The sequence below is a fragment of the Photinus pyralis genome, unplaced genomic scaffold (assembly GCF_008802855.1).
Source record: "Photinus pyralis isolate 1611_PpyrPB1 unplaced genomic scaffold, Ppyr1.3 Ppyr1.4_LG3b, whole genome shotgun sequence".
In the NCBI taxonomy this organism is placed as follows: Eukaryota; Metazoa; Arthropoda; class Insecta; order Coleoptera; family Lampyridae; genus Photinus; species Photinus pyralis.
In genome coordinates, this window is record NW_022170510.1 from 24,690,573 (window position 1) to 24,834,751 (window position 144,179).

General features: G+C 35.9%; 2 protein-coding genes and 1 long non-coding RNA gene across 5 annotated transcripts in view; 1 reads left to right on the top strand and 2 right to left on the bottom strand.

Annotated features, from left to right (window-relative positions):
- The window catches only part of LOC116166645 (protein SMG5), an 18,313-nt gene extending 4,948 nt beyond the window's left edge, over positions 1 to 13,365 (bottom strand). Inside the window, exons 1-2 of the mRNA XM_031481672.1 lie at positions 13,117 to 13,365; positions 2,836 to 4,807 (exon numbers count right to left, since the gene is read on the bottom strand). Of these exons, the coding sequence (XP_031337532.1) occupies positions 2,836 to 4,807; positions 13,117 to 13,181 (2,037 nt within the window). The 5' untranslated portion in view covers positions 13,182 to 13,365. The remainder of the gene's footprint in view (positions 1 to 2,835; positions 4,808 to 13,116) is intronic.
- Positions 13,366 to 20,646: 7,281 nt separating this feature from the next.
- On the bottom strand, positions 20,647 to 87,817 carry LOC116166506 (syntaxin-binding protein 5). 3 transcript variants are annotated; one of them, XM_031481477.1, is made up of 20 exons: positions 87,725 to 87,817; positions 57,049 to 57,246; positions 56,863 to 56,997; positions 56,749 to 56,812; positions 56,493 to 56,700; positions 56,370 to 56,445; positions 53,022 to 53,176; positions 52,679 to 52,973; positions 52,385 to 52,628; positions 52,195 to 52,323; positions 51,982 to 52,121; positions 43,867 to 44,080; positions 41,997 to 42,087; positions 36,225 to 36,341; positions 30,825 to 31,319; positions 30,666 to 30,774; positions 27,419 to 27,505; positions 24,829 to 24,924; positions 21,970 to 22,094; positions 20,647 to 21,757 (listed from the first exon to the last, which is right to left on the bottom strand). In XM_031481477.1, exons 1-20 carry the CDS (start codon positions 87,784 to 87,786, stop codon positions 21,504 to 21,506), a joined length of 3,294 nt encoding a protein of 1,097 aa, XP_031337337.1. In that variant the 5' UTR covers positions 87,787 to 87,817; the 3' UTR covers positions 20,647 to 21,503. The 3 variants fall into 3 exon arrangements, 2 of the variants coding, with proteins under 2 accessions (XP_031337337.1, XP_031337336.1); XM_031481476.1 differs by lacking the exon at positions 41,997 to 42,087 and adding an exon at positions 42,788 to 43,520; XR_004144328.1 differs by lacking the exons at positions 20,647 to 21,757; positions 41,997 to 42,087 and adding an exon at positions 42,788 to 43,520 and having other exon boundaries at positions 22,050 to 22,094; positions 27,419 to 27,473; positions 30,825 to 31,028; positions 31,077 to 31,319; positions 36,225 to 36,350.
- Positions 79,218 to 80,320, top strand: LOC116166507. Its single transcript, XR_004144329.1, has 2 exons — positions 79,218 to 79,552; positions 79,609 to 80,320. It is a non-coding gene; the product is annotated as an uncharacterized LOC116166507 (long non-coding RNA).
- Positions 87,818 to 144,179: the final 56,362 nt, after the last annotated feature.

The following is a 144,179-nucleotide window of genomic DNA, read 5'->3' on the forward strand; positions in this document are numbered from 1 at the left end:
TGTTGCAAATCCAACTGCATCGCTTAATGATATCCAAAGAGAAATTGACATATCTTCATTAGTGTAACCCAAACGAGCCATTATTGACGAGAAGTATAAGTACAAGCAGCGAAAATTTGACGTTTAAACATTAACATAATAAAAACAAAAGAATAACATCAAGTGACTTAATTTCTGATCAATTTGCCACATGAAGTAACTAAAACATGGAATATCTGGGAAACCATTTGAAGCAGCTTTTGACATTTTGCATCAAATTAAATGTCTGGCAAAAAGGAAAACAAAGGTGAAGAACAAAATGGGGAGTGCCATTTAAAAAAATGGGGTTATGGATATTTAAAAATTTAAAAGTTGAGAGCTTTGAAAAAGTGACGTAGTCTCACTTTTTTAGCGGTTACGCACACCATAAGAAAATTCGATCTTTCCTTAATAAAGCATTTAAAACTGTTTTGCAATATCTCTCACCGTTCAACTATGGGGTATCGTTGTACTCCAAATTCGACGTAGAATCCGAAAATGTAGAAAAAATAGGGGGTCCCTATTTAAAATAACAAAGTTGATTACTACTTCCGGTATTTCCGGAAGTGGCGCCATCTTGAAAATGTTTTAGTTCAATTCATCATGTGCCAAGACCCTTGGTCTTATCAGTTTATTTTCATTTTCAAAGGTTTTCCATATCTTTCTAACTGACGCTCGTCAAGAATGACCCTGTATATTTAAAGAAAAGTATGTGTCCCAAGTTGTACCCAAAGTTGACATCAGGTATGTTGGTATAGAAAACTTCAATTTGTAAAATGTATATTCCACTTGGGACACGCTTATTGTTTTTAAAAATGAAAAGATTTATTTTAATAAAAGGGCAATATAGGTATTGTAAAATATGTAAAATAAAGTTGCGATTCGTCCTTTCCTCTTAATATGGGAAAGAGGCGCATATACAGTACCTAGTTAGTTTTAATGAATGTAATTATTAATATATTAATTGGTATATCATCAAAAACATGACCAGAAGGGGCAAGCAAAAATGATTACACGCAAACGGTACGAGTTACAACTTGGGGCGGTGCACGGTGTCCCAAGTTGTAACTTACTGATCACAATTAATTAAGAATAAAAATTAACAAAGTGCCAAAAAGCTTTTTTTTTAACGTCTGCGCTTTATTTTCTTTAGTTTGTCCGGCAACAAACAAACTGGGAGTCCTATTAAAGATCATTTTCAGAGATTCACACTATACTAAAAACAGAGCTAAAAACTGACAAAAACCACGGGAATAAAACGTAGAATGTATGGCTAAACCGAGAGGTACAGGTTTAGCCTTTGAGTTTCCAAATCAAAAGGCCTGCCTTCCGGTAAACAGCATCGTGTATGGCGACCTAGATTGTAGAAACCATTTCGCGACGCATATGATGCTGAACCAATACTAAACATAACCTCTAAATCTAATCCTGCTGTCACCCCCATGTCTGTCGACTTCTTTCCACAATCATTTGTCTACATTATCCTTTCATTTTACAAAACATTTTTTCAAGGCTACCAATTTGCAACAAATAATTACAAGGTGGGTAAATTATTTTAAATCAGGAAATTCATGTTTTATCGTTTTAGGTTGCTTTTGCAGTAGGTACTATTTCTGTAATGGAAGTAAAGACGGAAACGGAGTCTGGACGTATACGACTTGCTTGTGCATGGAGGATTTTCAAGAGCCATATCCTGAACATATCATTGATTACGAGAAGTTATGCTGCCACATTATTTGTGTAGTTAAGCGATTTGACGATACAGGAAATGCTGCTTGTGGAAAATTCCCTGGTCACATAACAGTTGCTAATGAGGTGGTAGTAGAACATGTGCGTGTTTGTCTTGAACAAAACCCGCAAAACCCACTGCGGCAGCTCTCCCAACAAACTGGTTTGTCATACGGAACTTGTCATCGTCCCGACTTTGAAAAACGTGTAAATGATTGTAATTGGTTTAATGAAACTGTACGAGACGACAACTTATTAGACACATTATTTATCGTACAAGGCTTTGTTTCACCTTAGTGGATAGGTACGTTAATACCAAAAACTACTGAACTTGAAGGGTTGAAAACTCGCATTTATCAGGAAGCTCAGCCTCATCCTCTGAAGGTGGGCGTGTGGGTTAGCGATGTTGAAAAGGCGAATTGTGGAGCAATACTGACACTGCCGAACGTTACTGAGCAAGTGTTTATTGATAAACTTCACGACAACAAATTGGAAGAAGGTTTCTTTCAACATGATAGTGCAAGGTAGCATATCGGTAACAGTTGTGGTCTTATGTCACAATCTCTACTTTGACATGTGTAGCGCTACTAAAAATGGCTGACTGCTCCGTAAAGAGCGTAAAAGTAGCGACGTATCAGTAACTGTTCCACAACAGTGCCCATTGTTATGTTTCAGTAACAAGAGTAGTATTACTGCACAAGTAAGTAGATCTAATACCTACCTACTGAAAATTAATATTGGACCTAAAATTTCCTTCTCTGAATCAAAATTTTATTGCTCACGCCTTATGAGTGGCTATCCAGTACTTATAATAACGAGTGAAATTGCGCAGCACTAGTGGATACTAGCGAACAACTAATGACACATATCTGTCCCAACATTAATACTTTAAGAAAAGGTAGGAAGCCAGACACTAACAATATTTGTTGTATTTGATCCTTACAGGAATGCATTCAGATTCATTTCTTGAGTAAATCATTATTTTCAACAAATAATTTAAAAAGTTGCAGGAAATAAGAACTACTCACATAACTTTTGTACTATTAAAAGAACCCACATGCTAAGCAATATAAACAAGGTAACACTTACCGTTCCTCCATTTAAAATGTCGACGCCATTAGTCTCCTCTATTTCAACTTCTTGCAATGTAAATTGTTGTAAGCCATCATTAAAATGAATACAGGTCTCGGGTATTTTAGCCAGTGAATGGCCAAATGACACAAGCCTCGACATTCTAATAAAAGTTTCTTCTTTAATAGATAGGTGTTTGTTATGGTGAAGTGAATCAACAAACTGATTATTTTGGATATTAACGCCTTTGAGTGCTAATTCTTCAGATAAACATTTTTGTTGGCCTTTATCTTGCTCAGTTAAATATTTCATATCTGATAATCTCTCATGTTGGAAATCAATGTTCAAAAAGTTTAATAATTGAACGATTTGTTTTAACAAAGATCGTGTACTTTTCGCGCAAGATTTTACAATTTCCACATCACCAATGAACCATTCGCTCAAAATTTTAACAGTTGATAATAATTTTTCTTCAGAGACCACATCTAGTACAACATTTGGATCAATCTGTCTAACTTTTCTTGCCAATTCAGTTACCGATTTATTAAAATCCAACTGCTGTGTTATATTCGCGGCATTTTTCTCTTCCACTCTGCCAGATAATTTGTTTGTTAAAATGTCATCTTCGTCTGAATCTGAAGAGCTCATAAGTTCTTTGTCAGAGCCATAGGTAGACGCATCCGAATTTGAATGAATTTCTTCGTCCAAATCGGAAACATCAGATTCGTCACTTGATAATTTCTTTTTTCGTCTTCTACGAATTTTACCTTTTGTCTTGCTTTCTTGAACCTTCGGATACTTAACCCCATTGATTATCTTAGGGTCAGGTTCTTCGGGTATAAAAGGTAATAAGTTTTCACTTAGGTGATCGGTAATTATTTGTAACAGCTGAGAATAAACTGCCAAGGTGAATGCGACAACTGTCGAGATTTGATTGTTGTGCAATTTTTGCACTTTTGATACGCAAAGTAAGCATATTACAACAATTTTAAAAACGGTGTCATCGCTTAAATGTGCTGGGGAAGAAACTGAATCTGCAGTATGTATCGAGTCTGCATCGGTCGGACTTTCCTCACTATCATTTGAAACAGATTTCAAGTATGAAAGGCACTCCTGTAAGTCTACATTGGTTTGATGGCATAGAGTATACACATCTGCAAAATTTTTATTAAAATACCACATCTCTACCAAAAATAGAAATCGTGCAACCAATCGCTTAATGTGGTCGGCCGGTTCTAGTTGTACTATGCAGTCGGCATTTTTGTTTTCAGAAGGAAACTCTTCTAAAGTATGGGAGTTTTTTTCAAATAATCTCAACAAATTGTTTTCCGTTCCGTCAAATATAACTTTACAAGATAAACAACATATATAATGGTAAACCGCATCCAAAACACGATTTTGATTTGATGCTAAAGTACCCATTTGATTATGCGGTATGCCATATTCCGGCTTAAACTCAATGGCTCTCAAATAGCAACGAATGGATAATCCTGGATCCCAAGTTGGATAAATCTCTAATTTATATCTGTTTAAATCTCCTAAATATATCAAGCAACGATGAACAGATTGCTGCGCCCATTCTAATTCGGGCTTGCTCGTGCACGTATTTGACTTCTTCAGAATGTTTTGAAACATCGCAAAATCAACAACATCTTTGACATCCAGTTGAAATTGATATTGTAGGCGTAAAATGAAATGGTGATAATGTCCTACTCCCGCATTAATATGCGTTTCTATGTTCGATATATCTTTCGGAGTGAATTCTTTTTTCTTCAATCTCTTTGCGGCCGATATAACATCGTAATAACACTTCCGCCATAACAACTCTTCCGCTTTTCTTCCAAATAAAGTTGGATCAGAAAATATTAATCGTTCACAATATTCTTGGAATCTGCTGCGTTGGATTTGCAAGGTTGGGGTGAACAGATCTCCCACGTAATGCGCGCAACTGTGAGCATCATCTAAGCGCCTGGCACTTTCGCTGATTGATCTGCACAATAAAGAAAAATTAGTGAGACTCTGATACTTAACATTAGAAGTAAATAGGTGCGTGAAGTTGGAGGTATCACAGGAAGATGTTCAAGGTTGAAGCCATCAACACGCTATAATTTTGTGATCATTTTGTGCCAATTTTTGCCATATTATACATATTTTGTGCTCAAATCGTAACGGATTTTATTTTATAGCATATGTTAAAATGATATTTTAATAGGCTTGAATGAGCCGTTCTTTAACCGTGAGGGTAGATAAAATGAAACAGATGATGGTGCATTCTAATGGCATCTATCATTCTTATTTTTATTTATTTTGACGTTTATTGCCGCCATGGAGATATTCGGGATTATCACGTATATATAAATTCGCGTGGGTCATCCTTAGACCATATAGTGCATGGACTGCTATGCCTATGTTTTCAATACAAAATGTATGATCACAGATAGGGGGCACTGTAGTCGTGGGTATGTGAATCTAAGGATAAACTAAAGTCGTCTAAACAGCACTCGGATCGCGTACAGAGTAGCTTTTATAGTAACCACGTAGTACAGGAAGCTTTTAATACTCTTCATTATCTTCTATACATCCACAAATAAAATGGGTTTGCTTTTTTTGGCATATCTAGGCGATTAATTAATTGACGTTGGTTAATTTATAAGTTGACAGTCTCAAATCGTGTCTCATCGGACAACTTCGGACACACTCGTTTACCCTGAAACTCACATACCCAGGCGATGTCTTTGACCATATTTTAATTACAATTAGCAGTCCATGTACTGTATGGTCTAAGGTAATTACGCTTAAAGTTTCTTTTTATTCATTGAATAGTCCTTCGAATACATTCGTAGTCGAAATATTTCTCGATTATTTTTGAGGTGCTATTCCCTCATGCTAACTAGCATTCGTGACAACACCTCAAAAATTATCGATAATACTTCAGAGTGTTAACCCTATACCATTTTGAAGCACCTCGTCTAGAGGATCATAAAAAACTAAAAAAATACAAGGTGTTCAATTTAAAAAATATGCTCAACATGCCATAACTTGAAATGACGTCCTTCCAAAAAATATCCGTGTACGTCAAAACATGCATAATATAATATCAAACATGATTAATGCTGTAGCTCGCTGATTCCATACTTTTCCGCCACTCTGTATATGATTAGTACCTGTGAACTTGCTAATCATGAACCAAAATTTAAATGCATGTATTGTATGACCAAAAGATGACGATGAATTGCAAATGTATCTTTTAATGTGTTTTTTAAATGTGTCGGTTTGTTTTAATATGTTATACATTTTATAATTTTAGTATTTGTGCTAAGTTTATTGTTTGTATGTATTAGGGAGATGGTGTTGCCACCTACTATAAGGTAAAGCAACAACGAATAAATATATGATATGATATGAAAAGGAACACCAATTATAGAAGATATGTAACAGTAGAAGAAAGATTACTTATAACACTAAGGTTCGAATTATCACTGCAGACATCGATATTTTTCCACTAAACGACGAATCAATATTTAATTTGCATTCATTATAGTCGGTTGCAATTTCGATCGGTCCCGACAAAAATCGGGCCTGTGGACAAACTTCAGTAGAAATGCAGGTGCGCGATCTTTATCAGACGATTCAAATCGCACTGATCTTCGTCGCCCTGATGCGGTGGACATCCAGCCTTAGTGTACAAACAGAGTGGAAGCAGGTTTCTCGCTGTCCGGTATCTCGCGCCGATAGGAGTAGGTTTCTCGCGCTGTGACTGCACACAATAAAAGCGAAGCCGGTGGCGCAGTGGTTGCGTTCCCGACTGCTATTTGGGAGGTTGTGGGTTCGATTATCCCTTATAGAGGTTGTCTCAAACACTGTCCTTATAAGAGCTTCTTTATCCGAAACTCGCGGGAGAAACGGCAGAAAAAACTAAATTTTTATTCCGACAAAAGCGTGGACGCAGGCGTTCACGCTAATTTGAAAACATTACATGATTTCCAAATCGAGAAGCGTGAGTCGCCGCTGGTAACCGGTAAGCGAGAAACCTGCCTCCACTCTGTTCGTACCCTAAGGATGTCAATTCAGATACGGCAATTATAATTGGAAGCAAATAGTTGCGTGTTACAGGTTTTGAAAATTCGGCCAATTAAAAATGTTCATTTAAATTTGCCGGGAATTTTTTGGGAGGAGCTTAACTGCATCTGTTGGGTGAACAGATAATAGTATTCATGGTACAATAAGACAAAGCATGCCTATGCGTGACGTCATTGGGATAACTAGGCTCTACCACTCAATAAAGGAATGGGGTTTGTGTAGCCCTACCAGTTAATCAAAGTGTATCCTCTGTACAGATGTGATAAGATTTGTTCAATCTATGTCAACTGCGTCAATTTAATAATAATAATAATAATCATCTTTATTTTGCTATACCTCATAACAACTAAAACAAAACATTGTTTGGCAACAGACCCATTCTCATGGTTCATAGACCGTCTGAGGAGTTGGTTCTTAAATAAACATAGGTATCCAAAAAAAAAAAAAAAAAAAAAAAAAAAAATGGAAACTGCTACATCACTGTTTTTGCCATATTTAGCAGGTAGCCACTGTTACAATTTAATTGATTTTGTAGAGGATCCGGAATTGGTACGCGGGCGAAAAAAATCAGTTATGTTGCTCGTAGATGAACCAGATTTCTTCGCTTCCTCGCCCGTTATTCTTTTTCTTTTTTTAACCTTCTCTAATTCACCTGCAAAATTTTCAGCATCTTCCGCAGTTTCCCCCTCTCTATATTTTTCACTTGCGACTATTTCTGATACGTGCCTAAATTTTCCATTTATTAAAAGTCCATTTCTTCTTATCTTACACTCCTGTCCACCTCTTTTCAACTTCGCTTGCATCGCTAGGAGTTCTTTTCTCTGTTCTTGAGCTTCCTTGTCATAATCTTCAGAGATATACACTTTCGAACCCTTTAATTTAAAAGCATTGCGCAACACCATTGTTTTACATATATTTGATGTGAAGGAGACAATGGTTGGTCGTATTTTTGTACTTTTTTGCCCTACTCGTCTAATATAGTTTAAATTATCTCGCGTGATCTTTGTTTGTAACACATTATTGAACAGATCTATAACTCCAGTTTCCAACGTGTCATAGTTTTCATCGCTCTCTCTCATTCCGAAGATTACCACATTATTCTGCCTACGTATTTGTTCTATTAATTTTTGTTGTTGGTTAACTGTTTGTTTCAATGCACGATTTTCGCTTTCCAGAAGCTTAAACCGATTATTAGAATCTTCAATATAGGCCGGTATATTGAGAGTATGTATTTCTTTCCTAATAATGTGTTCCATTTCTTCTTTTAGCTCCCGTTTAAAATTATCAAATATTTTACAAAGTTCGGAGGTATCGATTGTCATGTTTGTTTATATGTAATTGATAATGCAAAATATTATATTAGGCGAGTGTAAACAGAATTATCTCAAGAGTGTCCTTGTATGTGTACGTGTCTACGATTCTGGTTTAGCAACAATATTTAGGTAATTTATGGACTATAGTATAAATATTTCCACGTTTTAATATCGAAAAACGTATGCTTTTTACAAATTTCACAATGAATTTAGGTGCTTTATTTGATTTGAAATATGAGTTAGTCGGTTGAAAATAATCAGTAACACAAAAGTTTTAATTGCACAGGTAACCTTTAACAATCTTACGATGTTTACTACACGAGTGTCGCGCCGCAACTCCTATGTCAACTGCGTCAAGTTTCTTACATTAAACTTACAAAGTATCAATTATTGCATGTTATCAATACAAATATTTAAATGTACAATAAAATATGTAAGTAAAAAAAGTAAAAATTATATTTGCGTTTTCAAATAAAGACGAGACCTCTAGCGGCAATAAAAAAAAACTTAAAAGGCTGATTAAATTTGTGAAATAAGTATATTAAGTAGTACGTTTAGCTTCTCTGTTTCCTGACATTTATTTCTAAATGCATTCCGAGATGCATTCAGTATGATTACTCAACCAACAATAAAGAGGTCATCATGATCTGTTGTCACACAAGATTTCCAAGGATTTAAAATGTGTCCAGTGCAATATGTTGCAAACATGGGAAGTCCTCGGGAAGTCATTTCATTGGACCGGTATTCTTCGGTGGAACTTTAACTGCTCACCATTGTTTACAAATTCTCCACACTTCCTTAGAGAATTTTCTAGACAACGTATGTTTCGCAGAAACAGTTGGTTTATGGTACCTATGAACAAGATAGCTGCCCAGGTCACAGTTCACTAATTGTATACATTGTACATTGAAGAATTGTAGCTACTCCTAATAATAATAATAACGTACAAAAGCACGGCATGTTCTAAAGGCATGTCATAGCATCAATGGTAATAGATACGTTGCGTAAAGTAAACTGTCTTGAAATGTTTCACTAATAATGGCCGGTATTATTGTGTCCGTCCGTTGACACGATATCCCGATAACGAATGGACCGATTACGAAGAAATTTTGTAGGTGGATTCTTTATCAATTTGTAGACCGTAGTTCGTGAATTGGCAATGTAGTCCACAAAATAAGGAAGGCCCTTTTGACATCTCTGTGAGTTATGAACCGAATTGCATCAAATTCAATATGCGTATAGCTTTAGCCATATGAAACGCAATTCCAAAAGTTGAGCCTAATCAATTTTTGTTTTTATATTTGTTTACACGTTTATTATATATCCTATTATTTCATATTTTACAAAATTTTGAAGAAATGATTTTTCTACCGCTAGTCTTTTTTTTATTGGTTGATAGCGGTTGCCATGAATACAATAAAAAGAACAAAATCTCCACGAATCCATGGCCTACTATTTAAGAACAGTAAAAAATGTTTAAAATTTTTGGTTCATGATTAAAATTTAAAAAATATAGGTTGTGATACATCCAATGTAATCAGGAATACAAAAAAAAATTCACGTTAAGATGGTGTTGCATTTAGAAATACCAACTTTGGGCCAAATCCCAGAAACGGTGGTCCAAAAATTTATTTCTACTAATGCCATTGGATTCTACGTAAAAATCTCTAAAATGGAAAGTTTTTACCTTTTTTCTTACATGGGTAGTAAGATATGATAATATCCCAAAAGTTTGTTTTCACCCTGTATCTCAGAAATAAACGAAGCTAGATTGATTCTGTTTGTGGTATTCAAAGTTTCACAAAAATGGCACACGGTCGCGAAAACCGCAATACTTTAATTTGAAAAACAGCTGAGATACACCGCAGTCTAAAAAAAATAGGATGCACAGTTACTTTTTATATTGCCTATGACCCGATGCCCTCGATATTATCTTAAGGTTCATCTTTCGACACCCAAACCAAGTCGATTAGGCCCATCAGTCTAACGTTGTTTCTCCTAAAACTAATGAGGAACCTTATTGAAGAGCTGGAGTTAGAAATTCGGCACAGAACCATTCCACGAGCTAGGTTTTAAAAGTTGCGAACTTTATCCTCAAAAATTACTATTATTATTAAAATTAATTTAATTAAATTATTAAAAATAAGCCAAAATCGAGGCCAAAAGTTATATTTTGAAATTTTAATTTTCAATTGATTGTTGATTAATTGTTCTAGAGTTCTAAACCACAGGTTCAAAAATGAATTTGGAGAATCTCGGTTTTTATCAATAGAAGTGGTTTTGAAGACGATAAATTGTTTTTTTTCCTGTTGTCTGTTTCATTTGAACCGTAGAATCGTAAATTTCCAAAATATTAATGTGGGCGTCACCTAATCTTCTTAACGACACCTTGTATATACAGTTGTTAATGCAATGCAACTAATATTGCATAATATTGTGTAATATCCTGGTATTAGTCTATGGTATTACTCCACTGGTAATAGTGAGAAATGGTGTGTGTTATATAAGCAATAATGAGAAATATTGTGTATTCCTCGAGTAATACTAATGTTGGTGTTACATGAGTAAGATGGAATAATGTGCGTTTTTTCCCTAAATTTGATTCGAAATATTTTTTTAAGGTCTTCAGTAATTTTGATTTATAGCAACATCTTGTTTTGTTATTGCATTTTGCGTAGCGTGTAGGTAACTATGTTTCATATCATTACACAAATGGTATTTCTGTTAAATAAATAAATAAATACATAGTAGTAATATAGGGTTATGACTTATGAGTGATGGTGTACATGTTTGAACCAAGCAACCCTTATTCCCCTTTATCCCTGGAATTGAATGTAAGAAATTATTAAATTATTCTAAAAATTATGTGTAGGGACAATCTCCGGGCTATATGAATATCATTATGTGTGCAATTCTAGAGAACTTGATTATAAAATGAAATCTTCTGATTGAAATAGATTAAATAGGTGCAATTATCAGTATGCAATGAAATATTAAACTTAAAAATACGTGAAAAAGAAAACTCTACCCGTGACTACTCTTCCTATGATGCAGGTGAAATGCTTCTTTGCACTGCCGATTCTAAATTAAAAATGATCTTTCGTTTTCATTTTTATGATCTGATTTTATTTCAAAAATTCAAAACATACTATTACTTGTTATTGCATTGATGTATAGCTTTATTTATACATACAAGGAATTTTTCTTAAAAGTATACATATGAGCTATGATATTATTATATTATTATTTGAACTACAAGTTTAATGGCTCCGAACAATAAAGTGGCAATTGTACTTCCTTACTGTGACGTGTGGAAATATTTACTTTATAAACACCGCCAATAAATATTATTATTATTATTAAATATCCCAATTTGATGCTAATAATAAAAATAAAGACTATGAGCTAACAGTAATTTGACCTCGAATTTGACAAGGTACTGTTTCCATAGCAGATGCAGATTATCGTTTAAAATAAATTCGTGTAGAGTTGGTTGCCTATTATAGCCACCTATTCCATGCATTTGATCCGATTTTTACATTCCGACTACATACAAAGTGTGTATAAAGGAAAGTATTGTAATAGTGATCAATTTTCAACTCGATTTTCAATAAGCCAATAATGCGTTTTCTGGACGTTTTGAAGCACATAGACCATTATACCATGCATAGACCCCAAAAAGGGTCTTTAGCTTGACGTCTGTATGTGGGTCGGTGAGTGTCTCGGTGTGTGTATGTGGTTCGTTTTTTGGGATGCATATAGGGTGGTATGGGGAATCGAAAACGTCCTATTTTGGTTTTGATCCGTAACGATCTACATGGTTGGTGAGGGTGTGAAAAGTTTAAAAGAGCCATAACGGCTTGAAAAATTCTTTTTTGCATACACTGACAAAAATGACTTAAAAAACTCCAAAGTTCAATTTTTTTCTGAGTTCCTTTGTTTTTAAGAAGTTTTGAATTGAAAAGTTACTTAAACTATATATTTTATTTTTCCGAATTTGCATTTTTCTCTAAAAGTAAGCCTCAGAGGGAAAAATTTTAATTACAGAAAAGATGGGTCTTGACGAGATCTACAAAAAAGGCTTGTACACTTTTTGCGTCGGGTTCAAAATAAAGGCGCGAGAGGGCATTTTCTTAATGTTATACTATGACCAAAGATAATTGCAATGACTCTATTAAAAGTAGTCGGAAAGTCGGAGTTTATCAGACAACTAGTTTAAAGTATAGCCCATATGTAGGTATACATTTAAGATAAAATTTCCTGTAAAATTTCTTGAGCAATCTGATGATCAACAGGATTAAAAACACAACAGAAATCAGAATATGTAACGACATGGCACAAAACAAAACGAGATTTCCCAAAGGTGGTACTTCGCTGGGTCAGCTAGTAATCTAGTATAATTTCTGGAGAAAGAGGAAAGGGATTTAAATCTGCTTCACCCACCAATACAGCCACGAGCCACCACTGCCAGCTACAAGATTATAATCACACTAAAACTTTCCAACCAAACCAATCATCAACCTAATGCTTAATAGATTAATATTCGGATTAATAACAATAAAAGATACAGTTCAATAAACACCCTGCAACAGTGGACTTAGGGGAAAGGCCAAAAATTTCCCAGGCACAGCAATGATTCTTTGTTGGACATACTTAATCGCATTCTTTTAGAGTAGACCTTATCTCGTTTTAAAAAACGGGTAGTTCTATATGTTTGATTATTGCGTAACGTGACAAGCAAACATAACAAAGCCCAACACAGCCCAAAAACTTAAACCTCAAAAGCGAAAAGTGTGTTTACGATGTGATTGTTTTAGGTTATGAATAGCATGATTTTTAAAGGACGGAACAAAAAAACGGTTTCCCTTACTCCTACTTGCATTGGATAACAATTAATGAAACTTACCGATAAAGTTTTTTAGACTGCTCCTGTCCATCCTGATGGTTATCATTAGAATTACTTTTCTTCATTTCATCTTATTTTGCATTCATCCCGGTCAAGAATTAAACAAATCCTCATTTGAATATACAAATTTCAAACACCATTTGGTTTTATACGTCATTTTCACACCATTATCAATTTCAATGTCGTATTTGGAAACCATTACAAAAATCTTATCACAACGTCATTTATTTTTCACTCAAAGTACTGCGCATGACGGAAGTAATGATAGATCACGTGCTACCCATGCAAATGATTAGACGCATTCAACCAGTCGAAGACTCGGTAGAAGCGTGTTGCTGTTGAGTGAACGGTAGAAGCATAGACGTAATACTCATATGTCTATGGGTAAAAGCATTGTACAAATACATATACAATGGTAGAAGGTAGATAGGCTAACGACCCAATACTTTCACCCCACAAATTAAACTGCGATTAACCAATCATTACTTTTTAATTAAGATAATTAATAATGGTCATTAGCAAACTTTCCAAGCTTTCTGCATTTATTAAGGCTAAAAAAATTGGAATTAGGTGGGCGTAGGTAGGTACTAGAAAAAGTAATAATTTTATGGATGTTTATAATTTCCAAAAAATTAAGGTCTAATATCGAGCGTTCACAATTGTTCTGGTCAGATCGCCTCCTCGCCTGTGTGTTTGGCGCTTTCTAACTTGCACATACTTTTGGAATTTACTGTGCGTTTTTGTTAACTAAAATTGTTTTTTTTTCAAAATTGTAGTAACTGTTTTCGTTGTGTCTTTGTTCACAGGCAGAGCCGTAGCGAAAGCATCAATTTCAATTTAATTCTTTCCCTTTGGCATACGGTACACATTGAACTATATACTCTGTAACATATAGTTCAATGACGGTACATAAGACTTATTAGGACGCGTCATACATAAAAATCATTAAACTCACGTGACACAACATATGATACCTAAGTTAAAATTATTTAAATGGGTATCACAGGTTCTTACATTAAACATTCACGTAATAATATAAAAGAGTTAAAATATCACAGGTTTTTACAATCATCAACGTATATTCGTTGATGGTGTACATAGTAACATTTTGTTTGTTTTCCTGCTGAACTGTTGGGCCGTTGAAGGTTTGTCTATTTACATAAATGTAGTTATATACAGCAGTGAATGCACAGGGTGAGTCAATGATTGCGCGGAGTATATTCCAACTATTTTTAAAATGTGGAGAATATTCAACTATATCATAATACAAAAGCACTCTATCGACAAATACCTTCAAGGCATTAAGTTACTCCGTGCAATCGTTGACTCACCCTGTACAGTAGCGTGATAAACACTCAACCATTGAATTACTCAACACTGATTTTTGGGTTAAGTTCTTTAACGTCATAATAGGCAATGAAGGGTCAAGGGGGGGATGTCAAAGATGCATACTTGCACCATATATATAAGAGAAGTATATGGATAAACGAGTGGACACGCCTATCGCCAACGTTAGTGGATGGAAATATACTTCTGTCATTAGTTGGGAACTAGGCGCTAATGCGCTTGCCTGTTATTATCACAGCCGTCTATAATTACAAGCCGTGCTGAGAATTATGGCAACACTGCATGGTAGGCCGATTTCCTAATTCAACTTGACAGATTTTGAGTGTATTTTATATGTGTTTTGGGTGTAATATTCCAATTTACCTGTTTTAACAGAGCGAAATTGCGACAATTTGTGTTACTCCCTACGGAATGAACAGAAATTATTATTCAGGTAAGTTGCTAAACGAAATATATCGATTTGTTGTCATAACCTCTATAGCAGGCTACTCCTTACTGGACCCTTTAGAAGCACTTTTATTTGTTCAAAATACCTGTAAGAAGCTCAAATATGACCTACACACTACCTGGTACGTAAGTACGGTAAGTGTTTATCGTGAGAAAATACAATTAGTTTGTATTTCAGGTATTCTAGCACGGACATTTCAAATCGATTTTCTGAAGGAACCTTTCAACTTATTCCCAAGAGTTCATGGTACGAGAATTTGAAGTCTACGGGGCACCCCTCTTTAAAAGCTTCGTACCTAGACCCACTGGGGTAGCGACTGGCTTAAAGTCTGCCATTCCGAATCACATCCTGGTCGTTGATATAACCTCGCCGAGGCACAGCGATTTACTGTCCTTTTACCGAAATTATAAGTGCTCAAGCAAGTGATTCAACTCGACCTCTTTCGACAGAAGTTCACCAATTTCGGAGATCTCGATGGAAAACGCATTATGATGCAGTTACCATTTTACCAATTAATAGCGTTCCGAATTTTAACGTCAAATAAAAATGTTATTATCTATTTTTGTAAATAAAAAAAATATATGTACAATTGTAAGCTGCCTAAGTATCTTTCTTCTGTATTAAAACCACCAAGGCGAAATACAGGAGAGAGGAAAATGCAATTTTACAAGAGCAACAAGACGCCATTAAAACTTATATCGGCCCACCGATTGACTATCGGACAACGTTGCCAAACTTCTCAGCATGGCTTGTAATTATAGCCGGCTGTGTTGTTGTTTTTTTAATCTTTGGCGGTAGATAGCGCCTTACCGAAGCACTTTTGGATAGAGGTAAGTTGGGTTAAATCGTCCTATTTTGATACCAAGAACCCATGGTAGCGCGTTGTACAGACCTTTTAGGGACACCCTGTATATGACTTGCACCATTGAACTAGGTATAATACTAATAGGTACTATTTTTGACTCAACGACTTGAATAAACAACGAGTATATTGTATCACTTGCCTTCGTAAATGTCTTTAGAAATGCACGGTACTGACTAATTGTGATTGATTTGGCTCTTGTTATAGGCGCCCCACATTTTCGCCAAGCGAAAAAGTATAGACCCTTGTTTATTTGAGTACATACATACAGAAACCCAAATGTGTGATTGTACTATATAAATTAGTCCTCCGCTACACAAAGCTCTCCGTCCTCGCTCAAATTATACAAAACACCACCCACGCGCACCACTTCAAAACAACACGGCCGCCGTAGCCTTCACGGGCCCCGGGAATATTTTTTACCGAGGCCCGTATAATTGAAAGTTTTTTGTCCATCACTCTTATCTTAAACTATTTATAGACATTTTCATTCTTCACTTCTTAGATTTGAAAGAAGAACATTTGAATAATTTTGATACAGACACAGCCATTTTTATAATTTATTAGGAATTCTTAAGGCGGGACTCCACCAAACTGCGCTGGTCTAGGTTTTTGCCGAATGCCGAAGAAAAATTAGAAATAAACATTCGTTTGAGGCCGCTCGCTATCATCGGCCGCCGCCGCCATAATGTTGCTTATTGCTAGCAGCAAATGTCGGTAAATATCAAAGGGATTTCAGGTTTCAGTCTGCGACGCGGGCAGGCTCTGTCTGAACCAGTTCAAACGTGTGTCAGTTATAAATAAATCACCGTATTTATGTTTTCAGTTTTGCGCATTTGTGTCGACCGGTACTAAGGTTTACGTGGTATATTTGTATTTTGTTTGCTTTTTTCCGAAATTTGAGTTTGTATTTTGTTTTTCACAACGAAGATTTTATATAAACTAGGCCGTACCTAAAACGTAAAAAAAAAGTCCGTGGCAAAGCCGCAGCAAGCCTTGGCATGTTGTGTCGGCGGCAAAACCGGAGATGCCACCGGACTAGGCCAGTTTTAAATTTTGTGCAAATAGTTAGCCCTCGTGGGGATCTAGAACCCTATTGTTTTTGGTAAAAATCGAAACACACGTTTCCGCGATTTTTCCGAGTACCATATTTATTAAAGGACACAATTTGGAAGTTATCGAGTTGCAAAATTTCAGGGTGGTTAGGTATTGCTGATTTCTGGAACTCTATTATTGGTCAGTGTGAGCGAACATTAAATTCAGCATGTACAGGGTGTTTCCTAAAAATGTAAGTTTTATTGATTACATAATAAAAAGTGCTGCCATAACGGGGTAATAAATATTAACCCTGGCAGGCGCTTGTCGTTTTTTTACAGTTTTAGCTTTGGTACAAGCGCTCACATTTTAAAAAGTACTATACGATCCAAAAATGAGTTGCTGTCGAGCCACCTTTGGAATTTTTGTTTACATGAAAAATGATACTTAACTTGAACTTCCAGAGGTAACTCGACAGCAACTCATTTTTGATCTTCCGTTATAAGCGCTTGTTTAAGCTCCCTTTATTGGGCAAAAAAATAAAAGCCTTTTATTCACCGTTGGATTTTCGGATGAGGTCCCTGGACCGCGAAAATGAGATTTTTAAATATATCTGTATGTATGTGAGTGCGTGATATTTGTTACGGGGTTTTTTGGGCAGTCGGTCCTATTTCGATCGTTATTTTATAATGCAGCACGATTGTTTTGATTTTTTTTTATGTTTTGATTACCTACTTAACTTATTCCAAAGTGCGACCCAGATAGAGTTTTCATGTTAGTTTTTTTAATTTGCACCTACCCAAGAATTGTCAGGTAGGTATGTGTTAATTAAAATTCTTTGGAATTATCTGGGTTGATTCGTTTAGAGCTAGGTCAACAGGTTTTTTGTGGGTGGCTTAGTGAGCGTTTGTCATTGCACACAGCAACAATATAAGAATTTCTGAATTTGAAATGTTACAGGCTTTCACTTAAGAGATTTTGACTAAACTTTCGCCTTCAAAATCTAAACACCACTTCCTCTGGTAACAGAGTATCTTGATTTTAGCCATATTTGGTTTGAAGCTGCGAGACAGCTTGAGTTTATGGCATACACTGGGCATACACAAGTAGGCGAAATTTAATTCCTGAGGGAGTTTCCTTCTAAAGACTAAAAAAACAAATTATTCTTTATTGTATTGAACAACCTAGTTAACATATTTTTTGCGCTATCAACTATTTGGCTTAACAGGATTAAAAAATATATGTAAATGGGAACAAAAGTTAATAAGGGTTACAATTTATTTTGAAATTGTAAATTCCCTTTTAATACTTAAAAGAATGACTAGTTTAAATAACCCTTAGTTTTATGCATCGACCTCTTAAGAGAGAAAGTTTAATTTTAAAATGAAAATTACATATTTTTAATGCACAACTGGGTGGTACAGCATTATTTCAAAAGTACCCATAATTTTGATAGGTACCTATATAAATATTTTAATATGTTGTTCCCATTTCTTAAAATTTACTTAACATACAACATGTAAATAAAATATATAGAAAACTACAAACAAAAATATAAACACTCAAGAACTGTTAGTATTTGCAGAAAGAAATTTGCTCGCAAGTGTTCCCTCAACTTAATATCCAATTAGACGAAAAACTTGCACTTTGCTGCTAATACTATCTACAATGATTTCTCATGCGTCTCATTGCTACAAGTTTTAGTAAATTACAGATTCAACCAACTGCTTTCATGTGCAATTGATGCAAATATTTGTGTTCTATATATTATGTACAATTAATTATATGAATTTTAGTATATGTATATAAGAATTTCGATAACTTAGAATGCAGGTATGAATATTTAGCATGACAGAATTCGATCACTAACCATTTGACTATATTAACATTCACACTACTGACTACATATATGTACGTCACATCTTATGTAGAGTAATTAAGTAGGTACATTTGGCATGTATTATGTTAAGTTTGAAGGAAGACAAAATAATTTTAATCATAAAAGCAGTGCTACGTCTAAATGGCAATTATAATACGTGAAATTAGTCTAATCGCAGTAACCGTAGAGAGCACAATGAAACATTCAGTGTTTAGCTTATTGTCTTCCAATACTTGCAAAGGGATCAAATTTTAGAATGTATATACAAATAATGTTTTATAATGTTGAATCTATTATGAATTCTATTTTAAGGATCTCATTGGTTAAGCGTATTTTCAAGAAAATTCAATGAAATATTCAAAATTAGTACTCAGTATTTTCAAACACTACATATACACTAATGGATGGTGTTAAGAAACCCTATATTGTTTCACCTGCAAAAAAGATAACTACCATGCATTTGGGCATAAACCTCTTTAAATAATTTATTCTTGGAAAAAAACATTTTTGCAACATGCCAGAGCAACAAATTCATCTTTTTGCTATACTGAAATAAATAATGTGCATACAAAGGAGTAATGAGTAGACAAATTGAAACTTATTTTAGAATTACTATCACAATAAATAATTATGTGCGTTTAGTTAAAATATTTAGTTCTCCATAAACTCAGTTCAAAGCCTGAAGCTGAAAAACAATTACAAATTTTAATTTTGTTTATAATTCTGAGAAAAATTAGAAGTGACAATACAGAAAGTGTACTGTTACCCCAAAAGAATAGATCACCAACTTTTGTATGATGCATATATGAACTGAACATGTTGCTTGCATGATTACTTTTTTCTTAAAGAATGATATCGGAAATTGTGGCTTGTCAAATATAACTTTTGAATGCAAATATTTAAACCTGGATTTGTGATTCCAGATATTATGTACGCGATTTTACACTGAAACCGAATTGATTTTGAGGGTACTGTTTCCCTATAAGTAATTAAGCTTTGCACACAATAACAAATATTAAATAGTTATGGCACAATTTGAAATAAGTCATAAATGACCACATGTTACATCAGATGAAGGACATTATTCTTGTGCATATTTCTCAAGTGCAGCTATAGTCCGTTTGTACAGCTTTCCCTCATATGGGATTAACAGACCCAATTTTCATTTAATTTGGCGTTTATTTCACGTCGACAACTTTGGATAATTCCTCTTTTAAGTAAAGCGAAATACCACACTGACAACGTAAGTGAAAAATTAGAAATTCCAAGACAAAATCATTGTAAACATTCTGGTTTGTGTTTACACTTAAAACGTGTTTAGAGCATACACCGCCTTGCCAATGTAGTGGATCAACAGTTCTCACACATTTCTTTCCTTTACATACCTATGTCTAATGAACAAAAATTTAATATGTAATTGCTCAGCAAAACATACGGTATAAAGTGAAATCATAGTGTAAAATATAATTATTTCAATCTTCAACAGATGTTGTTCATTACAGATAGGTACGTAAATGGAAGGAAGGATTCAGAATCTCCGACGCACTAAATTAGCAAGGCTGATGTAATGATAAAACGTGTTTTAAGTTAAATTGAAACTGAAAGAAAGTTAAGGTGGTTTAATACCTTATGGGACTAGCTAAGCAAATGGACTATATAAAATGAAATTCGACATTCATCTGAATACCAATTTTTTTTAATGTAGAAAACTATTGCATTAATAGTACTAATCAAATATTAGGTGTGCTCACTTAAGACTTCTTTTTTATACTTATGTGTTACAGTTATGGCACACAGTGATGCTGAGCATTATAACTTGATATGAAGCTAACTATAGCAAATTATGCTACAAAAGTACTAAAAACCATGTATGATGCGGCGTATTATTTAAAAAATACTAAATCCTGACAAATTATTTTAAGTAGATAATGTATAGTCAACTGATTCAACACATAAAGAATGTCTTAAATGGCCACAGTGTACAATCTACTGATTTAATGATTATTAATATTTATTATTCAATGGTATAGCAGCATGGAATATAAGGTGATTTCATATTACTTCAATAGCACGCACTAAAATAATATTTTTTACACTATGTATGAAGATGGCCTATAAATATAAAAGCGAATTAAAGAAACTGTCCAAATAACGTTAACAAATGTACAATGTTTCATCACAAATACGTAAGGTACAGGGAAATGTATTAAAGCAACAGCATTACACACTTTTTTCTTTTGTTACAAACTTATTCTAGGAGCTATAATTTAAGTTTTAAATTTACTATGTTTATGGGTATTCTATGTTATACAAAGAATATGTGCCTTATATAAATAACAGTATTAAATTAAATATAAGTTAAAACTATCCCCAGGCAGAATAGAATATCACAATTTGCAATAAGTACAAGAACCTACAGCATAGATAGAAAAATGTACTATGTTACAAACAAGTAGCCATACCTGCAATTCATTATTATATATTATATTCATCAGAATGTTAACAATGCCTTGCATAAGTTATATTACCTTGCATAATAAAGAAATCAATACTGCACCCTGTACTTCATATGTAAGAAAAAGAAACGAACGTGCCACAGTTTCACTATTACTATAGCAAAGTTCTTGAGGAATTTTACAACATGATATGTGCTATTTAGGTGTAAGTATAAACGTATAAATCTGTTGTAAACAAGACAAGTATGGCTTTGTAACACAGTACTATATATATACAGCACTTAAGATGCTATTTATTGACTACATTCCTATTATACGTCGGTATGAAATCTGTACAATAATAGGTAACAAATAAACAGTTCACAGCTGATACCACTTTTTATCTCTATATTTAAACATTAACTCGTGGGCAGACTGCGAAAAGTTCTCCGCTTCGTTCTTCATACGCTCAGCACGTTCTTCTAATTGATTAAGCTTTTCGCCTCTTTCTAAAGCTAGTTTATGAGCTCTACTTATTTCACCAGCTGCGGTTCCGGCACGTCCACCAAGTTCTTGCAAACTTCCAGGTATGTGCTTTGCTACTGATTTGTTCGCTTTCCCACTGGATTCTCCAACTAGAAAATGTTTGCGTATTTCAATTACTTAGCTCCATATATAGTTTTCACAAGGTGTATGGTCAGAATAGACATCTTATGTCATATGATGATGATTATTGGTACCTATTTTACATACTATGTTTCCTATGGTTACTGTCAAAACAAATTTCTTACACTTATACCTTATACCTATACCTACTGCATATAAAAGAGTTAAGAGTTACACTTACATAATTCTTCTCTATCCAATGATCTTAGGCCACCTCCAAATAACCCCTTAAAGAAGCTTTCCTTGGGTGGTTCTGGCATATCCAATGGAAGAAACAGTTCTCCCATCATTTCCGGAATGTTGGAGCTACAAAACCATAGTGTTAATATATAAGATATATTCTAGTTTGCCTAATGATTTTATAGAACTACTAGTCAGCGGTGGTACACTGTGATAATGGAACTTTACTACATCTACAAACATATAAGTGTAGAGTGGTAAATATTATAATAAAAAAATTATTACTATCATTGTAGTTGGTTAGGTTTAGTAGTTTGGTTTTTTTTAGAACGGGAAGAATTGAAGTAGACAACATAAGCCTTGAAAAAATGTAAAGGAAAAGTAGCTACTTACACAGGTATAAAACAAGACACCTATTTGAAGAAGCACAGAATGATTCCAGAAACATACAAAAAGTGCTTCGATTGGTAGCTACCGAAAGTCACAAAATTTGTGTCTCAGCAGGATAGCGTATAAGTGGACCAAAATAATGGCAGTATATATACTCTTTGACTATCAATATATCAATCAAATCACACAGATTAAATTGACTTCTTTCAAGATATTGAATTATTAGTTACCTATAAAGGCTACCCACTACATATGATTCAAATTCGAGGGTCACCATATGGGGATTTCAGGAACTGTAAGAGATAGGTACGTAGTTTAAATTTGGCAAAGTTGCGTATTTTGATGGTTAACAAAATGCCGTTTTGAAACAGAATAAATTCCAACTACTTTCGGAGATATCCGGAAAAACAGAAATTTAGCAAAATCGTTTTTATTTTTTACTGCAGTTATTTAAAAAGATATTTCTAAATAAATGATACATTATTTTGGCTACTTTTGTCCCTCTACAAGATGCTACTTTTAAATTTTAAGTTTGACGTTTAGTCTCCAGTAAACCATCTTAACTTTATTTTTTCTTGTGGAAGTAATTTTTACTTTTTGTGTCATTTGATAGAGAATTTCAAAAATGTAAACATCACTATCTTTTAATATGAAATAGCGCTATTAATTCGTACAAACGCAAGAAACTACGTATCTACACTACCCAAGACAAAGTTTTCTAGGCAAAAAACAAGATAAACAATATTAAAAAATTATGCTGTTTACATTTTTGAATTCAGAAAAAATTCTCTATCAAATGACTCAAAAAATAAAAATTACTTCCATAAGAAAAAACAAAGTTGATGATGGTCAACCGGAGACGAAACGTCAGATTTAAAATTTAAAACTAGTATCTTGTAGGGGGAAAGAGTGGCCATAATAATGCGTTATTTATTTCCAAATACCTTTTAAAATAACTTCAGTAAAGAATAAAAGCGATTTTGCAAAATTTCAGTTTTTTTCCGGATATCTCCAAAAGTAGTCGGAATTGTTTCAGTTTCAAAACTGCATTTTGTTGAGCATCAAAATACGGAACTTTGCCAAATTTAAACTATCTACCTATCTCTTACAGTTCCCGAGATCCCCATGGTGGCCCTCTAATTTGAATCAGCCTGTATAACTTATCATACTATAACCGTAATAGGAACGTGCCAGGTAGTTCTGTCATTTTATAAGTTTTAAACCCCAATCTGCGGAAAAATTAATTTTTGTATACACCTTTATTCCGGCATTTTTCTACAAAAAATGACTCCTGCATTTTCTGTAAGATCAACCGTTCTTTAAAGTAGAGGGCTGAGAAAGCTACTAGAATACATTCATTACGGTATCGTGTACCGTACACCAAGGCGTAAACTCTATTGCTTTTTATTCATGTTTTTAAGTAGGTATATTAAAATTAAACACCAGATTTAAACATTTCTGCAGAAAAATTTCAACAACTTCATTACCTAAACATCCAAATTTTATATCACTTACTGATGCAACTAAAATTGCTCGACTAAATAGATGTAGATCGTTAGGTGTTAGAGCTAGAGAGGTATTAAACTATCTCCAACTGGATAACGTTGACTTTACGAATATGTCATCTATTGCACGACGTGAACTTGTGAAGACGAAAATTTATGAGCGGTGGAGTGAACAGTGGTCGGAGACTGATACGGCTTTGAAGAAGATCAAACAGAGTCTGGATCCGCTATTTTATATCGACGTTGGGCGTTTGAACTTGATCAGGCTGTACAGACTCCGGCTGGGGCATACTGCCCTCACTCATGGATATTTGTTGGCGGGCGAAGAACGGCCACTATGCGAACAATGTGGTGTTATTCTAACACCACATCATATTATTTCTGTCTGTCCGCAGTACACAGATGTACGTGTGCTCTTTAATATCGACCCTGCATGGGAAAATAACTTTAAAAACAAAGAGCAATGTAAAAATACTCTTGCCTTCACCCAAAGAATTGGTATAGCAAATGATCTGTGATATTTTTAAATTGTTGGTTTTGTATGTTAATAAATGTAACTAGATCCGTTTCTGTCCCATTGTACTTATATAGTCATCTTTTTCTGTGTAAAAGTATGTATAAAGGCGAATGGCCCTAGAAGCCGAAGCCTCAGGTGGGGTTTTAGTGGGTGAGAGTCCCACACTACTCCGGACTTTTCCATCCGGAGTGTGCATAATGCATTTCCCCACCTGACAAAAAAAAAAAAAAAAAAAAAAAAAAAAAAAACTTCATTACCACCAGCACCCGATGATCTACTAAAAGACTCGACTAAAGACAATCATTTGTAATTGAGCAAAAGGTTATGGCGGCAAATGTGGATGCAATAAAATTAGTTAGAAATGCTCTAAAGTTTGTGGACAAAAATAATACAAATACTTTGTAAAGTGATAATTAATAATGCTGACAATCTTACAAACTGTACATACCAAAAATCACTGCACAACGTAAACTTCTGCAATTCCGATGGTGAACAGAGGTAGAGGCCATGACCCTTGTTGCTGAAGCAGAATGTCCGGCTGATCCTTTAATAATTACATAATCATTATTAAAAAGAGTGTATCACTATTAAACAATCAAATATTGATCAATTAAATGGAAAACATTTCGTAAAATAATACTCGACTTGCGAATTTTATTGCTTTTAGTAAATACCATGTAAATACTTATTTTCTAATGTAGCCATGTTGTCTTGTCACATGGTTGTTAAGTAGGTAGAGTAGAACTATAATATGTGCTAGTAAATACAATAGGTACGTAAGAGAAACACATAAATGCAAAAAGTGAAAGAATATTCTAATATTGCAATTTACCACAAATGCTACTAATTAAGTATTTCTTTAAATAAAGCAGGCTTTCCACGTGCATTCATTTCATCAAACTTGAAGTGTACACTCCTGCAAACAGACCAGGTTTGAACGTGGAAGGGGTCATCGCGCAAAGTTTGCATCGTTCTTGGTGCGGAGCGAAGAGTTTTGCCAATCTTGAATTCTTGGCGCGGAGCGATGTTGGGCGCGCGCGTGGATGTAGTTGTCGCTCCTGGAGATAAGACATAAGTGAGATAGTTTTACGCATTGTAGTATGTGAGGAACCGAAAACGCATATCGTTGTTTTCGCGTGCACAATCGTACCGACCGCTACAATTTTGCAGAGTTGAACTCAGACCCAACATGTCGCAAGAGTTTGTGAGCGAATCTTTTTTAATCGACTTTTTTTATCAAACTTAGTCAGTATTTGAAGACATTCAATAATAATTGACATAATCCGAAGAACCGTTGTTTATTTCCATTAATAGTCACAAATGAGGGAATTCGTACCTTTTCAAGTACCACGTTTCTTTTTTCTCATTTTCAGGTTTCTTTCTTCTGTTCGACATCCTTTGGCTTCGAAAAGTAAATCAAAACTAATCATTCTGCGCCTGTATTTGCTCACCAAGTTTGTACGAACCATGTGCAAACATAGAAGTGGTGTTTCAACATTTTGTTCCAAGTTCAAAGACATGGCGTTAATTCATAGTTCGATGAAATGAATGTGAAAGGCCTGCTTAATATATATGGCGTTTGTATGTACACTTGGAAATTTTCATGCAAGTATTGTATTATAATGTAAAGAAGTTTGGGTATGTTTTAAGTTATTTTGAATCACATAAATGTTAAGAAAATGCGAGGCGATACTAAATGTATCTATGGAAATATTGGCACAGCAACCAAAATACTTTGCATGGTTAAGTTAAATTCATTTGTTGTTTAACTCCAAAATAATAAATATGCTTAAAACAATTAATTATGATCATTATTAGGATAATAAAGCTATATAGGTATGTAAAGATATGCTCAGTACAATTATCATAAAAAAAGATTTCTTTTCTAATGTACGTGTTAAATTTAGTAAATGTTATGTACATGTGATGCACTTGATGGGTTGAAAGCTATGTTGTATATACAATGTCATATGTATGACATGTCCAATACCTACCTATAAAAGTTCAACTAAGACTGATATAGGTACTAATTAATTTAAGAAACAAATTTCAATTCAACGCATAATCTGAAACTTTTCTGTCTGCAGGGACGAAATTCATACCTTGATATTTCTGCTCATTAATGTTTGAGGGAATACCAAAACTCGTCTTAATTTTGAATACTATTGTTCCACTGTCACTCCTAATTAGATCAATTTTACCAAAATTTCACAATAAATATTTCTGTATGGTTAAGTTTTGGGTAACTGAAATGATTTTAGGCAATAATTTTTCTTGCTGTCTAACAGTCTCTAACAAGTGGTTTGGATTTATTCTTACTGAGCGGTTGCTACCATGAGCGCCTAAATATTTCTCCTTTTTTAATTTTCATGTTAGGTTTTCTTTTATAGTGTCAAAATTCTTCTGTAATAAACATTTTTCGAACCTACTCAAAGGTAATGATCTGTACTGCTAATTAGTACAGTCATTGCAGTTTCAACTTAGAAAAATGGGTATAATTACACAAGAAAATCATTTAACATGTAGTTTTATAGAGAATATGAAGGAAATCCATGCAAGGTTGATTTACTATTTATTTGAAACCATGCACAATGCTGTGAAGGAGGTATATATGCTATTAAGCCAGTTATAGGTGTGACGGGGTGCTATGTTACACTAAATACCTGGTTAGTATGATTTTAGATGTCAGTCATTTAAGCTACGATCATGAAAAGTTGTTAAAAACTCTGCTAATTATGATGGTACCGTCTACCACAAGAATACAAACGCATTACTAATATTTAAAAAGTAACTGTAAATCTTAAAACATATTTAGAAAAATCTGGTACAAGAGTATGCACATAATTACATTTACAAATTTATAATACGTTGATAGAGCAAAATTACTGATAGCATGGATATATTACATGCACATTCTTTTGGAACAGGTTCGAAAATAAAAACAATTTAAAAAATCGGTTCTACACAGAGAAACTTTTAAAAATTCAAATAATGACTTGCTATTAAAAATGTATTTTCCCAATTGGTAGATGACTTACTGGTCTGTATCCTCGTTAACAATCAGTTGTTGTCCCCAAATGGATAACATTGGGTCTACAATGCCTTTGTTAGATTGTGTCTGGAAACTAGTATAGCAAGGTACATTAGAAGCAAACTAGGGCGCAGAATACAGATCGAAGTACGATTTGTCTAGAACAATAATTGTGAGGCTACAAGATATTAGAAAAAGGTTGTGCTCCACAATAGGATGTCTAAACAGTAATTGTGTTGGCGTGAACATTATGTGTTAAATTAATTTAGTTTTTTTGTGATTACTTAATAATTGTTGTGTATGTATCTATTAACATGCACATCAGTACTATATAATAGACTTTTCAAAATTTAAATATGTTACATAATTATTAACAAACTTATGGAACAGAAAATTGTTAACACGTCACACAAATGCAATTAAATTACAACAGAGCTGTTAACAAGTTTTATTAGAGATACAAGTTTTCCTTTCTTTCTGGAAGTCTCTGATAATTGATATAAGTAAAAAGAAGTCGAGTCTTCAGATGCACAGTCCATTTTTTCTGTACGTTTAGTTTATTTTTTTAGGAATCGCACCTCTTAAAATTTCAGAAAAATCCTTTATAAATAAGAACGTTGGGTCAGTGGATATACAATCCATTTATTTTAAACATGTGTGCATAACCAATAATGGCCTAAAGTAATATCACTATGGCTTCCAACATAACCAATTTTCTTTTTGTCTATCAATGTATTTAACTGTTTCCTCAATCAAATTGGGAACAAGATTTTGGGTTTTTGAACGGCAAAAGTTTTAAAATTCTGAGAAGTAACAAAAAAATCGATTTTTACCATCACTTTTTTGTAAGTAGCCCAGAAAAAATCTTTTCTTGGTGCAAGTCTCAACACCATAACCAACCAAATAGCAAAAAGTATGGCAATAGCTCTTAAGATAAGGATCTGACAGATACAGTCGTAGGCATGGACGAACGGAAAAAGTGGCCACACATCATCGAGATGATATTAACTAGATAATTTATTTATTTATTTATTTATTATCCCTCTCTTGTTCTAGGCCCTCAACAGGCTTGCGCCCAATTACAGAGTGACCCGAATAATGCTTTTTAGAGGTGCCTCTGCAGAAGGTCTTAAGTTGTTCTATACTACTCCGGTATTTACCTTACGAATTAGGAAAACTGCAGGAAAACCTAATTCAGAGTAGCCGGCAGAATGCTCGAAACTGGTCTAAGGTAATTTCCATCTCTGCCACAGATGAAAAATTCACCTCAACCCAGGTTCGAACACCCGACCTCCGGACGCTCTACCATTGGGCCATAATGCCAAAATGCACAATATTGCGTGTGAAGCAGATAATGCGTACTTGGAGTCAACAAATTTTCGTAATGAAAAATCCCATAAGGCAAGTATAGGTACAAAGTGAAATGTGTATCAACTTCCCCGACCTTCATGGAGCTTCCACGCGTCCGTCACTCATCTCATGACAGTATTAACAATCTTATATTTATAAAGAATCTGGGATACGTACTCTAAACAGACACTTTATTTTTAGGGAAGCATTTGATTTTATTTTAAAGGGGGGGGGGAGAACTCGTATGTTTATTAGTAGGTATATTATGCAATGAGCATTTAATGTCGGCTATTAAGACACGAGTATGAGAATTGCGAAACGAGCGTTCACGAGTTTCGTAATGAATACGAGTGTCTTAATAGCCATTAAATGCGAGTTTCATACACTATTTTTTCTACGAGCTACGACTATGATGAGCTATAAAGAGGTGATGCTATGATGACTTCAAAAGCGGTCCAAAATTTGAGATTTTTATTGTGTGCAGGTAGCGAAGTTCATGGTAACGGGTTCTAGCAGTGTGTCACTGTCAAATTTATTCAAGATGACCGCCGATTGGAATTTTATGATTAAATTCATAAGAAAATGAACCACCAATTCGCTATGCCCAGCTCAGTTGTCAAAACTAATAAATATTTTAGATCTATCATTGGTATGGCAACTATGATTTTCATAAACTACGAGTCGTTATCCCGTGATGCTGCCATTCTATTGGTAGTAAACTTGTATCATAATGATAATCTGTATTGAAATGACTTATCATTTAAGTACAGGTGGCAAATCTATCAATTAAAGTAGGTATAGGAGTAGAAAATAGTATATTACGTCATAAGGTTGTAATAGTGCGTATTACAGCTAGGTGAGTGGAAAAATTGCAATTATATGAACCTGTAATATGCAAATTACAACCGAATTACGTACCATACTTTTTCTACGACGGAAAACGACGTCTGTTGACAGTTTTGACTTTTATAGATATCACTTCCAAACATACATCATCTATTCTTACTTTTTTCATTACGCACGGGTGTAAGGGGATAAATATCGTGTCTCTAAATTATACATTATGACCTGATTTTCAGGAAGGTCTTAGAAAAAATGTCAATTCTAACATGTGTTTTGCTATTAATAGTCTCGAAATCATAATGGTGCCCTTTCAGCTCACTAGTGACTACGGTGCAAATGGTAATTATTGTAATAGGCTTTACTAAATCAGGTGCTCTTTTGTTTATGTTACATATATAAAACTATGAAGCAAATATGTACTAGTCGTACATTAAAGGCTATAGCTTGAACTCTCGCTCGATGCATAAAGCGTTTTACGTGAAAAAGCATTCAGAGAGAAAAGACAACCTCTACTCTAAAGTGGGTAAATACAATTACCTACAACATTTAAAATCTAATGGAATTATAATACATTTACATACAAATTTTAATTTAGTAGGTACGGTTGCTTTTGCCGTATAAAGTTAAATAAAGAATACGCTCCTAATCCTGTGATTATGAATGGTTAACAAAGTATGTTATGTAACAAATAAACCACATGAGAAAGCATTGATTTGGATTATTTTCATAAGTAGGAAGTAATTATTTGATTTTAAATTCAATTGCATTGATAGGTACATGGTGTTAACAAGTTTCATATATAAATGTGCATCATTATTAGAAACTGTGCAATCTAAACAGATCACTTTCAATTGAAACAAACATCACAAATTAGGTATATTGAACAAACTCCATTTTAATAATTAAAACTGATCTGTTTAACATATAAAAATGTTGAGCAAATTTTTACTTGACATTCATGCAGTAAATCTTAGCACATAATAAAAATCCAAAGCCATATATGTAAGTGCAGCGCTGCCATCGCTTTGATTCAAAATAAACAGACATAAAAACTTACTCACCTAAGTTCACTTAAAGGTAGAAAATCTATATCTATTAGTGGCCTTAAGCTGGGTAATGTATATGCAACGAGGTGACCATTCGATATGTAACATACTAAACAAACACTGTCTGAAATAATGTATAAAAGTTATTAAAAATGAAACTTCACATTTACATACCTTTTATAGAAATAGTTTCAGCCTTTACCACGAAATCTGTATCAGCGACTTGTTGACGGTACACACAAGTTTGAGAAGGTAGAGCTACAACACGCGCTTGTTTTTCACTTGCGATAACAACAAATTGCCGATCGCTATACGAATCGCGATTTTGGTTTTCGCTTAACGTAGGACTCATCCTGTTTTGAGATCTTGTAGGCGTTCCTGCGAGACCATAGTTTGCTACATATAAAACAAAGAGTTTCAACTTACTGTCTCTCCTTTCTTTGTTATCGTCCTTCCAAGACTCAAAAGAGTATGGTATAAGGGCTCCATTACAATCCAAAAAAGACATTGTTAGAATTGTGCCCTTCAATCTAAATATTGTCACTCCAACAAGTGAAACGACAACCGGTTGTGAAGAACGACTGTCTGGGTCTGGAGGAGTTACTAGAATTGTTAACACTGATCCTAAACTTGTTCCCACCCACAAAGTTGGTGTTAGAGTGGCAGGTTCTGCAAAGAATCACATCGTTAACAACAATTTCAGAAATTGTAGCATAAAAGTATGAGCCATATCATATTGCCATAGCATCAATTTTCCAATTACTTCGGTTTTCAATTTTTATTTATATCCTTTTTTATTATATCCTATTATATAGGTACAACTCGGTTACATTATGCTAAGCAATTTTTTTCAGGATTGCAATGGTCGAATCAGAAAAACAATAAGCATAGGTAGTGTTATAGAGATATTCCACATAATAACATGTTTTTAAATATAACATCTTTTCCCGAGGGTGGTGGATAGGGGAACAACCTGGCAAAAGATCATATGAGTTGCCAGGCTGATGCTCTCGACTTATAAAACATTCACTTCATAAATTAGGTGCCGTGAAACAGAACAGTGAATCAGGAGTGGTACTCTATCGGGTACGGCGTACGCCCCCACCTAGCGAATGAGGGGCGCCCTATACAGATGATCGCAAGTGCTATCTAAGCTCATCATCAGAATGAAGGTAGTACTGAAATATTAAAAGTAATGAGCCTCATTTTTCGCGACTGTACAGCGAGGATTAGAAGTGGGGGAAGATGGGGGGCAGGGGGCTGTAGTGTAAGCTTTTGAGCAACACCTGGTTTGTTAGGGAGTGGCATGCGGCCGCGTCAGAAGAAAGCAAGAATGAGCACGTTCATGGTGATGGTATTCTTTGACGTTAAGGGAATCGTACACCACAAGTTTGTACCGTACCCGGGCAGACCGTCAACAAGGATTTCTACAAAGAAGTTCTCAAAAGACTCAATCACAGAGTTACCTGCGTTTTGCGACAAACACGAAATCAAACCAACCTAGGGCGTATGCTATGTTATATAGCGGGACTGTGTCATGGTCCAGGATTGACAGAACTAGAGGCCAATTATCAACTGCTACAAGCTTCCGAATGATACAAAGTGTGAGGGTTTTAAGAAATTAACAACAATGAGCACATGAATCATCTTTTCACTAAGTTAATTTTACAAAATTCTTGCACGATACACTAACTGTCTAACCCATTGCCATATCGACAGCATTGATTGTTATTCAACATGGAGGAAGAAAGTAATCCAAAAAGGAATCCCTAATCTGGAATCACATATGTGATATTGACTTTACACACTATACAAATATATGAAAAATATATAAAGTCAATGGTGATACACATTCTGAATGTAGATGACTAAAGTACTTCAAATTACTCTCTCAAAAGGTGTCACAGCGCATACGTGAATAAAAAATGTATACAGTAATATTCGCATGTAGAAGTAGACATAGGGATTTCCTACACGAACTTCCTATGTCTACTTTTAAATAATAAAAAGTCTTCTGAAAGACGCCTAACTTTATGCAACCAAAATTACCTACAACAAATGAAGCTGTCATTAATTAATTTAAATATTATTGCTTTGACTTCCGTATTCTAATTTTCTTTCGTGTGCGATGTATTCAACTAATGAAAAAGTTGATATTTCCAATTGGTATAGTGCCAGTAGTAGCATTGACCTTTACACACTATAGACAAACGGTGTAGGCTTAAAAAATGGCAACACAAATGGAGCTGGAAATGTTAGTATGGAGGTGGGCCACCAAATCGTCGCAGCGCCACTCTCGTTGTTATTACGTCATTAATAATTATTGTACCTACAAGTGCATGCACAGTGACAGGTATCGACACTGACATGCGCGGATTAGTAAGAACGCAAATTTTTCATAAAGCTAAACCTCCATGGCATCAAGACGAAAAGGAGTTTGTCATAAAGTTATACTACAAGTCTCCGGCAACTCACAAATTTCTGGAGGCAAAATATCGTGTTGCCTGCAATATCTACCTTAAAAGAATGGATTTCGGCATCTAAATCCACTACAGGATATAATTCAGCATAGTTCGAACAAATTAAACTAAAAAGTTAGTATGTATACTTTATCGTCAAGAAAGAGTGGGTGTTATTTGCTTCGACGAAATGTTCAGAATCGCCATCATGTTCATCTTCTGCATTTTTTCAGTCGTCATTAGAAAACTCCATCTTAGACATTGAAGTTGATAACACTAGGTACATTACTGGAAGAGTGAGTTGATCTACTTTGCGATCGAAAAGTTTAATTGCACACGATGTGAACAGCTTCTCAGAAAACCACATCAAACCATAATGACGCCAAGGAACTATTAATTTTACACAAATCCTTTGAAAATAGGAAAAAACGCTGTGGCATCGGCCATATCTGTTAAATTGTTGCTAAGAACTTTAAATTTTGTAAATGGTCTTTGTAATACTATTAAGAGTAGTTCAAACAAAAATGTACAGAATCAAAAATTAAACGAATGAAACGTCATAAATTTGCTTGCGTTCATATGTCGTCCCATTCAACGTCATCATTAGTACGTGCATTGCAGTGTGTTTAATAAGTTGCCTATTTAACGCAAATATTCGCTACAGTAAGCGGCTGCCATTTTTCCCTATTTCTCCGTTTGTCTATAGTGTATAAAGTCAATGGTAATAGTTAAAGGAGCTTAAGAGATTTATTTTCTGTGAAGCCAAAGCAACAATATTAATAATTAATACAGCCATATCTTTATTTATTTCAAGAAGTTATTTTGGTTGCATAAAATTAGGCGTCCTTCACAAGACCTTATCATTTGAAAGTAGACATAGGAAATCCCTATGTATACTTCTACATGAATATCTCACTGTATATTGGATTCATTATATTATAAGAAGGTAATAGATGGCGCTGTGTTTGAAGATAAACACACACAGGAAAAATATAAAGTGGCACCAAATTATTGTACAGTAGAAATATCCAGCACTGCGAACAGAAATGAAGCAAACGATTTCACCCTTGGATCTTTAACAGCTAATAACAGTTCGGCAGCTTAGTTAGTAACAGAAACTACCAGCTCACAAAATTCATGTTCAGTGTAATACTGACTCATGTTTAAACCAATCATAGTGAAGGTCAAAGCTTCCGTACATTTTCTACTGTTACCTTAGATCTTGCTTTAATCGAAGGCTTAAGTGAACCTGGTGTATAGCTACAGGGGCACTAAAAACAGGAGGGAGTTTGTGCTCGGATCCGCACCCACCAAAAGAGGTCTAAACAATTAGTGGACCATATTATGGTCAAAAATTGATGTGTCATCATCAGATGCGACATGGTTGTGAATTGGCATGTGTCTGAATAGATGCCTCTCTCTCTCTCTGGTCAAAGATACAGATATAAAATTTAAAAAAAGCTGGCCTAAAAGGGTACAGAAACCTGAAGAAAACCGATTGGGCCCTATATAAAACAAGTTTTTTTAAAGGAAAAAACTGGGGCCCTTCAAAGGCAAGAAGTTCCGTAGAGATTGAAAGTTTGGAAATAATCTCCGAATGGCTATAATAGATGCGTTCAAAGCCAGTTGTCTGCGGAAACCCCAGAGATTCTCCTGGTGGCACGAGGGACTTACTTGGATGTAAATAAGTTTTGTGTCAAAAGAACAGGTGAGTGGGGTGGTGCAAACAAATCTTACCTTTGTCACAGACCATAATACATACCTACAAACAATGAATGATGGAATTATTGTGAGGGGGTCGGAAAGATGATACCGAGATTGCGAGTCTCACGAAACACAAAGAGAAAATAGGAAATTTTCCAAAAAGTTATACAAGCTACACGAAAAACGAAAAGGGTACCCAATGAATCTTTGCTTCATACTTTCTGAGGGCTCTATTACCCTCAAACCTATAAAGAATGGCGGGAAAATCTGCCTATTCTAAATTGTAAACCAAGCCAGGAGAATTGGAAATTAGAAAGTGAGATCATAGATCACACAAAAGTTAAATGGGCGATTATAAAATTCCAACCATTTACATCGGTAAGATGAGATGGAATTTTCCTAGCTCTGTTGCAGGAAGAAGTCGATCTATTTTCCTCCATATTCCCTGACTCTTTTAGTGGCAGTGTTGATCTGCAGTATGTAATACCTCCAGCAAAGAGTGAAGTAAGAACAGTATTTAGCAGACTGACTCTTCACAGAATCCTGAGCATAGTGGAGCAATCGCTCAATCGAAGCAAATTCTATTAGGTGCATTATTAGATATTGAAGGGGCGATCGATCTCTAAAATCATAAGAATCATAAGAAAATCATCATATGAAGCTTACATCATGGGTGTCCATCTGGCAAGCTCCAGGTTGATAACCTGTATGTTCGAAAACAGGAACATTAATCCTGCTGCCACTGTCCAATCAGTGGATGTAACAGCGCCTAATTAAGGAACTTTTGACTGTTGAATTTTCGGGGCCTTCTTGACAAAAATAAAAATTATGTCCCCAAAAATAAACATTTATCAATTTATTTGTTAGGTTTCTATTAATCCAACAAAGATCTCTCTTATAGTGATTATAAGACAAGGAATCGTATGGGAACAGAAGCGACTTTTCCTCAATGGAACGCCCAATGGATAATGAAGACGAATACCTGGGAGTAACCTTAGACAAGATGTTGACATTTCAACCATATTTGAATAAAATAACAAGCAAGTCTTATGGACTATGCACGAATGTTTGGAAAGAAGTCTAACGCGAAATATGGTGCACGGGATATACATGTGATGTGTGTTAAATTTATCATAACGTATGCAGCCTTATAGTGCAGTACAGACCCAATGAGACACAAGAAAGTGAAACAAAACTAATATATATTTTTTGGAAATTTTAAACAAATGAAAATCTGATCACCCACTCGGGATTAAAAAAATAAACCCAGATTATTTTTTGGCTTAACTGGACCTTACTGTGTTCATAAAGTGGTAAGTAGACAGCAATCTATATAATCTTCCCCACATATTGTTAAAATTGGAACAAACATTCAGTTTTGATATCGTAAAACCTATATAATGCAACTAACCTGATTTCCGTGTGTACGAATCTGCAAACGCTAAACATTGGATTGCTTCTGATGTGATGTTTTCTAGCGAACTCATCGAACTTGAGCGTGATCTTGAAAATGAGCTGTCCAGCTTGTCTACTCGACCCATAAAGGTAAAAAATCATTAATACAATGCATAAGAAATAGGTTCAGCTCTACAGAAAGCACTACTCATGCGCACATAAGCCAAACATTCACATTCGCTTATTTATTGTGTACAAGTATACGGCTTCAATTAAATTAATTTTATTGCCGTAAAATTTGTACAAAACAAATAAGACTGTGTTTAAATTAATTAAATTTAAAAATTAAGTTTTATAAATATTTAACCAAGACTGGCAGAAAGAAAAATTTTGTAAGTAAATTCCCCAGAAACTGTCTTCGTTACATTTCTTGATCAAAGAAATGTGGAATGATTTAACAGAAAATAAATTTACAAAAAATGCAGGTATTGTCTTGTTACAGTCATACAAGGGATTATTAATTATTTAAATTTCAACAATTTCGTTTTAGGTAAGAATTATTTAAAAGCGCATACCAAATGCAATGCATTCCGATAAGACATTCTTCAAATTTACTTATAAATGAAACAATTTACAGTTATATACACACTACACAACCTAACAGGTTAGGAGTAAAATGCGTTTCAGTACATCATCGTTCTAATAGTTACCAGATAATCCCGAATGAAACCAGAGATGCAAATTCTAATTAATATCACAGTGCAACTGCTCGATGTTTTACGTCATTGGTATGCACTACATTCACACCAACCATGCCAAAGCAAACAGCAATAGCAGTAATGTATCAAATTTTTAAAAATATCGTGGTGGCTACCACGTTGAATCCTTAAGGAATTGTTCATTTTTGCATGCACCAAAGAATTAATTCCAAACATTCCATAAATATTGACCTCAACACTCAATAAATGTAATACACAACATATATATAGTTGAAAAGTAGTGCTCAGAGTAAAGCAATTAGAAGATGACAGTCTATAGAAATAATAGTCTTGACTTACTAACATTTTGTTATACCAATTGTAATAATATATACTTACACTTTATTAAACGTTTATTTATTTAATTAATTAATAAATCAATTAATAAAACGTCAACGTTTTCAAATACTTATACCAGGAAATAGAAGTTTTCATAGGTAACCCAAATTAAGTGAGTAAATATTGTATAATCGTTTATTGTCACAACCTGAAGTTAGAATGAAAGTTATTTTGCATCCTTCGAAGTAATTTGGTACAAAAATGTTCGTTTGCAAGCGCAAAATCTACAAAAAAAAAATTGATTAATAGACTGACTGACGATGTCTATCATAGGGATCTCGGAAAGGAAACCATAGAAGATGGTCATTTGAGAGAAAAGTAGCGCACTAAGTTATTGTCATGCAAACCCGAAATTTGATTTGGTTTTTTATTTTTTCTGATGATATTTGCACAGATACAAAAAAACCACTTTCTATACAATATAATGTTTCATTAAAAAAATTAAAATTGATTAAAAACTGTTAGTAAATTGTTTGTATTTTTTGAATTTGAGCCTTTTTTTAAATTTTTTTAAATCTTTTTGAATTTTTTGGTACGCTTGAATATCAAGGTTCGATAACTTTTTTACCTGACCCCGCGCGTGTACCTGCTTATTCAAGTTATACAACAATCATTACAACGAAACTTTGGTAATAAACATATTTTTCGAAGAATGGGCGTCCAGCTTGCGAACAATTAGGTACGTGAAGATACTATTTCTGAAGCTGTAGTTGGAATTTGTAGTGTTACCAGTCATGAATTAATTTACGAACGTAAATCTCGGCAACAGCTAACGTAGCCGGTATCTGCTTCGATCAGTCGCAAACAAATGCTGTAATGCTGCCAAAAAAGCTTCCCAGCTTGCTGTCATGGGACTAAGCCCCAGTTGCACCAACAAAATTAAGCCTTGCTTAAAGTTAAGTCGAACTTAAAATCTATGGCAACAATCGTTGCTATGGTATTTAAGTTATGCTTAACTTTAAGGGATATACTTAATTTTGACGGTGCAATAGGGGTTTACAGTATAGTTGAATTCCGTAGTTCTAATGTAATAAGCGTAGGTATACCTGAAACCATAAAACAATTTTTTGGACAGTAAAAGTTTATTTAAAAATAGTGGCGGAAGAGAAAAAAATGAACATGTGCAGTATTTGGGGTTTATTCAAAACGAGATGATTGTGGCGGGCCGCAAGGTCTGTGACTAATAAGCCCGACCAGACAGCTGCTAGAACCGTTTAGATGACATACGACTTGACAATATTGCAGGAGAATGTCGTTTGTAACTTGCGACTTGCATCATCTGTCACAGGCACTTGTCCTTCACTTTAGTTAAACATGCCTCTTTTAACCGTCAAATCCGACAAACGTCAGACCCTCGCACAAGGTTGTCAGCTCACTTCTACGTGATTGGTTGTAGGTTTGTGACGTATTTAGACGGAAGCGTTTCAAATTCGGACTAAAAACACAGCTTTTCAATCATTTATTTTGGGTTTATTTTACTCGCAAATAAAAATTGAGGACACACAGGTCCTTTTATTTTTATTGTAGGTACAGGGTGAGTCAACGATTGCGCGGAGTAACTTAATGCCTTGAAGATAAGATTTGTCGATAGAGTGCTTTTGTATTATGATATGGCTGAATATTCCCCACATTTTAAAAATATTTGGAATTATACAGGGTGCTTCCACAAAGCAGGGCGCCCAAATGGTACATTCTTTTAAATAGAACCCCCTGTATTTGAATGCATTTTTGAATTCTACCTGTAATTGTACGTCTTTTTTTATTATATGATTAATATCCGAAAAGCTAGTAGTTTCATAGATAATTCTATTTTTAAGAAAAATTGGGCATTTGCAAGCGTCAGTATATTGTCAAAATTATTGCTTAAATTTTGATTCCAGGTTTTATACCTTTTATCCTGGGTTAAGTAAAAGTCAAATAAAGACATCTACTATGAAACATTAAAAATATAGCTTACAGGGTGTTTTTTTGGTAGGTCCAAAGTTGCAAAACTTCATAGTAAAAACGAGAGTAAAAATCTCACTTTTTTAATTGGAGCACCCTGTATATTTTTTTGTCATCATTTAGCTCCTCCAAAAACCTTCAACTTTTGATAATAATGTCCTATACCTATCTCTGATAGTTTTCGAAATATCTTGGTTTTCCTGGGTTTTATATTTTAATCTTAAATAAGTTATACTATGTAATTTACATAATAGTGAGGTGCACATGCAAAAAAAGGCAATTTTGATCTAGTCTAGTTCTAACAATGACTGACAGAGGGCGTAACTGCAATCTTCAATTTTAAAATTGCATTTTCTTTAAATTTCGCATAATAAACTAAAAAAATTGATTTCCCATTTTTAAAAAGAATATCTATGATTATAGTAAAAACAAAAACTCGGTTATTTCAAAAACAAAGATGGTGTGGGACGTTCAATTGTTTTTGCAATAACCTGCTTTAACTTCTTAACCGTTTGACCGATTTTAACAAATTTGGCTACTTTTTCATAAAAAAAACTTCATATCATTCCATTTGATTTTTTTTAGGATTTTAGATCATAATGTCAAAACCAGCCCCCTAGCGGAGAAGGATTCAACTAAATTAACTATATTTTTGATGGTTGATTCTTATTGCCCAAGGAATGCTCTTTTCAACGATATCAAATTTGTTACAATCGATCAAACGGTTAAGAAGTTAAAGCAGGTTATTGCAAAAACAATTGAACGCCCCACACCATCTTTGTATTTGAAATAACTGAGTTTTTGTTTCTACGAAAATGATAGATAAAAAGGTTCTCTTTTAAAAATGTGAAAAAGGAATGTTTAGTTTAATATGAGAAATTTAAAGAAAATGCAATTTTAAAATTTAAGATGGCAGTTACGCCCTCTGGTGGTCATTTTTAGAACTTGAAAATATTTTCCAGGGGTTCTTCATAACCGATTTACCCAATAATTTGTTTACCCCTAAGTCATACGACGAACGGTTCCTGAGATATGGCCGAGGAACAGTCTTATTGGGTCACCCGGTACATATGGATTAAGTATGCGAGTTCAATGAATTTGATAATGGATTTTGAAGCTGCTGCAATTACGACTGAGTAGCGAAATAAACGATTCTGTTAGAATTCAAGTTCAGACAATATTTAATATTGGCATTCTAAATTTCAGTAGGTACCTACCAATTACTACAAATTGTGTAGAGTTAGAAGCAACATTTCACAAACTTTCTATTTCCTGTCAAATAATTAAAAAAATTAGGTAGGTATACATGAAGTATTAATGACATTTGAAGAAAGTCAATAGATATCCACAGTTAAAGCAAGACATTTGAATTGCATATTACATTTAACACACTGCATGCCACACCACATTCAAGTGCATTATTTGGTAGAACTTATGATAACAAAATAAATGAAAAACTTATAGAAAATGAAAATAACTAAGTGTTCTGTGTGTAACATATCGTGCAAATTAGCGCAAAAATACATTAACTTAAAAGTAGCAAGAAAATTTAGTTCATTTCAAATAATTGCTATCTGTGATCAAATCTGTTAATTATTTTTCGTGTTACTGCATTCTCAAAACGTGAACTGAAACAAACAAAATCTATTTTTGAAAGTGACCGATGTTAAGTGCAATTTCAGAAATAATCCACAAAGAAAATGCGTTTACGACGTGCCAGTTTTAAGGAAATCGAGAGCACATGTAGGTGCAAACATACACAGAAAAGATTGAAATACTAGAATCAAACGTTAACAGTTAAGAACACAGATTTTTGTTAGATTTTGAAGTATACAAGGATAAGAGTAAATAGAAAGGCTGTTTTGGATAGTACATGTCACCTTATATATAAGACCATGCGTAGTTCTAGAGCTAGTTTCTTGATTGCAAATTTCTTGATTGTATAAATGATGATACTGACGAGTCACGACTTACCCCAAATTCTGTTACACACTTAAGTATGTCGTAACTGGTTACTTGTAACAGGTGTAATTTGCTATCAAGAACTTTGCTTTTGTAGATCAGAGAAGGGCAATGACCAACTCTACAGTGAAGTGAGACGAACAAAACTACGGTGAAATCAATATCTACAACAAACTTTGCAAGTACAAAAATTTAATTTTGAATCTCTACTGCTATTGCTCAACAGTTCCATATTAATTGAATAACACAAAACTAAGTAGGTGTTGAAAGATTTTATTAGTTCTCTACTAATAGCTCACTGATGAATGAAAATGAATTCAGAAAGCTCAATTAGCCAGTTTCTTTTTAAAAAGTAGGTTTTCTGAATTACAAAGTTAAAAGAAAAGAGCTAATCGATTTATGTGCTAAAATACGATCCCTACCACATGATCATGATCATTAACAGAAGATTGCTTTTTTTATGAAATGGACTAAACTACCTACTCGAGATTGGATTCATGCAATTTTTCTAAGAGCAACTATTTTTGGTCATGTGGTAGATGGTATGAAATTTATTAGGGCAACTAATGATGTGAATAAATGAATAGTAAGTGATAAAGAGGTGAGCAGCAGAGAGCACGAGTGATTTATCAAAAGCTTGGTGACTGTACTACCAAAACTACAATATTGGCGAGCGACCAGCAGCTGTTGGCGCTGCGCAGTGGGTGCCATACTAGAAGGGGAGTGGCTGCCACAGTCTTCTGAGTAGCTAGCCGTGGACAGGCACTTGTGTAGTTTGCGAGTACCTTGAGATCGAGACCGACGTGGTGGATCGGGGCGCACTCTGCCAGCAGTGGGAACGGGACACACCGTTGCCGGACTGCACACTCCGTTAATCTACCCAAACCCATTACTTATACTTCGGCTAATGATATACACGAAGCGGTAATTATTATCATTGAGAATTTGATACAATACTCGATGATGATTTCCCGCTTATAAGTAAGACAATATAGTTAATTTTATGAACTATCTATAGACGAACAATAAGCATCATTTCCGCTATACAGGTTGGTGTGAGCTAAGCACTATAGGGCAGGGTCTACGTTAGGCTACGTATCCTACCCAATAGTTCCCTCAGGAAGTCACTGAGGCAACTGCCATCCTTGTCCTTCAATACACCCAAAAGCCACTGTGAACAAAGTCACAAACCCACCAATGCCCACTGAAATAAAGCGTTAGTTATCAAATGGATTTAAGACGTTTGTCTGCACGCGTAATCAACAAAACAATTAAAGCAACTTAGCAAATAAGCGAGTATGAGAACCAAATAACAACTGGTTTAATGATGTATGGGGGTTTACTTTACCATTCATTCGCTACATACTACTACTAACACTAAAATACTTAAAAATTATCACACCATTTACCTACTATTCATATGTAGGATTTTTTCAATATCATTCATATTGTTCCCAAACTAATTACACAAGCATAAAACAATAAAATAAGAAATGTGGGGTATCATAAGGAATTGGGGGTTATAAGAAATAGTAGTTAGATAGAAAGATTAAGAGACAGAGAGAATAAGACTTACTGAAACGTCGGATCAAACTGCCTGCAAACGAGGGTTGATTAGTCGACTGCGTTTCCTGTTTGTTTCGCAAGTCCTTCAAGTGTTGCAAGTCTGGCTTTTGCAGTTTCACGTTTGGCACTGATAACAGTCTTTGATCTCTTTTATCCGAAATCTTTTTTTTAATACGTCGTGGCGGACGAATAGGACAACCACTCTCGTCCGTCAAATCTAAGTTATCAGGTCTGCTAACGCTACTTGTTTTCGCATCTAGTGTAAGTTCGTTTTCGGAACCAAGTGAACCCACAACGGTAGGAGATTCATTTGTTTGTTCGTTGCATACAAATTCAATATCGGCGGGGAACTCTTCAACGCTATCGTAACTATTACTACCTTCACAAGGTTTTTCTGGACTAGAAAGTTCCGTAACCGTATTTTCGATTATAGTATTTTCTGCTGTATCAGGTGATGATTGCTCTTCTATGTCGTCGACGTCAGGGCTTGGAGAAATATCAGAATAAAATATTGAGTTTCTTTTATCTTTAACACTTTCATTTCCAGAAAACGTGCTTTTTAGTTTTAAATCTACCTTAGACAATTGCTTTTTAATATTAAATGTTTTCCAACTGGACGATCGGCGGCGATTATTGGCTTGAGGAATAGAAACTGCTTGATCCTCTTCTAGTGCCTCATATGCAGGTTCGACAGGAGTGGGGCAGGGGCACGGGAAATAAGGAGACTCCGGAGAGAGTCCCATCTACAGACATGCATATATCCAGGTAACAGAAAGCAGAGGAGTTTTATTAGCAACTTATCGTAATCAGCAAAATAGAATAATTGTTGGGTGCCTTCAACTGCGTTGTGCAATTACTTTTAGCTTAGGAGTACTAGCATTCCTACTTGGGATGTGTATAACTGCACACTTCTAGTTGAATTGGTTTGCTTGATTTAAGTAACCTACTTTGTGAACGTAATACACCTATAGGAATTTCATATTTTATGAAAAAAGTCCCGACATTAATGGAAAAAATTTACCACGAAGTTCATGCCATTAAGTTACTTTTGTGTTTAACTATTATTGCTTCCTTAATAAAGCAACTGACCTGATCCACGCTAGGACTCCTTGGCTGACGTTCTTCCTTTTCAGGGTATATACCAAGGACATCTGTGTTTGCTAATTGACCTTTTTTCGGACTCCGAGGTGCACGGGAGTATGGATCCTGAGCTCCATACAAATCGGGACTCCCAATGTTTAAAAGACACACTTTCTGTTCTATATCCACCACTGCTAGTCCAGCTTCATTACCATATGCCATTCTGAAATTTACGATTTTTAGTGTTATATTAAGCTGAATAAAAGAAAACCTGATCATAACCTCCATCTATTTAATTAACATTAAAATCAGTACCTAATAATAAGAAAACAATTCTTTTACGGAAATATTATTTATTTCGTACTATCTACTTATCTAGTAATCGCCGCTTTCCCAGACCCATTTGAGTCTGGTAAATCCTAGGAGTATTAGTTTTTACTCGTAGGATAATATAAATCGCGATATTTATTCACAATCATATACAGTGAGTTTTTTTAAAAAGCGAACATACGCTTTTGTATGCAATGCAATTTCTCTACGTTCGATTTAAAAAAACCTCATCAATCTATGAGGTGTGCGTGGTTCAAATTTCCACCAGCAAAACGCGCAACTTGCGTGACTATGAACAGCAACGGTTTCTATAGTCTTCATGATGAAGAGCACTCAGTAAGATTTTTTTTAAAGAAGCCATATGAGGCCATAGCATCTTGAGGAAACATTTTTCTTACACTCTCGACTCGATAACTTGACTCAATGAATAAAGAATACCAGGAAGGAGAACATCAACAATTTACGCGAGACCGCGATGGCTTTTGCAAATAGCGGGCAGTAGTTTCCTGTTCCAGTGGCGTACCTACCTTATAGTTGTAGGATACAATTATAAAGAATTTTACACGAAAACAATCTAAACCCCCATGTGTCTACTCCGCCTATGTTTTTGTTTAACTAACCTCAAACTACATTCCGATAAAAATTTGTAAATTTACATGTACTATATAAAAATAATATTGGTATCAATACTTACACATGAAATGTAATTCCCAAACTTTTATTTTTTTCCGTTTTGGAACAACCACAAGCACAACAACTAACCATTATTTTATGTCACTGCAAAAACCACAACAAAAATGAGTCATAAGTGGCTTTTGCAAATGGCCGACTTCCGTCCCACTCTGTCTTGTATACACCCTGAGTAATGCTCCTTTCGATATTCTTTATTCATTGACTTGACCTCACAGGGCACGCGCTGTCACCACAATTCATTGTGAACCAACCTTCAATTATTTGTAGGTCATGTGCACCAGGTATTCTACTAATTTGATGTACCTATTCAATACATAAATGAAGAAAATAAATAACGAAAACAACTACAATAAATGTTCAAAGTGTCCTCCTTGACATTCTAAGCAATTACCTAACCGATTTCGAAATCAAATTGGACGGCGGCATTTTTAAAAATGTGTCAGCTGTCAATTTTATCTACTATACGCATTTGAACTATTCAATAATTCAATGGTTTTTTTAAAAATCGAACATAGGGAAATTACATTGCATACAAACTCCTATGTTCGCATTTAAAAAAATTCACTGTATGTAATATGTCAATTAGCCAACTGTTTGAAGTTTGGAAGTGAGCAATTGTTTGATATATTTTGCGAACCTCGTCGAGGTCAGCAAAGTACTTCCCGACTTGCACGCCAATGCCGACTAGATTTAAATGCTACACTGACATTGTTGGAATTTGTTATACCTACACTTATTTTTATATCACAGGAGACCTACGAGTAAAAAATAAAAGGAGAGAACCTTGCATTAAAAGGGGACTTGACGGAAATGAACAAAAAGGAAGTTATAAAATTGCTAGAAGAGTGGGGAGAAACGCGTCATTATTGGCAGTGGTGTAATAAAACAAAACTGACATCGTCTCTTCTGTTTTATGATAAGTCAAGTCGTTATAACTGACCAGCGCAAAGGAAGTGATATTTTGACGACTTCCGTCGCGTGTTATGCTATTTCCCATCACCGTTATATTCTCTCCTCTTATTTTTTACTCGTAGCAGGAGACCAACTTAAAAATTAATTTGATTCTCATCTGATCAGCAATATGATCAACGATTGTCGTTGCAGAGTATCTTGAATGGAGAATAGAACCCATTTGTACACTATTCAGTTTTTGCAATTCGATTACATGTTCATGATCTGCAAATGGTCTATTCGACTTGGAATGTAATATGCTGTCCGAAAAATAAAAAATCAAATGGTGGCCTCGGGTTTTCCTCAAGGTCTTGACCTTGGACTTTGGTTTCGGGGGTCGTTGGCCTCGGAGTTCTAAAATATAACTGAAATATCTTCTTAATACCCGAGGTTAAACTCCAAGGCGACGACCTCGGGCATTCAAGGTCAAACTCCCACCCCATGACCTTGGGAAAACCCGTTTTGTAAATTTTAAGAAGATATTTGAGATTGTTTTAAAACTATAATTATAATAAGTATAATTTTGATGTTGATAAAAAAGTTTCTAAGTTTTCTGAAGATATTTATAATTATTTTTTTGATCTGGCAAACATTTTCGAGTTTCACTTTATATGTTGACGAGGATATATTGACAAAAATGTTGTCTGCTAAAACAAATTTTTTAGTTTGATCAAAAAGTTTCTATATGCCTCGAGCATCGCTCGGAGAAAAATACTAACACGGCAAAACGTATTTCAGATATCTTCATAAAACTAAGAAATCTTTTTTTATCAATATACAAAGTTACATTATCAGTTTTATTGATATTCCAGTTTACGTTTTACTAACTGTAGGTACATCTCTTTCGCGTGTGAATAATGCGTGTAAACTTGGAAAAGATAGGGATTTCCAAATAAGAACTAGCAAAATGTTATATACATGTAACTACAAAACCCTTATTTTATTTACCGTTTTGCTTGACGCTTTGCTTTTTGGCATAATAACCCGTCAAAGTCCAAGGCCACGATCTTGGGAAAGCATAAGGTCAACCCTAGGTCAAAGTCAAAAACCACGACCTTGGAGAAATCCCGAGGGCAAAATCTAAAGCCACGGCCTTGGGAAAACCCAAGATCAAAGTCCAAGGTCATAACCTATTTTTAGAAGACAGATATATGTGAACACGTAGTTAAAACAAGATTATAATTATTTGTCATAAAAATACACTGACAAATTTATTTAGAACAATTACTCAATCTCTCAGTGCTAACTGATCTATTTAAAAATATTTAGTGTTGCTATTTTTCTCAACACTCCTCCTCAACACTGGCTTTTTAGTCATCCAATCCATTCAATCGTCTAAGCTGTTGAACTCGAACGCGTGCCACAGGCTTGGTGAGTAAATCTGCCGCCATGATTTCCGATGGACAGTACATGAACTGGATTACTCCGCTTTGATACAAATCCTTGACAAAATTGTACTTTGTATCAATATGTTTTGTCCTGTTACTAAATTTTTCAGTATGCAGCATTTTCAGACAAGACTGATTATCCTCGTTAAGCTGTATATTTTGAACGTCCTCGTCGAGATCATGTAGAAGTCGTTGAATCCATATTGCCTCTTGTGATGCCTCCGACAAGGCCACAAATTCAGCCTCCGCAGTTGACAATGAAACACAGGTCTGCTTGCGGCATGCCCATGATATAGTACCGCCACAGAATTTGAATAAAAATCCACTGTTCGACTTTCTATCATTGCGGCATTCCGCCCAATCCGCATCAGCATATCCAACCAAACCAGAATCATCGCCACGATTGCTTAGACGAAGCTGCAAGTTGATCGACCCCTTCAGATATCGTACAATTCGTCGCAGTTCATTCCAATCACGTTGCGTAGGATTCGACAGTTTACGACTGAGAATGGATACAGGAGCAGCTATATCTGGCCTGCTATTAACAGCCACGAAAAGCAATTTTCCCACCAGCTTTTGGTACTCCGTATTATCAGGAAGTGGCTTGTCTTCAGTATTTGGCTTGAAATATCCCACGTCAATGGGAATCGGAGATGACTTAGCATCCTCCAAACCAGCTGACTTCACGATATCCGTTATATATTTTCGTTGCGAAATGTGAAAATCCCCATCATTATCACGTTCCACTTCGATACCGACGTAATTCCGAACCTCTCCCAAGCTCACAATCTCGAAGTTTCTCTCTAATATCCTTCCAGCCAACGTGATGAGTTTTTCTTCCGCACTAGCAATGATTAAATCATCTACGTAAACTAGGATGTAGCATCGTTTTCCATTAACCTGCTTGCTATATAAACATGGATCAGCTTCACTTCGCTTGAAGCCATCACCTACCAGTACTTGATGAAGCTTATTGTTCCACGAACGAGCGCTTTGCTTTAATCCATACAGGCTCCGTTTCAAACGACAGACCTTGTCTTCAGATCCTTTAACGACGAACCCCGGCGGCTGTCGCATGAATATTTCCTCCTCAAGGTCGCCGTTTTTATATCATACTGCCTTACGACCATTCTTCGCTTTGCCGCGACTGACATCAGCGCCCGAAATGTTGTTTGACGAACAACTGGTGCGAACACTTCGTCGTACTCCTTTCCATATTGTTGATTATAGCCTAGAGCTACTAGTCGTGCCTTGAACCTTATTACCTCGTTATTCGTATTTCGCTTGAGTTTGAAAATCCACTTACACCCCAAAATACGTTTTCCACATGGGGCATCGACCAACTCCCAAGCGTCACAATCACGGATTGATTCAAGTTCCTCTATCATGGCCTTCCTCCACTTGTCGCAATCTGGTCCAGACAGCGCCTCTTTCACCGTTCTCGGCTCCTCCTGAACTCTAGTTTCTGCCGTATCTATCAGGTAGTTGTCCTTTCGTTGTCCTGGCAGACCTTCTACAGGTATTTTCTTCAACAATAGGTATTGCATCTTGGCAGACGTCTTCTTCATCCTCATCCGCTATGGGAACTTCATGTTGCTCACATTCAGATGGAGTCGTTGTCAAAAATGGAACAATTATTTCGCTTGATGAAGTGACACTTTCTGAAGATTGCACAGAGCCGAAGCTGTTCAAAAATTTTACGTCACGGCTTATTGTAATTCTTCCTGTCGACACATCCATCAAACGAAATGCCTTTGACACCTCGCTATATCCCATAAATTTCAACTTTTTCGCTTTTTCGTTTAGCTTACTACGCTTTTCTTCCGGTATGTAGCAGTAAATATCAACGCCGAAGGGATGCACGTGGCTTAGATTTGGTTTTACTCCATGCCAGCGTTCATATGGCGTAACAGGAATTGTACGAGAAGGGAGACGATTTTGAAGATAGTTTGCAGTTGTTATGGCTTCACCCCAGAACCGGTGATCAAGTCCGGCCTCGATTAACATACACCGAGCCATCTCTACTAGATACCTGTTTTTACGTTCCGCAATGCCATTTTGTTGTGGCGAATACGGCGCGGTGAATTGACCGACAATGCCATTTTCTTTCAAAAATCGTTTAAAATTTTTCCCAGTGTACTCACCTCCATTATCTGAGCGAAGTATCTTCGGCTTCTTACCGAATTTGGTGTTGACCATCTCGACGTACTCTTGTAGCTTTTCCAACGTTTCCGACTTTCGTTTCAAGATGTAAACGACTGTATACTTGCTGAAGTCATCTATAAATGTTAGAAAGTAGCGCCTTCCGCCAAGCGTTGCAGTTCGCATCGGACCACATACGTCCGTATGAACAAGCTCCATCACACCTGTCGACTTGCTCCCAGAAATCTTTGGGAACGGAACTCGATGCATCTTCCCACGAATACACACCTCACAATCCTCTGGACAGTTACACTCGCATAATTTTATTCCGTTCGCCAATCTCGGAAGCATTTTTACAGCGTCACGGTCTCTATGTCCAAGCTTACGATGCCAGATATGAACGCACTCGGTGGGCTGAGTCACCAACGACACATTTTCATTATAGAGTTTTAACACAAACAAATTGTTCATCAATTCAGCCACTGCACCTACAGTCCCATTTCTACTAATGGTAGCACCTTTCGCGTCAAAGTTTACAATGAATCCCGTGCTTACTAGTCTCTTCACTGACAATAAGTTCACCTTCATTTCTGTTACCAGCAGCACATCATCAACCATAATAACGCGACGTCTATCCGAGCTATCAACTGCGATTAACTTTCCGGATCCTTTTCCAGTAGATCTTACTTTCATTCCGTTAGCAACACTAACATCTTCTTTGACACTGCTGTCAAAGGACTCGAAAAAATCACGATTGTTTGAAATATGGCACGTCGCACCGGAATCAAGAATCCAAACACCCGGAAATGCCAGATTGCCTGCTGTGAATGCCCAATTGGATGATTCATTATCAGTTTTTACCACACAGTGCGCCTTCTTAACGAATTTTTCATCTTGCTTTCCGTTTTTCTGCCTATTTTCCTTCCATTTCTTCCATTTTTCGCAGCTTGTTTTCTTGTGACCCACCTTTTTACAAAAATAGCACTTATCATTTTCTTTTCTGGTTGTAGTATGCAAAGCTGTCTCGTTGCTGTTTTCGCCACTCGCACGATTCACTCTTTTCTGCCACTCGTCAATCAATTTTCCTTTTACGAGATCCAGGGTCAAATCTTCATCCGGCCTCGCCTCCAGAGCAGTGACTAGAGTTTCATATTCCTCAGGGAGACTGCTAAATAAAATTGCCACTAACCACTGGTCATCCAGAACTGCATTTTCCTGCATTGCATTCAACCTTTCTACTAGGTCCGTTAGCGTAGCGATGTGTGTCTCCATATCACCCTTCTGTTCAAGACGAAGACGGCAAATTTTTCGCATCAGACACACTTTTGTACTTAGAGTGTTTTTGACGTGAACCCTTTTTAGATTTTGCCAAGCCTCCATTGCCGTTTCAGCTTTCTTAATATGTATCAGCTGGTTATCTTCAACTGCTAATCCAATATGTGCCATTGCCAGCTCATTTTTCGATTTCCACTGTACCGTAACTGGTTCCTGTTTCTCATTGCTGATAGCCTCCCAACATTTTTCTTTTATTAACAATAACTTCATTTTGAAGCTCCAATTGTCATAGTTGGAAGCATTCAACTTGACGAACGACACCAGTTTTTCATTCATAACAAACAATTCGAAAAAATTATCTGCACAAACGACAACTTTTGAATGCTTGAAATTTATTCGCAGATGCGGTATACTGGGCGCATAACCTTTTAGAAGACAGATATATGTGAACACGTAGTTAAAACAAGATTATAATTATTTGTCATAAAAATACACTGACAAATTTATTTAGAACAATTACTCAATCTCTCAGTGCTAACTGATCTATTTAAAAATATTTAGTGTTGCTATTTTTCTCAACACCTATTTCCTTAACATAGCTTGGTTTTTTTGCAAGACAGCATCTTTCGCTCATCACCTTATGTAAGTAATTACGGCACGCTTTGGTTTTGCTTTGCACGCACTCATCTCACAGAACGCCACGACTTTGGGACAAAGTCTAAAGTTCAAAGCCTCTAACTTGAGAAATATCAAAGCTATGACCTTGGTAAATACCGGGACAATGACCTTGGGAAATCCCGGCGCAATGATCTTAGTAAATCCCAAGACCATGACCTTGGGAAATCCCACGATAATGACCTTGGAAAATTCTATGACCTTGAACTTGGAAAATCCCAGGGCAATGACCTTAGAGACATCCGTGCCCATGATCTGGGGAAACCCCATGCCATGACCTTGCGTCGCCGCGCTTCGCTCTTGTTAGCGGTACCCTTTAGCCCTTTTGTAACTACGCCGATTTCTTAATCACCACTGAGCTGAAAAATTTTGGTTTGTAATGCTTTTACGACCTAGGTAGCAGTTGTAGCAGTCATCCAGTGAATAAATAAGTCATAAGATCTACCCAATGGTGCGAGCGACCCCACCGAATTTTATTATCATCAATCTTCACTTTCTTTTTTTAAATTATTCTTTGTTCACTCGTATTATGTTTTATGGACTATTTGTTGCAAGATGTAATATTGGGTTTTGTAGAGAGTTATGATCAAGGCCAATGAGGCAAAAGTGGCATAACCATGTTGAATAATATAAAATTAATAAAATAATAACACTTTAACAATGTACTTACAATCCGTATGAACTATTGATAGTTAAAGAAGTAATATGGCTTGGCGGTTCGCCATTGTTCCAAGGCGTGAGGCACACTAATTGCGCTTGAAAACCAGGCACTTTTTTTTGAACTCCAGTTCGAACCCGAAGCGTAGTTTCCTAGGGTAAATAGAAAAAAATTAAGACAAAGGTATTGCACCACATTCTATGAAAATCAAGTATTATGACGTACCTTTTTCGCATCAGTATCTAAGACATCCATCCGATTGCCGGATCCTGCACTACCTGGGCCGGCAAATTCGCAGTCTGGCGAACATTCAATGTCGTCGGGAATTTCATATACTATTGGAATTTCCAACACCTGAAGATAAGGTGAAATACAGGTAGGTAGGTAGGTGCACACTCAAATGAGAAAGCTTTACCGTAACTTCTTCGCTTGTTTCCGATTTTTTAAACTTAAAAAGTATGACATAACTTGAAGCTCCTGCGATGCAAAGCTTGCGAGATTCTGGGCACAAAGATATTAACTGTACGGCGAAGGGCTCTTCTTCATTTTCTACAGACCGTGCCTTGGGTTTCTCGAAAACCTTCGCAGTCTTTAATTTGTACAATACTTGAAGCGTTCCCGCGCTGGCATCCCAAAATTTTATACTTCCATCGGAGTGACTAGGTAATCCATGATATACAAGCTTGAATTGTACACAATAAAAACCTACCCCGTCATAACGACTTCACTGTAACTGCACGACTGAGCAGACCAGGTTCCACCGCTAATAGGCCACTCTTTCTCGGAGAAACCTGCCCGCTTTGATGCACTCGCTCTACCAACGGAATATAAAGCGGGTATAAGATCCGCCGGACAGTCGGCTAAGTACGCACAACAGGTCACAGGTGATTCGTGTATATCCATAGGATACGGATTTTCAATGCATGGAAACCCTAATGTTTGTAAATCCATAACAACTAAATCATTTTGTAATAAAACTATTATTGCATAGGGTTCTTGCATTTCTAAAAAAAATTATGATGGCGGATTTAATCGTGTATGAACAGTCTTACCGCTAGAATAAGGTGATTCACATAGAGTTATAAAATCTATCACATTATGCTCCATTTCCAATACAGTTGTGGTTTTACTATGTACAACAGTTATACTAGGTGTTCTACCTGCTTGATCGTAAGGCATTCCACCCGAAAATATCACATATGCTTCTCTGCAAGAAAGCAACAGGATAGGTATCAAATAATTATTACTTACTGGGAAAATATGTAAATCAATTTAGAAGTTATCGTTCATTGTTCAAGGTGTTAAATATACAATATCCGTTTTGCATTAGACGAGCGATTTATGCCAAGATAAACATATCAGTGAAATAGAGAATACCATGTAGTACGAGTCGTTGTCCCAAATGCGCATAATGTTTAAAAATATAAAACTTCTCCGCACTTTTGCCGAATCATCCCCTTGCTTCAAAGCTCCTCATTGTGTTTGTTGTGCCGACTGTGTGCGTAGCTCCTTAGTTTGCTAGTGTATTTCGTGTTTCTTTTCGTACGCGCTTTGTTTTTTCTCTAGCATGGGAAAGGAGAAACGCGGGCGTAAAAGCGGCCATCATCAACGGATCGAGCAGGCTGCAAGACCTTGTCAGACGTCTAGTTAAGTTAGATGGGAAAATAAAAAGGCGTCGACATAGATCACCGGTAAGCAGTCTCCCGCTCGACAGCGTCCAGCTTCGAGCAGCGTGCAGGATTTGGCGTGCAGCTGATCCTATCAAGTTTGAGCAATATGGTGACGAACTCCTACTGGGTCTCGATAAACACATCGGCGACCTTCGACAGCTGTTGGACGCCACCTTGCGCGAGCCCTTCTTCGTACCGCTCACCTGGACGCTCTTACAGGGCGTCTCCGAGGCGTAAGGGCATTCGCGATTTTCCCGAGACCGGGGCTGAAAGACGAGAAGGAAGAGGGACACAGGAACTGACTCGTCCCCTGGGTCCCCTTCAGCAACCATCACAAACCAGGACGCCGTTGCGTGATCTGGTGCTGGCAGACAACCTGTCTGGCGAGGATGTATTAGACTTCACAGTCGACCCTCTACCAGACGGCATTATGGAAATGTTGGGAAAAATCTCGAGAAGGGAAAACGAGATAGAATTCCACCGTCCGCCGTATCTCTCAAGGTCTTCGTTTGCGAGGCGATTCGGTCCGCAAAGCAGGAACACAGCGGGTAAATTTAATCACCCACCGCCCGGCACGTCGCTTGGTCAAGACGCGGCCTCTAATAGAACAAGGTCAGGAGAAGGGGGGTTTAGCCTCTGTAAGCATGGCCATTCTCAACTATTTTGGGATCGATAAATGGGGTAAGAGTAGCCTTTGTCGAACGCCCCAAAACAGCTCAAGGCCCCTGCAGATAATCACTTCAGTTTAACCGAAAACATTCGGATGCGAGAGGAAATTCTTTTGCTGCTTAAAATAGGGACCATTCGGTTGTTGTGGGCGCTTCAAAGGAGGAATGTCAAGAGAATACTCTGTTAACTATGAATTTTTTGATTTCGTTAGGGTTCTTAATCAACACCGAGAAAAATATATTGGCTCTGACACAAGGTGTAAATTTATGGGATTCCTTTTAGACTCCGTAAAAATGACATTGTACCTTGCGACATCTGATCTTCGCTTCCGATAAACGTGAAAAAATTTTCCGCGAAATAAATTTTTTTCTTAATTGTCGTACACGCACGCGATTTTTACGTCAGCGTGTCCCACAGTGAAATATGATATGGGCTGTACAACAAACTTTTGAGCGAGAAAAGTACCAGGTTTTGCGTAGGCATGCAGGTAATTACAATAAAACGATGCGCATTCACGAATTTTTGACCCCGGACTTATTCTGGTGGCGCAATGGCATACATACAGTGAGTTTTTTTTTAATGCGAACATAGGAGTTTGCATGCAATGTAATTTCCCTATGTTCGATTTTTAAAAAAACACATCATGTGTGCGGGTCACATTCACAAATCGCGCAACTTGTGTGATTATGAACAGCAACTCTATAGTCCTTATGATGAAGAGCACTCGGTAAGATTTTTTAAAATAAGCTATGTGAGCCCATAGCAACTTTAGGATACATTTTTCTTAAACTTACAATAACTTGACCTCACAGGGCACGCGCTGACACCGCACAACTAATTGTGAACCAACCTTCAATTATTTGTAGGTTATGTGCACCTGGTATTCTACTAGTTTGATCTATTCAGTACATAAATGAAGAAAATAAATACCGAAAACACTTACAATAAATGTTCGGAGTGTCCTCCTTGACATTATAAGCAATAACCTAACCGATTTAGTAATTAAATTGGACGGCGGTATTTTTAAAAATGTGACAGCTGTCAATTGTATCTACTACTCATTTGAACTACTCAATAGATTTATGTGTTTTTTTTTTAATCGAACATAGGGAAATTACATTGCATGCAAACTCCTATGTTTGCATTAAAAAAAAATTCACTGTATATCCTACAACGACTTAACATCAGACCAATGCAGCTAATGATTTATTCTGATGTTAGTCTCACGGATTGGGGTGCAGTGTGCGATGTCAGCAGCGGTTACGGGTGGTGGACCGGTCAGGACATACATGATCATATAAACGTTTTGGAGATATGGGCAATCTTTTATGGCATGAAATATCTAGCTAGCAATCTTAAAGACCCCAGAATTCTAATGCGGACAGATTAAAACTACTACTGCTCGGTCGTATATCAATAGAATGGATAGCGTTAGATTTCCACTCCTTAATCAACTGGTTTGAAATATCCAGTCCTGGTGCGAAGAGCGAACTTGTGGATTGTCGCTTTTTACATAAGCTCTGCGGAAAACGCTCTCGGAGATCATGAATCTCGAAGATTACTATCCGAAACAGAGCGGCCTATGAGTCAAGCTGCTTACATCCAGATTACAGAACGGTTTGGATTCCCGGATATTGACCTTTTTGCATATATGGCTAACTACAAATGTAACAGGTATGTCTCTGGGAGAAACGACTCTGGCGCGACAACAGTCGATGCCTTCACTTTGAATTTGGCGCTTTCCCTCTCTTTACCTTAAGTTTACGGGTATTACAAAAAATAATAGCCGATAAGGCAATTGATATCCTGGTACAACCCCTTTGAGAAGCAAAAGAACCCCCTTTTTGTAAGATTGACGTCTCATACAATTACGATCGCACATCAGCTAAGTTCTTTTGATTGTTTAATTTATTAAGCGCTAACTTCTTGAAAGTGAGGAAAGATTATTTTTCATGTAAATAGACACAGAAATGCGTAATTGTCGTAAAGTGAACTGGTTTATTAAATTCATTTAAAAAAAGCAAAATAAAAAAGTAGTCCGGTTGAAAAATAACTACTTACCCCGTCTTTGAACATTTCCACTCAACTTTATTAATCGGCTTGCATTGCTCTAATTTCCCATCTTTATTTACTTTCGCTGTAAAAAATCCGAAATAGGTTCATTCAGAAATAAAAATTCCTTACCGTGAGGTTGAGATACATGAATGGGTTTGTTATTCTGTTTAATGCTCCACGTCGTTAATGATCCATCCGTATGTGAGCACATAAATTGTTTGCCTTCGAAATGCCACGCTATCGACCTAATTGGTTCAAGTGTTTGACAACGTAATTCTGCCGATTTACTTCTTAGGTCCCATAAAACTATCTGACCAGTTTCGTAACCTACTAATAACTAAAACCAATCGTTGCGTTAAACGAATAAATGTACATGTTTTCTTACCTTATTTGGGTCTATAGGATTATCGCTTAAGTGAACTACAGGTCCCGGATGTGTTTTTCTTGACCTAAAAGAGTACAAAACATAGATACCAGAAATCCGAAACCCAACCCTTACATGTCTATTGCTTTATTCCAATTAATAACATAACCAGATAATATAAAATTTTCTAATTGGATAATGTGTATGTTTCCTTTTTCTGTACCGACATACATCCATTTCGATTGTAAAGGTAAATGAATAGACGTAATTCTGAAAAAAAAAACTATTTTCGAATAATCCACTACCCATTTCTTAACGTACTTTTCTCTTTGAAATTTTAAACTTTGTACAATTTGTGGCACTTTTTGCCGAAAATTCCATAAATGAATGGTATCATCAGCAGTTGCCGATACAAGGGCACCTTCGTTAAATAAAAATTGTAAATGAAGTACCGCAGCTGAACCTGGAGGACCGTCCATATCATGCCGAATATGAACATCTACACCTGGTTGTCCTAATCTGAAATATGGTTAAGGACAATAACATTAGAAATGTTCGTGGCATCGGTGCTATGTAGATGTTTTCATTTTGTATAAAATATCGAATACAAACGTATACCTATATCAGCTATACAAGTTTATTTCGTTTTGTACGCTACATTGGTAATTCTATAAAATATGTATTATAGGCGTGCTTGAGAGATATTCGATCTTTGCATTTTCAAATAGACTTGAAAATGGATTATTTCATTCTGCTATCTAAACAAGAATGAAAAATTCAGCTAAAAGAACTTCGAGATATACATTATTCATGCGTTTACTGGAATATAAAAATCACACCCGCTTTAGGATCATAATTTCTTTTCTAATATCAAGATTTGTGTCCAGCACTATTTTGAAGAAGAACATGAAGATATATCATTTTGGCGCATTTTCCAGTAATGCGCCACGTAACAGATACGTTCAAATTAAATTAATAGTGTTGATGAACGAAATCATACTCACGTTAGGAATAACATCGCGGATTACGCCATCATTACTGTAATACAAATTTTAAATAAACCCACGACTTCTGTTGATTTTCACATATTTATTCGCATTTCCTATTAGAAACCTGGCCATCTACTCGTCTAAAGAGAAACGTTTTTAAATGTAATACCAAACAGCAGTCGTAGTAACTTAAAGGATTATATAATAGCTAAAAGAGTAAAAAGGACAAGATCATACTCACTTCATGGGATAATGTTGTGGGTTACAGAATCATTATTGTGATATAAATTGCAATAGTCTATTTATTCTAGTTCTATTTAATTCTATTGATTTCATGTTTTCGAAAGCTATTAAAACATTATCCATTCTTCCACAAACATTGGACGACTTTATACCTTAACAAGATCTATTCAATATATTTTGATGTGATCAACCTGTATGGAAACGCAATGAACTTTTGAAATAAAAGGAAAGTGAATTTGTTCTTGCAGATGACCCAAATCCGACATTTTTAAAAATCAATTCTCGTAACCGCCACCAGTTATACATATTGACATTTGTAGTAAAGCGTCAAAACTAGGTCTGTTGATGGGCACTTCCTGCAATTTTTTTACCCCACAATCCTTAAAACGCTATATTATTCATTTCTATGATCAATTTTAGGATATACCTTTGGTCCCTCTACTTTTCAAAGTATAAAAGGACAATACAAATAGTGCAGCATAAGGTTTACCGTATAGTAATAAATATTATAAATAGTGCATTAAAGTATGCGTCGTAAATGCCTTAATAGAGATCCAAATTTTCGCAATGCCATTTTAGATATTGGAATTTAGAGCATTTAGAGCCTGGATAAATAAATGGAAGCATGCCAGCTGAAATGGAACCTGTGCATATTTATGATCCGTATACCAATCGTTATACTAAAACAATGAATTTTATCGCACGACCATTGAAATAATTGTTGTCTTCACATCAGTTTAAGGAAAAAAAATGCGCGCGTAAGCAAGCAACTATTTCATTTACTTAGATATACCTCTTTGTTTCTCTATACTTCCTTTGCCAGAATTAAAAAAAACGGTTTCATACGGCAACGAATATAAAAAATGTCATTAAAATTACGTGTATAATAATAATAATGCATTTATTTTCACGTCATAACAACTTAGAAACAAAGACTGAGAGTGTAATAAGGAGACAAATGCATATACCTAAGCTGTATGGTGAAATCTAAGTATATATAATATAAAATAAGGGATGTTCGATTGAGTGGCACACAAATATTTAGTAAGTGCCCAAAAAAGTTAATCAATACAGGCACGAACAAATTTCACTAGATAACAGGGGAATTACGGGTGTAAAGGTGGGGTTAGAGAAGATTAACAAAGGCGGGTTTAAGGAAGGCTATAACGTAATCTTTATTGCGAGTTAACAAAGGTTAGATGAAATCTACTCAAAGGCGTTAGTCCCGGCGAATATAAAAAGGTGCAGAAGGAGCGTCTAGGCAAGCTTAAATTAGATACTACACGTCTTACAATTTGAGTGTAGGATGCAAATCAATTTATAAATGTTCAACGTTACAAGACTTTAAAATGATTGGTGACAATATCATTTGAATTACTTATATTCTGAACGTAAGTAGAACGTCACGATTCCAATTCCTTTGTTCGTAACGCCCTTATTCGATAAATCTTCACATATCGTCGACGTGATGCTGTTAACAACGTGTGATAATGTTAGAATTAAAAATGCTAAGGAAAAACTGGCTGTATGAATGCCAGCAATTGTTCACGAGACATTATTTGTACGCTAGATTTGGTCCAAGATGAAAAGATTTGTAATATAGTGTTGTGTTATTTTGTTTTAGTTGTAACTTGAAAGAAATTATAGAGCGTCTGGATGTGACAATTTTGTTTAGTTCAATTAATTAACCGGGGGGGTTATTAATAATTTGAGACACAGGATTGCGTAAATTTCATGTTATAGTTTTGGTTCAATTTCTTAGAAGTGTTCTGTTTTTATTTTATTCCTAGAATTTTTTTCGATGTAAATTTCTTTTTAAATTTTATTTGCCGTTAACGAGGTATAGCGCGAAGTAGAGATAAGGTTGTCTTCGCAGAATTGCCGGGCGTACGTGCCGTTTAGCAAGAAGTTGAAAAATCGACGCTTCGCGTGATTGGCGGGCGGGATGTTGAAGAAAGGAGAAGGGCTTTTGGCTTAAATAGAAAATTTTTGAAGAGAGCGGGGCTTTTTAGTCGTTACAAAGCCAACCGGCGCTTCTTCGGTTACGTGATTTTTGAATTTTGTGGAAGTTTCTTGCGTAGTGGATCCAGGTTTAGTTAGAATTTTTGTCTGCCGTTTAAGAAGAATTTTTGAAAAGTTTAAGAATAACTGTGGGTACCCGAAGAGAGAAGACGTCGGTGTTTGAGTGTTTGGTTTGTGGGAAAATTTTTTTGTTGTGATCGTGTACGGATATCTCTTTGTATCAGAGTACGTTACTCGGACAAATTTTAAAGTAAGTAGTAGTTAGTGGTTTGTTTTTGTCATGTTTTTTTTTTGTAATGTTTGAGTAATTTGTGTTTTTTTTTGTGTGTCATTTATCTGTTTAAAATTGTAACAATTTGTAAAACAGAAATTTACGCAATTTTTTGTCTGAAATTAAACCAGTCCTTGCAATCCAGGTTTTGTTTATTAGAGTCAAAGAGAGGTAATTGTCGGCGTCTCTTACTTTGTTTCAAGTTTATTAAATCTGGGGGTAAAGTTTCATATTGGAATTTAAGGGAGGTATTAGCCACCGACCTGGCGAGGTTGCTACCCCCTTGTCCGGACGAAGAAAAGGGGTGGTCGGACTCATTTTACGGGCCCTGAGATTTGTGTTTTTAAGAGTTTGTGTGGGATTGAGCTAGTAAGGGTAAGTTGTGTGGGTATCTTTCAGGCTTAGGAAGTTTACACAACAATAGTTAATGAAACGTTTTCGCAAACAATAACAATATACCCTGAGTAAACAAACAGAACAAGACGTCATAAACTGGACTATCGAGTATAATTAATGTATAAGATGCTTTATCTGTCAGAATGGCTATGCTTTTCATGCCATTTTTTATACTAGAATCTGTGCTAGAGAAGCAACACCATCCTGAAATGGGTAACATTTACGAAAGCTTAACTTAGATATCATTTTAAATTTGCAATGGAGGTTATAACGAAAACAAAATTCGCTAATGTAGCTACATAATAAATTCATAATTCATCGGTTGTAGTGTACACATACGAACATCGAAAGTGATAGCACAGAAGAAACCTCCAGGGATTTATTTCGCAATTCAACGTAAACTTGGATATACATTTTTGGGGTAGCAATTATAAAAGCGGACACGGTAAAAAGCGAACCTTGTATAAATAAACAACATAATAAAAATGATTTACGAACTGAGATGGATTATCCATCCGTTTGATAAAGGTCCGCCTGTTGAAATGAAAAAATCACGAATCGTAAAAATGTAACAAATCGATTTGCTTTGAAATAGCTAGAAGCACCGATTTGGAAATTAAACTTTATGCTCTCCAAACCAAAGTTATAGGTAATGAATAACCCAAATCTATGCCAAATGTTAAAATTATCTACTGGCAAATCTGCATTTGCAAAATAAGTTTAACGCTCCAATTGCCATATCTAGGATCACGGTATGGTCAGAGACTGTAACAAAATCTCTGCGGTATGGTACGATAAGCTGGGTTGATATGTATATCGCATGTAAAAATGTAAAAATTGGGTGGTAGAGGAGATCAAAACAAGCACTTTTTCCAAATAAACCGAGGGTCCACCGTGTTTTTAGAGTCATCCTCTAAAAAGTGGTAAAATTTGCATTTCTTCTTTAATTTTTTCTGAGCAACCACGAGTTACAAAGACTGGTGGCTGATGACTGGGGTTTTCGAACATGGAAATCACGAATCTGAATTCTTTTTGAAAATTCGAAAAAAAGTCCGCCAATTCTTGGCCGGACAATGAAAATGGAGATAATTCCACAAAATTTGTTGTGTACATTCTTGATGAGTTAAGGAACAAAAGTTGTACTTACTGATTTTAAAATTGGACCTTCGGTTCACAAAGTGTCCCCCGCTTAACTAGTGAGTCACCTAATTTAGCAAGTGGTTAATTGAAAATGTCGCAAATAACAAAAAAATAACGATATTATGATTAAATCATATTAAAAAAATTCGATATGTCGATCATGATATTGAAGTCTACAAATTCGATTCCAAGATGTAGCTTGTGCGTGGCCGCGGGTGGTGGGAAAATGTTATTTGAGTTCCCTTACAAGCAATAAATATTATTCAAAGTATCATAATATCGACTTAAATAGTTAATTTTTTGTTATTTGCGACATTTTTAATTAACTACATGCGAAATTAGATGACTTACTGGTTGGCGGCGGATACTTTGTGAACCGAAAGACCAATCTAACTGAGTATAACTTTTGTTCGAAAAGTGATTTTATAAAAAAACTGTTCGAATCGTGTGTGTTTAGAAAATTACGACCTTAATCATTTCTGTAGTTCCTTTAGCGATTATGGATTCATATTGCACGCCACTTGACGCGGAGGAAGTTGCTTTAGCCGCGGTCGAAAATGTACTTCCTAAAAAGTCAAAGGACAATTATGACTATATTTTTATTAAGCGGCAGAGCAAAGCTTTATAGGGGAGCCGACGGTGTCCGTCTGTCCGTGAACACGATAACTGTCAAACGGTTGGACCGATTTGGTTCACAGTTTGCACAGTTGATGTAAATGCCACACGTAATAAGCCTATTGAAAATGGGAAAAATCCAATGACCGTAGGGGCATACTGAAGTGCTCTGCCGCTTTTTTGGATCCGCTTTAGGGGTTCAATTCTGTTAAAATCAGAAGGAAGTATCAACGCACTGGCTAAGGCTAGGTGAACCAATAGCCTAATGTAAATAACAGTAAATTGTAAAAGAAAAACGATGTGGTACTGGTATAGGTACTGAAGTATTTTAATGCTTAGACATTAAAATACTGCACTGCCGCTTGTTCTATTGTTATAAAAAGTCTTTAACTCAGAGTTTGAAGAAAAAATATCTTGACACCGTGAAGTCAAACTTTTCCACCACCACATGTTAAAAAAACGAAGTAGGCAAAGAAGGGCAAATCTCAGTGCTGATATTTCAAACTCGAATGGTCATGTATAGGTAGTATCATGAAAAACATACCGAAACGAACACACTGTAGGTATTGAATACAATAATAATAAATGCGTATACAATTTAGATCCGCAATTGTATTTATTAACGTTTTGCTTTGGTTAATGTAATCACACCCTCTATAATATTTAAATTACTTAGTTACACACAACATCCCAAAGTGTATCTCACCGGAACAAAACCTTAATCTTCCTGTTGCAAATTTAATCACAGACCTTCTCGGTGAATTTATTCATTTAACACCAACTACCCCTACTTTTGCAAGACCGTCTTTCATTAATTAAGCTCACAAGTATTCTACTTTCAAACAGTATAAATTCTCTCTAATTTATATCCTTCTCTAAATCAAAAGGGGATTAATGCCCTTTTATATAAAGGTAGCTAATGAATAATAAAATATGGAATTTCCTTAAAGTAACTCGAAGTGTTTACGGGTAGATCGTTTAATATAATAGTCGTAGTACATTGGTATTAGTAGAAGGCTATTATGCGTTTAATCTAACTTTATTTTATATACTGAATGTATTAAATCTTATTTTAGATCGTATTTTATATTTAATGCTAATAGTGATTGAGTTGGTTCCATCAGAATTTCTCACAAATATCGCAAGTTAACCCGAGTTTGTTTAAATCGGCTCAGCCGTTTCGAAGATACAGAGTGTTCTTTACGGAAACCTGTGAATACCCCCCACCACTTCATTTTTAGAGATACAGGAAAAATTGCCGAACAAAAATTGTTCAGATTATCGTCAACTTCAAAGACCGGACATTTTTTTTCTTAGGTTAATATAGCGAAATTCACAGAAACATCACTTTTTTAGATTCCAGATTGCAGTTACGCCCCCTAGCGGTCATTTCAGAAACTTAAAAATATTTTCCAGGTTTTGCTCGTGGCCGTTTTAGTAATATATTTTTTTACCGCAAGCCTCTACGATGGATAGATTCTCAGATACAGTACCTCGCATTCTTAGTTGGCCACCATGTGTTTGCACGTGTGACTCCTTAAACGATTCAGCGGAACTGGATGGATTATCACTTAGAACTTAGATGCCTGTGGTGCAACAGGGACGCTATTTAAATAGGCAACAAAAACTTTAAGATTTTCTTTGCCTCTTGGTGAAAAAATAATTAAACTATGTTAATTAGGTGCAGCCTTACTTATTAACTATCCTTGAGATCGCTTATAATTATAATTTTGTATTGCTGTCGCTTTGAAAATTGGTACGCATGTTCTTAAGGAAATAAGAAAGGTCGCTATTGTTTCTCAGCTACGTAAGCTATCCGGTCAAAAAGTTACAGCCGAAAAACGATTTCGAGGATCGTTCGGTATTGTGTTGTATCGGAATATTAATGTATAAAATCGAGGCCACCTTTTTCGATGACCCTGTATTTTATATTTTAAGCCTAAGTTATGCACTAACTGCCTCACGCAGCACGCTTGAGCCCAATGTTCAAATTCAAGCCGATGTGTTACGCACTTTTGAAATATGACACCATTACTACTTTTCGTCTGTTTAAAAATAGACCAAAAGAGGTTTATACCTACTTATAGTCGGAGAATGATAACGTTTCCAAAGGCCATGTGATTCAAAAGAAAACCCAACACAGAAGCGACGAGAAAACATGACAGAATTTGTATTCATATATCCTCAACAAATCGTTGTGATTCGTATCCTCCCCTTATAGTTTCGAAAATTCAAATTTAAATCCTACATCGGTCGAATAGAGTGATAACACAAAGGAATTACCCCATACGCGTGTAAAGATCCGTAAGTGTGTTTTACGGTAACCGAATTTTATTTAATACATTAGATTTCCCGGTTGAAAAAGTAACAAATTTCCACAAAACTCCGGAGCTCAAATCTGAGTAAATGCGGCAAATCCCTAAACCAAACCCAGTTTAGTAATACAAACGCCGAACCGCATTAAATTTTCTCTATGGCAGTAAAAAAACCTGTTCTATTATTTTTCAATCCTTTTTCCGTTAAAGTTCGCAAATATACCTACCAATAACGAAGTATTTTTCGTTTGTAAAACAGGCACGGAAAGCCAGTCATTTTACATGGAGATCATATCAAAATACCGCTCCAAGCGAATGCTAAAGCTACAAAGAGATGTTAATTAAAACAGTATGTACAGGCATTATGGTGACAAAAGGGAAGCTTAATCCTTTAAGCTTTTTACGACTACTATCGTTTCTAAATTTCATTTAGAATAGCTACATCTGATTAGAAATATATCACGGATTGTAACGTGCAAAGGAAATTAGATTTTCTTACATGAAGCTACTTTTGAAAGTTGGTCGGTTATTTTTCAAAAAGGGGATTACTCATCAATTATGGATGTTGAATATATTCGCTTACAAATTATGACGAAACTTGCGCCAAGTGTCAATGCGTTATAAAAACGACTGATCGGAGAAAAAAGTTGTTATCCCGTAACTATGCATAGTTGGCTATGGGTTGTTTTTTTTTAAATTATCTGTCACTGCATGCTATTTAGTAACTACGGAAGCTACGGAGCAGTGGATTGGTGAGCAACGTGCTTTTGTGATTAAGTGGTACCTACTATAACATTAACAAGTTAAAAAAGTAATCGTAAACTATTTACAAAAAGCGCATTACCACTTGCATTCATTTCCCATTTGTAAGAAGAATCGTAAAAATCCGGTCAGAAATATGAAAGATAGTGTTGCATAGGTGCAATCCATTTTTGAAGTGCTACCTCAATTTGAGTTTATAAGAAGAATTTCATTTTAATGCTTTCATAAATAACAAAGTTGGCACTACGCATTCGCAAACCTAAATTTTGATTTTCCTTTGTTCCAAGTGGCTATGTATCAAAGTTCATTTAAATGCCTCCATAAATAAAAAAGTTGGCACTGCGCATGCGCAAAACCAAATGTTGAAACTGACATTAGCTTTTCCTTTATTCCCAGTGCCTATGTTTAAAATTTCATTTAACTGCTTCCATAAATAAAAAAGTTGGCACTGCGCATGCGCAAAACCAAATTTTGACACTGGCGTTACATTTGCTTTTATTCCAAGTGGCTATTTATCAAATTTCATTTAAATCCCCCCATAAATAAGAAAGTTAGCACTGCGCATGCGCAAAACCAAATTTTGAAACTGGCATTAGCTTTTCCTTTATTCCAAGTGCCTATGTATAAAATTTCATCTAAATGCTTCCATAACTAAAAAAGTTGGCACTGCGCATGCGCAAAACCAAATTTTGAAACTGGCGTTAAATTTGCTTTTATTCCAAGTCGCTATGTATCAAATTTCATTTAAATCCCTCCATAAATAAGAAAGTTAGCACTGCGCATGCGCAAAACCAAATTTTGAAAGTGGCGTTAGATTTTCCTTTATGTGCCTATTAGACCGGGAGGCAGCGTACATAGTAACTAAACCATAAGCGACAAAAAATTCGACAATACAGGCTGAAAGTACGTTGAAAACTAATAATAAAATCACTCGTCTGCGAGTCGTAAGTGGCAGCATTAACTTGGGGCGGCGCTGAATAGGTGACTTCTTTAGGTGATCAACTAAATTACCAAACTATAAGGGTCACGGAAAAGAATTGTATCAAGAAATCCCATTTCTTCCATAGTTTTTAAATATGCTATGGCAGACGATTTCAAGTGCAGCGTTGGTAGCGAAAGACGCCCTCCAATGTAGGGAAAACACCCCTGAACTAAACCATAAGGGCCGTATAAAAATTATACATAAAAAAACCTCTTTTTGTCACTGCTTTGAAATATATCCTGGCAGACGGTATTAAGTGTAGCTTTAATAGTGGCAGACGTCTTAGAAGTTAAAAAATTTAGGTATAGTAAATCCCAGCGAGTGCGAGCGTGTGAGAGATAAGCTCGCGAGAGCATATCCAACAGAGATAGCGATAGGATACTGACTACTGAGATCTTTCAAACCATTTGATTCTAAACTTCTGATTCACATCGTTCCATCCACTTCAATCAAACGGATTGTAGAAACTCAGACATTTTTCGGTGGCATTCGCCCAAATTGCGATGAACTAAACCATGAGGACCATACACAAGTCATACAACCGGTAAATGCGTGGGAACCCGGTAACGCGTTACCCTGCGCGTTACACACATCAACACCCAAATTCACGAACATCTCTCGAAGATTTATGAATTTCTGCGTGTTATTGGAAAAGAGACCTACTTCCATCTATACCTTGATGGTAGCGTCAATTTTACATTTCCCAAAGCAATAACAGCAATATCCATATCGGAAGCGCTAATAATGACTTTGCTACTTGTTGGTAGTTTACCAAGATGGTAAATTATTCGAGAATCTGCCTCTTAGTGACTGCAGCCCAATTTAGTTGTTACCACATCATCTTCCCTTGTCACAAATTTATAGCACTTATCTTCATATGTGGCAAACACAACTTTCCTTCCAAGTAAAGCGCAACAGGTCTTTTTTGCCTATGAACGGTATAAGTAATCTATAAAAGAGGCTTTGAGCTATCATTGCGAAGTGGTTTTGTGAAATTTGCAGGCTGCTTCTGAGTGGAAACAGAAATTGAGTAGGATTGTAATCTTTCTTTATTTTGATCCCAACGATCATGTTCTGCGTCCTTCATGGAAGGGGTAACTATCTGTCAAAAGTAAGATGTACTTCTCTCGTTGACACAGCACAAATCTTGCCGAGGATGTGTTCAGAAAATCGCTCAAAGGTTTACCGGAGATCTTTTGAAAGATGCAAAAGAAAATAATTCATCGATTAAAACAACATCTACAACTGGCGATGCACTAGAAGCACTTGAAGAAATCATACTTCCGAAAAAGTTTCAGCAAAAGAAACTTTGTCGATTTTAATCATCGATCCATCAATGTTGCATAGAGACAACGGAACTGGAGTCTGAGGATAGTTTAGAACGAGCTGAAGATCTATATTCTTTTCTCTTCAAGTTTTCTGTTTCTCAGTCTGAGAAGAATTCAAGAAATACCGACAATCTTATCGCGAAATAAACAATTTATTATTTTCCCTAATTTAATTCGTTTGGTAACTCCAAGCGGTGCGTAAATCTATAGCTATCTCTGTTCGTTGTGCTCTCGCGCGCTTATCTCTCACACGCTCGCACTCGCTGGGATTTACTATACCTAAATTTTTTAACTTCTAAGACGTCTGCCACTATTAAAGCTACACTTAATATCGTCTGCCAGGATATATTTTAAAGCAGTGACTAAAAGAGGAATTTTTATGTATAATTTTTATACGGGCCTCATGTTTTAGTTCAGGGGTGTTTTTCCCTACATTGGAGGGCGTCTTTCGCTACCAACGCTGCACTTGAAATCGTCTGCCATAGCATATTTGAAAACTATGGAAAAAATGGGATTTCTTTATACAAATATAGTTTGGTAATTTAGTTGATCACCTAAAGAAGTCACCTATTCAGCGCCGCCCCAAGTTAATGCTGCCACTTACGACTGGCAGACGAGTGATTTTATTATTAGTTTTCAACGTACTTTCAGCCTGTATTGTTGAATTTTTTGTCGCTTATGGTTTAGTTACTATGTACGCTGCCTCCCGGTCTATACAGGGTCATTCTTGACGAGCGTCAGTTAGAAAGATATGGAAAACCTTTGAAAATTAAGCTGAACTGATAAGCCCTTTAAGGGTTTTGGCACATGATGAATTGAACTAAAATATTTTCAAAATGGCGCCACTTCCGGAAATACCGGAAGTAGCCATCAACTTTGTTGTTTTAAATAGGGGCCCCCTATTTTTTCTACATTTTCGGATTCTACCTCGAATTTGGAGTACAACGATACCCCATAGTTGACCCTTTGCTCCAAGGGCTTCGCCGATATTCAAGTTTTTGTGTCAAAAATTGAATTTGCAGGGGTAACTTTAAAAATTTATTATTCGAAAACGGTGAGAGATATTGCAAAACAGTTTTCAATGCTTTATTAAGGAAAGATCAAATTTTCATATGGTATGCGTAACCGTCTAAAAAAGTGAGACTACGTCACTTTTTCAAAGCTCTCAACTTTTAAACTTTTAAACATCCGTAACTCCATTTTTTCAAATGGCACCCCCCATTTTGTTCTTCACCCTTGTTTTCCTTTTTCCCAGACTTTTAATTTGAAGCAAAATTTCAAAAGCTGCTTCAAACGGTTTCCGAGATATTCCATGTTTTAGTTACTTCTTGTGGAAAGTTGATAAAAAAATTAAATCGCTTGATGTTATTCTTTTGTTTTTATTATGATGTTTAAACGTCAAATTTTCGCTGCTTTTCCTGGCAGCTATTCGATTACATTCACCGTGTATTAATATTAAATTCAAAAAATCTTCATTAGTGTAACCCAAACGAGCCATTATTGACGAGAAGTATAAGTTCAAGCAGCAAAAATTTGACGTTTAAACATTATCATAATAAAAACAAAAGAATAACATCAAGCGAATTAATTTTTTTATCAATCCACAAGAAGTAACTAAAACATGGAATATCTCGGAAACCGTTTGAAGCAGCTTTTGACATTTTGTATCAAATTAAAGGTCTGGGAAAAAGGAAAACAAGGGTGAAGAACAAAATGGGGGGTGCCATTTGAAAAAATGGAGTTACGGATATTTAAAAGTTTAAAAGTTGAGAGCTTTGAAAAAGTGACGTAGTCTCACTTTTTAGACTGGTTACGCATACCATAAGAAAATTTGATCTTTCTTTAATAAATCATTGAAAACTGTTTGCAATATCTCTCACCGTTTTCGAATAATAAATTTTTAAAATTACCCCTGCAAATTCAATTTTTGACATAAAAACTTGAATATCGGCGAAGCCCTTGGAGCAAAGAGTCAACTATGGGGTATCGTTGTACTCCAAATTCGACGTAGAATCCGAAAATGTAGAAAAAATAGGGGGTCCCTATTTAAAATAACAAAGTTGATGGCTACTTCCGGTATTTCCGGAAGTGGCGCCATCTTGAAAATATTTTAGTTCAATTCATCATGTGCCAAAACCCTTAAAGGGCTTATCAGTTCAGCTTAATTTTCAAAGGTTTTCCATATCTTTCTAACTGACCCTCGTCAAGAATGACCCTGTATATATCAAATTTCATTTAAATACTTTTATAAATAAAAAAGTTTGCAATTCAGTTTATAAATTGTCGGCGCAGTGTGAATTTTGAATCGATTCGACTCAACTTTTGGCAATGCGTATTATACGGCTGAAGCTATGGCCATTGAATTTCATGCAATTCAGTTCATAACTAACGGAAATGTAAAAGCGATCGGACATTTCTAAACAAAGTTATCGTTCACACGGACAGATAGATAGACAGACAGACAAAGGAACAGACAGACAAACAGACAGACGACAGACAGCAATCCAAATTATAAACGATCTCTAGGATCGTTAATAAACGGCAAAAGTGTAAAATTATGGAAGATATAAAAAACGGTTTTTTGGTTTTTTTTACAATAACTTTTTTAGCAATAAACGCAGAAAAAATTCCTTCCTTGGTGCAAGCCTCGACACCATAACGAACCAAATAGCGAAAAAAGTAGAACAATAGCTTTTAAGATAAAGAACTAGTCGCGTCTCAACGAACGAGCGGGGGGACAGAGACGGACGGACGGATGGACAAAGTGGCCACAATATAGCGCATTTTTCTTATTTTTGTGGAAATGCGCTAAAAACAATAACTGTGTGGTTGCGGCTCAGCTCAGTCACTTTTCCGACTTTATTTCCAAATTTGTCGACACGGCAGAGTTCCTTCGGCTCGCTATAAAGGAATGGGTTCGTAAGTTTGAATAAACAGGTTCAGCTGTCAATGTCAAACATAGAGGATCAAAGAAAAGTGTAAGAAGGCCTGAAAACAATCGGCTATACCAACTAAAATTGTCGTTATTGGAGTTCAAAAAATCCACAGAAGCTCCACGAACAAGCATTACATAGCCCAAAAGTGACGATATGGTGTACGATGTGTTCAGTGGAAATTAATGGGCCCTACTTTTTTGAAGATGAGAATGAAGATGCTGTTTCCATTAGCTTTGTGCGTTACACCGGTATGGTAAACCAGCTTTTGAGTCAACGTTTGAGCAGATTTCAACATAATAATCAAACATGGTTCCAGCAGGATGGTGCTACTTCACACACCACGCAACATGTTATTTCCAAACGAAAGGGCATTGACTGGCCGCCAAGGTCACCAAACCTAACGGCTTGCAATGCATTTTCAATTTAACTTTGTATATTGATAAAAAAGTTTGCCAATCCGTACATGAAGTGCATGTCCGCGTATTCCGTGTTAGTAAAACGTGCCATAGTGTTTATTCACTTGATACGCGTCGTTGCAGACGGGATTTCGTGGGTTTAAACAAAATTCTGATCAAGTGTCAGCCACATATCGCCGCCTGAGATCGCTCCGTGTGCACCGCCGGCCGGTTGGGTTGCCTACCTACAGGCGCGAAATTCCAGAAGGTAAATTTGGCTCTGGCACCCTTATTTTAGATTTCCGACCCCAAGTGTCCTATATCAAAATACTCCCCTACGCACCACCTACACTCCCAAACGGTGGCAGGTACTATAGGAATCACCCTGTAGATAAGTGACCAAGTGAATACCTGTGTGAGCGGATTTGTGTCATACGGCACCTCGTATAGTAAAGCGAACGAGGTTTCTGCTGGAAACACGAAATATAACAAGTTAAAAACGTGGTCACTCTTGACCGAAAAAAGTGCATTTTCCCCGCACATAATCAGTAATAACTCGAAAAGGAAGTGACTAATCCAAACTAATCTTTTATCGTTCTAGTTTCGGGGCTGAGCTACAACGTATTAAAAAACACAACGAACTGGAGGACCAGTAGTGGTACAGACGGACAGATGGACGGACAGACAGGCGCACAAAGTGCGAGCAATAGCATTCGCTTAAAAACACAGAATAGAAAAGTTAGCCGACGCATTTGTGCCCGATTAGCATGAGATCCCTGTTCTCAAAATCAATGCGGTACGAAACAAAATATTTCATCATATACAGGGTGGTGACTTGTGTAACGCATCATAGGGATTTCAATGTAAAATTCATAACATGCCATGGCTCCCCAAATTATTTTAGAGCAAAAAAACTATTAAGGTTTTTTGTAGAAACAAATTTGTTACGTCAATCAACCGTACTAGTTTTCAATTTTTTGCATAATAGAGACAGAAAATTGGAAAAATAAAACCCCATCTATTTCAATAATCTGTGATGCCATGGAATGTTATAATACAAAAACTGCGCCAATATCCGTCATGCCATGGAATGTCGGCTATAAAACAAATCAAATTCTATCAAAAAGTATTATATTTAGAACAGCGAATTCAACATAAAGAAAGACCAAATTACTAAAAACGGTTTCCTAATATTACAATTTACAATAAATGTTCGAATAAGTCAATAACTTCATAAAATCCATTTCGATCTGCTGCTAATTGATAACTGGATATCTGTTTGTTTTAGAAAATTCCATGGCATCGCAGAATATTGAAAAAGATGCGGGTTTTATCTATCCAATTTTCCGTCTCTATTATGCAAAAAATTGAAAACTAATACCTACGGTTGATTAGCGTAAACCAATTTTTTCTACAAAAAACCTTAATACATTTTTGCTCTAAAATAATTTGGGGAGCCAATAATCGCATGTTATAAATTTTACATTGAAATCCCTATGATGCGTTACGTAAGTCACCACCCTGTATATCACTCGTCATGTTAGAAAGGCGTTATTGTGCTAAGATGAAAACAAATATGAATTTATTCTCATCGAGAAATGAAACAATACCAAAATACCCTGCAAAATACAAAAAATATTTTTGGAACTCATTTCATTTCTGGAAAATATCTACTTTTCAAGAACTATTTTTCAATAAGTGGGAGCTTTTTCAACAATCTTACTTTCCTTTAAGAGAGAAAATTGACGGATTAAAAGTTTCTTTACTGCTCAAACTGAAGTACATATTCAAAGTACAATACTCGTTAATCACTTTGGATAACCTTTCTTAAGGATTAAAAACTTCTAGCTAAAAGTATATACTTAAATAATTCCCACCAAATGAAATTTACGTTAGCAGTAAATTAGACAATTATGAAAGGAAATTATAAATTGTATGAAAATCCCGAACAAAATAAAGTTTGTCGCAAGCTGTTACAATCTTGTTTTAACGTTTTTTTTTCTGTTAACGCCTTTAGGTTCAGAATTTATATTAGGCCATTAAAGTTTACCTCTTCCTCCATGTCTGAAGTTTCAGCTAAATGGAAGTAAGGCGTTACAATTTTTCTAACACTGTAAACTAATAGCATGCACATCGGTGAAAAACAAGCAATTCTTTTGTAAAGTCGGTAATTTTGTTCAGAATTTTTAAAGTGGCTGTACGTGAGAAATATTTTCGGATCAATGACGTAGATAATCAGGTGCTATAGTGACTTGGTGATCAACTCAAAGAATTATGTGCCAAGGGCATACAACAATCAAAGGACAATGGGAAAAGTATATAAATTTTGCTAGGGGTTGTGATAAAAATAATGCTCGTTTTACATTGTTTTAGTAAATCGTTTTTGAGTTAAAGAAATTTGTCTCTTTATGATCCTCGTATTAATTTAGATTGTAGCTCGTTTAATTTATTGAGAGAAGTTACGTAACGGCAAAACAATTTTTATCCAGAATTTCCCTTCTGTTAAAATATGCAAAACGGTATTGTTTTTCGGATTTGGGCATAACAATCGAAAAAATTCTTGATACATTCTGCTTTAACCGACCAAGTTTCAATAGCAACTTTCTCAAATGCGAAACGTCGCAGTGACCATCTGTGGGCACCATCTTGTAGAGCTTAAAAAGTGCATATGAGGAAGTTTTATTCGTTTTTTGATATTTCTTCAAACAGGGCTAGAAAACAAAAACGAATATGGTTAATTTAGGAATTTTTCTATCTTCGGAAATGGGAAATTCCGAATGTTTATTTATCATTTTACTAAGCCTACAACTATTTTCTAATTTGACCAACGGCGTATCTCTTATGGTTTCAGATTTCCCCATGCTGTTGATTCAGGGCTTGGACACACTATGCGTGTGAGAGAAGGTAATGAACCTGGCATTTCCCAAGGTCATTGCCGCGGAATTTCCCAAGGTCGTGACCATGAGTTTTCCCAAAGTCATTGTTCCGGGGTTTTCCCAAGATCATTCATCTGGGATTTGCAAGGTTGTTGTCTCGGGATTGCTCTGGAATTTTCTACGGTCTTGGCCTTAAACGTTGGTCCAAGGACATGGGATGGGCTTAGATCCGGGATCAACGTTATGGCCTTGGATTCTTGATCAAGGCAAGCAAATGCCATAACATTGATCCAGCATCCAAGGCCATAACTTTGGAGCAAAATTCAAGATCACGACGTTGGAAAACCCTAAATCCCGGGCCAAAGACCTTGGAAATTCCCAGATCCGTTGCCTTGGAAAATCTCGGGACAATGACCTTGGGAAATCCCAAAACCAGGGGATGTCATATGACCTTGGGGAAATCCCGGGACAATACCCTTGAGAATCCCACGGTTATGACCTTGGGAAATTTCGAGACAATGGAAAATCTCAAGGTCATCACTTTGTTGGATATCATATGACCTTGGGTAAATCCCGGGACAATACCCTTGAGAATCCCACGGTTATGACCTTGGGAAATTTCGAGACAATAAATGGAAAATCTCAAGGTCATGACTTTGTGACGTTACTCAATCCATGATGGCGGAAGGTGTCTCTGTTTTACTAGTAATCCATAAGAACTGAGATCATCGCAGGTCTTATTTGTTCTGTTTCTCCTGCATATACGTCTTTCGCTATAAAAAGCGGTGCACGTCATTGATTTATGAATCAATTTCAGACAAGTTTTCTATAGATTTCGCACACTACTTGTTTTTTTTGGTACATGTTGCAGTGTTGCAGCATATGTCTGAAATTGATACACAAATCAATGACGTGCAACGGTTTTTATAGCGAAAGACGTATACCACTGATACTATACGCTACATTTTAGAATTTTAGATGTCCGATTCTACGATTCAAATTTTAAGCATGGACTGTGCGGTGTAGCGGATAAGGCACTAAACCAAGAGCACCTCGGCTTTATTTTTAGTCGCGCCAGACCATCTTTGGCGTTCTCTCGTCTGTGCGGTCCCCTCAGGCTCTATATAATGCTGGGGCCCATATATGAGGTAAAAACGGCTAAGGTATCGCATTGCCAAAAACCGCCAAGGATAAATGAGGTGGCCCTATCACACTTAGACACAGGTGTTCATAAAAGTGAGACACTCAGATTGGTACGGTTGCGTGGTTCTTCTAGCGGTTGGCAGCTGACCAGAAATAATTACCGAAACGGACATTTCACATAAAGAAAGATTGAGAGAAAAGCAATCTATCGACCACAATTCATGGAATAAACAGTTTACCGACTGATATCTATACAGGATGTAACAATTAAGTTTTAAAAAAAAATTGGGCGTAGAGAGGACAAAAACAAATACTTTTTCAAAATAAATTAAAGGCCCAAAACCTTTCATTTGGGTATTACGCCCACAAAGTCCTAAATTTAGCTTCATTTTTTCGTAGCAACATACATACAGAAAGATAAAATTCACGGATTTTCCCGGGTTTCTGAGTATGCCTTTTCTAATTTTGTAGAAAATGTAAGTACTCAAAGGTCCTACCCCAAAATGGGCGTTCAAAACGAAAATTTTAGGCCCCAATTGTATGGAAAAGATGTTTGTTTAGTCACCTCTACCACCCATTTTTAGCGCATTTTTGCAAATTTATTTGTAAAAATTATCAAAGTCCTCGTGTGAGATCGAAGGGACTCAGCGCATTTTTGTGTGGCAGATCAGTATTCTATTAGCCACTTTCGACTCAACCATCAATAACAGATCTTGTCGAAGGCTACTACATTCACTAACCGTTTCCCACTTTCCGCGTGCACCCGCAATTCGCTTTTAAAGTTAAAATCGGGTCGGGGGCTACCACATTCCCTTTGACGGTAGCCACTTCCGACGTCCCGTTCACCCGCAATTCGCTTCTATTGGCGACACGAGAAAGAGAGACAGCGATTCGAGATTTACGAAACGTTAAACCGCGTGAGTTCGCAACGTAAGGTGAAAGGCGCCCGAAGTTGACTACTTCTCGAAGACGCGCGCGCGCGCCTCGCAAAAGGTCGTTAATTTCGCCCCTAGGACAAAAAACAAAATTCCGCCACGCAGGAGTTGTGCGCGTTTACAACATCTTTCCGACGACACCAATTTGAAAAGAATCGGACCAAAACTGTAGTAGAAGATAGGAAAAAACTGAAAAACCTTCACGTTAGTATACTACGCTCGAGGATGACGCCCAGATGTCGCCAACCCCACATCATGTAGCCATGTCCCTAAGGTTGACAAATTTCACGGCCTTGTAGATACACGTACACCCGTTGCCTTTCTACAAGAGTTCTTCTACGCGCCCACAATTGCTGCCAACCAGCCAGCCAGCCAAAGTGAGATTTACAAATAAATTTGCAAAAATGCGCTAAAAAGTAGCTTTTAATCTCACTTTGGCTGGCTGGCTGGTTGGCAGCAAATGGGGGCGCGTAGAAGAACTCTTGTAGGAAGGCAACGGGTGTACGTGTATCTACAAGGCCGTGTAATTTGTCAACCTTAGGGACAGGGCTACATGATGTGGGGTTGGTGACATCTGGGCGTCATCCTCGAGCGTAGTTTACTAACGTGAAGGTTTTTCAGTAATTTCTACTATAGTTTTGGTCCGATTCTTTTCAAATTGGTGTCCTCGGAAAGATGTTGTAAACGCGCACAACTCTTGCGTGGCAGAATTTTGTTTTTTGTCCTAGGGGCAAAATTAACGTCCTTTTGCAAGGCGCGCGCGCGTCTTCGAGAGGTAGTCTACTTCGGGCGCCTTTTACGTTCCGTTACGAATTTTGTTCCGCAGTTTAACGTTTCGTAAATCTCAAATCGCTGTCCTCTTTCTCGTGTCGCCAACTCTTTCTCGTGTCGCCAATAGAAGCTCGAGCAATGAGAAGAAGAAGAAAAATTAAGTACTATCTTGTGGAAGACTTTTAGCGAAATCCACCAAAATGTGGGGGTGAACGAGACGTCGGAAGTGGGTACCAACAGAGGGAATGTGGTAGCCCCCGACACGATCTTACTGATGGTGGAGTCAAAACTTTATACGCGAATTGCGGGTGCACGCGGAAAGGGAGAAGCGGGTACCGACAAAGTTAATGTAATAGCCTTCGACAAGATCTTTTATTGATGGTTGAGTCAAAAGTGGCTAATAGAATACTGATCTGCTACACAAAAATGCGCTGAAGTCCCTTCGATCTCACACGAGGACTTTGATAATTTTATACATACAGTGAGTTTTTTTTAAATGCGAACATAGGAGTTTGCATGCAATGTAATTTGAAATTTCCCTCTGTTCGATTTAAAAAAAAACACATCAATCTATGAGGTGTGCGGGGTTCACATTCCCAAAACGCGCAACTTGTGTGACTATGAACAGCAACTCATAGTCTTTATGATTAAGAGCACTCGGTAAGTTTTTTTTAAAGAAGCCATGTGAGGCCATAGCAACTTTAGGATACATTTTTCTTAAACTTACGATAACTTCACTTCACATGGCACGCGCTGACATCACAATTTATTGTGAGCCAACCTTCAATTATTTGTAGGTCATGTGCACCTGTTATTCTACTAATTTGATTTATTCAATACATAAATGAAGAAAATAAGAAAATAAATAACGCAAACAATTACAATAAATGTTCGAAGTGTCCTCCTTGACATTCTAAGCAATAACCTAACCGATTTCGTAATTAAAATGGACGGCGGTATTTTTAAAAATGTGACAGCTGTCAATTGTATCTACTACTCATTTGAACTACTCAATAGATTGATGTGTTTTTTTTTAAATCGAACATAAGGAAATTACATTGCATACAAACTCCTATGTTCGCATTTTAAAAAAATTCACTGTACCTTTTCTTTCAAGATAATGTGTGACAAAAATTTCGTTTTATCTTGGCTTACTCCTATCTAAATATCACCCAACACTTCTTTTGTGTTTCACATTATTGCATAAAACTACTACAGCCGCGGCAATAAAACGATGTCCTTATTGGCGCTAAAACGTCGCATTTTCTGAAGTTAAAAAAGCTGCTAGTGTAAACACTTTTGTGAGAAGTTGCGACAGCAATGGCTAAGGCTAACCCAACTTGCCCGACAGTTTATCGCGACACTTATTGCTCACAGTGTAAATACATGTGGAAGTTTCTCCCGCGAAATTGTCGCAAGTAACTGCTAGTCTATCTGCGCCTTTAAGGCGCCTCAATAAGTATGCTCCTTGATCGGGTTCGGTCCATGAGCCAGCCAGCTGGGATGATGTTCATCGGTGAGTTAGACAAATTGTTAATTCTTGCAATTGTGGTGTTTATTTTCACGGCTCTAAACGTGTGAAATGTCCATGTCAGGCTAATATAGTACCAATCCATCATCTTTTTATTGTCGAATTACGCTAAGGGCGAGTTTACAGTATATTTGTCACATTTTATTAATTGAATTCCCACCAATGAGATTAATAACTACAGCAGCAATTTTACACAGTAAAAACCATGTTTGTTGTAAATGTCCTCAATAACGTGATATGATGATAAATCAAAAATTGAGGATTAGTTATTACCTACATAAGTACCATTTCCGGCAGAACACTTTAATTAATAATTTTTGAGCGAGCTGTTCCGCACTATATACAGAAAGAAAATAATTAATATTTAGGTAGCATTTTCTGGCTTTTAGTTATTTCCAGTCTAAAATGATGTTCATAAAATATGAAAATTACGTGAGTATGGTCGTTTACGCTGCACTAAAATGGAGATTTTTAGAAATTTATTGCTACAAATGAGTGGGTATATTTTCGTGAAATCATGTCGCATTGGCCGTTGCCTATAAGCTATATGGCTACTTTAGTTCATTTGATTTACTTATCTTATTAGAGAACCGAATAGTACGAGTCGGTTTTCAACGGTTTCTATGTGATTGATTGAAATTTCTTCTGGTAGGTATGGGTTCACCTTAGAAAACACAAATGACGCCCTTTAATTTACACTATAGTCCGTTTTTAAACTAAGAGGAGTGATTTAAATAGCGCCCGCGAAAAATCTGCATTGTGATTGGCTTATACGGCGCCGTTTTTACACAGACGCAATTTGAGGATCTTGACAATTCAGTTGACATCTGTATTCGCTGTGTCATTTACAATTGTGTTATTCGTATTTTATTTAATTTTGCCTTTTTCGTGTGTTTTAACTCTTGTTCAAATTTCAATTAAACAATCAGTTCTTATTAGAACTAAACCGGGTACCTGTACTTGATTTTGTTGGTGCAAATACTTCGAAATATGGATTCCACGCCAAGTACTTAGTAAAGCGAACATTTCACCTGTAAAAAAGCGTACGCGTCTTAATTTGGGGGATTTATCGATCTCAGAAAAGCAGTGCATACTCGACTTATATAAACAGATGTTAAATGATGACCCTGGCACAAAGATAGTTACCATTGTTGCAAAAATTGATGAAGGCGCAGGTAAGAAACGAAATACACATTAAATGTTAATTTAACATACACACTTTTTTATATAGGAATTGCAAAATCCACGGTTTACCGAATAATAAAGGAGTATAAGAAAACGAGAGCTGTAACCCACCTTTGGTATCGCAATTTGACGATAGCATAAAATCATCAGTTCGTCAAATTATTCACAACTTTTTCTATCTCAATGAACTTCCCACGTTGGACAAAATCAATAGTCGTGAAGATTTATCACAAAGTGTCCTTCATCTACTTGAACGTGACGACATAATAAGATGGAGACGAAAGCATTTGAAATCTATTAAACAATATAGGAACCAAGGACGAGTCATATATTACTTAGATGAAACATGGTTAAATGAAGGCCATACAAAACAGTGTGGACTGATGATAACGTTCGTACTCGACGACAAGCGTTTGAGGATGGATTGTCTACCGGTTTAAAAAATCCTTCTGGAAAAGGGAAACGTCTCATTATTTTACATGTTGGCTCTGAAAACAGTTTCGTAAACGAGGGTCTACTACTTTTTGAAGGAAGAAAAACTTCCATTATCACGAAGAAATGAATGCGGAAGTGTTTGAAGAATGGTTTGCATCTTTCTTAGTGAAAATTCCTGAAAATGCTGTAACTTTACAATATATTGTAGCTAGCACCTTTTGATTTTATAAAATGATTGCATTTATGTCTACATAATAATTAAAATTTCTTGTCAACCAAATTGTGTAGGGTAAAGTGTATTAAAAAGCCATAAAAATGATCAACACTGCATTTTTTTTATAATGTATGCCTTATGTAGTAGGCAACCAATAATGCACATGTGTACGTATGTATCATACTTAAAACAATTGCCCAAAAGTTACTAAATTTAGTAACTTTTTCGGATGTAAATCAGACTTTTCAATTTACTCCTCTTAGTTTAAAAACAGAGTTATAAGTTGTGTTAGTACGACTTCGCGAAGAAGAACGCCTATATCATACGGGCACGGCTTTTATACAAACATGTTTTTGCTTCCAGTTTGTAATTATTTATTCAGTACCTACTCCGATCTGAACGTAGTGCAACCCCAAGAACGGGAAACAGTCATCCATGTATACTTTACATATATGTTTCTTAGGGTTGTTAGTTGTTACGGTAATTTCATGTTGTACATTGTTAGATCAGTTGAAAATTAACGGCATTGATCACGAGTGTGGACACCGGTGTAAATTAATGAGAAGTGACCTACCTAACCTCAGAGTAAGAAATAAAGATAGAGTACGCTATATATGATCCAACATCTCAGTCAATTAGAGCTTTGAGAGGACGAAAGTAAACATTAGTCAGTGGCGTACGGTTTATTTATTTTTATGGGCAACAAAGTTTATGTTTTGTTTACATGTGCAAGTGCAAACGTAATAACTTATCACTAAATACTTTTGACCAAAAGCTGTATGTGTTTGAAAGGTCCTTATTGATCTATGATTAGGTATGGTGATACTTCAAGGAGGGAACTTAGAAGGAAATCACATTAAATGCGAAAATTCCCGTATGCACGTCTATGACTTCAAAACACATACCTACCGATGAAAGGTTATGTTAGGTACTACAATAATTCCACAAATAATACAGCTTTTCCCCATTTCAAAGGGCACCCATAAATTAATACACCACAGTCGAATAAGTCCTGCACTATAAAAACGCCTAAAAATTAAGGATGAACAAAATACCTCTCAACGGAAAACAGTTAGGTACAGCGTTGCCGTTGTGATGCGCTAATCACCATAAGTTTTCTTGTTACGCCGTTTAATTGTAAGTTAAAATTCTTTCGGTTACTAAGCTCTTATAAGCGTCTAAAAATCCATTTAGATTACTCCAGATGCATATGTTATTAATACCTATTCCCTTAAAAACACTCGTGAAATGTGACAACTTAGCCTCCTGCAATGTTAGTAAACAAACGAGATGATGGCACGCATAGATAAGCATCAGCATCTCTATCTTTATTTCTTACTGTGACTTTAGCATAACCACAAAGTGAATCCAGTTTATTTATGGTCGATGCAATGTACAGATTAGGTGTATATGCTCAATCTATCACACTTCCACTGGTAGAGTCTTTATGGAGTTTTCGCTTGATCTTTCAGATGTAGGCAAACGTCTAAACAATGCTTTTGTGGTACAAAAGGATCTTACGAAGGCGGTATCTTTCATCAAATAGACAGTACGGATGCCTGTGGAGCATACGGATTAACATTCACGTGGTTACACTCATAGAAAGATAACACGAAAATCTTTGAGGGAATTCATAGAGCGAGCCAGAATCTAGAGCTTTAAAAAATGAATAGATGGGATGATTGGATTCTTGCAAAAAACAACACAGAGGCAGCTGAAAGAAGAGTTAAAATGTTTGCTTGAATCGCTCTTCCCTGAACCAAAATCCCTTAGTAACTCTTAATTTTATACAAATAATAGGTACCTATAACTGTACCTCATATAAAATTATCCTTCTGTAGATGAGGATGTTGACAAAATCAGGTTAGGGTTAGAATTAGTAACTGATACAATGCTTCGTCAAATGACAATAATACGGACTGTAAAATGAATTTTACGCATTGAAGGATTTGCCGAGGCGAAGGCCTATTCGGCGACAGACTCGATGAAAACCGACTATACTGCATATATGGGTCGTATGGACCAAATGCCACTTATTCCTCACTGCAATGGTGTGAAACTGACACGTGATTGAAATAAAGTATCAACACCATCTCCTTGTGCTGTCATTGCCACGTTTGGCAAACATGTTACTGAAGTATTAACACTGAATATTTTTAAAAAGCAATTAATTATAATGGCAGACGGGTTATCTTGCTTGCAATTTATGCAAAAACAAAATTACAAAGGGAGATATACGTAAATACAGTTTTCACTAAGTTAACTTTTAAATTGCTCTTTAATTCTTCACAAACGAGATAATAGTCGCCTTTTACTAAATCCCTAAGGTAAGTGATTAACAGCAGCTTGAATTGCGAATTGCCGAATTTATGTTTTGAACTTCCCATTTCTTGTAGTCTACATAATTTGAATAGATAATTACTGCATACAACATTCATAAAGCCTAACGTGATGGAAAGCGGATTATGTCGGCGTCGTGAATCTAGAATTCAAATTTCAGCACCGTCTGTCATCTATTACAACATTTTTACCTATTAATACTAAATGAAATGAAAACTGTGTTTAAATGTTTACTTTTTTAATGCACTAATTTATAGCATCACAAGAACCCATCGATGTAGGAACTGAACTGAATCATAATTCGATTTACTTATATAGCAAAACTCCCTCTTTCTCGGTAGGTAGTTGTCGAACGCTTCCGAGCCTTTCTAGAATGTTCTTAAACAAATACGTCATACTTCTCTGAAAGATTACGTCACTTCCGCCTTCGTTCTTTATCGCAGATGACTAACCTTATATGGGGCCTCAATGTCTATGGAACTTTCTAGACTGTTCGCAGTGTTACAAGAATTCTGTCAAAAGCTTTTTACGAGCGAACGCTAGAAAACGCCGGAATAAATAGTGGGTGCACCCAATTGTTAATAAAAGGCTGTTTAAAGAGCAATTTCCTAAAATTCACGAGGATTTGAGAAATCATCCTAAAAATTTTTTTCAATATTATCCGATGAGCAGGATTAGTTTTGATGAATTACTATCACATTATCGGACCAAAATAAGATATCAAAACACTAGAGCTAATTTCGATTATGATTTATGAGTAGCCACTCGGCGAAATGTATAATATGTGCGCCAGAGATACGGTCCTAGTAGCTAAAATTGCTACAAATCGCCAACGTTGGCAACACTGTAAAAGCACGATAAAAAAGTTGCAAGTGGGCGCAGGTTCATAATTGTCCCTACGATTCATTTAAATATGCGACAATTGTTGATATTTAATGTTGGTTTACATTTTGATTAATATAGCATCTCAGCAATTCGAAATGTTCGCTAAACAATAACACGACTATGATTGATCTCACAAGGGAAATACGGACCGGATGAACTTGTGGCACTTTTAATTTCTTAAGGTTTCATTTTTCAAAAAATCAATATGATACGTACGTAAGCCTTTTATACATTTCTTAAATTAATTAACTATCTGCACGTGTTGGACGAAACACCTTTTGTTAGACGTTTCCGTTTTTAGTAGTAATTTCGTCACAAATTTAGTGTCATACCCTAAAACTTTTATTTGAAATAACACTTTCACGAGTCCTGGCAAGCCTTTAAGTTATATTATACGAGAGTTTAGTCTGGGGGCTACTTTCTCCGGCAATAACTTTAACGTGTTAACCTAAATGATTCTGTTTATTTTTCATTAAGGTAGGTAGACAGTTTATATTTATTACTTACAATTACAAGATATTAACGTTTTCTCATTTAATTTCAATAAGTTGCGTTTCAAGACACTGATACAGCAGATAACGCCATGTTAATTAACTAAACAGAGTTCGCAAAAGCAAGATAAAGTAAACTTGATTTTGGATATTTACGAGCATTTTTGAATAATTAAAATCATTAAGCTTCGCGATGGATGTTCATCTGATGTTCATGTGAAGAAAAAATTTCAAAGATTAAAGGTAGGCGCACATAGACCGGCATCGGACGGACATTATTCTCGGATTTTTTAATAGGGTATCGCACATAAGTTATCGGAATCGCCGGAGGAATTCAGTTAGTTTGAAAATGTCTTCGAGCGATGAGGAAGTAGCCTTCGTGTTGGAAGAAGCATAAATTCAAAAAGCAAGACAACATACCTAAACGAGTGTGGGTTCACGACATATGCAGAAGAAGAAATGTTTTCGGGGAATATGCGCATTTATTTCAAGATTTAATGAAAGACGAAAAAAGTTTTTTAATTACTTTAGAATGAAGCGTGGTAAATTTCATTGTTTATTAGAATCTGTAAGAGACGCTATTACTGAAGGAAGGGGTGGGTTTCGCGTCTTGTTCACTAACAACTGAGCTGCAGAAAGAATAAATTAAACAAATATAGCAAACGAGCTCCTGGGTATGGCTATAGCATGTGCAAAACCAAATGTTAAACCTGATGTTAGTTTTGCTTTTATTTAAAGTGTATATGTATCAAATTTCATTTAATTGCTTCCATAAATAAGAAAATTGGCGCTACACATCCTACACAAAACCTAATTTGGAAAATGGCGCTACATTTGCTTTTATTTCAAGTGGCTATGTATCAAATTTCATTTGAATGCCTCCAGAAATAAGAAAGTTGGCACTGCGCATGCGCAAAACGAAATTTTGAAACGGGCGTTAAATTTGGTTTTATTACAAGAGGCTATGTATCAAATTTCATTAAAATTTTTTTCGAATTTTCAAAAACTAATTTCAGATTCGTATTTTCATGTTCAAAAACCCCCAGATACCAAATAAATTTCGTCGAAATCAGAATTTTTTTCGCTCCCCCAAGTAGGGGGCGCCCTTTCGTAGTAGGAATTTTGGAAAAAAATTTTCAAATTCGGATAGGGCATACCAGAAAACCTATTCAGACGTGCCACCCATCTTTGTAACTCTTATGGTTGCTGAGAAAAACATTAAAGAAGAAATTCAAATTTCACCACTTCTTTGGGGGTGACTCCCAAATGAAACATGTTGGACCCTCGGTTTATTTGAAAAAAGTGCTTGTCTTGATCCCCTCTTTTTAAATGCGGTCATGTAACACCCTGTATAAGCAAGGTTAAGATATGTGATATTACTAAATACCTCAATATTATCAATTTATCCATAACAATAACTATCATAAAGCACGTAAATAGCCCAGTCAGAATAGGAAAAATAGAGGAACTCATTCATGTATTATCAGTTCCTTCGGTATTGTGTAACGGACGTTTCCCTAATCAACTACGGCTACTACCGGCTGTGCTAAAGGGGGGGAGGGTAGTGAGAGCGGCTTTGAAGGTCCCATTTTATAGTTTTTTGCTTACAACGTGGAAAAGGTACGCTATAGCGAAAAATTTTGTACATAAAACTGAAAGCTTATTAAATTTGATATAACTTTGAGTGGTAACATAATTATAAAAAAACGCATCGTTTTTATGTTATTGACTATCCAAGGTTGAATATTTTCATATGTGGATTATACATATCACATATGACTAATACCTACATCATGATTTCCTTTGGTTTTGTCCCTCCAAGAAACCTCATCGTAGCTACTACATAAAGGAGAGGTAGTAATTCGCTGTCCGAAAAAGTGAATGTGTCGATGTTGTCTTCTTCATCGCCGTCCTCGAGGACCGGTGGGCCGTTAAAGTACGCACTTTCACATCCACAAGCTGAAGTGCAGTTGATGCCCGTCTTACGACACTCACACTTCGGGCCGCATCCAGTTCTAGTAGTTCAGCGGCAGACGATGGAACTTAGGACATTGGCCGGTGCTGGCGAGCCGCTAGTCTTGATGGGGTGGAGCATTCGATCCTCTCCTCTCACCCAACCCCACCGCTGTTGAGGGTAAATCCCGCTATGCGGATCGAGTTGGCTAGTACGGTCATGTGTATAATCCACATATTTAATTTTGGTGGGTCAAAAACTTAAAAACGGTGGGTTTTTTTAGAAAGTATATGGAATCAAAGTTGTAGCAAATTTAATGAACTTGTATTTATATGAAAAGAATGTCTTTCTAGGACGCACCGTTTTCGAATTGTAAGTAAAAAACTTAAAAATGTGATCATCAAAATCACGGTCTCCTCCCTCACCCCTCTAGCACCCGGTAGTCGGGGGGACTTTATTATATGTTGATCAGGGAACCTTCTTCTACACATTTCCGTAGGAATTAGTAATGCATGATTTAGTTCCCTTATTTGCCATTTTTTGATCTATTCTTACTGGACTAAAAGTCGTAAAACCATCAATAAAGTTTAAACCAAGTATGGCAGCTTACTTCCTACCGCAACGTCGGCGTCGTGGCGCTGTAATTTGCGACCGGTTTTCAATGTCAGTTTCCTGTAATATCTTAGACAAGGAAAGAGAGAAAAACATAGATTGTAGACCGGGATCAGGTGTTCTGGCAATTTTTCCTGGCGGGACTGGCGGGAGGTTTAGCATCCTTGCTGGATACCTAAATGTGTTACCCATAAAATGCATAAATGTTGGCAATCTGTTGTGTGTGTAGGTATATATGTATGTGCTAAACTAAATGATTGAGAATTACAAAAGAGTTTAAGTAGACTTGCCAATTACGTAATTATTAATTATCTAAAATGTTGCTCAGTAGAATTTGTTCATTTGAAATGAAACCCTTCAAAGTGAGTGGTGAGATTTTTTCACGTTGATTGAAGATATTTTCAGTTAGATTGGAACGAGGATTGGAACAAATACGCACATTTTACATATTCAAATGATACAAATCCAAACGTCAAAACTACGTTTATACAATTTGTACAATAGAAAATGCAACGACGCAGTATTACCTACTAAAATCCGCTGTATAAGAAACACTGCAGTACAATAAGTTTTACATCAACAAAAACGTAAGAAATTCGATGGCACGCAACATTTAATTAACTTTGATTAACTAAAACGTTTTTGGTAAATGAATTTTTGTGAAAGGGAAAATTATCTTTCTATGGCTGCTAATGAAAAGGGGCAGTACAATACACTCGAAAATAATACAGTAAAGCGGTAGGCCTAGCTTTCCAGGATGCTTTCCCGAAAAGATTTGTTCACGCCGCGCCGTCAATAATTTGTGCGGTGTGTGCTACTATCACCATTAATCGATTCGTCCCGTACTCTGTTCAAATAGTTCCAATTGCAACATAAAATAAAAAACTTGGTACCTAAAACCATAGAGGAAATACAATTAGGTACTCTATGCTAAAACTAAATATGGTTGGAAGAGACAGCACCTGTTGGAAGCTAAACGTACATTTTTATGTAGTAAAATGTGTATATAGGTATTACGCAAACTTGCAAAAGGTTTCCTAGTCTACAAACGCTATTGCTCAAATTGAGGTAGCGAATAATTTTTAATGGGTAGGTACTTGTGTTATAACGAAACTAACAGGATACAAGTAGATTGCTTTGACACTATTAGAGCACGAGGGTTATAAAGTGAGATTAAAATCGTCCTACCTGGTAGGTTTATGTACCTATTTACTTTAATTTAAAAGGATACATCCTCAAAGATCCGCATTTTGACCCGATAGCCAATAACTGCTGAACTGGATCGAACGCCATCGATGTAGGTTGAAATGGAAAGCCATGCCTAAATGTCTGAAACAATAAAATCTTATTAGCCCCTTTATATAATTTAAATCTCTCAAATGGCGTCGTTCGTGTTAATACAATTAACTAATCTCTATCAAACATCCAATATAATTACGCTAAACATAAATTGTGATTGTTATACCGTTTCTCTCTTCAATTTAAAATTTTATACATGAAGAGTAATTGCCTTATTGCAAATTCTACACGGCAGCTTTATGTGTGTTTGCACACGCTATATGGCGAATAATTAAACATTGCATATTGTAATTCATTTTTATTTCACTACATTTTCTAAGGTTATTTCAGTTACTTTTTAAATCAGAATTTTTCTTACATTTACATACAACTGTTTATTAAAAGCAAATTTCCGTAGCGAACAAATGCGAAGAATTCCAGTTAATTACAATGCCATTTAAAGAAATAAATCCTATTCCACAAGTAGCCTCCTAATTTAAAATTTAATCGTACTAAAACCAGCCAAGTTTGGCTTTTTTCGTGGCCATACGTATTATTATTCGGTTACTTTTTATCTGCATACAGCAAACTCGCTACAGTTAATTAAAAAAGTTTTAGAATTTTTGTTATATGTAATATGGATTTAACTACTACATCAACTTTCCACGCTCAAAAGATTTGAAACTTACACCGGTGCCGACGCGGCGCGGCGCTGGCGGTTAGTTTATTCGTGAAAATATACTATGCGATCAAAAATGAGTTGCTGTCGAGTCGCCTTTGAAATTGTTGTTTACATGGAAAATCGTATTTAACTTGAACTTGCAAAGGTGACTCGACAGCAACTCATTTTTGATCGCCCGTTATTAGAGTTCAAAACCAATACTAGGTACCTACTTACAGGAGACGTTTTTGAGAAAACAAGTTTTTTCTTTTTATTTGGATATAAACAATAGATTAATTTAGGAACATGCTGCTCTTAATGAAAGGTTAAAAGTTACCGACGTGTATTAAATGAAAATGATGAGATGTTCATTGGAGAAGATGTAGTACGAAATGAATGAAATCGGGACGAATTGCGTTTTTCATTTTCTACCTAGTCCAGTCAATTTATCCCGTGTCCTCGTAGAAAAACCTCCAAATTAAATTGCTGTCGATGAAAAAATAACGGAGTTAAAGTAGAAATGAACTGGCTAGGAGCTCGTTAAGAAACGTGTAAACAAATATAACAAACGAGCTCCTGGGTATGGCTATACCAGACGCAAAACCAAAATCTGAATCTAGTGTTAGACTTACTTTTATTCCAAGTGCATATGTGTCAAATTTTATTTAAATACCTTCATAAATAAAAAAGGTTGCAATTTGGTTCATAAATGGTCGAGATGCGAAAAGGACCCTATGAATGTTGACTTAACTGTCGGCATTGCTTTTTATGCAATTCGGTTCACAACTAACGGAGATGTCAAAAAGACCTTCCTTCTTTTTTGACATAGCCCATTCACGAACTCCGATCTACAAATTTGATAAAGAATCCACCTGCAAAATTTCATCGTAATCGGTCCATTCGTTTATGAGTTATCGTGCTAACGGACGGACGGACGGAGGGACAGACACCGCAAAATTATAAACTCGCTAGGAGCTCTTGTAGCACGCACAACTCCTTCGTGACGGAATTTTGTTTTTTCTCCGAGGGGCGAAATTAACCAGCTTTTGCAAGGCGCGCGTCTTCGTGACGTAGTCGACTTTGGGCGTCTAAAAGTTTCTAGACCTCGAATCGCGATTTCTCTTTCTCGTGTCGCCAGTAGAAGCTTGAGCTATAAGAAGTGCCCGAAAAATTGGGTACTATTTTGTGGAGGTTTTTTTAGCGAAATCCATTAAGGTGCCAATTGCAGGTGAACGGGACGTCTAAAGCAGGTACTTCAAAGGAACTGTGGTATCCCCCGTGTCCAACAAGATGTCACTGCGGTGGAGTCAAAACTTCAAAGGCAAATTGCGAGTGAACGGGACGTCGGAAGTGGGTACAAACACAAGGAATGTGATAGCCTTCGAAAACATCTTATTGACGGTGGAGTCAAAACTGGCTAATAGAGTACTGATCTTCCACACAAACATGCCCTCAAGTCCCTTCGATCTCACAGGAGAGCTTTAATAATTTTTTTCTATTTCGGTGTCACAATGATGATTTTGTACAACTGTTTACGGCCGAAAACAGTTGTACAAAGACAGTGATTATAGTCGTTTTTTTTGGTAACTCATCTCTTAAGTTGGCAGTTACTAGTTAGTACAAGTAGGTACTTCGTTGGGTACTTCCATGTTTGAACTTCAAAATGTCAGTCTTACTACGCTGCCAACCTAAAACTTAACGGCATAAAAAGTGTTCCCAACATAAAACATGTTAGTTCTAATGTTCCCTATAGTTTCTGATAATGATTTTTTTAATTAAATTAAAGCACCGAAATAGAAAAAATAGTATGAAAAACGCGTGTTACAATGCTTTATTGTAATACTCCTATCTTGCGGACACTCGTGGCTACGCTTCGCGTCGCCACTCGTGCCACAAGATAGTCGTATTACAATAGGTCGCATTGTAACACTTGCCTTTCAATATACTATTTTGAATAAATTCGACGTCCAAGTTGGCCATGATAAGCTCATTGTGAACACACAAACATTACCTTACAATAATTTGGAAATGTAGTAGCTCAGTTCGGGTAATCTTGGTGGGTTCACAATAATTCAATGTTGCAAAAATCAACATCGACGTGGAATTTAAAAAAAGAGCCGTTTATGTTTATCAGAAGCTGTTTAGTACTAAAGTTGAAACCTCCCAAGAAAAATAGATTGTTGTAAAACATTTCGAAATTTTATCCGTACCACCCAAATTATGGAAAAAATCGACTTTCTAGCTGCATACGGGGTGTTCCAAATAAAAGTAACTATACATGGATTTCGTGGGACGAAAAAACTATGTTAAAAAATTCGTGAATGTCGTTCGATTTTTAAATATTGTGTCTTTGAACAAAATTGAACAAATCAAGTAAATCCATTGGAGCACTGCAAACCTTTGTTTGTTAAAAGTAATATACTGACAATGCCTAGCTGTTACATTCTCGAGTTTACTCTTTGCACGCAGAAATGTTAATAGATGGATTACACATAGTCAAATTCATAAGTATGGAACCAGAAGTAATAACAACGTAACACTTCCACAGAGACGACTTGTAAAATCTCATAAAAGTTATGGCCTTGTTGCTGTTAAACTGTACAATAAGATGCCAGAAGGCATAAGAACTCTCCCTTATATTACATTTAAAAACAAGGTTAAAAAAATGTTAATGAAACATGCTTTTTATTCTGTCCAAGAATTTGAAAAGTTAGATCTAAAACTGTCTTAGTTAGCTTTTGTTTGTATATTTTTTTTTGTATTGACGTGATAAAAAAGACTTTGTATCTTTCATTATTGAATAAACATTATTATTATTATTAATTGAAGAAGCGTCGTCGTATACAAACGTTATAAAATTTACTAGTTGCGTCGCATATACAGGGTGTTATATAATTATGTATGTAAAACAAGTATACATTGTTATTTATTGTTTATCTTGTGCAGATAAAGCAGAAAGAAGGGCAGTAGTTGGTAGAGAACGGTTCCTTTCGTTGAGATCTTTAATTAGAATACAATTAGAGATAAAATCAATTTTAAGAGAGCTATCGAAAAAGTTTCAAATAAAAGTTGCAAGATTAAATGGGATAAATTCAATGGGTGTAGAAACAATTTTTTAAATGGCGGTTTTCGAGATATTAACATCAACTTCCTTATTTTAAATGGATACCATATTGGATTTTTATGTCATTCCATAGACAAAACAATTTCAAAATCAGCGATACTAAACACTTAGTATTGCATTTGGTAATCCACCTCGCATTTTTGCCTCGAACCACCATTTTGAAAAAAAAATTCTACGTCCATTGAATTTATCCCATCGAATCTTGCAACTTTTATTTCAAACTTTTTTCGATAGTTCTCTTTGTTGCTAAAATATTTGATTGTTTTAAAATGGCGATTTTCACTTTTTTTTTCAATTATTTACGAAACAATTTATTTTTGTCAAAATATCGCATCGGAATATCCATCAGCATCAAAAACTACACAACTTTGCCAATTTAACCGAATCTGTAAGTATAATAATAACATTGTATAATAATAACAAAGATAGCCATGCTATCCTACTCAATTTAAGACACCCTGTATACGCTCTAAAAAGCATTATGCGGGTCACTGTAATTGGGCGCATGCCTGTTGATGGCCCTGAACAAGAAAGGGACAATAAATAAATAAAATAAATAATAAATAAGGGATAGCAAAACCAAATTTTGAAAGTGGCGTTTGATTTGCTTTTATTCCATCCAAGTGTCTATGTGTCAAATTTCATTTAAATAGAAAGTTGCCACTGTGCATGGGCAAAACCAATTTTCAACACTAATATTATCATCGATAATAATACCAACATCGGAATCTTATAAAAATGATTAAACCTTTAAAAGTAACTACGTGATATCCTCGAAATCTTCCAACGGTGATATTTAGTTGTTTGAGAGTCTGCTACAAAATAATCGTAGGTAGATATAGGTACATTTACAGAAATAATTTCTCTCCAAGGAGAGAACATACTAGGAATGCAAAAGTTTTGTAATTGCCATTAGTAGCACAATGCAACAATTACCTTTTAGTTTCACAGTTTCAATTTGATATTTCATTAAAATTTGCTGCAACTTTTACAGTAAATTGACTTTATGTTCAAATTAGTAAGTACACTTTTCAAGAATTACATCAAACATCATCAGAAGCGCGAAACGAGAGCGCAGATCAAAGGATGCCTTAGGTACTTATTTATTATACACAAATAAGCAAACATAATGGTGTAATTTATGCACGTTTTCGATGAAAACAAAATAGTATCGAGTAAGATATCAAAATCAATACATGTACGATATTATTATTGATTAGGACCTAAGTAGACTAGTATCAACTATTAATTTTCAATGTACCATGCAAAATAGGTATGATATATTCATCAGTGCCGTTACAGTAATTTGCATGAAAATGGTTTGGGAGAATTGTTACCAAACGTTTCCTATTCACAAATCCACATCGATAAGCATTTGAATTCATGCTATGTCGTTCAAATTGAAAGACTTGAAATCGTGCATGACAATAGAATTTTCCTCATTTTTGCACTCCCTTCAAATCTTTCTGGTACATTTTTCGTAACGTAGACAATTGTAATAAAATCAGTGTAATCAGTAAATATGAATAAACCATGTAGCAAATAGAGAAATGAAGAGGCGAAAGCTGTCATGTCTTTAGGAATGTGTTCATAAGTAGGTAGGTATGCATTAAAAACCTGACCAGACGTCATCTTCGACATCGAGTTAGGTAATGGGCTCATCCCGCCTTCATTTTTTATTTCTGATCCACAAAGTACATTAAAAATAAAAAGACCCGTGTGTCCTCAATTTTTATTTGCGAGTAAAATAAACCCCAAATAAATTATTGAAAAGCTGTGTTTTTAGTCCGAATTTGAAACGCTTCAGACTAAATACGTCACAAACCTACAACCAATCACGTAGAAGTGAGCTGGCAACCTTACCCGAGGGTCTGACGTTTGTCACATTTGACGTTTTGAGAGGGATGTTTAACTGCATCTAGCACGAAAGTGACAAGTGCCTGTGACAGATGACTCAAGTTATAAATGCCATTCTCCTGCAATATTGCCAAGTCGTTATGTCATCTGAATGGTTCTAGGAGCTAATTGGTCGGGCTTATTACGTCACAGAGCCCGCCACAATCATATCGTTTTGAATAAACCTTTAAAACCGCACATGTTCATTATTTTTTTGCTAATCAGCCTCTATTTTTAAATAAACTTTTACTGTCCAAAAAAATGTTTTATGGTTTCAGGTACACGCTTATTAAATTAGAACTGCGGAATTCAACTACACTGTAAACCCCCATTCGTTTGAGCATGTTCTCCATAAAATTTACACGGTTTTGATATTTTTTGGTCAAAATTTAAGTTATCGTAATGTAGGTACCTAAATCAAATTGATGTCTTAAGGTTGCCGCACACTTGTTCGTTCCGTTCCGTCACTTCCGTCGGGTTAAGGTGCGTATACATATGCGAGCCGAACCGTTCGTGAACCGCTCGCGAAGAACTGGTTTGTTGGATTAGGACGGGATTTGTAAGCGCTCGCCAACCGTTCCTTAGCCGTTCGTGGCGAACAGTTTCCTGTCGGTTTTTTGACGAACACTAAGGGATTCGCGGTTCATATTGGGACGTGTTTGCGTGCAGTTCGTTATTTTTCTTCCACTCGCGAGCGAAGACATGTTTAACTGAAGTACACAGACCGATGACTGCTGGTGGTTTGCGACTGGTTCGGTTTTCCATGGATCGTTGGAAGTTCATTGTAAAAATAATTTCAAAGAACAGTTTTTGAGCAGTTCGCAAACGGTTCTGCTCGTATATGTATACGCACCTTTACGGACCGTTAAAAAACGTTCAACATAAAAAACATTGAATTAAACATCTTTGTGCGCATTAGCTCGTTCCGTTGCGTTACGTCACGGCTCATGAGTGTGCGTTACCGCGAAACGTCGCCGGCCGTCACGTGAGCAGTTACGGATACAGTTACAGTACAGATACACTATACGGACTGTCTTAACAACACACTATCTTATTAATTAACAACGTCACAGGTTATATTTGATTGTAAAAGGTTATTTTTCCAATTAAATCGAGTTTCGGCCGTTCATACTCGAGAATGTTTTTTGGATGCTCCTTCATCATCCTTCGTCGTCTCGTTTTTAACGGATTTTTGCAAATTTATTGTAAAAAGATAGCTTTTCATTTCACTTTGGCAGGTTCGCTGGCTGGCAAGAAATGCGAGACCGTAGAAGAACGCTTGTAGAAAGACCAGGAGTATACATGCACCTACCGATGTCGTGTAATTAACAACTTTAGGGACGGGGCTACATGATGTGGGGTCAGCGACATCTGGGCGCCATCCAGCGTGATGTACCAACCTGATGATTCTTCAGTTTTTTTCCTATCTTTTTCTACAGTTTTGGTCCGATTGTTTTCAAATTGGCGTCGTCCGAAAGATCTTGAAAACGCGCGCAACCCCTGCGTGACGGAAATTTGTTTTTTTTTCCTAAGGGCGAAATTCGCAAGGCGTGCATCTTCGAGGGGTAATCGACTTCGGGTGCGCAAGGTAACTTCGATTGCGAATTTTGTCACACGGTTTAAAGTTTCTTAAAGCTCGAATCGCGGTCTCTCTTTCTCGTGTCGCTAGCAATCTCGAGCCCCAAAAATTGAGTACTATTTTGTGGAGGGTTTTTAGGGAAAACTACCAAAATGCGAATTTCGGGTGAACGGGACGTCCGAAGTGGATACCGATAAAGGTAGTGTGGTAGTCGCCGACAAATTCTTACTGATGAGGGAGTCAAAACTTCAAACGCGAATTGCGGGCCAACGGGACGCCGGAAGCGAGTACCGACAAAGGGAATGCCCCCAACAAGATCTTATTGATGATGGACTTACGTAAGATTTACTATTCGCATCACTTGAATTTCTTCGCGATTGAAAAACGTTCCTTTCAAATTGTTCAGAGAACTATTACTTCTTTGGCCGTAATTATCACACTACTTTTAAATCGAAATCAGATTTTGCATACACATGCCTTTAGTGGTGCCAAGTTAAACTTTAGAAAATAGGGGTGGGGGTGGGGGGGACACATGTTCTACCCATCATCGAAATAAATTGGTTTGTACAAACTATAACTTTCCCTAGCCGCGGGAGGGGGGGAGTGAAAAATTAATTTTACTTTTCATTGTATTCTAATGAGAGCTCTCAACGAAAGGAATTAATTTCTACCACAGCCCTCCTCTTCGACATCTTATCGTAATCGGGTATATTCCCTTACACTTCAAGAACGGATTGTCGGAAGGGGGTACTCACAAAGGGCGATTGTGACGTCTGCAAGAGATATATCCATTGGTGATGTCAAAACAAAAGCTGTTTCGGTTAAAAAAACATGCGCTTTATCTGCACAAAAGTTGTGCACAATTTATACTTGTTTTGTATGTATGCGCCTCGAATAAAAGTAAAATGAATGCCGAATCAAAAAATGTGTTTTGCGCATGCGCACTTTCAAATGGTTTATTTGTTAAGATATTTAAATGAAATCCTTTATGGAGGCACCTCAAATAAGAGTAAAACTAATGCCGATTCAAAAATTTATTTTACAAGCTGTGCTGATCTGGTGGGACAGAATGAATCCCTTAAGGTGTGTTGTCAAAATGATGTATGTGCGAAGATCTCGAGGATCGTTCGGTATTCAGTTGTATGGGATTTTTTACTAAGCGATTATGGGCTTTATCTGAACAAGATTTGTGCACAATTTATACTTGTTATACTACTCCTACATTTTGTCAAAAGTGTAGGCGCGCCAACGGCAACCACATTAGAGGTAGAATGAAATGAAAATTTAGAACCATCCACCATAATGAATAAAATGAGTTACAGGTATTACAGCTCTACCAGAAAGAAAGGGATGGAACATTATGTTTCATTAGCGAATAATAGGGCAAATGAAATCCTCGTTTACTTTTAGATGTATGTGGGTACCCGCGAACCCATCCTTTATTTATATGAAAATGTAACATACAGTCCTGTAGTATGCGTGCTTAACGAATCTGCCATTTAAAATACATGTTTTTACCGAAAATCGTCATGAAACCTTAATTTTCATGCCTACTTTATGTCAGGAAAGTGTTAGTTTCCATGACGAAGGCAGACCAGTCCTTAAGGACCAGTCTACTTTTCCTGTCGCCTGTCACTTTACCAGCCGCACCTGTCACTTTACCGGCCGCATTTGTCACTTTACCTGCCGCATTTGTCACATTGCTAAATGTCTATAATGACTCCTGTCATCATTGACAGATTGGCATTAATCAAAAGTTCAATATGAAAATTGAAATTTTATGTTAAAACACGATTTCTGGTAACATTTAATACAAAACTCATCAGTAAAATAACATTATTTGACTCGGAAATTAAAATTGTACTTCAATATTTCCTCGCCAGTAATGTGTCTGACTTTTATGTAAATAACTATTATATCCCATTTTGACATTAGTTTTCTGCTGACATTTTTATACTGACTATTTTCCTCGTCTCAATCACAACGCGCAATTTTGAATTACAAATGGTTTATAGATGGAAAAACTGTATGACAGCCTTGATGACAGCACATGGCAGCAGTTTTTTTCGAGTTTACCTCGTTTCCCGCGGCAAAAGTGGGCAGCTGTTGTCACCAAAAATTCTTTGATCTTTGATAACAAGTAATTATCGTTTTCTAGGACACCAGAAAACGACGCTAAATAATTTTTCTGATTTTATTGTCAATAAATGTAATAGTTTTTAAACAGTGCTAGTCAGCTTATGTAGTCAAAATAAGTCGCTTTGGAAGTGATTCTTTGACTAATATTGATCTGACGATTGAGAAAAGTGTACCGTTCATACCCACACCCATACGTCAATATGGAAACAGTTTACGGAATTCTACAAAGCCAGAGAAATACGAAATTTTGGAAACTACAACCTAATCCTGAAAGATTGGGCGCGGAATATGAAGAAAGAAAACGATGAAAATTACAAAGAACTATTAGTGAAGAGTGAAAACAATGCGGATTGTGGAACACCATTGCAAAGAAAAACGCAGAAGATGTATTTTATGAAGGACCTATAAGATAACTTTTGATCCAGTTAAAAGAGAAGCTCGTAATGCCAAAGTAATTTGCAGATATACGCCAATAAAAGGAAATCGAGCTCTGTTTCATTAAAATCACGCAATGTTTTATTATGGCGCGAAGACACTCCGGCGGGACTCCAGCGAAAATTTTACCATGTTGCTTTAGTAGAACTTGCCTGGAGAGGTGGAGAAGCAGTCGATTGCAGAGTTTATTATGTGCAGGCCATCGTGCTGGTCGTGCTTTGTTGTTGGGCTATGGTAAAACCCCTGGCAGATATCCTATGGTAAAACCCCTGGCAGATATCCGGATATATTCCTAGGCTTTTAGAGTGCATTATGTGCATGTGCCTATGACGCGGTCTCGCACGGGTAGCTCCCGTTGATTATACCGCTGAGTGATCTACTCGCTGGAGTAGATCATGGTGTCGACCCTACGAACCATTCATGATTCAAGGCCTCATTGCTAGCAAAAAGAGTTCGGGGGTGAGCGTGACCTGGAGGTCGTTCCCAGGTAGGGCAATGAGAGGCATGGTTGATCTATTGGCTAAGGGTTCTAGTCAGAGGACCGAGGCGAGATGTGCATTGAGATGTCTGCTTTCAAATTTCAAACAAGAAGTTCCGTTACCGTATATGGAGACGCCGTTTAAGCTACCGTTGCCAGATACCGAGCCACAATTCAATAGCGTTCCCATGAAAAAACAATAGGTTTATTATTCAACAATGTATTCAGTCTTCAATGTCAGCAATTATAACAATGTTAGTCTGTATAGGGAGGAAATGGTGGATAGATTTAGTTTTGCCGAGTTAGCTTTTCGAGTTCCCACAGGTTCATTTTTTTTCTTTGAGTTCACTTTGCTTTGGGTAGTCAGTTAGTGTGTTGTTCCCTGTAACAGAAAGGTAATGTATTTAGTTGTAATTGATTTATATTGTAGATTATGTTGCCTTCAGCTAGTTGTAATGCAGGGTAAAGTGATTCTTGAATTTGGTGTAATTTGCTTTCAATGTAAAAGTGGTTCCTGTTTGATTTGTTGAAGATTGGCCAGTTATCAATTTTCATTTTTGTTTTGAACCCATTTGGATTGATTAGCGACTTCAATTCTTTGTGTATGAATCTGCCTTTTTTGAGTGTAATTAACCGTTACGCCCTTGCAGAGGTACATGCCGGAGTGATAAAGATACTTAGCGGCATGTATTTCGAACGACAACTTTAGTCTAAGGTTACCGTATCCAGGATCTTAGATACCTGCTAGATTGGAGGAGGTCTGGCTAATTAATGATGTTTATTTTATGCACTTTATGTAAGAGACTTCGGAATGTATCTTTCACACATGAGAAAAGATTGAGGGTGCTTTTTAAATCTACTTGTGATGGCCATCCTTTAACTTATCAAGTTTGTATTGCATTAACGTCAGATTTCAATCTGTACAATTCAAGAGTTACTTACTCGGATTATTATTCTTTGTATAACTATTGTAGCTGTGTTGTAAAATGTGTTTAGCGTTATCCAATGTTACCTCTCATTCTCCAGATTTTCCCTCTAGATTTCACCTCTGTGAACAGCGAGTCGGAATTTTCTTTAGCACGGTTCTTTTGTCCGACGAGTTCTAGGGGAACCTGGCACTTTTTGGCTTTAAATGTATTCTGTCTAAATTTGTAGAATGTCTTTCGGCCTTTTGATTCATTTTTACACTTTTGATCGGTTCTTTAATAAACTTTATTTGTGTTTCAAATTCAATTAAGCGTATTATTTGCGTTCCACCTTTCCGATAATTAGCATGGGTGCGAGTGAGTGCAACCTGGCTTTCCACAACGTAGGGGTTCCAGCTATTGTCGAGTGCGAGGTTTGTGTTACTACACAGGTGTTCCGAGTTCGTGTTTTTCCCGCTTTCGTTAGCGCGGGAGCTGTCGACTTGGGTACATCACAGCATCCTAAATAATACACGTGCGCGCAGCGTCCCTTTCTCAAATAGGTATGAGCTCCATCTTAACCCTTCAGGAAGCCATCTCCAACGACGCATTCAATCCCAATCGCCAAACGGAGTGTTCGAAGATCCAGAGCTTAGGGCCAGTTCGGGGTTAACGCCCCCCGGTGAGTTACTTAATTAATTGGCGAGGATCGTGGTTAAGCAGTCGCGATATGTATTTGTTTTCATGACCCTTGAGCGCAGAAGACGACCAGTAAGACTGAATGCTGCCATGCCAACCCCTTATGCGTATATGTGAGTTTACAGTAAATTTTCCGCATCTTAATGAGTTCTGACCAACAATTAGCTCCCATTTAATTAGCGATTTCCCTTGTTGTTATATAAAAATACCCCCAGTACAAGAGGAAGTGGATAATTCAGAGGTCAAAACAGGAAGTTACATATTTTTTAAAGTAATTGATTTTCAAAAAACCTATTTTTTAGGAAGAATAGAATATAATCCTCTCTTCAATAAAACATCCCAGGGCGGAGGAAAAAATGGCCGATAGTAAATGGCTGGTGCTCGACACGCAGAATCCTGTCTTTTGTTCAGTCCATATTTTTAAAACTCTAATGGTTAAACGTTCATCTGGAATAATACCTGATATATTGTTCTTAACAGTAAACCCATCATGGAACAAAGAACAATCAAGTGGTTGGTACAAAACTCTAGTGGGAAAAAACGAACTGTCCAAATGGACTAAAGAAGCCGCAGAAAAGGCAGGATTAAATACAAAAGAAAAAAAATCTGCTAGGACCTACACACGACAGAAGTGAAACTTCCACGTGCGGGTTTGAGGAGTAGGGGAAATCCGTGATCTCTTCTCTCTCTCTCTCTCTCTCTCTTTCACTTCACTTATTCCCCTCGAGCGTTTCACTATTTTAAGTGACCGAGCATTCAACTTACCTGACAGAATGAAACTTCCATATTTTGAAATGTACAAGGAACCTCAATTGCCGGGCATCCTAGTATCCTGCTCGCACCCCGACCTTCTACAGTGCGGGTAAGAGGAGTGGGGGAAGCGGTATTCTCTCCACTCATTCCCTCCGAGCGTTTCGCTTAAAGGCTGTCACAGTTATTCAGCCCAAATCAATTAGGCCTTTCTGCAAATGGTATAATTGAGCATTATTTCCAAACATCATAACACAATTAAGGAAGTGGCAACCACAGAACCTCCAGCCAAAGAACAGTAGAATACTGCAGCCACTCCTCGATCCTCTTCACTGTCAGCTGTAGCCCATCACAACTATAATTTACCTACATCTAACGTTATCATTCAGTTAACAAAGATTTCAAACAATAATACGAACTCAATCATGAACCAATTAGTGTAAGTTAATCAAGTAAAGAGATCAATGTGATTGACTTACACTACTTTCAAACAATACTCCTACTGTGTACCAACATTGCAAATTTATGTATTAAATGTACCATAAGTAATTAACTTAGTAGTATTTTGTGATTAAATAAATTACCTGTTTTTCAGTTTTCAAATTAATACCTACATAACGGGTGATCAAAAATGAGTTGCTGTCGAGTCGCCTTTGGAAGTTCAAGTTAAATACGAATTCCCATATAAACAAAAATTCCAAAGGTGACTCGAAAGCAACTCATATTTGATCGCATTGTACTTGTTATGTATTAATGTGTGTATAATAGGTAGGTAGTATGTTTTGTAAGCTATGTGTATGTAGAATAATCTGTTACTCATGAAATAGTCTTGTCAAATATCATTCGGGTATCTAATTTTTCTTGTGAAAAAATCGAAAAAACACAATGCAAAGTAATACTTTTTTAACAAAAAGGATTCGTGCAGATCCAAAAATTCTCGTCTATTGTTGCCACCAGCACTCATGCTTCTTGTTAAAATCAAGGATGCTATATAATATAGATAGTGAATTTTTTTTAAATGCGAACATAAGAATTTGCATGCAATGTAATTTCCCTATGTTCGATTTTAAAAAAAAAACATCAATCTATTGAGTAGTTCAAATGAGTAGTAGATACAATTGACAGCTGTCACATTTTTAAAAATACCGCCGTCCAATTTAATTACGAAATCGGTTAGGTTATTGCTTAGAATGTCAAGGAGAACACTTCGAACATTTATTGTAATTGTTTTCGTTATTTATTTTCTTATTTTCTTCATTTATGTATTGAATAGATCAAATTAGTAGAATACCAGGTGCACATGACATGACCTACAAATAATTGAAGGTTGGTTCACAATGAGTTGTCGTGTCAGCGCGTGCCCTGTGAGGTCAAGTTATTGTAAGTTGAAGAAAAAGTTATCCTAAAGTTGCTATGGCCTCACATGGCTTCTTTAAAAAAATCTTACCGAGCGTTCTTCATCATCATCACAAGTTGCGTGTTTTGTGTTTTTTTTAAATCGAACATAGGGAACCTATGTTAGCATTTAAAAAAAACTCACTGTATAGCATCCTTGGTTAAAATATTACCATTGTGTATTCTATTCTTTACACTATCTATGATATTACTTAGCAACGTGTTTTTAGCGCATTTTTGCAAATTTATTTGTAAAAAGCATTGAACTATATACTCTGTAACAGAGTATATAGTTCAATGGTTAAAAAGGTAGCTTTTAACCTCACTTTGGCTGGAATTTAGTTTTTTTCCTTACGGTAGAAATGAAATGCACCACCTTTTGTACGGTGTAACGAAGCACCCGTTCTGGCCGTACTAGAAATTACGAGCTTTAATGGCCCCCGGCAGATGTTGTGTTTGGACTGCTTCGTTACTGACAGGACCGGACTGTTTGAAACAATTCCGCCGTGATTTGGTGTAAGAAGATTGTATTTGTGTTTGGTTTCCGGCTTGAAGTAGAAATTAATTAGCTGTGTGAGACTGTTCCAGTGGGAATAATTATGTGAATTATTTTTGTAGCAGCCGAAAGCCCTTTTTGCGAAGAAGGTGAGGGATCAATAATATTGTTACCTTTCCGCACCGTTAATTAACTAATCAGCATTTTTAGTTTCCCTATAGTAAGTAAAACTAGAATGGGCTCATCCCGCCTTCATTTTTTATTTCTGATCCACAAAGTACATTAAAAATAAAAAGACCCGTGTGTCCTCAATTTTTATTTGCGAGTAAAATAAACCCAAAATAAATTATTGAAAAGTTGTGTTTTTAGTCCGAATTTGAAACGTTTCAGACTAAATACGTCACAAACCTACAACCAATCACGTAGAAGTGAGCTGGCAACCTTACCCGAGGGTCTGACGTTTGTCACATTTGACGTTTTGAGAGGGATGTTTAACTGCATCTAGCCACAGCCGTCTATAATTACAAGCCGTGCTGAGAATTATGGCAACACTGCATGGTAGGCCGATTTCCTAATTCAATTTGACACATTTTGAGTGTATTTTATGTGTTTTGGGTGTAATATTCCAATGTACCTGTTTTAACAGAGGGAAATTGCGGCAATTTGTGTTACTTCCTATGGAATGAACAGAAATTATTATTCAGGTAAGTTGCTAAACGAAATATGTATATTGATTTGTTGTCATAACCTCTAAAGCAGGCTACTCCTTACTGGACCCTTTACAAGCACTTTTATTTGTTCAAAGTACCTGTAAGAAGCTCAAATATGACCTACACACTACCTGGTACGTAAGTACGGTAATTGTTTATCGTGAAAAAATACAATTAGTTTGGATTTCAGGTATTCTAGCACGGACATGTCAAATCGATTTTCTGAAGGAACCTTTCAACTTATTCCCAAAAGTTCATGGTACGGGAATTTGAAGTCTATGGGGCTCCCCTCTAAAAGCTTCGTACCTAGATCCACTGGAGTAGTGACTGGCATAAAGTCTGCCATTCCGAATTACACCTGGTCGTTGATATAACCTCGCTGATGCGCAGCGATTTACTGTCCTTTTACCGAAATTAAGTGCTCAAGCATGTGCTTCACCTCGACCTCTTTCGACAGAAGATTTCGGAGATCTCGATGGAAAACACATTATGATGCAGTTACCAATTTACAGCGTTCCGAATTTTAAAGTCAAATAAAAATGTTATTATCCATTTTTGTACATAAATAAAATATATGTACAATTGTAAGCTGCCTAAGTATCTTTCTTCTGTATTAAAACCACCAAGGCGAAACACAGGAAAGAGGAAAATGCCGTTTATTTCATACTATCTAGTAATCGCCGCTTTCCCAGACTGATTTGAGTCTGGTAAATCGTATTTTACCAGACTGAAAATTTTTACCAGACTGAAAATTTTGCCTAGCAACCGCAACTGACATCCATCTAAACGTATGCATTGATATTTGTCAAACTACTGTCATCAAACAAATCAAGTGATCGGCTTTTGCTTTTATTTTAATGTGCACCTACAACATTCTAATCAAAATGGTATTTTAATAGAAATAGAGCAGTATGAAATAAAATGTTTTACATTATTTGTATGTCAAATCAATTTACGTTACTCGTTTCGCAATTCCTGCCTCAGCTACGCTTCGGCAGTAAACATCTCACTCGTTAACGTAAACCTTGATTTACCATACTCATATGTAAATAACTATTTTCAAGACCAACAAGACGCCATTAAAACTTACATCGGCCCACCGATTGACTTTCGAACAACGTTGCCAAACTTCTCAGCATGGCTTGTAATTATAGACGGCTGTGATCTAGCACGAAAGTGACAAGTGCCTGTGACAGATGACGCAAGTTATAAATGCCATTCTCCTGCAATATTGCCAAGTCGTTATGTCATCTGAATGGTTCTAGGAGCTGATTGGTCGGGCTTATTAAGTCACAGAGCCCGCCACAATCATATCGTTTTGAATAAACCTTTAAAACCGCGCATGTTCATTATTTTTTTGCTAATCAGCCTCTATTTTTAAATAAACTTTTACTGTCCAAAAAAAAGTTTTATGGTTTCAGGTACACGCTTATTAAATTAGAACTGCGGAATTCAACTACACTGTAAACCCCCATTAGAACGGGTTTTGGCAGGGAGAATGACACGCTTATCGGTTTCTGCTGCGTGCAGCCGGAGATAACACACATCGCCGTGATAGATACCAGGGACCAATTAGGCATAGGTGTTAATTGGAAATCCGAATTCTGAACTGCCACCGCGACCATTTAGGTAAGTGTAATTAATTTGGGACTAATTAAATGGGTTGCAGAAAACAGTAGCCGAATGCATCGAGTTTGATATCGTTGGATGCGCGCTTAATTCTTTAACCGATTGAGATGAGCGACATTTGTAGGACCGTAGGGGGCTTCAGAATTAATTAAAAACTAATATTTGATTTTCAATGTTATCTTGAATGGACTGGCGCGGGTTGGTAAAACCAAGTTCCCTTCCCGAAACGTCCGAAGTTTATAAAAGGTAAATGCTCATTTTAGAGGGGATCTTTTTGCTTTTTGGCGTTCATACAAAACGTAAGTCCGATTTTTGTATAGTTTTCGCCCCGTTTAATCTCGAATCTTTTGTTATCTTCCTAGCCGATTTAGTTTGGCACCGTTTAATTCCAAAGGTAAGCTTTTGCATCCGTTAAATATCAAGAGGGGTTTTTATGTTGTTTTCCTGAATACCGTTGTGAATTATTTGTGTTGCCGTTCTCGTTTGAGAAAGCGCTATCGTTCGTGTGCCATAATTCTGCTTTAGCTTCCGCAGTCGCGCAGGCATAGTTCGCCTGGAACCCGTCCGGTCCCTGGAATACGCCGTCTCCAGCTGATTACCTAGGGCAATTGTAATGGCCTACGATTCCGCCGTCCTGACCAGAGGCAGGGTTGTGCATTCCTCTGGTGGCGCTCGAGTATCCCGACCGACACTGTCGATCAATGAGGAGTATCTTATTTTTTTTTGTTAATTTTTATTCCTTTCCGACCATTAAATTTTCTTATTTTCTTATTTTATTCTAAGACTTTGGTTTTTTTAAGCCACCGTTGCGTACGAACTGGCCCAAAGTTCGTCGCAACCGTACGCTTCGAGGGGTAGTCGACTTTGGGAGACCAAAAGTTTCTTAGAGCTCGAATCGCGGTCTCTCTTTCTCGTGTCGCCAATAGAAGCTCGATGTATAAGAAGTACCCAAAAATTAAGTGCTATTTTGTGCTGGGTTTTTAGCCAAATGCGAATTGTGAGTGAACGGGACGTCGGAGATGGGTATCGACAAAGGGAATATGGTAACCCCCGACAAGATTTTACTGATGGTGGAGTTAAAATTTCAAACGCGAATTGTCGGTGCACGGAAAGTGGGAAGCGCGTACCGACAAAGTGAATGCGGTAGCCTTCGACAAGATTTTATTGATGGTGGAATCAATACTGGCTAATAAAACATCGATCTGCCACACAAAAATGCGCTAAAGTCCCGTCGATCTCACACGAGGACTAATTTTTTCGTTTTGTTTCGGAAAAATTAGATGATATTGCGTGCGAAAATTATCACACGTCGCAAAAGATTCAATTTTGTGCAGTAGGTATTTATAAAAGAGATTCTCTTAATTAACCAGTGCAATTACAAGAGGTTCTTGCGTTTTGATCTTCGAGTAAACATGCACATTTACTTGAAAGACTGTAGTAGGTACCTACGTATAAGTGAAAAAACTACATACGCTCGTGCTCAATCTCTAATTGATAGGTTTCATGTAGCTAGGAAAATAAAGGAAACGTTAGACAAATGTAATTATTACATTTCATTACCACCGCAAACTCGCGAATTTCGCAAATGTCAACTTGAGTGCATGTATACATAGAGGATTAAGTTTACCCTGTACAGTGTACGTGTCATCTGAAAGATAGGATTTCATCCCATTCTCTGTACCAATTACCATAAACATCATGTCGACACAATGTTTTATATTCGAAACCTCAAATCTTTAGTGTATTTTTATTGTCCCATGCGGCTGTGAAGTTGTAAAACTAAATTACAGAATACATTAGTATCACGGAAACCACATAAATATTTAAAGTTATTGGAATGATTCCAATTCCCGCGCGACGCTCCGTCATTTCGGCCGGTAGCATTTGAAATGGTAGCGTCTCAACAGTCGTCAAGAAATTATACCGAGTCATGACTTTTTATACGAATGGCCATGTTGTTACTTAATTTTTCTCACCAATATCCCGATCTCTTCAGGCTTCATTTAGATCACGGTGAAATGTGTAGCAGTGAGTTCATTTCCGAATTTTTGGTCAAATTTGTAACAGTTCAGAATTGGTTGAATTGTTAATGTTTCGAATTTTTTTAATCTCGTCTCTTCGAAATTTTATTTCTGTTAAATCGAGTGAGATGTTTTCTAATTGTATGAACTTTATGTTTTGTGATCTTTGATTTTTTTAAAATTGTTTTTAGCGCATTTTTTATTCTCAAAAAGGAGCTTATTGATTTACTGTCGGTTGTTAGGGAGCCTTTTATAAATCGATCGAGATCTCGACAACGGAATATCGTAGAACTTAAACTTTTTGATTTTCGGCATTATATTCGTACTATCGTTTTATTGTTGCATCGCTTAGTCTCAAAGATGAAAGCCATTTCCTTCCTGTGTTAAAATAAGGAACTTGAATATATAATGTATGAATGTCAGTTTTTGTTTAATAGAATAGTTGCCCGATCTTATCTAATTTACGAGTACGAACTCTGCTAACATGTTATGGGCCGCATGGTCAATTTCAAGTAAACTGGGTACTCTGAACAGATATTGCGGTACATTTTTACATAATTCGTTGGTGAATCTCAAAGTGTTAACGCCCCGCCGTCAAACCAAGTTTTTGAAATTTAAGGGTCGAGCATCAAACAAAGTTGAAGCGGCAAGCGAGGAAAGCAAAATTGAAGCTAACAATGCTTTGTAATCGACCAGTTTTTGTTCACATTATAGAGATGCGAAAACAACGACCGATTTCTGGAAAGATTTCTACAGTACGTATGAATATTGCTGTGTCTATTTCGTCCAGCAGGATGAAATTTTCGGACATCCTAATTAAGATGGACAGGGGCGGTCTCCTTTTTGTGTTATTAACTTTCCTAATTAAATTTTTATTAATTGTCGTTGGTCTATGTGACGGCATGGTGAATATTGTTATACGAGAAAGCGGTCAAGGTTGTTTTTTGACATTTTATTTAAACATAGAAAGTTCCGGGAATTGTTTGGGTCTTTATCTGTTATCAAATGTAAATGCTTAATGTAATAGACAGGTAGATGTGATTTATCGCCTTTTCTGTGTAGGTAAGAGAGATGAAATTTTATTTTTCCTAGAATTTAAGTTTGGATTTATGTCTTAATGTCTGATAACCAATTGATTTAGAAATTTAATCTACCTCTATTTTTGTTGACCTGATAACGTGCGTTGGTGGGATAGTTTTGCTGTCAACTGTGTATGATTGGTCGTTGTAATTATTATTATCGGAAGAAGGGTTTCGCCTTAAATAGGACGTTAACAAGAAAAGCGTCGCTTTCTGCCACGTTCAGCGCCGAGTTAGTTGAAGATTTAAAATCAGCTTTATGCTACGTTGAGATGCGGAACTACGTTTCGTTGAAGATTTATTCGCTTCTTGCGAGTTCCATCGTTGAATTATGGCCAGTTTATTATTCATTTGAAGCCGCAGTCAGCATCGAAAGTATTCGTTCAATGTGAGTTTAAAGATTGAAGAAGTTCCCTTTGTGAAGCCGGAAGCCGAATTCGCGGCTAATTATTTTTCTACGTTTTTTCGTGCTTAGTACAGCTCCGAAGTTTTTTTTGTCTTACCGGTTGGAGGATTGTCGTAAAGTTTTGGCCATCAACGGTGCTGCAAGGAGAGATATTTGTCGCCGTTTCCTAAGTTGGTTTTCAACGTTACTCAGTTGGAAGTTGAGCTTTATTGTGAACGTTTTTGTCTACCCGAAAAGAAGATGCTGCGATTACCCGATGTCGTTAGTGTAAAGTGTAATTTGTGTTAATTGAAAATTTTCATTGTGAGCTGTGTACGGATACCTTTTGATTGGATATTTCAATTCCGGGACAACTAATGTAAGTAGTTAAGTCTATTTGTAATAATTGTATGTGTTTTGTACCATTTTCCTTTTTTGTGTTAAGACGATTAAATCGCAATTTTGTAATTCTCACATTAATTTCCGTGTGTTTCATTCACAACGACTTCATTTCTAATTTACATGTGTTTGTGTTGGATGCTTGCCCAAGGTCCATCTTAGTTATTCAAAATTTATTTAAAAACCAAACAGACTTTCTTTAGGAAACTTTTTCTGTTCTTATAGATGATGGAAGTGAATTTTCGTTATCATTATATTATGTCGATAGCAACTTGTGTTTTTCATATGGGAGCCATTTTAAAGATTTAGGTCCTTTAATAGAGAAAAAAACCTGATTTCAAAAATGTATGTTTATAAAAAATCAGAAAAAATTCGAAATTAAAAAACATTTCGAATGACATTTTAGTAGTGTTAAGAATAGCAATATGCATGAACAAATTAACTAAAATGTCACTCAAAATGTTTGTTTTTTAATATTGAATTTTTTAAAATTTTTCTATAAACATGTTATACATTTTTGAAATGGATTCTTGTCTCTTTTCCTACAGCAAGTCACTTTTGGTTTTTAAATACCTTCCGAAATAACGATTTTAAAACCAAAAATTAAAAACGTCAATTATGCTATTTATTTAAGTACAGGTAGCAAATGTTTAACATATCAATTAAAGTATAGGAGTAGAAAAACAGAATTTTCGGAACACTTGTCTTATCACGCAAGCAAAATGTTATCAATTGTTATCTTACCCAAACTTTTAACATATCTGTCCATTTTATACAAAAATCAAGCTTAAGAAATAGTATCTAAAGATAAAAAAGCACAGCCAAATTTTACACAGTGGTCAGAATTCAGCACCGTTTTGTACTGTTGCAACGATTTCCTTTGACAATATTGGCTACTGCTCTGAAAATCGCTTGAACACAGGGAAGTTCGACATTATAATGTGTATGAACCACTTGACAAGCTTTAATTTGGCAAGGAAACTTGTACACATCGCAAACGTTGGCGTTCGCCTAGTTTGCCATGTAATGTGGGGCCGCCTTTAGGTGTCACTCATTGGGACGGGTTCGGATTGTCACTCCGTCTTAAGAGCATAACAATACTACACAAATCAGGCTCACGATATTAATAACGAAGAACACAGATTGCATGTAGATGGTGAACTTGCTACAAAAAGAGGCATTAATCATTAATGTAAAAATTTACCTCAAAGCCCCACTAATTACCTCGGTTGTTACGCTATATAAAGTAATATTTAATTCCCTTTTGAGTTTTGGGAGAAAGTAATTAAGTGGTTTTTTTCATATTGTTCTTCTTGTAATTTGATTAACACTTTATCAGCCTTACATGTCTCACTTTTAATCAAATAGAAGAGGAATCTTGTCTTTCTGTATATCAAAGTGAAACAAATGATTGTGCATTCTAATGACATCTGTCATTCTTATATCAAATGCATGATATAATAGCACTTTGTGTACCAAGGCGGGAAAGTGGTTGTTTTCCGGGGCGAAGGAAGATATGGCCAGGCGAGGCGAAGCCGAGGCTGGCCACTTCCTGAGGCCCGGAAAACAACTTTCGTGCCGTGGTGCACACAATATTTTTTATCCTATACAAAAATTAATCCCTCAACAACGTCCGACCGCAAGCGCTTGAATTTGGATTTGCTTTAACGCGTCAACGTGCACGCGTTTGTTTTGTTTATTTCCACGTTTCCTGCTGACTACGCGAAATAGTTATTTATGTATTAAGGGCATAATAGTGATGTTTATATTCTCGAGGGCCTATGGCCCGAGAGCTTTTTAGTCGCCCGAGAGTATAAACATCAGTTTATGCCCGTGGTACATACACAATTTTATGTTTTACAAATAGTTTTCTTCGTCAAAATTCGTTTACAAAATAATTCATTATGTTTGATCGAGTATGCGTGGTTCGAATTTGTTAATGTGATTGAAACCATCCAAACGTCAAACGTAAATTTAAATAATTCAATTCATCGTGAATGAGCAAGAAGTTCCAGAAACTATACGAAATAAGGTAAATCTTGTGATTTAGTAGGTATTGACAATTAATAATTGACGTTTCTAGTTTTCAATGACCTGCAAATCTTTGTTTGTTTTGTCATTAAGTATAAATGAGTTACTATGGTGATACTTAATGCCCTAGGGCATAAAGTGGTACTTTATGCCCGCGTATCACAGATATAAAATGTGCTCTGATAGGTTAGTAAGACATAAAAAATTTTACGAAACGGTGCAATCTAAGTGGGCCCACGAGTATATTTTTTACTCATAGATTTACCCCTTTCCCTTATAACAGGCGTGGGCAACCTACGGCCCGCGGGCCAGATCCGGCCCGCCGATAAGTTTTGTCCGGCCCGCTAACATAATTCAGAGTTAATACTTCATAGGGCCCACAAGTTACATTTTAATTAATTAATTAATATGATTATGTTACACGTGCAGCATCTAGTGGACGCGATCCGAAGCTTCCAAGGCGTTTAAAAGCCTAGTTAAAGATGCATTTCTGGTTTCAGAAATATCGCCAGGTATTTTCCAGAATTTTCCTCGCGATATATACGGGGTGGGGCAATACAAGGACAGGTGTTTTGGGATTAAACAACATTTTTAAGCCATATATTGCAACAAATCTTAAAGAGCATAAATGAAAATTTGGATACAAGCTGAATATGGGGATTTATTATCCACGTCTGGTAAATTTTGTATGCAAAATCGTGTCAATTTTCAAGAGTGCTTATTGTTTTTTTAAAATGATTTTTACGAAAGCAAAAAATAGATATAGACCAAAAAGAAATAGATAAATATTGATTTCTGTAAACATACTTTTTATTTGGATTTTCAAGTGTGGCCCGTGGCGCATATGAAAAATTTTATTTTGGCCCCTTGGAAAAAAAGGTTGCCCACCTTATAAAGTTATAATACAGTTCAACGTAAATTTAAATTCTAGCGCGCTTGCGATTGCACAGTGCGGAGTCACCGCAGGGAGTCACGGTGCAACAGAGCAGAGGTGCAAGTGGAGAATACCGATCATGTGTGAACTGAGTTGACATTTCCAGCATTTCACTGGCGCGTGATTATTTCCTTAGAAAATAACGGGATTTAAGGGGTTGTAATTAATACCAGGCGCATTTGAAATTATTACTGGTCTTGTGTATTAACAAATGTGTTTTAAAATTGAATGTGTGTTTTCAGGGACAAAATCACACCGGTTACATTTTAAATCCTGGGCAGGATCCATGTCTTGTCAAATGTTAGATGCTTTTAAGACTGGATTTATGCTTGGTGACGAACGCGCAATGGGCATACTTTAAATCCTTGATGATCTTGTATGTTAAAAAATGGGTTACGTTGCGCTAATAAGCCCCCCAGGTATGATCATGAAATTGATAGAAATGGATAGAGGACACCTTAATTACATGTTATCAGTTAAAAAATTTGCGGAAGAAGCCTTACATTTTCCACAATCTTCATTCAAAGTTCACTTCATTTCGTCGTAAGTGAGGTTATATTACTCCAAATTTCATGATTGTTTTTCAGTTGGTACTGGTGTTCTTAACATTCCTGAGTGCCAACTTTAGTTAGTTTCTTAAGAGGTTATGTTATTTTTCCACGATTTAATTAACTTTAAACAATGATATACAACTTTATACATGTTTTTAATTATACCATAATAGCAGTAAGTAGTTCTCTACATCCTACATTGCTAAGCAGCGATTCATAAGCGTTCCAAGTTAAGCGGTGATCGCTAACGTAGCTGCGATCCATGGAAAATGCGAGTGATGTCCTTCCCCTCTCGACCGTATTAGGCGGTGGATGCTAAGCGTCGATTATTAGCGTAACGTACCCAAAATAATGTGTTTTATAAATAGATTTATTCATTCCTTACAGTCACACTGGACACATTTGTGACACATTCTAACTTCGGGGTAGTCTCGTATGTTAAAATGCTACTTATTGCGGATAAGCGGTGTTCTACTTACAGTGCAAAGTACATCTTGATGTTAAATGTATTGACACAGATGCTCGTTATTGAAAGTAAATGGGAGATTATGACTTAAGTTTGAAACGTTTGAATTGGTCACGTGATTATGGGAAAGTATTCAAATTCACGAAACATTGATAGGTAGGTTCGCGGTAATTAAATAAATTCTTGAATTCAGTAAAATAAAGTGAACATAGGGTAAATTTAATTATTAAATCAGTGTTAACGATTTTATGTTTCTTATTTAATTAAAAAGAAATAACTTCCTTCACATTTTATTACAACCGCGCCATCTAGCTTACATGAGGCGTATTTTTTTTCTCGCCTAGCCGACAAAATTGAATTTTCTCGCTCCATGCGTGCAATTGTCTTCTTTCGCGTCCTCACACAGGCGAGAAAATGTAAGTTTCTCCTTGTATAGGATAAAAAATAACGTTAAGAACATATGGATATGACATATCTGTTTCTATATGGAAACATAGAACAACAAACTTAGAATGGAAACTCTAATGTAATGTCATAGATATATAAATACATAGATACAGCCATACCCCAACATAGTTCAAAAGGACGTACCATCTATTACCATCACTTTCGGCACATTAATTACGTATAGCGCTATCCTTTATAGAGGTACCCTGAGCATGGAAGACAAGATTCGCATTATTTATTATAACTGTCAATCAAATTGTTAGCACAAATCACACAGAAAATTATCAGATTTGAGACTTTACAACATAAATAAACCGCCTTTTTATTTATTTAAATCGCATAGCAGCAAGAAATGTTACATTTAAAATGGAAGATGTTACTTATAAAGCTGGCAAATGAAGAATTTGAAAAAATTACAGCTGACAACTGGAAGAAAGTGTGTGAACATGTGGAAAGTGATTAATTTAAAAGAGAAGTTATATTTGGTTGATGTTGCTGAACTTTATAATACCTAAGTGTTAATAATGACAGTGATGATTCGAATTTGTCAATTTCATCTGACGATGATTCGGATTGTGAGCTTTTACAAACGTAATGAATGTTCACTAAATGAGTATTATCACCAATTGGATATCATTGTTAAGGTGTTGTATTTATTTTAAATAAATGTACACGTGTAGCTTACTTACTACAATTAGCACTATAATTTCAAAAAGAAACCCCACCGAATGGACATATGCCGAAAGGTAGGCAAGACGCGTAGCGACCAAAATTTGATATTGCACGCACACACAGTCTAAAAACTCGTTTTCCTAAGAATATTGGACGGATCCTTCTTTGTGATCATGATACAAACGCACTGCATCAACATCATATAGGCCAAAATAATAATTGGAAACGAATTCACTTCCTGTCGCAACAATTTCCTTTACCATTACGCCTAAAACCATGCAATTAAAATTAAAATGTTGAACATAAACTTTACTTACTTACGGTTTTTTTGATATTCTGCAAGCCAGCAATGAATTCAATGCAGCACATCATGCCAAACAGGGTAAACATTATCCCAAATTTGAATGGCGTAGTTCGATGTAATAAAACTATTTCAGGAATAACAATTATGGACGCGTCTATCATTATGGCAAGCACTAATGTTATTCGTATTCAATTGATAACGCAATAATTACATAATATTTAGTGAAAAAACCGCCCATCATGTTTAGGGCGAATATTTTTAGTTAGATTTGATTTCGCGCTATCGTGAAATGTGTCAACTGTCACATGACTTATGGGACGCGCTAAGTTTGTTTTAAGCGTCCGATTCGCGTACGACATAGTGGTTAATGCAATAAAAAGAGATAGAACATGTTTCTTCTTGGTTAGAAAGTAATGGAGAGATGTACAAATTTCTTTGATATGTTTTTTAAAAACCGAAGTACGTTTGTTAAGGATGGCTGTATCTAGGTATTTATATATCTATGTGTAATGTAAAAATGACGCGCCATCTCGTGTATGTTCTCAGCAGCTTTTGCGTGAATGGCACCAAATTTAAATATTAAAATGTAAGCTACGTCCGCATTATACTGCAGTTCTCCGGATCTGTAACAATAACATTGGATTTGACTAGCTGAAACCTAAAAGGTAAATGAATCCAGCCAGTGAAGTCCAATTTTGTTTGTTAGGGATCCAGATAAATTCAGTTTAATGCCGATGCACCTCAACAGTCAGGGGCTTCAAAGAGTACAGACCACTTTATAAGTAACAACTCCAATTAATCCAATCAAGGAGTTATATTTAATTTAATATGGATATACAAGATACAAGATCAACTTCATGGAACTCTACACTTTATGATGCTCTCAAGATCGTTCTAAAAACAAAATATGTAGCAATTTATTACAATTCAATTAGTGTTACCCGCTAAAGATAATGTGCGAACTGCCACACGCTTTAAACCTCTTCCTGTTCCAGGTTCTAAAGCGCAACCAGAAAAATGACGTTCACAAACCAAAAACTTTTGTGTAAATTTCTTCCACATTATGTTCTAAACCAATTCTATAAAAACTTCGGGCTCCATTTTTGGGAAACGTCTTCACAATTTGTCACACAACATTTACGTTTTTGATTTGTATATGCATAATTCATTGTAATAATGAATAGTAATTATACTTAAAGCACAATAAGCTGTCAATAAAATTCAAAATTCAACTGTCATAATGGCGACACGTACTAAAGTCACTAGATTTAGTAACTTTAACAAGCACGCTAAATATGCGCCATCTATTGAATGTTCTCCAAACTAATTATATTTGTACTCAGTTGTTCCCGTTTACGTTTCCCTTCTAAGTTTTTTGTTCTGGGATGNGCGTACGCTCGTCGTGCAGCTCGTGCGTTACCATTTGCCAATCCGTACATGAAGTGCATGTCCGCGTATTCCGTTTTAGTAAAACGTGCCATAGTGTTTATTCACTTGATACGCGTCGTTGCAGACGGGATTTCGTGGGTTTAAACAAAATTCTGATCAAGTGTCAGCCACACATCACCGCCTGAGATCGCTCCGTGTGCACCGCCGGCCGGTTTGGTTGCCTACCTACAGGCGCGAAATTCTAGAAGGTAAATTTGGCTCTGGCACCCTTATTTTAGATTTCCGACCCCAAGTGTCCTATATCAAAATACTCCCCTACGCACCCCCTATACGCTCCCAAACGGTGGCAGGTACTATAGGAATCACCCTGTATATATGGGTATGAGGTGAAGTTATGTTCTAATTGTGCAATTTTAACTCGGTTTGCAATAATCGCCAACAACTCATAGGTATTAACTTACTTGGTTTGGAGTTGATGCATTATGCCGCAATGTAGTTCATGTATTACCGATCCTCGAGATAGTTTATAATTTTGTACTGCTGTATGTCTGCCCGTCTGCCAGTGCACGATAACTTTGTTTAGAAACGTCCGGTCGCTTTGAAAATACACATGTTCTTAAGGTCATAAGAAAGGTCGCTATTGTTTTTTAGTTACGTAGACTAATGGGCCAAACAGTTACACCCCAAAAACTGCTCGAACCTTCAAAGAATGGTATCTTTTATAATAAATTCTTGTTACAAAGAACATATAAATGCCCGGTTTACTGTGTCAGTAAATATTCATTACCAAAACCTCAAAAAGTTTTGAAGATGAAAAAATAATGCATGCGCAATCTAATTTTTGTATTTGTTAAGATATAATAATAATAATAATAATAATAACGCATTTATTGAAAACAACTTAATATAATGTTCAATGTTTAAGATAAAAATAAACAAAAATAAAATCATACATGATGTTCGAAGAGTACAGAGTATTTAAGAACTGCCTCACTTATTGTTCCCAAATGGAGTGAGTTCAAGCAACTACTAAGTAGCAGCTTGGTCTTCCACTCAACCCAGTTTGATTACTAAATAACATTAATTATGGCATTACGAGTGAAAAGAAACTTATCAAGATTAAATTTTATTTAAGAGGTGTATTGATTAAGTAGATATAGTTTATGTAGTTGAACTTTGAAATGTTGTATAGGAAGTTCTTTAATTTCAGGGGGTATTGAATTATAAACCTTAGACGCGTTATAACTAAATGATCTTTCATACAAGGAGGTTTTATGAAGCGGTGTTATAACTAAATTTTTATGTCTCAAGAAAAAATCACGGATGTTATGCCGAAATCGAAGCTTATTGAAGATATTTAAATGAAATACTATTAAGACGATGGATGTTAGTGCTATTTGATTTGATCGTCTGTTAATAGTAGTAATAGTAATAGTAAGAAAATGGTCATTCAATTAAAAAAACTTGAGTTTTTAGTCGTTGAAGTTTCATAACTTTGGATCTCCATAGGTGCGGTTGTCCGCAACTTAACTTTTTTTTAAGTACACTAAATGAAAGCCCTATTCATTCTCTATGCACTGATAAAAATGGGTTGCTATGACTACAACCGTTTTCAAGTAAGTAACCAATTATCAAAGTACCATCTGCATCCGCCATTTTTTTCTTAAAGTCAAAATAACTTAAAAACCATAAATGGTAGATATCGACATGTTGATATCAAAAGAGCTGAAATTTGACGTAGAATCCAAAAATGTAATAAAAAATAGGTTAAAATAACGAAGTTACTAGCAACTTCGGTATTTCCGGAAGTGCGTCCATTTTGAAAATATTTTACATCGATTCGGCCTTCGGAGTAACTCCTAAGTACAAATTCTTAAAAACCTACCTATTTTACTTTCCCAGAAACGTTTAGCTAAAGCTCCCAAAAAAACACCCTGTATAGTGTTTCTGAAACACTATAATGGCGCAAAGATTTTTGTTTACGGCGCATTTTAGCGCATGATGAAAGGTACGCTGTAGTAGAAAAAACATGTTAAAAAACGTAACTTTTGAAAACGTTAAGTCAGCCCCCCCCCCACTTTTTAAAAATTTTTTATGGTTTAACCGTAATGGCGCTAGCTTTAATTGAAGTGGCGCAATTGAGCGCATAACCAAATGTATCAGGTGACCTAGTTACAAGCGACAAAATACGTACTGGGGGGGGGGGCTACGTTCACTTGGCCCCCCCAAATGTTTTTTCGGATTTCTAAAAAACGATAATGGCGCAAGAGTTATTATCGGTGGCGCATATGAGCGCATAACGAGCGCATTCATTTTAAAATAATACGACTATCAATCTCTCAGTGGGGGGGGGGGGGGCAAGTTAACGGACCCGATATAAAAAAGGTTTTTACGAAATTTTAACAGAAGTTGCATCTTGCACAAATGGGAAATGAATACAAATGGAAATCCGCTTTTTGCTTTTTTAACTTGGTTTTTATAGTATTGGGAAAGCAACAAATTGAGTATTTAGTGTCTAGTAATAACCAGTTTTTGTTTCAAATCCACAAAATTATCATTGCATGAAGTAGGTAGTGTGTTGGAGCATCGCCTTTTTAAAGTAAACCCTTTCCAGTTTCTAAAATTTATATGCTTAGCATAGGTCCGTTTTGATTTACGCGCGACAATAACATAATGCCCCAAACCCGCGTTAAAAAGTTCACTTATCTCAAAATTACTTTCCTACAACAAGCATTTCAATCTCGTTCCGTTCAGAAGATCCAAAACGAAAAAGTTTTGTATCGAATGTAAAACGTCCTTATCTCGTTTCTAAGTTACTTTTCGATTGAATTGCTGAAAATCATTAAGCCTGAATAACTTTTCATATCTGATAACGCTCACACACGCATAGGCAGTTCTGTGTGGCACATTATTACCCACATTTATTTAATTTCAGAAAATCGATACTCATTATGAGACTTATCATTAATTTCGAGAGAAAAAGGTCGAAAGATACATTCATTTATTTTTTATATTAGAGCCCATAATTAAAATTTACCTTTCCCTTCTAAAAGCTTTTTCTGTTAATACCTACTATTGTGTAATGGTTAGTTACTTATATCGTTAAAATTAATTCCTTTTTGTTCTGTTACTCTTATTCTAAGTACAAACTCGCCCAAATTTAAATTCGACCAATTTCAAAATGGATTACACACTTCGATTTTGTGTGGATATATGAAAGGAAATTAGAATGGGGGTAAACTCCCTACTTAAGAAAAACAAATGACTTGTAATCACTTTATTGGGGATTGTTTGCATCTGACTGTCTTGATGACGTGGAAAATGTCATTCATGCAACTTCCGGCGCTCAGTGTTAGAACATCTCAGTGAAGGATGGCCCAATTGGAACGGAAGAGATGCGTCTCAACAAGACCTACGAGTTTTCCTTCACGGGTACTCACGTTACGAAGATATTCACGTCTAAAGTTTTAACCCCTTTAATATCAGCGTCTTGTCCAACTATTGGTTTTTTCTTTGTTGTACCCCCTGCGGCCTTTCCGTTTCGGGGATCTGTGTAGCGGAAAGTTTGACTATCGAAGCCTATTACTTTCCCTTTGTCGGTACCCAGTATTGAAGTCTAGAGCGCATATGAGTGACCCCTTGGATATCGAGGCAATGAGTTCTGTCGTTTTTCCCAAGAAAATTAATGCACAAATCTAAATTTTGTTGACTTCCGGTCAAACTAAAAACTCAAATTTGTTACAAAACAGAGAGAAGATATTTACTTGGTTCCACACTTTTGCCAATGTCAGTACTATATTGACTATGCGGACTATGCCTAATTTGAACGCGGACACGAGCTTGATATTTTTAGTGCATTGAAGTTTGAACCAACAATTTTCGGGAATCCAAAAAACAGAAGAAAAATTGATTGATGACTACCCATTTTTAACCCCTTAGTTTAGATGATGGAGAAAAGTACATACTTCTGATACTGATACTTTTATTGTTAATTTGCCATTCTATAGAAAATCTTGTGGAAATTTCAGTTTTTTTAGCTGCGCTGATCAATTCGCGTCAAAATGTTGACCCACGTGACTTTTATAACACGATTCCGCCTCTGATTTATGAAGACACCTGCCTTCCTAAAATTTTAATTAAAGGTGCCTCTAATGAGGGCAAACGCTATGTCTAAAATTACGTGTACGCATTGCGACAAAATGCAGATCCAAGTTTGTTATTTGTGGATAATTTGTTTACGAATATTATACGCCTTCAAAAGGCCCGGAAAATGCGCTAACGTTATACTCGTTTGTCATTCGTCTTGTTGCACCCGTGAAACCTAATTAACCCCGTAGCTTTTGGGATACAAAAATTAGAATCGGGATTCATAATTACAGTTTTTATTGAAAATCTGCAAGGAAAGAGTTTTTATCAAATAGAACAGTAAGTAAGAAATGAACATTCTCTTAGATACTCGTATTGTGCTTTACATTTGGGGCATGAGTGAGTAGCGATTACTGCCTTTTTCAATATTTCTTTCGCGAGAACTTTTATTGATGAGAACATCTTTCACCTTTTGAAATGGGGGAAAAAATAATAAGACTTACAAAATCGATGACCTGAAAGTTCGAGGAAATCGCCATTGTATTAAATCTAAACACACTACATATATCTCGGGAAAATTCTTTACTTACGACGTGTGGTAAATCTTAATCATCTTAAAAATTCTATCAGTGGGCGCGAGACGCGATTTCTTGCATTTAGGGCTTTACGTGACAAATTTCGAAGATCTCTCCTACAACCTTATAAGATTGCGGATTACATATACCATAACGGATCATTGTGAGCAATTAATTGATCTCGATTTCGGCTACGTCGAGCGTTTTATTCCCAATAGGTCTGAGGGTGAAGCGGTTTCAGTCAAACATGATATTCTAATATAAACGGAATTATGGCCGCCGTCAAGCGTTAATACGATCAGGTTTAATTTGTAAGAGATCTACAGGGGGGGTCAATTCCAACGTAATTTTAGTCGAGATAATTGGAGCCGTAAAACTAAAACGCTTTATTATCGCAGGACAAGGAGACCTACTAACATGCACATTATAATGTCGGCAATTACGAATTGTTCGTATTTATATTCTACCGTGTGCATGCATGCATGGTCAGCCCGCGTGAATTTGCTGACATTGAGAAGTTAGTGCGCATTGGTCAATCAGGATTGTCCCATACCTAATAATTCCCGAATGTAGGACGAGAAGATAAAGTATTTCGAGAACGTTCCTATTAGCTGTATTGGATTTTCAACGTTATCTTAATCTATCAGAATTAGTTAAGGCACTGTGATAACTGGCGCAAGGTTAAGGATGTTCTTGCACGCAACACTAAAGATAGAAACTTATAAATCTACCCATCCAACTTCAATCAATTTTAAAGACCTCAACAGAATATAGTTCATTTTTTGTGATTTTCTTTTAACCTAAAATCGTTTCCAGCCCAAATTTTGTATTGTAAGTAAAAACGCAGAAAGAAATTACACATTTTTTTTGCTTTCAGGTGATGATTGGACTTTCCACATTGTCTGAAGAACCTCAGCATTTAGAACAAGACGCAACTGCGTTTGTTATGAACATTGAGGTTGCACTTTTGAACAAATTCATGGATGAACGTCGCTGTTGAAACTTCGCCACGATTTTATAAATGTTTTAACCCTTAAAATTCACATACATTTACGAATTAATAATCTCTTTAATTTCAAGTTGTTTATACAGGATGTAGCACCTAAGACCCCTCGGATTATAATTCTTTGACCATAAAAGATACCGAAAAAAAAGGCTGACAGACAAATTGTGCGCATTTACCATCGCCATATTTCTAAAATATTTTTGATCACCAGGGGCGTGTGCTCATATTTTATTACTGATTTGCAACGTACTTGAAAAACACTTATTTTTTTATGTAACATATTATACCCCTAACTTTAACGATTTCGCTGTTATAACCTTTTTTCTTCAAAATTTGACAGTTTTTCGAAATTTTTGTTTGAATCGCACAGGCGACGAAGTTTTGGGCTCGGGAACAGACAGTCACGCAATTTGTTTTAGGTACTTTATCAAAAAAAATAAACTTTTGCTTAACCTTCGCCAAATATCATACTTTTTCAAAATTTCAATTGGCAACCCCCTAAATAAATTATACCTTTGGGTAGCCAAAACTACAATTTTTCCATTGATGCAAAGAAAATCACACATTCCATAAGAAAATTTCAGAGAAAAACGGCAATTTGTAAAAAAAATCTTATTTTCCAAACCCAAGTATGCCATTGATGAAACAAAAGAGATTCAATTCTCACAATTAACAGTAAAGTATCGGCAATGTATGATTGTTGCTTAATCGCCGTGGCAAAAATGTCTCAAAATCAAGCAGGAATGGCTGATATATAATGTTACCGGAATTGTATGCTGGCGTCATGACTGTACGCTGGGAGCAGAGTGTGATAAATTCCGGACTTGGACCCGGACTAGGGCGGGGCTTAGTTGGTAAAATCCTGATCCGCACCCGGACTTGGTGGGTAAAACCTGGACCCGGACGCAGACTTAATGGGGTTCATTCTTTTATATTTTCGTGCATCGTAACATCGAAGCCATAATGACGGGCCTGGTAGAGTTCCAAGCATTTTTTTTTCGGTTGGATTGAACCCTTTCTGTGCGTCAAATGCTTTGGCTCATATTTTCAAAATGCAAATTTGTTTCTTTTGTCATTATTCCCTGTTGTAGTCGCTGTATTAAGTTTTATTTTAGGCGAACTTTAGAAGGAATTATTACAGTATACGAGGTTAAAATTGTCATAGTATGTTCCAGATCATAAAATAAAGCTTGGGATTGAAGAGTCTTCTTTACCTAAGCGCAACTTTTTTACATTTTGGTGTAAAGATGATTTATAGTTGCAAGAAACAAGATGATATTCTTACTTAGTCAACTCCATTTTGGTCCTTAGTTAGTTCCCGTCGACACTGTGCAGCGGCGCTACTTGTTACACTCAAATTGTTGATTACCGCCCGCCAAGATACAGACTTTATTTACAAAAAATATGATTTCATTTTTTGGGGTCATGTTTAGAAGTAAGTTATCTAGAAAACTGTCGGTTTACTTTTTCTATAAACCGTTTTGTTCCAGAGTAAAAAAATAAAACAGATTAGCAAAACATCTAATCTTTAAACAATCGGTATTCAGTTGCTATAAACTTTTTTAAAAAAATAGTCCGAACATTTTGTAGATAAAGGTCTAAATTTATGAAATAGTTCTTAAAAAAAATTTTTTTTTTGAAAAACAACTTGAGTTTTTATGGCGGGGCTCTTATGGAAAATTACATTGGGTACAGTGGGTACAAAAGACTCTTCATTGAAATGGGCAAAATGTCGCCAGGCATGCGGTCTGGTACATCTCGGTAGCCATGTGACATAGTAAGCATTTAAATAGGGGAAATTGTAACTAGATTACGGCGAAACAATAATCTTCTATTAAAGAGTTTACTTTGTAAATGTTAACGCAAACTTTCTTAGAAATCTTCAACGCATCATAAACTGAATTTCCGAGGAAGTGTATTTTAGTTAATCCTTTCCCGTCCATCAAGCTGTACCCTTTCCTAATAATTTTCTTGCATTCAACATAGACCCTGTCTTCCTTCCCAGGACCTTTTAATGTCATTGTGAATATTTCCGACTAACCCCTTTTTACCCTGTCCCCTGCACACAACTATTATTATTATTATTTTATTCAATTATTATTTATTATAATAATAAATGCCTTTATTTCATTACCTCGCATAAATATATAAATTAAAAAAGTAAATGTAAAACAAAAATTTTAATTAAGGTAAAGAAACCTAGTGGCGGGGTTCAGTTCAGCATTGGGAGACAGCCCCTCTTGCTGATCTTCCACCTAACCACGAAAACATAACTAACCAAAAAGAAAAAAGAAAAAGATGACAAGTTGTAACGTTTACTTAGGCAATGTAAATTACGTATAATATGCCCTGGCGCGAGGATGAAAGAAAAAGTATGAAGAACAATACAGAAACACACAGTGGAAATAAAGAAAAATGCTATTAAGTAAATAAAATAAAACCGAAACCAAACGAAACTTAGCATTATCTCATCCTAGAGCGACACATTAATATTTGCTTGAATATTCTTTTAAACGGTTTCACGTGAAGGGATTTAAGCGAACTCGGAAGACTATTATAAATATTGGCTGTTGGTAAATCAAATATTTTTTAAAGAGACGTTCTGTGTTTAATAATTGATAGGCTTCCTTTGAACCTAATATTCACATTATGTACGTCGGTTCGGTACGAAATTTTATTGTACAGGTAAGCAGGGGTTTTAATAGTACATTATATAATATCAAGGTAGAGAAGTACAGTATTATTGCAGATTACATCTCGAGGCGCTTGCGCCGAGGGATGTAAGGTGCGACGGCAATAATAGACTTCTCTACCGTGGTATATATACTATTTTTTTCACTACTAGCACTTGAAGTCCTCGAAATTAACATATTATATTGATAAGAAAGTGAACGGTTGGACAGAATTGTTTGTTTATTAATTTAACATGTCAATTAAGTGCGTGGAAGTACAAGTCAAACAGGCCGTATTTTGTTCTGTCATTGAGATATTTTCAAAGAGTAATTTCGTTTGAATTTTTTCAAAATGTGATAAGTTTAGGTATGTAATTTCTCTAGAAATGGCGGATCGTGGCAATTATTTATTTTGGAGAACTTGTCTAAACGTTTATTGAGCGAAATTTCGGGTTGTGTTTTCTAAAAGTGACAGTTCTCATTATTGACTACTAGTTAATAATGTCCACATTATTAACCACTTTGAACAAATGCCGAGAAAGCCTACTTTACAAGTGGAAAAAAGGTTAATAATCATGTCATCAGACGCTAGTAGTGAAAAAACAATATTATACTGTGGAATAAACAGGCTTTGTGTAACTCTCTCCTATCCTTCATAGTCAGCCATTTAATTTCTTTAATATGAACTCCACAGCTATTGAATTTTTTCATACCAAATATGAGACGCACCCAGGAGTTTTGCAATGTTTGTATTCTCTTACTATCCTTTATAGTAATACAAGCATCATAAAGTGTATCGCAGTTCGCAGTAGTTTAAATGAGATAATACTAGAGATTCGCATAGTAAGGTTTTGATCTTCTTATTCAGTACGTGGCGATTCATAAATATCATTTTCAGTTACAATATGCATTTTGTAAGACCTTTGAAATATGGTAGTTAAACCTTAAACCTTCATCCATGAGCAATTCTAAATTCCTGGCGCGGGTAGATAACGGGATACACGTGCCGTTAATATCTATGAATACTAAAGGCTTTACCCTTTCACATGTATATCTAGGACCAAATAAAATTGCACACGATTTGTTAGGATTAACAAACAAAGAGTGCTTCTGAGAAAAACTAAATACGTTATTAAGGTCTTTAAACTTGTCACAAGCTGTAAGAACCTCTTTCTCATCAAACGTTAAATAAATCTGCAGATCGTCTGCGTATTTATGATAATTACAGAATTTTAAACAAGAGAAAATTCGCGAGGAATATATAAGAAATAGCAAAGGGCCTAAATTCGACCCCTGCGGTACACCTCTCCCGGAAACAAACCTTTTGTTTGACAATTTGTTATGCAATTGCACAATTTGCGAGCGGTGCGATAAATATGATTTAAAAAATGTAATTGTTGTGCAATCAAAGCCAATATGTTCAAAGATAGCAAAAAGTACTTTGTGATCAATAGTGTCAAACACACTTGTAAAATCGAGCAAAACCAAAATCGTTAATTTATTGTCATCAATCTCTTTAAACATATTGTCAGTTACGTCTAATAACGCAGTTTGACAACTGTGCAATTTACGAAATCCCGATTGGAACTTGGGCAAAATGTTGAAGTTCAATTTCTCAAAAATTTTAGACAAAAATGGTAATATACTTATAGGACTTAATTCATTGCAGCTAGTTACATGATTCTTTTTGGTATAGGTATAATTAAGGCGTCCTTTCAGACGTTGGCAAATATTGATCTAGATAGGCAATAATTAAATATGTGGGCTTTTTTCATTTTTGTTTTCGTTAAATTAGGCTTATCCTTATTTCTCGTACTAATACAACACAAATCACCGGCAGTTCTTGGGGGGTATTGACCATTTTGTTGCAATAAATCGAAGATGTGGCATGTCATGGAAGGTTTACGACGATTTATCGAGTAGGATCAGACAATTTCCCCCGCAGTACACACATTTTTATTAATATATAGTATCTAGGTACCGGGCACCTAACCCTATTTAATTTAATTAATTTATAATTGCTTTACATTTTATTCATACAGGGTGGTTCACGTAGTCCATTCGTTAGAAGTTTTTAAACTTTCAGTTGAAATAGAGACTTGAAATTTGGTTTACAGCCACAACCGACCATTGCGAATTGAAATAAAATAATCTCAAGATGGCGCTCCTTCCATAAATACCGGAAGTGGTACCATCTTGGTTTTTTTTTTAATAGAAACAGAGCATTTTATATTTTCTTCTAAATGCGTAATTAGTTTATTCTGAATTCAACGCAACTAAAATTCAAGTACCTATCCGTCATAGTTTTTGACATGTCACTTTTTCTCGAAAAATGCGAAGATGCAAGGGTCCATTCAGAAACTCATATCTCTTCATCGTCTTATTTAATACTCTAATCCTTAAAGTTTAAGGAATTTATTGTGTGACCGCCGAAAGTCTTGAAAGAGTTTCCAGAGCTGCTGCGATTTTCCAAAGTTACCAATCAAAAAGTGTCAAAAATTTCAGTTTTTCAAATTTACTATTTCTGATACCAGAAATGAGAGGTAAATTTTAGGGTCACTTTTATTAACATTCTGTATGTCTATATCGGGTTATATTGAGCTATTAGTCTAACAGATATGATTTTTTGAATGAAGACTATTTTTAGAGAAGACATACACTATATTCGTCGATGTTTCTTGGTAGGATTAATGGAGAGGGCTCTTTACACATAAACAGTTAAAGAGCGACTGGATTACTTTCAAAATGTATGCTATATAATACAAAAAGAATCTAGCTAGGCTAATCAAAAAGTAACGGTCGGATGAATGAAGCTAATTTTTTACAGACTAATGGTAGGTAAATTTTTTCTCTAATTATAAGATTATCTTATTATTATAAGAAATTATGAAATTATTTCACATATTTTAAGGTTAAAAAGAATTTTTTTTTATACAGGGTGTCGAGTACGACCGCCATCTTGAATTTTTTTAAATGCCAACATAGGTCGTAGCTTATTTTTTGTCTATCTTACTACCTTAATCATGAATGGTGTTAAATTGGAAAATAATGAAGAAAAAAATCTGTCAAATCGACAATATCTCACAAAATTTAGGCTTATTTCTCACGTAATACAATAGTTATAACTTATAAGGAAACAAACCATATGTACTGTATTTTTGTCAATTCTTTTCTCCCCTCGAAAGAGTTCGACCACAAACATTTGTGTATATGAGACATACGCTCGGTTTCGGCGGCTGCGCCGCCTCACCTCGCTCACACGGCGAAATTCATACCCTCTATCAGCTAATGTTTTCTTGGATGGGACGTACGCTCAGTTTGACCCGCTGCGCCGCCTCAAAAATAATTCTTAAAAATCGGCCGAACCGTTTCGGAAGAGTTCGACCCCAAACACTGCTGTATATGCTCCCTCATTTCGTATACACCCAGCCAACTTTATATCGCTGATCAAGAAAGACTCCCTGCCTACGTCCTGAATATTGGCCATATCTTGACACATAAATTATTTTATAAATTATTAGACTACCCTCGTTCTAATGCGGACAATGCGGTCGCGCTTCTTGCATTGCCTTGCTCCGTCAAACCTTTCTACGTTTGAGATTACCTAATCAACTTTCTAAAGCACAAATAGTCCAAAAGCCAGTCATATCTAAATCCGTTTGTTCTATCAGTGTCATGCCGCCTTATGAATTGAATTAAGATACAAATTAAAATGGAACCGGGCTAGGAAATTGTTTATTTAATAAGTTGAATAATAAATATGTTACATTACCCATATTAAAGCTCTAACCTAAATCTCTCCAAATTAAATTTGAAAACTTCCTGTCGCGCAATCTTTTAGGTATAACGGAAGATCCTGTAGATCTGAAGGATAAATAAAAAATAAATTGTAAAGAATATGATCAAGATCAAACGAAAACGCAATAGTTCTCAAGAGCACATGGGATGTATTAAAAAATGTAGAAATAGGTAATGGAGAAAAATTTCCGTACATATAAGAAAGACTATAGAGTGGATAGCAAGTAAATTCGGTGCTCAAACAAAACGTTTCCTTATGAATTATAATGGGGGAGGGTAGAATTAAAACCACAGGTCTACCAATTTTTTTAAGTACGCATAATGAAAATGCTAATTAGAGATTGGGGAAGGCATGCACTGTTTATAGCCATATCCTAAGCACTGAACCTTCCGCTGTCTTAAAACAATATATTACTCGTATCTACCGTATGAATTTATAACGGAGGTATCAAACTAACATGCAAATTAACACCGTTTTTAGTGGACTAATTTTGTGTTCTATAAAGTTCTATAAATTAACGATATCTAAGCTGTTGACTTTTAAATTTATAAATATTAGTTACAAATTCATTCCTTGTTATATGAAAGGATATATTTCCTCCCTCAAGATATTGAAATCAATTTATTTTAAGTAATACGATTTTACAAAGTTGATTGAAATACGCGATCCCTCATCTTTTATTCACCGGAACAGTGATATTTGGAATATCAAGTGGACCGCTTTTGAAAACGGTCAAACTATATTTTTCCACCAATTAGGCCCACTACAATACGCCTCGGCTTTCACAAGAAAAAGAAACGTTAAAATAAAGTAACATACCTTTCGAATTGCAATCAAAAAGGGTTCAGCATACTCGAACGTTACGCAACGATTTTCTGTTTTTAATTGGAACTCTTTAAGTTCACCTCCAAGGCTCTTTCTTACATTATACTTTATTTTACACAAAGAATTCGAAATGTAATTAATTTAATCACTCAATTCTGGATAACGGTTTGGGGTAACAGGTGTTCGTCGAAAATGGTTTAAAATTAAGAAGAAAATTGAAATGAAAACCAAATCGGGCGGATACATAGAAATTGAAGGAGAAAATAAGGAGTAAATATGAGATTTGAAAATTTCAAATTATAATTGTAGATTTGATTGTACAAACATAAACACGTGAAGGGTCGTGTTTCAACCACATTTGATGGATAACCGACGCCGAATGAAACGTTGAATTTACCGTAGCGGCGCCTTTTCAATTTGAAACTAAAGGGGCGCAAGCGCTTTAAAACTTGCGAATTTGTTATCATGCGAAATGAAAATGATCCAAACCTTAAGATTAATTGACTCCTAGGAACCAGTTGCAAATCCACCTTCACCTGTAACGTTCATTGCCATCAAATTATAAACGAACGTGCGAATTTCAGGCAACTTATTATTAATAGGAAAAAATTATGATTTTTGAAAAACAAACACAAGTCTAGTATTTACGGAAAAGTTATAATTGACAATTAATGCAATTCACTCTATGAATCCTTTTAAAAGGAATAGTCATAGCATCACAATAAAATACATATGGAAGCTGCTATAACTTTCTGGGATAACCTCCTACTAACCGAGAGTCTAAAAGGCACTTTAATGTTCGAATTCGGAGTTTAAACTCGCAATTTAGTGTCTAATATCTTAAAGTTGGCGTATAAACTCTGAAGTATCTCTGGAAATGGTATACAATTATCTAAAATTTTCTAAGTAAGTTCATGAAACGCTCTGGAATTCGTTATAAAGGTCTGAAAAGTGGCCGGCTCTCGAAAGCCTTCTAAAGGTTTTCTAGAGTCATGTAAGACCTTCAGAACGTTCTTTCCATAGCGATTCTAATGGAAAAATGAAGGACAAGATTCCTAAAAATACGGATCCGTTGGCCTAAGCGTCTTCATTTTCACTAGCAGGTTGAAAAATTAAGCTCTAAATTTAGTGTCCACAATCTACATGAGTATGAACACTAAATTCACAGTTTAAACTGTGAAAAAGATCTGGAAATAGCATAGAAGTTGTAAATAGTCTCATAAATTTAAAAATGTATTTAAGAGGCTTTGGAATGCGCTATAAAACTCCGTCAGGCTCTCGAAAGCTCTCTAACGATCATAAAACGCTTACACATCATAGCGTCAGAACGTCATAGCGATGTTTACAAAAAAAATAAGTTTCACATTTCTTGAAACGGGAGTTAATAAAAAATGCGAATTCGTAGGCGGGGGTTAATTTTTATTAAAATTTGGAAGAGGTAGACCTTAAACGACAGGGTGGAAGGTTACCCAAAAGTCTTTGCACCTTATTTTAGAGTGTTCTCGCATTGCACATAAGAGAATTTGAAAAGGTGACCAATTCGTGAAGGGGGGAATTGGCACGGTCTCATCGAAATCTTCTCCCCTACAACTTGGCATTATTAGAGTTGTCCGAAGTTTCAGTTTTGTGTGCTATCATCAATTGTATTACATAATATAGGTAGCCATCTAGTTTAGATTCACATAAGAAATTTTAGTATTGTACAGGGTGTCCCACTAATAAATAATAATAATTTACTGTCCAAACAGACTATCTAGTCTAAATACAGGACAAACTTAAATATTGTTCAATAAAAGCCGCACAGAAATATAGAAAAATTAACAAAAATGTAACAAAAATAATAATGATTGATTTATAACTAAAGCGAAAGAAAATTGTTAACAGAGTTATACAATAAACAAAATAAAGTCATAAATCAAAATACAATATTGGTAAATACGAGAAATTGTATTAGTGCAATGGCAAAAGCAAAAAAGAAAAAGACAAACATTATTGGATCATACTTATAAGGAATTTTAAATTAGTGTTAAATATATCAACAGTATCGCATACCGAGTTATAATTATGACACATTCGATAAATTGGGGAATTTTGTAAGAGATTTGTTCTGCAATAGGTCACATGCTATATCTATGGAGTTGTTAATTGCACAGTGCGGGGAAAAATATATTGAGGCCAAGAGAAATCGCTCGAAATTAATTTCAAGTTTATAAGTTTGCCGCTAGAGAGCGTAATATTGTATGAATTTTCTATCATTTTGATGCAACAAATATTGCTTTAGCTCAAAAAAAATGAGGGGTGGGGAAAGGGAATAATCGCTTTAAGGAATGTAACTGCGGTTTAGGTTAACCGATTTTTGACATAATTGGTCTTAACCTTTTCGTCTAATCAGATTTTACATGAAAAAAGTCTGTTTAGTAAGTGTGATGGGCGATATTGAGGGCGTGACTTGACATACACGTAAACTTTACAGGTTTTCTTGAAAATTTTAAATCGAACCGTTGAGTGAAGTTATTACTCAATGATCGAAGGATATAATTATTATACAGAGTGACTAATAAAGATGCAACCAAAACGCTGGAGGTATCGGTTTGAAAGTTTTAGGACTTAAATAAGATGTGTTTGTGCAAGAAAATTATTGTCCCGTACGGTTTTTTGATACGCCCGCCATTTTGTTTTTTTAATGGCAACATAGGTCTTGCAACACATTGTTGGAAAACTTATTTTACCTTTATTACGGATATGCAATATGAAAAATACGGTTACGCAAAAATTATTAAATAACTACCAATATAACGAATACGGTTGAGTTGAAACCTCCTTATGCAAATTCGAAAACTGATTTGTAGATTGTTTATCCATTAAAAATTCAAGAAAGAGGATGTAATACAATTCGTAATAAACTAAAATTGATAAAAATGTAGTGTATTATTCACAATTTCGCTCTAATAATTTAGTTAGTTTTGCGTAACCGTATTTTTCCTATTGCATATTCGTAATGAACGTAAAGTAAGCTTTCCAACGATGTGTTGCAAGACCTATGTTGCCATTTAAAAAAAACAAAATGGCGGCCGTGTCAAAAAACCCTTCAAATTTCAATTTCCTGCTAGAATATGCACAAGCACATCTTATTTCAACATCATCGAGATTTTGTTTGATTTTGTTTCCTCAAAACGCGTATTTCAGTCAAAAAAGTGGAGTGGAGGCGGGGGTCACTTTTTTACTCCAATGCAATACCTCCTTTTACTATCGTGCAGGTGGTAAAAATTGTTTAATCAGCTGTGAATGTTTGGGTATCGTTTAATTTTTTTAAAATCCTGTCTGTCTGTGAGTCGGTAATAGTTACTAAAGAAAAAATTCTTTGTAATAATAGTGGCGATAATGACTTCTTATATTCAAATCATGTTAAATACAACCATTTTTAATTTCTATTAATATTCTTGTTAATACTTAACCAAAGAAAACTGGTTATTGGTAAAATCCCCCCTTCTTACATGTTTACCTGTATTGCAGGAAATAATGTAAATTTCAGTATCTAACTGAATCTGCCTCAGAGCAGTTGAGTTGTAATAAACCTTACATTACAGCAAAGTATTTTTATTCAGTTTAATAGGCACTCGATAAAGTAACTAAATCTTGAGCAATCGTTGATTAGTTAAATTAACAATTCTACATTTTTTTCTTATAAATTATAGACAACAATTACTTGGGGAAAATGTTAATTGGTTAGATATACCCTAAAATTGTTACTAGTATTTAATTGTGTCTAGGTTTAATGCTTGGAAAAGTGTTGCAATAAAAACGTCGCAACGTAAATTTACCCTAGAGGCCTAGATATCATTTCGATACATTATTTTTTTGAAATATGTAAACCGCATTTAGGCTGTAAGTACACGAGTGTGCTGGTTAAGTTAGAAAATAAGCTCTATGAAAAAAGGGTCAATTTTCCTGTAAAATTCAGGAAACTCGTAGAGATGTATGTATATCGTTTAATAGACGTATAGTAAGTTACTCATATACCCCAATGTAAAAGTAGACACTTACCCTTAGGGGCTATATTAATTAGGACCCGCCTGGCCATTAATCCAAGAGGTGGCACCTACAACTGGACCCGTCGATTTTCTCCGATACGCTCCCCGATCTTCCTATCTCCATCGTCAACATCTGAAAAGTGAAAGAATTTCAAATTAAAACAACTGTTTTTCAAACACCTATTAAATACAGAGGATAGCAACTCTTTCGACGTGCTGAGTGCCAAGAACTCAAACCACCAAATGGGCGGATGAAATTCACGCAAACCAAGTGCTAGGAACAAAACCCCACCATCCTACTTATAATGTTATTATAGGGTAGTTTTCAGATGTGTGCGAGAACATGTGTGACAAGTGTAGGTTCATCACACATGGTGTAAATATTGCTTTAATAAAATATTATAAAATCAATGTAAATTAATACAGTCCACTAATTAAAAGAGTAGAACAGCAACATTTGGTCATTCGAGCCGGATTAAGAAAGGAAGCATTTACGTACGTGTTACATTAGACGGGTAATACCGAAAATGTACCTACGTGTAGGGCGATTCGAGTTAAGCGTCTCGCAGTCAGTCAAACAATTATTGTTTTGAAGGCCTGTCACTGCAGGCATTACAAGATAACTTTACTGGTCGACCACACATTCCAGAAAGTAAGTTCCGATTTATTTTATATTACTTCTTTTCAAATTACCACTGTTGGCAATATTATCCATTAAACAAAAATGGACCCCAAACAGTTGAAATATTGTTAAAAGAAAAAAGACACCAATTAAAATTGTATTTGAGTAGAATAGAATAAAAAGACAAAATGTGGAAATTACGGATCTTGTTTACGACCAATTTTTAGCACGTAGAAACTAATTTTGAGAAGTACATTGATTTAAATATCGAAATCTCTACTTATGATAAAAGAGATAGTGAAGATTCTGTAGAGGTAGAAGAAAAATATTTTGAAATTATCGTCACTATAAATTCGTTAAATTCTTAATTTAATACAACTAAAAATTATGTTTAAAGTAGTTTAAATGAATATAAACCATTTTTTGATCTGTTTAGCGCCGTAGTTGATAGGAACATAAATTTGTCCGAGATAGAAAAGCTATTTCACATACGCAGCTACCTTATAAGGGTGAAGCTCTGTCCTTAATGACCAACTTACCGGTCATTAATGAATCCTATAAGGAAGCTCTAAAATTGCTAGATGATAGGTGTAATAATGAAAATTTGTTAATCAATAATCACATTTATAAAATTTTAGACATACCAGCTTCAACAAAAAGCTATAAGAGAGTTTCTTTTTCAGATCAAGCAGCAGGTAACTGCACTCACAAATTGAAAACAGCCTGTGGATATGTTGGGACTCATTGTTAGTGTGTATATTGTTTAGAAAATTAGAAATGCACTCTCATAAAGGTTTTCAAATTGATAGGGATAATACTGTGTCGCCTTTTTGGAAAATAGAGCTATGGCTCTTGAATCAGTGTCTTCGTCCAGGCAGATTTGAGTCACCAACAAAACCCCAACATTTATCTAATGTTACTGTTTAGCAGGGAAGAAATAATAAACAAAAAACGGAATAAAACTGTAACGTTTGTAGCGAAGTAGGGCATAAAATTTATAATTGCACGAATTTTAAATCTTCCGCCTGTTCCTGAAAGAAACAAATTTATAGAAGACAATAATTGCTGTAAACTTTGTCTAAACAACCATAGGAAATTGTAGATTTTGGTTTAAATGCCACACTCGTAACATAACTCATAATACAGTGTTGCATTTTGAAAATACCTACCTCACTAAGTGAGGTCGACGGTAAAAATAGTGTAGACTTAATTAGCCGAAAACAGAAAAATAGCACTACAGTTCTTTTGCCAACAATGGTACTTAAATTTAAAGATAAAAATGGGGAATTTTTGTTGGCTAGTGGTTTGGAAGACTCTTGTTCCGAGAGTTCTTTTATCACGGTTGAAATGGCTAAAAGAATAGATGGACAAATTTATAATGAAAACTTAACCAGTAGTTAATTGCAACTCAATGAGAAACAAAATACTTTTCACGTACCTGCTTCAGCACCACTACCCACATTTCGAAGTTACATTTGAAGTGATTTGGGCAATAAATTAATGCGAGTGTGGTGACGTATACGGCCGATAACGCAAACATCAATGCAGATGTGTCGTTGACTCATTTATTATCTACTTCGTAAACGTTTTCAATCGAAAAGACACCGTTTGCAATATCCAAAATTAAAATCGATTATCCAGATATTTTGTGGTCCCTACTACCCTACCAAAAGGGGTTGCAAAACCTTTACTTTTGAGAAACGTTTACAAAAGTCATCTGTATTAAATTAACAACCCTTATAGGTATGCTTACTAAATGTTAAGCATAGGTAATTTCATCGTGTTGGTACAAATTATCCTCCCATTTGAATTGCACCCTTGAAATGTATCCGCAAAAAGTATGGAAGGATTGTATTTGACACTTATTGCTCTTTGCCCGGAACTCAAAAATTGGATGATCAAATTTCACTTACCTACCCCATTAGATACGCCACGTTTAGTAAGTAAGACCACCGCACTATAGTTGTTATTAATAATAATTCGAAATACGACCCAAAACCATATCGCACTACCACGCACACATTTAAAATGAAATTTGAACTGATTTGGGTACCGAATGGACACAGGTGTGGTGACGGTTACGGCCGATAGCGTAATCGCGCGTGCTCGTTAGTTACCGGGTTTTGTAAACGTTTAAATTGAAAATTGCATTGTTTATATTGACCGAATTGAAGATCACTTATTCACCATTATTGCTAAACAAATCGAAATGGGGTAGCAAAACATATTTTTGATTTTGGATCCTCATTTTTTGGGATAGAGGGAAATTAGTTACCCATATACGTTTTGCTATGTGACCTTTTTTTACGAAATGACTTTCATTTTGTTCATAAGGCACACATACCGATTTAAGGGGCTGACATGATGATCAAGAATGTACACAATTATGATTAATTCGCAACCCTTGAAAAATGTAAAAAAACAAAACTAAAAAACTTAAAAAATCACTTTTCGTGAACAGGACACTAAACTAAATCCAAAAATAAAATTGTTGAAAAATTTATCTTTTTAATATTCATATTTCTCAATCTGTTCAACCCCCAACACTTTTTCAATGAAAATTTTACTTTTGGCTTTTTATTTCAGATTTGGGTTTTGTTGACCAAAAGTGTTTTATTTATTAAGGTATACAATTAAAAAAATTGTTAGCGTAATGGCGTGGCACGATCATTGTCGGATTGCGTATATGTTTCTTTAATTTATTGGCTCCGTACATTACGATGGGGTTCTCTGATGGTTATTGAAAGCCCTTAAAATGCACATATTTGAAAGCTTTATACGATCCCTGTGGCTAAGGACCAAAGTTACATTTTTCAACTACACATTTTCACCACTAATCTAACTGTTTGTCAGAACAGTTTGAGTAGATACCTACAGCTAAATTAAAATATTTCTCGAACTACCCTGTGCGAATTCTAATACTTCACCAAGTATTCAAATACCATGCGACGTATTCGGATCCGTTTAAGTTATTCAAATATTTGAGAGGTATTTAGAAATGTTTAGAGGAAGTTTCCATTATCACAAAATCAAAAATGAAAATCCGATACAACTGAATATCGAACGATCCTTTTGGACCCGAGAGTCTACGTAACTTAAAAACATTAATAGGAACCTTTCTTATATCCTTAAGACCATGTGTACCAATTTTCAAAGCGATCGAACGTTTCTAAACAAGTTATCGTGGACACGGACAGACGGACGGACAGAAAAGGATCTGTTTCAAAATCGCTAGGATTAATTTCAGAAAGGTGTATGTGTCATGTGCACGACGTACGATCACTTTGAACACTGGTACACGTGTTCTTAAGGATAAATAACTGATATAAGAAAGGTCCGGAGGGCCTGGTACCTGCGAAATCTAGTAATATTTTGAATTTTTAAAATATTCGAGTGACAAGTATTTTACTGTATTTGAATACTTTTCAAAGTAGGTAATCGAATACTTTTTACAGTATTCGAATACCCTTGATAGTATTACAATACTTTTGAAAGTATCTGTATTTAGTATATGCTTGTGATGGGCGTAAAAGTATTTAGTATTCAAATACTTTTTGAAAGTATTCTGCCCAGCTCTGTAATATTCAATTATATCATATGGTAAACATATACATTTTAGGTTGAAAGATAGTTTAACTGAATTTGGTTCATTTGTCCACCCAGAAATTATCAAAATGACACCATTGACGACGAAGCCACCCTTGTTGTAGGAAGTGTAAAAGCAAATCGCGAAGCTTCTTTACTGGTAATTGCAAAAAATGTTCGTGTTTCGAGGACTAAAACATTAAAATTTTGAAAATGCAGTAATACAAATCATCTAACAAATCATATAAATATAAGAACCAACATTTAAAACCTGAAGATTGACATAAACTGCGCGAGATTTGTCATTGGTGGTTTCTTAGGAAGGAAAATGAGGTCCAAAGTTTTAGCAATAACATATTAAGTGTTGGAATTAAATTAGATAAAATAACCTCTATTGGGCAAATGAAAACCCGCATCTATATCTGTACTAGACTAGGGCAAATTTGGGTTGTGTGGTGAAAACGACATAATTTAAAATATTATATTTTTAGAGGCACAATTACACCTAACAGATATGTTCAAACACAAGCACAATCTGGAAGATTTACTAGATAATATTATTTAAGAAGAGAAAGGAACGGTTATTTTTCAGCAAGACGGTGCCCCGGCTCATAATGCTAATATGTATTAGAACCTCGAACGCGTTTCGACAGCAAGGCTTTCATCATCGGCGAACAGTAGGGAAGAAAAAATTCTTGTTTTTAAAAGTCTAAAGTCACAAACAAGTAAAAAAAGGAACCGTAAACGATTTACAAAAGGCGTATTTCCACATTAACAGTCTTTGTCCGAAAAAATGATTTACTCTTTGACACGTGATTGCAATTTGCTTTTATAAGAGTATTTTCCGCTGATTTTTGAGTGTCACAAATAAACAATGTAAGTCTGTGGACGCGTAGGTACTAATGGCGCCTTTTAGTCTACGTATGTGAAGTTTATTTTTGATGTACGTTTAAATATTTATCTCGTGGAACAGCGATGGGAACAAATGCCCGCCCAATGGCCACGACACCTGGAGGACGAGAATTCCAAGGAATATCTTCCCTACCCAGCCTGGGTCACACGCACGGACTGCCGTGGACAGCAAAAGAGATTTGGCCGGCTTATGAAACTTACCCAGTACATAGGGGCTGAGCAGGGTGAGGAATTAAAAAAAACCGGGAACTCCCCAGCTCTGGGACGACATCCATCACCGACGAGGCGATGCTGACAACATTCTGGGAAATTGAAGAAGTCCAAACCCCAGACGTTTCCCTATCACAGAAGATGACCAATGCGAGGAACGTTATCAAGAATCAACAACACGAAATACAGACGACATCTATACTATAAACCTGCCACTGAAAGGAGAAACTGAGCAATTGGAAAAGGCAACGGCCCGCCTTCTACAGACGGAATTCAAAGTAAAGCTTTTCCTACGAGAGTATGAAAAACTAAGACATATTGAAATACAGGGAAGGCACCTGCAAAATACTACATTCCCCACAAAAAGGAAAACGTTCCCCCCAACATTAGGACTGGTGTTGGGTACCTCAGTCACTTCCAGTTCAGGAAAAAGCCAAAACGATATGCTGCAAAATGGTCCAAAACTACAAGAAGATTTGTGTGTAAATAGGCAAATAAAAACCTCCAGGTTAACGGCATAAAATTAGAATTTGTATCCGCTTAGTTCTGCCGGAAAACCGACTTTTAAAGTGGGGGGTGCTCACTTGAAATCAAGTTTGACTTCCATCGAGGTCGAAAGAATGCACTCTGCTAAATTAGTAACGAACCATCCTCGAGATCGTTTACTCCACAATTTGTTTACAAAAAATGTTTGTGTGTACAAATTAGTCCTTAATGTATACGTTGCATTTCTTTTTACTAATTCCGAAAATTGTCCATTTTTTTAAAAAAATTGTTTAAATGAAAATCTAACTTAGGTACAAATTAGTGTTTAATTCATAGTTTTTGTTGCGACTAATAAAATTTCAATCGGGAAAAGGGGTGCCAAGTTAGCACCCCCACTTAAAAAATCGGTTTTCCGGCAGAACTAAGCGGGTACAAATTCTAATTTTGTGGGTACAAATTAGTCCTTAATTAGTCCTAAATTATAGGCATATTCTTACTTGACTTGGGCAAAGTGGGGGTGCCTATACTTCATCGACCTGTAAAAGACAACATTTCTGTCATTATCGCCAGTTATCACACGATATCGGATTTCCAAAACGCCTTTACCGTACATTACAATTTATTTTCTATACGCACAATCTGCATAAGGTTTTATAGCACATTCTTTTAAGAATTATTTTAAGAAAATAATAGGTACCTCACAGTGCTTTCCATTAAAAAAGTGACAATCTAGTTCTGTGGCCGTACGCCACTCTAAATAATTTGTAAGCGTGTAAATTTACTTAAAAACTGTTAATGATTTTTGATACGTTAAGTTGCTTAGACATAACTAACTAAAGAAGCCTTTTTTAACTCAAATTAGTGAAATTGTAAAGTTAATTTGTAAAACAACTATTTTCTTTCTATTAAATCTTGTTATGTAATATAATAAACTCTTTGCGGTTCTATATCCAAAAAGGTGTGCACGTTAATAAAAAATAGTGGTTGTTATTTAAACAAATATACAGGGTGTTCCTAAATTCTAGATTCCTTATATCTCCTGCAGCTGTTGAGATATTTAGCTCAAATTTGGAGCATAAGTTACGCTGCATGTATCATTAGTCAATCCAATGGTAATAACTAATGCGAATCTACAGGTTATTAAATAGTAACGTTTGATTATTAATTTTAGATCGTTGATAGACGGTTACGTTAGTCATTTAGGTTTCTATTTTCTCGAATCGGAAATAAGGGAGCAATATTTTCTGAAAACATATTTTCACGAACTACTTTTTTATTTTTTATTTTAATTGTCATTCGGTTGATTTAACAAACTAAATTCGGCCGACGGCGACGTCGACCACCGCAATAATTAATATTTAGTGAATAGTTGATCAGAATAAATTAGGTTAAATCAGAAATTGGCAGCAATATCCAAACTAATTGTTTTGGCATAGTGCATCAAACGCAATTGCATACACGAATATCTAAACATAGCAAATGGCAAGTGCTTGCGGTAATTTAAATCCAATATTATTCGAATTAGGTAAAGCCATTGCATCAACGGCGCAGGAAAACCACGCCACCTATCACGGTAATGGAAGCTCATCAAAATTCGTTTCGGTCTAATTGCCAAAAAGCAAATGAAAACGGGAACGAATTTTAATAACCGATTATATTAGATGGCCAGCTTATATTTGTTCATCTTCGCACCGGCAAAAAGGGCGAGTTGAATTTTTTGCAATTAAACGACGAGCGAACGCTATTAAAAGCTTTACCGTGTAAGTTTTGTCCAAAACAAAATTAAGTCTGAACAATTTTGTGAAGTGATATTTGTGTATTTGCGCGAAATGGAATTCGGGAGATCCTTCAAAGCTAAACGTACTAATAAAAGCATTTTATTGATTCATAATTTCATCGACAATCACCAAAGGGTGGCATTTTTAATATTCAAATTCTTCGCTTAGAACTTTCAAATCTTAGAGTACTCTCAAAATTTGTCAATAAAAAATCATTGCCATTTTAAAAAATGAGGAAGTAAAAATTACTTCTCTCTATGATGTTGGTAATTGCCGAGTCGCATTGTTGATTACTAACTGCTGGAATTCTCATATTGATACGAAGTCTAAGAGATGCCCTCGGTACTGGAGGACCTTGATCTAATTGTGATACTTCGCCTACGGTTTTCAACATGAGAAATGTTTAATAATAATAATAATAAAATTTATATATTCTGATTGATTACATGTCGGTAATTATTATAATATTTTATTTTATAGTTGATTACTGTCATGTATATTTCTTAATATCATTCTAGTCAAAAAAATGGGAAATTACATTAAACATTAATAATAATAGTATATAACAAACAATATTACAAATAAATTAAAAACCGACCGGTAAAAACAGTAAAATCGCAATAAAAACGCTAACTAATTACATAATCTAGCACTAGCCACAAACTCGTTAAAAGAATACAATGCGCTACATAGCAGAAAATTTTTTATACGTCTCTTAAATATGGGGTAGTCTAAAACCCTTATATCTAAGGGAAGGCAGTTTAGAAATGTGAAATGAGCACCATTAGAGACGATATTATCTTTTCTTAAAGATAAAGGCAAGATAGTAGTCTTAGCAGGATTTAGTTTCAAAGTATTATCAGTGCACCATCTAGAAATAATTTTGATGCCGTCTTGAATGCTGGCATAAGCCGAATCATAACACATACTACTCGATATTAGTGTAGCGTCATCTGCGTACAAAATACATTGCGTCTGCGGCGGCAATGGGATGGTAGATCATTAACATACATTAAAAACAGCAAGGGTCAAAGGATAGATCCTTGCGGTACGCCGTATTTGATGTGTAATTTGTTAGATACTGCGTTGTTAAAGAGGGCACATTGATACCTATTAGACAAAAATGAAGACACTAATGACAAACTCCGTTTACTAAAGTGATACACCTCACTAAGCTTGCGGACTAAAGTATCATGGCATACACAATCAAAAGCCTTAGTGAGATCAACAAAAGCAGCTATCATGTGTTGCTTATTTACGAAATAGTGTAAAGCCTTCGCGGTGAAAGAAATAATTGCGTCAGAAGTACATCTACCTTTCCTGAAACCGTATTGATACGGATAGAGCAGCTTATTTTTTGGTGCGTAGAATCCAAAACAATTCGTACTTTTTCGATCAGAACTCTCGTTATAGACTAGAAACCAACGCCACATTCTATAAGATATCGACTGCACCAAAATTTCTCCGGAAAACACTTTTTCTTATTAATTTTGGTGCGTAGAATCCAAAACAATTCGTACTTTTTCGATCAGACTTCTCAATCAAAAGGTATAGACTAGAAACCAATTTCGAAAGAAAATTCAAAGGGCTGTAACTTTTGAACTAGTAGCCCAATCTTGGAACTGTTTGAAATTATGGATTCATCAGGCCACATTCTATAAGAAAATTTTTTTACCGGGTCGATCTGAGACAATTTTTTTGAGTGCCTCAAAAAAGGCAGTGTACAACCTTCCTTCTTAATAAAAAGTTATACACTAGAAACTAGGGAATGCAATACCGGGATTGCGGGATCCCGAAATACCGGGATCTCGCAGCATTTTTGCGAGATTAATCCCGCACATAAATGGAGCGATATCCCACAGGATTTGCGGGACTGAGGAATTTGTCGACCAAGGGGACGACTCTGTTTACTTTGTTAATGAAACTGATAACTGCGAATTATTTTTTAAATAATTGTTAAACTTTTTTCGTTAAAAATGTACTATTATTTGTGAGGCACTTTAGAAGACTTTTTGTGCTTTACAGGTAATAGGCCGAAGGTACTTTTTTGTTAAATATTGTGATAATTAGCGATTTATTTTAATCCAGAAGTTAACCGCACAGAATTGCTTATTTGCCAATTTATTTAAAGTTTTGCGAGATCCCGCAAATACCGGGATCCCGCGGGATTAACATCTAACAATCCCGCAAATACCGGGATTGAGATTTTGCTGCGGGATTGCATTCCCTATTCCGCACTGTTAAAAGCGCCTTAAAAATAGGCAAACCACGTAAAATACCCCTGGGTATTTGACAATTCCCTTCAACCTTCCTAGATGTAAGAAAATACAAAACAAACCCTGGACATACATTTTTGACCCATTTTATGGGCGGGTATTGAAATGCTACCTTGCGCTTAAGCAACCCGATATAGCAAGTGCTGTCCGGGTTTGCGGGGGTGGCGGCATAGCTGAAATTGAACCTTAGGGTGTCTAGAACATCCTCTGAAAGTTTCATAAAGTTATCACGAAATGCAAGGTTGAAACCTATTTTGGCTCTTAACCCCTGCACTAGAAGTGACATTAAACGTATGTTGTCAGTTAACCACGGGGATTTTTATTTCTTTGATTGGAGCATGCTTATTAAAGAAGCTAACAAGGCAGTGATCAAAGAACGCTACTTTGTCATTGACATCGGTCATTACGTGCATTGTACGCCAAGGTATGGGCTGCAGCTCCGCATCAAAAATCGCCATATTTAATTACGGTAATCCCTATAAGAGTATGATAATGGATTTTGACAAAGCGGACGGCGAATGGGGTAAATTATCGTTGACTTTTATTTTGGCAAGTCGAAACTCTTTTTTGTAATGTAAAGAGAGCGATTTCTTTAAATGATATAAATTTGGTGTTTTATATATACAATGTAGTTCACTGATCAGTTGTAAATTCGATCGGAGTTTACGTAATTTGTCAGTAAACCAATTGACTTTGCTCGTGGTCCCCTTTTTTTGTAATCTTTACAACAGGGAAACAAGTATAGCAGAAGTTACAAATCAATCCATGTTGCGTTACAGTCGCCTGCGTCAGAGTTTATAATTGATTTCCAATTACACGTTTGTAATTTACAAAAAAATAGGTACATACCTGTACTCGATAAGGGACGGTATAGCTTGGCACAGGTTATTTCACTGCTGATGCGTTCAACTTTAAGTTCGATGAGTTGACCAAAATGGTCAGACAAACCAGTATTTATGGTCTTACTTCTATAACTAAAGCATGAAAAATTAATGAAAATATTATCCAGGCAATTCTCTCCACGAGTACTAGTGCAGATTGTCTGGACAAAGCCGTTTGCTTCCAGAAAATCGCAGAGCAGTTGTGATTTGTAATATTTACCAAAATGAACATTATAAAATCACCTGACAGAACAATATTAAAATTAACTAATTTGTCGAGCATATTTTGAAGACTTATAAAGATATCAAATTCTCCAGGAGACCTATAGATACATATTACTGCAGTGTAAGAGTTAATGCGAGTGCCACAGATTTCAAAGTGCATATCAACGGACAAGTCATTAATAAATTTTAAAGGTTTATAAGAACTACACGATTTATTTAAAATAACCACTATAGCTATTACACAAATCTCCATTTATGTAAAGTGCTCAATAGTAACAAACGAAGGATGCAAATTTCAAATGTCCCTTATCTGGACAATTTAAGGTATAGGTAAACCAATTGGGATTGCCTAATTCTTAAATATCAAGGACGTTGCATTGATTGTATCGTAGTGTAAATAATAGATTCAATGAAACTTCCTTGACCATAATTAGACGTAAAAGCAATACTACAACAGTACGCACACGCATTCTTGATTACAAACTAATACCTAATACAAAGGAATCATTCTTAATGTTCTTCCTGCTTTCTCTCCCTTTCCATTTTGCTAAAGTTCCAACAAAACTCTAATAATAAAAGTTTAATAGTCTCATTGACATGGTATCAAAGCTTATCCCGTTGCAATGAATGCTTACATAGTATAGAGGTCAGACCCTCCTATGTCGTGTATCTTCATTCAACAAACGTAAATTGCGCCCTTTGTGAGTCCACCCCATGAATAGTTACAAAAGTGTAGCTCTATTTTTAGCCTTAAAGACCCTCGTTTATATTTAAATAATTTGTCAGTTTACCACGTACACTTTATCCCTTGTTTTACAGTTTCAGTTTTACGGTTCGTTTTTTCTGCGTTTCCCGAGAAATTTAG

Bases quoted from the DNA above. Each gene is read 5' to 3' on its own strand.
- LOC116166506 (XM_031481476.1), bottom strand. From the start codon at position 87,786: ATGGCGTTCGATCCAGTTCAGCAGTTATTGGCTATCGGGTCAAAATGC. The intron at 44,081-51,981 runs GTAAGTACATTG...CGTAAATTTCAG, and splicing joins ATCAATAGTTCATACGGATT to AATGGCATATGGTAATGAAG. The intron at 21,758-21,969 runs GTAAGTGTAACT...AACATTTTCTAG, and splicing joins ATTGGATAGAGAAGAATTAT to TTGGAGAATCCAGTGGGAAA.